A 109,079-nucleotide genomic window follows, 5' to 3' on the forward strand; every position below is an offset into this window, starting at 1 on the left:
GTCTGGTCACCATATTTCTACAGAGGGCTGACCATCTGTTTCTAAAATGGTTGCTATGGCCCAGCAGATGCTGCAGATGTGATTGTTTCTAGCACATCCTGAAAACTACACGATTTTCAGTGATTTGATCGGCAGTACACAGACACACGTGCACACTGACAGGCTGCTGCTTTCTGAAATGACACACCTTTTGCTGAAGGAGCGCCTGAAAACCGCGTGTAGCTCCAGATTTGCTTCCCTTGGATTTCAGCTGAGGGCGACAGAGGGAGGTGTTGTCCCCCCTCTCCCGCTTCTCAAGATTTCCCTCAGTCCACAATAAACTTTCATTTTGGGAAGTCGACACACACATACACACACCGCTGGGCTTCTACATCTTGTCCTGCATTGATTCCCCGGGAAAGCTGGACGAGACTCTAACGGAAAGACGGAAAGAAATATCGGAAGCGCACAGGTGAAGCTCTGTGGAGCGTCTTTTCTTTTCCTTAAAAAAATCACATTGCTGTTATCTTCTGGAAGGAGACTCAAAGAATTAGAGGCAAGACAATGGCAAAAAGAAGCTTTTTCACTGCTGGTTAATCCCGCATCGTTTCACTGTTTTATTTTTGCTGTCTTGCACTTTTTTACTCTACGCGCGACTCTTCAAGGAACACCTGGGATGGAAAAACTTTATCTGCCTCCTCTGGACTGTAGAAAAAACTCCCAAGAAAGAATGAAGTAACCGCTATGGAGCCGGATAATGCCCCGTACTCCAAACTGAAAACCACTGGAGTCGGGGGGTGAGTCGACATATTCAGAAGTGCATAAATGAGCACTTTTCTTTCTCACTTTTCTGAATTAAAGAGGGATTTCTTTTTTTTTTTCGGGTTCCCCCGAATCCATGTCCTTTCGAGAAAGATGTTGATGTCTAGCAGCACTGATACAAGCAGTATGTTTTACAGTAGTTGTTTGAAAAAACTTGTGACAGCATTTCTTGGGTTACTAAGACAAATGACTTGAGCTTTTAGAGGTATTTGTTTGAGAAATCGTGCAGAACAGGTGGTGTAATTAATGGCTTGCAGAGATAAGCATGTGGAAACTATTTTCTCTGCTCTTAACATCAGTTCAGTGAAAGCCAGTGTAGTCTGCTGTGCTGTTCTACAAGTTCTGCCTTTGCAGCTTGTATCTGAATGAGCTGCCAAACGATCTGGGACTGATTTAAGGGAAATGTATGAGAGGAGGAGACACTCCTCCTCTTCCTCCTCCTCCTTTTCTCTCCTCCCTGCTGTGCATCTTACTCAGCTGGTTGGCCTGGCTGACACAATGGGAGGAGATGTCCTATAAAAGTCCAGATGTTGCATCACATAAAATCTGCAGGACATACAGGAGGCTTGGTCACAAGTGGCACATACAGTTTCTGCTGCTGCTGTCAGTTTAGCGAGATTACAGTGAAGGTGGAAGGACTAAAACTTTCTGAAGCTCAAACCAGCATTCATTGTGCCAGTGGCTGACCAGTGGTTTTGTGGCTCTTTGGAGAAGAACCGCAAATGTAAGAATTCCTGAAAATGCTTTAATTATAGCACTTGTCACTAAGTGTGTGCCACTTCAAGCAGCACTTGTACCACATTCACCCAGATTCGTCTGCTGCATTTAAAGCCCAAATGATGTGATGCGTGAAAACCTGATATTATCATAGAGACAGCTGAAATTCACACCCATTTGAAATAATTCAGCACCTTTAGAGCAGCTCCATATGAGTAATCAGCATCTCTTTTATCACTTGTCTTGACATATAAATGTCACAGAAAAATCAATGGTGTAAAATTTGCCGTGTGCTGCTTGATGTTGGATATTAAGTGGCACTGTTGGCCTGTGAAAACAGAATTGATCTAAATCTAGTTGAATGATTACACGTCCCTGTGTAGGCTGAGAAAAGCAGCTTTTTCTCACTGCTGGGTTTAGATGAAACCCCTTTTAAAACCCACAGTCCAAAAGTGCTCGGCTAGGCTGCAGTTTGCCTCAGATAAAAGTCAGATGTTAGCGATAAAACACTGACATGTGAAACACTTTTTTTCCCCAAAGCATTTGTCTATCTTTCGCTTGGCATTGTGGGTTTTAAGGTGATGTGGTGCATCTTTTTTAAAGATTGTCAGAGGTGGCCTTATGGGAGCACTTACCTGCCTCTGCTGGGCAGTAGCTTATCTGGTCAGGCAGCAAGATAAGCCAGAGCTTGCTCTCTTGAAGCAGATGTTAGACTGTTTGAAAAAGCAAGGGCTGCTGCTGCTGATGCTGCAGCAGCACCTAACATGACTGTGCCAGATGGCTCTCCAGCTAACTTAGTATGTCACTTTGCTTACTTAAACTGGTAATGTATCCTGCAAATTATTTCACATAACATTTTGCATTAAATTGGACTAAGCAAGAATGTGAAAGAGATACATTAAGGGCTCAGATGACATTTTTAAGGAATTTATAAGTTTTTTTTATGAAATGTGATTGAAGTGCACCTGAAAGCTGAGTTAATTGTAAAGCACAAAAATTACACAAACCTCTAACATCTGACATGTTTCCTTTTGTCTTTGTATTTAGGAGAGTTCTGATTCTTTGGACTTTACTCTGTTGTACCTGCTCTCTAAGGCTAACACAAGCACAAGGTAAGAAACTTTAAAGCAAAGGTGGGTAAATGTCTGTTATACATTTTCATTCAATGTATTTCTGAGCATGTGGTGTCACAAATATGCCTTAAAACCACTGAGAAAAAGAAAATTGAAATAAACTAATGAGCTGTAGAAGGCTGGGTAAGTATGTGGCCCTAACATGGACTTGTTATTGTGCAAACATTTGTCAGTTTACCACTGTTTATTTGTGAATAGCATAAATCCTGCTCAGCTTTACCTTTATGAGCAGTGCAGTCTGCCAACTACACAGACTGATTCATTGTGTTTACTCTTCGCTGGAAACCATATTAAGTTGTGGTCGAATGTGGGACAGCCACATCTTCTAATATATGTTCATAGAAGCAGGAGGTTTAAATACTTATAACTTGCTGACTTTACTAAACCAATTTTAAAGTGGTTTGGTTTCATTGCTAACGTCTCTGTTACAGCGAAAACTGAACTGGTAACTCAAATGTCGCACACAAAAACAGGTATTCTAATAATGTGCAATCAGATGTGGTTCAGACATTTATTTTGTTGGAAAAAAGATGAACCTGTGGACCTCTTTCATTCTGCAGGAGTTCATTTTTTTGTTTCTAAGCCTCTAAAGCTCAGCAAACCTCATACCCCCTCTTTGATAACTTAATTAAAGTGTTACCTGACCTATCAGCCACACTTTGCAGAGTCTTGTCTGCTTGAAGTACTTTCGCACTTTCATATTGTGACTCACACTCAGCTGTGCATCGATGTCTGCTGCAGTTAGCTTGCTGTTACACATCTGAGAGGCCATTATCAGCTTGTTGTCTGAGTCTGCTGTCAATCAAAAATCCGCCAGATTTTTATTCAATCGGCACTCTTCCCAGTTTCTCGATGTCATTTGATAACGTAAGCCACTGTGTTCCCTGATAGCAGTTTCTGGCAGTTTTATCTGAAACTCTGCATGCATCAGATGATATTTCCCTCCTGTGATGACTGAGTGTCTAGAGACCTAGTATTTTATATGTGTTAATTTGCACACTGTCAGATCCTAACAAAGCACAATTTTGTGCTTGCAAAAGGCTAAAATAGAAAAATAGTTTTGCTGTTACACAACCCGGCAGATTGTTTGGATCATTTGCAAATAGATCACATGGAGCAGTCCTGCAGATATGAAATGTCTATGCATGTTTGGATGTTGTTGCCTGTACTTCACAGTCCAGATTTTGTTATTCTACAGCTTTTAGTCTGCATTGTTTTCTACATTTTGACATCAAACACCAGAAGAAATCTTCACTGTCAGTGTGCACAGGCCTTGAAGTTTAGTTCCTACAGTTACACATATATCAGCAGCCTGTGTGTTTTTTTCAGAAGTGTTCCCGATTGAGGTCAGCCAGAGTGCAGTAATCCCAGAGTAGATATGGGAGTTCGTTATGTATGTGTTGATGTAATACCAACCATCTTCTAGATGACAGCCAATCTGTCAGTGCCAGACACTGAACCAGCAAACCTTAGTGAAACTGACTGAGCAACTACATGTACTTCTGTTATGAAGTCAGTTAGGAAAGAAGCCTAAGACTGTTTTCAATAATAATCATGATAGTAAATAAAAAAGCATACATTCTGGGTGCAGAACCTCCCACAGTTTTTAATATGGAATAGTAAAAGTTTAGCCATGGCCAGCTAAACCACTGGTAATATACACTGCCCAGTAGATGGATTATTGTGCCTCATCAAAGGCCAACAAGCTTCTCTCAGATGAGAAATTTAGTGAAAACAAAACCCTTCTTGTACTTGAAGTTCTTAAAACACATTAATTTTTAGCTCATATGACCAAAAGGATTGTTGGCCTCATGCGTTAACGAGGCATCCATGCCCATCTGACCATTCACGCACAAATTAGTCCTCTTACAGTACTGCATGGCAATAGACATATTTGTCTTTAAGGATACTTTACCATTTTTGCAAGGATCACTTTTTCTCTTACTAAGCATCAGATTTTAGTGAGACTTCCACAAATCGTCTTGCACGTATTCACCAAAACTGTACCCAAGGTTGTGGTCGTGGTCACATGCGTCAATTTCTGAACAATGACCTGTGAACTGTGATGGATTGTAAGCATGTTGAGCTACTACGTCACTGACGTTCTGGTTCTTCAAAAACAGGCTATGGTTTTTGTTTTTTTTGTAGTCATCCTACAAGTTTTGACCAAAAGGTTCTGAGAACTGTCTTACCATATTTGTGTTTGGTAATTCTCACATCAAAAGACATCTTCTCTTGCACACATGGACAGTTTTTAGTGACTGCTGTGTTTAGCCACCAGCCAGAAAGAGCCTTTCTGTGAGGAGTTTTTAAAGCTTGCATGGGTTCTCCAGGTATTCCGGCCTCTTCCCACTGTCCAAAGACATGTGTGGGTTAGGTAATTAGAAATTCTAAACTGGCTATAAGTATGAATATGAATGGTTGTCTGTTTCCGTACAGCCTGTGCAGTGTACCCTGTCTGTCACGCGATGACAGCTGGGATAGGCTCCAACCCCCAATGGATCTCCTCCAGTGTGTCGAAATGGCAAACCACTAGCCTGACTGTTATTTTTAGAAAATGGACAAAGATCCATGAAGGGAAATCTGGTGAGTGGTTGAGGACTTGAGCAAAGATTGTTTATGTCACGAAAAAACTCCTCCGTTTTCAAAGTGCTCTGAGCAGGCGCCAGATGCTACACTGGCATGTGTCACAATTAGGACGGTTTCCTATAAACGCTCCCTCGGATGCCTCAGGATGTTACTGTAGCACTCCCTGTTGACACTCTCACCCCGAGTAATTAATTTTCTGTGCGTAAACTGAAAAATGTTGAGAGAAATGCAGAACATTTCACACATGACACGCTACCTCTGGGCTTGGAAACTGTGGACTCTTCAATGGAAAACTGCTCGTAGCTGGAGACCCAGATCTCATCACAAACAATAGTCATGTGAAATTTAGGTAAGGTTTAAACAGAAGTTGATGTTGCCTCTCAATGCAGGCTTTAGGTCTTTGGTGAAAATGTACAGCACACAGTATAAGTGGTCAGAGCACCACTTCCTGAGAATGATCTAAAAATAGCAGTCGTGGTGAAAACCATCTGGTGATGGCAGAGAAGATGACCTTGAGCTGGAGATTGTCTAAATTGAAATAATGTAAGGATTTTTACGTACCTGTTCTCAGAACTTCTTGATCACATCACATAAATGTAAAGAGACATGATTTGTTATTCAGTGTTGTTGCTTTTCTTGATGGTATCTATAAAATAGACATTTTTTGTCTCTGCTAGAATATTTTTGCTGTCAAGCTGTTGCAGAAAATACAGAATCTACATTAGCAGCATACTAATAGTGGAAACGTATTAATCTTCCCCTGCTTTCTGTGAAAAGTTTTTGTTGTCTGATACACTTGTACTTTAACTATGCGTGTCTCCAGGATGTGTCAGACTCAGTTCTCAGTTATTATTTTTTCAGCTCATCAGGAGGCCACAAAAAGCCAGAGGCAGCCCGCCTACCCGCTTAGATTTAAATATGCAGTGTAAGCCCTGAAAGTACATCACACAATGAAAGAACAATTTTGCTTTCCTCATACCATATTAACAATTCAAATCAGTTCTATATAAGAAATTTGACTGAAGAAGGCTTTTGTTCTTGTTTCACTTACTGTTTGATGTGTCTTTTCCATGTGTGAATTTTTCAGTCGAGCTGACCTCCCGCTGCCTGCACATACTGAGCTGGATTTCCCACCTCCTAGCGGGACTCGTGTCTATACTTGTTTTTCTTCTGCTGAGCCAGAATTGATCACTTAGCGATTTATATTTGCTAAGTGAAAAAGAATGGGTATTTACAATTTCTATGTGAGCTTTTAGTCTAAGAAGATGGGGAAACGTACAGAGAAGATTAATACATAATATATATTTAGCATGCGCTGATTGGTTTGAGATTTTTCAGCCTTACTAATTTAAACAGAAAAAAAAAACCTATATTTAGAATCACTGATTACCTAAATTTATGGCTAATAATAGAAAATAATATAATAATGTGAAGTGAGTCTGTTTTGATTTGAAGAGTTCAGTCCATTATATTTATAGTCAAAAGAAAAGGCTAATCCATGAAGTCAGGCCTGGCATGAAACAGGTAAGTTGGGATTGACATAGTTTAAATAGTGTAGCTGAGATTTGCCAGTTTAATGTGTAGAATGGTGTGAGCTGAGCTATAATGTGGGTATTGAGATCCAAATCTACTCAGTTTTGTTCATCACACGCTGGTTTATATCATAAAGATCCTGCAGTATTATGGTCTGATCATATAAACAAGCACTTGATGATAATGGGGAGGAAGAACTAATGATAAGAGACCCGTTGATGTGCTGAGATTGTGAGCTGACTTTAATGTCTTGACCTGACTGCCCGAAGTAACGATGTGCTTGATGTTTGACTTCTAAAGATGAGTAAATGTTATTTTTTCAAATGCAACATCGAAGTTAAAAGAATAAATAACTGAGACAACCTTGATGCTGTTACTTTAATGGGTCTCGGTTTGTGGTTTGGGACAAGCAGTGTTACTAAATGTATAATATTTCAGCTTTTTCTCTATTTAAATTTTGGTTAAATATAGGTTATAATGGTATTGGTTCATTGAAAGAATGTTTCTGACTCGATATTCTATTCTAATAGGTGGTAAATGGACTGGTTTTTATGTAGCGCTTTTCTACTTGAGCACTCAAAGTGCTTTGTACTGGTTGCATCATTCACACATCTAACACAGTCTTCTAACACTCCAATACATTGGCGTTAGTTTCTTGCCCAGGGATATTTGGGATGCAGACAGGAGCAGCCATCGATTGAACCACCAACCTTCCGATCAGTAGATGAGGTCATCTAGTAATCGGAAGGTTGGTAGCTCTGCCTCCTGGTCACAAGAGAAATGGGACACTTTCCCAAGAGTGTACGTTTATCGCAAAGAGTTCTTTAGAAAAAAAGCACCCGTCTCTTGCTACAATGAAATGTGGATTTAATTAAACTTTAGCACAAAGGTGTGGATCCAATTAGGTGCAATATACAGAATACACAGTGCTGTAATGGATCACTGTTACCCACATTTTCCTCCCTTGAGAAGCAAGTAGCAATTAAAACCCGCAGAAAATACAGCAGTGTGTTTTCATGAGCTTGGGCCCCTGTCAGAGCGATCATCTTTAATCAGCAGACATTTCCAGATAAAGCGAGATAGCATTTCCGTTTCTAATGCACCTTTTAAAAACCCACCACTTTCCTTTCCAGGGACTCGTTCAGCCTCCTTACCCTGAAATTGTTCCAATTAAGCCTGATGTAACGATCACACAATTTCCAGCAATCCCCAAAAGCAAATATGGAAGTGTGACCATATATTGGAAATTTTATGCAGTCTTTTAAAATTGTCTTTGCCTCAGGTTTTTCCATTAGTTGGACTTTAAACTTACGATGCCATGACGGGAATTCACATCTTAATAGATGATCATTTATATTATTGCACTTTTGTTTTTACTTGAATACAGATTGCATTTGAGTAGGATGCTAATAATCAGATTCTTGTGTAAATTTAATTAGCTTATTAATTGCACACAGAATTAGCTGTCCGCTAATGTTTCTTTCTTGTTTCCTTAAAGATGTAGATGTCTTGCAGCAGCTTGGACTTACTGGGCGAAGGACTGGCAGCTCCCCATCTTCAAGCTCTCGATCCATCCATCATGGCATCATCCCCTTCAAGTCAGGCGTTATCCTCACTGAGAGGGCACGCATCCAGGCACCTCTGCACACTGTTATACCCTCTTCTTACAACCCCTCCAATCTCTCCCTTATCCTTAGCCTATCTGTTCATCGCATCAACAACGCTTTCCTTTTCTCAGCTCTGTCAAAGAAAAGAAAAGTTCAGCTCGGAGTGCAGTTTGTACCAGGGAAGATCCTTGTACACGTAGGACAGCAGAGCTCTGTAAGTTTTGACTACGATGTCTACAATGGCCAGTGGCACAGTCTGGCTTTGGATATTCGAGGCCAACAAGTGTTCTTACACACATCTTGTGGTAAGAAAAGCATACATGCAGATTTGCATTCTAGAAAACAGGAGACTCTGGATCCAGAGGGCTCCTTCCTGCTGGGCAGAATGGACCACAGCTCGGTGCCATTTGAAGGTGCCATCTGTCAGTTTGACATTTATCCCTCAGCCGAGGCAGCTCATAACTATTGTGATTACATTAAGAAACAATGCAGAGAAGCTGACACTTATCGGCCTGTATTTCCACCACTGCTACCTCTATTTTCCACAGACCCAAACGTTACTGTCACTCACATAACTCCTCTCTCTTTGACGGAGATATCCAAAAAGGCTCGGACACCTAATTTGGCCTTCACTGAGGAAAACATGAGGACTACAGTTCTTCCTTCAACCAACTCCGTGATGTCTGTGTATATGGCAATGAGTACTCCAAAACCTGGTGCTGTGTCCGTTTCTCCAACAGTTCACCCAGGGCTTGAAAGCCCATCTAGATTTCCAACTCAGTCTGTTACAACATCTCCTGGGATCAACATGACTCCACCGAACCCCAAACCAACCTCACACGCCATAAAAAACACAAAGCAGGCAGATACCAACTCACCGCAACCTTCTGGAAAAAGTATACACTTACCTGTTTTTACCAGATCATCAGAGATGAAGCCGGCTCTCCAAAGTACAGCTGCTTCCACGCAGGGGTCTCCTTCAAACGCCTACTTTTATAATAAAAAGCAGCTAACCACAGTAGCTCCAAAGAAACCCGAGCCAAAGGTGACCAGCGTGCTGGATGTCAAGCCCACCTCGCTCACTCCAGTCACTCCAGCTGCAACAGATGGCTTTCAAACATTTGACCTGGAACCGACCCAATTCTCTGCACTTGCTGGATCACCTGGACTAAAGGGCGAACCAGGACCGCCGGTAAGTGTGTCAGCTCTAAACAAACACAACACAAACATTTTGCTGAAATCCGTGAATGTCTGTGTTGAAATAACTGTAAAACGATTAGATGAGTACATTTCTGGTGTTGCTGTGTTTGAATTCAAGCATTATTTTTTTATCTTTGTATTGTTATATTTTAGCTTAGTCTATTAACCCTTTGTTGAACCACAGTGACACATAAGTTCAACAGGTTGTTGCTTCAATAATGGCTTATTTGCTGGTTCACTCTGTGATCTCCAGACCTGCTCTGATGTAAAAACTGATGCTGCTCTTTATTGTGTGGTTTTGTGAATCAGGCAGTGACCCAGCGTGTACTGTTCTGATTGTAGAAGTGCTGGTTGTGTTAATGATGGGGAGTTTTTAAAAATCCACTAAATCGTTTTATTTCATGACTTTGATAAAGTACTTGCAAGCAGTGCTAATAATTTTCAAACCTCATTTTTATTTTCAAAGCTATGGTGAAAACAGTCAGGTTCACAGTCGGCATTTGCCAGTCAGTGTTTGTCTTGGTGGAAGGGCCGGCAGTGAGGTGTTAGATTCCTTTGGGAGGGAGTGGGACTGCTCAGAGAACGAATACTTTTAAAGCAGGGTCAAAGGTAAAAAGGGATAAAGCACTTGTGCCCAGTTACCTATTGGGACTAAATATTTGAAGGCCTTATAATATAATATAAATGTTACACTTGCATACAGGGCAATAATAAATACAATTGTATTGTTGTGTTTCTTACTAGTTATGTTGTCTGAACAAGTTGCTGAGTTTGGCTTATAGTCCAATTTAACTTATCTTATGTGCCATTTATTATTATTTTTAAATTCTGATGCCACTCTGCTGGGATACAGCTGACGTAAGTGGGCTGCTCACAAGAGTTTCACGAACTTTGTTTTGAAAATGTGGTTATGATAGGCTCAAATATAAAGTATAAATCTAATCTGAAGTGATGATTAGATGATAAAAGAAGGTTTTAATTTTGAAGAACCAGAGTCTATTTGGATCTTGAAGCTTTTGGAGCATTGAGATACATATTGTTTGTTCATATGAATCAGATAAATATACATATATTTCAGAAAAAAATAGACAATACAGAGAATACCGATGTCATTGTAAAGTTCAGTGTTTCAGTTAGATAAGTGATCTTTTTTTCATGTTACCCTGTATGAAATTATTTCAACACCGATGTATACAATAATATCATAATTTATTTCATCGTGTAATATTCTCAGGTAAAGACATCCATCCATCGATCTAACGAAAAGTTCTTGATGCCTAACCAAACCAGTGGTTGTAAGCAAAATAAAAAAATTAAGTGCAAACGAAATTAATCGGCTAATGAAAACAAAGCCCTGGATTGATAACAGAGTCGGATCTCCTGGCTGGAAAACTTGTCATCTACACTCCTCCGACCTAAATATGTAGACTTTGTCTCTCTAAAATATAACAGTAGTATAACTCTTGAAGTCTGCTATTGCCTCATCAGCGCACTGATGGCAAGGGTTTCACTCTGGTATGACAGCGCTATCTGATGGAATGGCAGTATCTGTCACCCTGGGAGCACATTAAGAATGGCTATCAATTAATATTCTAATTATATAACGGAATATAAATTAGATTGGATATTCAATTGTCAAATGATTAATTGATTGTGAGGGGGAAAAAATTCTACAGCGCCAGCAGCAGTCTCTCTCTCGAGTGGCACAGAATGCGAGGGTGGCCGGGGGAGTTAATGACATGCGCTGCTCCAAGTGTAAGAGATAAATAATTTCGCTTAATCGAGGAACATATGATAGCGATTAGGGAACGTGAGTGAATGGGTCATAATATTTGTCTGATGTTGTAAATAACGATTCAGTTGCTAGCCATGAGCTAAGCTGGATGTTTAGGAGGAAGTTGGAGACATTTGGATAGTTTATTATTGTTTGGTATTGTTTGTTTTGTTTTGGGGGTTTTTAAACAAATTATTATGTGGTTTTTGGAGAATGCTGACACCACTTTTAAGATACATACACTAATGGTGACAAATGTTACATGATGTAATTTTGTTCTCAGAAGGTCAAATTGGTGGTGACTGTTTGGCCCTTCTGTGCTGCCATGTTTTAGGATTTTTTGCTTCTTTGCGGTGATATTATACTTGAAGCACTGCTTACTGTCATATTTGCTGCTTACCTTTCTACACCAATCAGCTTTTTGACAGATTGAATTAATGTGATACTTTATCAAATTCCCACCTTTCTGCAAACTGCAGTTTGACTGGTTGGTGGAGCTGTACAACTAAAATTTTAGTCATGTTTCAATCTAATGACCTCTGAAAACATGAGCTCCAGTACTGCCTTGGCACTGACCCTAGCAGCGACTACAGCTGAGTCTACTTATCATGTGTGGACAGCCTGATGGTTGCAATCTAAAGAATCTAAAAGTTGTTGAAAGACATTTGGATTTCCAGAGTGTACGGAGGCTGAAATAGTATAATTATAGCTTGTGGTCTTGGCTGAGACAGACCAAAGTGCTCCATACATCTGACATTATTACAGTAGCCCAATTTCAGCAGGACTGCCTCGGGCTGTTTTAGGTCTATTTTTTCTTTTCCACTTTAAACTGCTTGAACAATGGGAAAATAAGTAACAATCCTAACATTTCAAGCAAACTCAGGTTCCTCAGATTGACCCCTCATTAAGTTTGACCTTTCAGGACTTTGCTAATCCATGTATGAAATTGTTTCAAAGCTAGCTGATGCTTATAATTAATGTGATCGGCTGTGACTGGAACCAGCGCCGACCTCCCAACCAGTGCAATGACTCAGAGTTACAGTGTATGCACTTTAGTGGTTTTGGGCTGAAATAACATTGGCTGCTGAGGGAGAGTGCGACATTAGTTTCTAACAAGATATCCTCATGCCTGCCAGCGTCTCAGTGCCCGAGTGCTTTGCAACTTATAGCTAACTTCACCAAGGGACAAAAAAACTCAACATGTTTTTACTAATTGACTCTTGAGCTTGAGTGGCTTTTAAAGGTTTTTCTTTACTTTGAAAACTCCAAACTTGCTGTCTTTTATTATTCAAGAGTATTCAAGACTCTCTTAAAATAACACAAAAAAGGCAGCAGCTTCTATTTCCTCCTCTGTATTTCACTCGGACACTGACAACTTCTATATTTTGCTTTTAGGGTCTTCCAGGACTTCCAGGGTTGCCAGGAAAGCCGGGCAAGAGGGGCCCACGGGTGAGCGTTTCCCAGTCAATCCAACCAGTGACAAGTTTAACCACAAATACCCACAATTCTTCTTTCTTCCCCCTCTGTGCAAAAATGAAGGTTGCAGCACATTAACAGTACTTAAATTAGGCATGGGTCCTAAGTTAATGTCAGTGAATAGTTCTATTGTATTCCAATGAGTATAAGTCTTCTGGTGCCATGTCTTTAATTTCTAGACTCAGTGTAGCTCGAGAACTGATGGAATCAAATAGAGAAGGTGGAGATGTTATTTTAAGCTCATGTTTTCAGAAGAAATTTAAGAAGTGAAAGAACACCGGGGCATAATTTGTCCTAAGGGAAGGTTTATTGTTATAATTTCTCTCAAAGACATTGTCATTGATGGGTGTTTGTGTAGTTTCTGACCTGTGAACTACTTCTTCACCACCCATGGATAGAATGAAAGAGGAAACATTTTCAGTGGTGTGATACTGGTCTTTTTGTTGACCTGCCACTAAAGTGTACCTGCAGAGCACTTGTGCATCTAAAGACTTTGCATATCAGCTACCTACTGGAGCCTATGAGACTGCACCCTGCAGTTGGGCCTCAGGGGTGGGTTGTGGAACCCAATCTCTTTAAACAAGGAAGAAAGAGGGCTTTGTCCCCATCTTATTAAAGGCATTTAAGACCCTGTCTGGAGCTCAGTAGCTCTCTCCAGTTGTACTCCATACCCTCTATAGAGCTCATTCATCATCAAGCTCTCGAGACCCAACTATAGGCCACGCTGACTCAGATTGCGAGGGTGCAGTTCAGGTTTTTCAACGTTTCCATGAACCGTCCTGGTTTACACGATTAGAGAGGGAATACCAAACGGCTACACGCATGACCTGCAGAAAGCTAACAAGTGGACTCTGATCTAGTAAATCCGTTATAAACATTTGGATTAAAACTGACGTTTGCTGTATTTTTTATTTGGTGTTCATTTCCATGTAATTCAAAACGTAGTTGCTTTTTTTGGCCCCATTTTGTGCCCATTTGTCAAAAAAGTTTAAACTTAAAACAACAATGTTTAGTAGAAAAACGAATGACTCAGTGTGGAAACAAGGCCAAGTGTGACTGGGAAGCCTAGTGACTTTGTTTTGGTTGAATTCAAACTCACCAGAGCAGAATCCAATTTAAACGAATGAGTCTCTACACTGTGTACGGCTAAATTTACAGAATTATCATACAGTTGCCACAGTTAGTCCATTTTTCAAGAATTTTCTGTCTGAAACATTTTCGTCACTAATTCAAGAGTTATATCTTTCATGCAAGAGATATTTGGAAAAGGCAGGATGTAAGCAACTGCAGATTCAGTTGGCTGTATAAGATGCTGGTCACCTATGGGAAATTAAAAGGCATGGGGAAATAGAGAATGTGTAAAAGTATTTTCTCAAGTTAAAAGAGCAATCCAATCTTTTGCAGATCAAATTTCACCTTCTTTCTGGTCAGATATAAACCAAATGTTCCAGGGAGACACAATATTAAAGAAGCTGCTCTGCTATTGCAGAAAATATGTGAACAGTGTAGCATTTCCGGGAAAGTGTAGTTCTTTTTCCCATCATAAACTTTACAACGTTTGGAATATCCCTGCACTATTAAGGCTTTACCTCTCTGACATCGAGGTGCCATGTCTGACCGAGCAGACAGTCTCACCGCTGCTACCACCTTAAAGCACCTCTTGACACGTGAAAACATCCATGTTCCTTGACACAGCCGTAAACCTGGCAGGGTGCCGAAGATCACCTGGCACTGAATGTGAGGCTTGAGAGAAGATCAAAGAGGGCTTTGTGCAAACAAACTGACCTGCCAGCGTATAATCAGTATGCAATGCTGGGTTATTGTGAAACTGAGAATATTTGCACAATTGCCTGAAGAATGCTTGATACATTCTGACACAAATTGCAGGGTCAGCAATGGAACTGATTAATTCAATTCAATTCAATTTTATTTATATAGCGCCAAATCACAACAAAATCGACTATGATTATGCAGGGTACATGCTCCGTATGTAGCCATGACTAAGAGCTAGATTACATTTGCTATTTTTCACACATTCAAGTTAAGAGACACTGACATTCTGAACAGTTTGTTGATCACCAATGAAATGATCCTGAACATCAACAGAAACACTGACCATATGCCAGTGTCACATCAAGAGAATTCAGTCCTAACCACAGACATGTCAAGAAAATGCCAACTCCACACAGACAGGCTCAGTCGGTCACCATTGTTTTCAATGTGAAACAAGAACCCTGTTTGATGATTGCAAATTAAGTTGTTGGGGCCAGATTAGTCATTGCACAACACCAGCTGTACTGATGACCGTGCCACTGATCTTGGGGAAACAATTAGTGCTCAGTTAGGACCCGAGCTCATAGCTCAATAAAATTAATAAGCTAAGATCTTTTAATGTACATTATATTGCATAAGCATCATATAAAAGCTAGTAATTCCGTCCCTGTGCTCCAGAGAAGGCGTTAGCAGGTCTGTTCTGGGTTAATGGCCTATAAAACTGCAGCACTCCACGCGCCACTCCTGTAAAAACCTTGCCCCACATCATAAACCTGGTCACAGTGCTGGCACATAGGTACCCTTCATCTGCAGACCTCAGGTGTGTTTGTGTGCTTCTATATCTTATTAGTATTCATTATCTTGCGGTTATGTGCTGGTGGTCTCTAAATGACCACTTGTCAGGGCTCATTTTAATAATTAATAATGTGAAGGCACTTTGACAAATGTATGCATTCTACTTATTATTCTTTTCCCTGCTGGGATATCACCCAAACAGCTTGTCATCATTATTAGGCCTCCTTACCTTATGTACTGTGAGAATGTAATTTGTAATACACTATCCTGACCTCTCTTTTTCTCAGTTTCTCTTTCGTCCTTGCTTCCTATCTGAAGCTAATGACTTCCATACGTTTTCATATTGAGCTGAAAGGCAGAATGGTCTGACTAGAAGAGGAGAAGGAAATCTGTAGATGAGCTTCTGTTAAGTGTCTCCATATGTCCAGCAGCAAGCGTCTGCTTGGGGAGAGGTCTGGCCAGTTTGAGGGGAACTGTCCAGGCTGTGGACTCTCCACAGTGTGATAATACAGCACGATAAATAACAGAGACAGAAACTGGCTGGATCACCCAACCGTACACTTACACCTTTTGGCCCCTGTCTATTTTACTCAGAGTAATTCAATCCCTCACTTTCACCTCCAGCTTGGGGGGGAATGTGTCTCTTCACAACTCATGGAAACTCTTTGCAACTCAAAGAACTGGTTGGAGTTACAGTAGCTTCCCGTTCAGGGCCTTTTCAACATGTTTCATTGCTTTCAACTTTGCTGGAGAAGATTTTCCAATGCTCAGCATTTCATCCCCACCGCACAAGGTGTGGTGCAGATGAACTGAAGACTCTTCACTTGAAAGCCTCAGGAAGTCGTGGCTTTAATTTTCCAAACATTCTCTTTTTGCAGACTGCTTGAATTTTTAATAAGTTCAACTTGAAAAATAAAACTTGTATCCTCGTTCTTTTTTCCTTTACCATCCCCTGCTTTGTAGGAGATGGCGCATTTGATAAAATATTTGGCAGAGATAGGTCTTAATACTCCTACAGTTTGTGGCACAAAGTTACCACGCAATATGATGTGGGACTGCAGAAAACAGCGGAAAAGTGTAAAGGTGAGGAAAATCACAATCATATCTGGACAAGCAGGCACAGGGCACCCATACTCAAGCAGAGAGGACCTCATGTCTCACAACACATTGAAATTGTGAACTGCACATCTGTGAATAGCACACATGTAGGACTTCTTTCTTTTGCTGCTTCTTTAATGACTACATTTCCTCTGTGTCCTCTTTCATCACACGAATCTCTGATTTTTAGGGTCCTCCTGGCCCCCATGGAAATCCGGGTCGTCCTGGACTGCCTGGAATGAAGGTACATCTACATTTTAAATAGTAGTGACTGCCATGACTTATGCTAGAAGATTATTCATGTTAGTCTATCTAATAAAACAACATTAAAAGAGTAAGACTTTTTTATTTAATTCCTCTGCTCTGGGTGTCATGTTTCCATCCACCACATTGAACATTGGCACTGTTGTTTCATTTTTATACAAGCTACACTTTTGGCACTAACAATTACATTGTTAATAGCTAATAAACAATACTGGAATGAAATAGAAGGTTTTACAAAAAAATGATATTTACAACTATTGAAGTGTACCGTGCTATATTAGTCGGATGAGAAACTTGAGTGTTTTTGAGTATTTGGTGTGACCATCAGTTGGCCTTGCTAGCGCTGAATAAAGTATAATTATCCTTCGGCAAAACTGTAACGAGAACCCCTCAGGGATACAAGTACTTGCAGTCAGGCAGGATAGTATAATATAACTGAAATGAAATGAATGGCAAAACTTTTTATGTGGCATAAAACATTTCCTTCATTCTCCATATTCTAACTGAGGACATTTCTTTCTTTTTTTTCCTAGTCATCCAATGCTTGTTTGGGATTTTACTTAGTTTGCATGTCGGAGGTCAGATCCTTTTGGCTCCTTCTACCACTTTGAAAAGCCATTTGTTTCCCTTCAAAAGAGAACAGCAGTTTTAAGTTTCTCTGTCTCAATCATTTGCATGTACTTGACACCAGCCTGCTCTTCAGCTGATTTCAATTGTCAGGCTGCTATCATAAAAGGATCTCCTTGTTTAACTTTGTTGGAATAAAACGGAAATTGCCCATACTTCACGTCCGTACCTAATCCATTTGAATGCATCCAATTACAGCGTTTTCCAAAACTCATATCTTGGTTTGGCCTGCTATAACTGTGAGAAAAAAAAGTCCTATTATATTTTTGTTAGGTCTTATTTAGTAAATATGCGTTATCTGGAACAGAAAACCTGAGCTGGTTCATTTTGACTCATTTGCACTTAACCGTCAAACTGCAGACTGTCTGATTTGGCCCCGTTCGCTGCACTTAGAAAAACCGAGCCAGTCAAATGAAAGCACGCTATGCTGTTTTTTTGTTTGTTTGTATATTTAGATGTAATTATGATAAATTGAATCAAAAATATTTTCACTTACTCGCTACTGTAAGTACCTGACCATTAGGCTTAAAAAATGAAAAGGAAGGAATAGAAAATGGATAAATCAGCAGAAGGTAAAAGTGCTTATTAAGGTCTTGAGCTTGCAGAAGTTATTAACTAATTCCACATCTTTTTCCAACCCTTAAACCCTTCAGATAATCTAGTTCAAGGAGAGTGAAAAGACAGTGTTTGTATATGCGTGTTGCTCCCTGCACTATAAAGAAATCAGTCTGGAGAAACTGCAAGAGGTTATTCAGTGCCAAGTGGTAACTGACACAAACATGCAAGTTTAAATGGGCCGATATGCTGTGAAGGGGGGAATTATCCAGTACAAAAATGAAAAGTGTTCTTTTAAAACTATGCATGACTTTCCATCTATGCTCATATGCTAATGTGCTGTTGCTATTTGCTATAAGAAGTTTACTTTCTTTGAAAACAGGCTTTGGTTGCAAGCTGCAATGTGCGTCATAAAAGAGGATGATTTATTTCCACACTTTCCACACTTGGAGTCAAATGTAATGTGTTACAGCATTTTCAATCACCTCGTTGATTATAGCTGTACCGTTTGGGTGCTTTATCACATCACCTGATTACCACTATGATAACCACTAACACAGGAAATGCTATACTGTGCTTCCACTTGGACATGGTTGCACAAATTACATGGCAGTTCTTTCACTATTAAAATTGAACACTGAATGCTGACCCAGGCCGCACTGACAGGATTCCCACTGCCCGAAAAGGGAGAAGAATGTACACAGTCACTCCCCATTGCTTCTCCCTAGCTTGATGTAAACTGAGTCACAGGAGGGCATAAATGGACTGCACAGTTGCGTAAATACAACCACCAATAATTTAATGAACTTGTTACTCTTTGATTATATAAACCAAAAAATAAAATTCAAAGTTCTCTGCACCTTGTGAGGATCAGTGTTGAAATTTGTGCAATAAAAAGCTCTGGCAGACTAGAACATGTTGTACTCGTCATGAAAAATTAATGCTTTCTCTTTTTTATGTTCTAGGGACAAAAAGGAGATCCTGGACTGTCCCCTGGTCAATCCCCAAAAGGACAAAAAGTATACACATTATCACATTTCCTTCCTTAAATCTGTTGGATTATCCGCAGACATAGGCATGTAAATATGTCGATAAACTGAATGTGTCCTCATTTGCCATTTTAGGGAGAACCTGGTGTCACGGGCCCCCCTGGGCTGCCTGGCCAAGACGGACGAAAGGTAAAACGGCTGCTTTGGCTCACAAACTGAAACTGTGTATGTATTTGTTTGTAAATCTGCCAGGAAGTAATTAATTGCCATCACAGTTTGCTGATTCTCTTCCATGAAAGTTCAAATTCTTGGTTTCTGTCCATTCTTTCTCCTTTCTGACAGTGTTTTCACACATAAATCAGACACATCAAGAATGAAGGACTGACTCAGTCCTGTATAACGAGGATCCGTAAATCAAATGAACGCTCTTTAGCTCTCTTGCCTTTGAAGGTGGAATCTGTCGGTCTGTGTGGGGCTTTCAGCCAAACATGAATGTTTGAGTTCTTGTTTGGAAAACAGCCTAACATAATGCAGAAGTCAAGGAGCACACCTGTGTTCTAGCTCCCCACTGGTTTGGAAAATGAAATATTTGAATACCAGGCCTGTTACATCATCTGTGTCGCAGGCCTAAAATATAATGAAGGCATCTGAGGGGAAAATAAAGATTGCCGGGTGAAAAGTTTTACATGGTTTCCTCGGTTGTTATGTCATTCACTCTGGAGAGCAGTACTTCTAAAAAAGTAGGACAACTTATGAATGTGGGTTAGCGCTGTGATCTGGTCTTGTTCGCAATCAGCATTATTTAACGTTCTTTGGATACCACTGCGCTGGGTTATCCTGACAGAGAGTGACGGTTAGCAGAGTGTTTTCTCAGTGGCCTTGTTCATTTTATCTTTGGCCTTTTCCCAAGCCCCTCACAGTAATTGCACATCTCAAGTGGTCTGGCACTTGTCTGGATTTCTTACTATGCACAGTGTACAAATAAAATGGTAAATCTGATCGTACTTTTGCATAGAATTTGTTTTACAATAATAGTTTTACATAACTGCAGCACTGTAGGAATGAAGCCTGTCTACGCGACTTCTAGCTAAGTCTTTTCATTGAGTTTCTTAATATTAAGAAAAACGTAGAATGTCACTAGCCTCGCTCTTTAATGATTAAAGAGCCTGAAATCTTTGGAAATGTGTCAATGAGAAATGTTGATTAGGTTTGGAGGTTGTCCTTGCCAGGGTTTCACCTAATTCTTCATTCCTAACAACAGCAGCTAATGTTAGAAAAATGTTTACTTGCCTTCTCCAGCTATGGCTCATTCCAGTAACCAGCAGACCTCACAGACACTTCTTCCCTCTAATTTCCAAAGCTTCCTCCAGATTCAGTAAGAATAAATCTCAGAAACACTGTAGGATCCACAGACTGAAATCCAGATGTATTATATTCATATGGAATTTTTCAATGAGGCGACCTGCACTGCCTACTTAGCACCAGTGAATCTAAATAAAGAATTGAATTAATATGGTGTTGAAATAGTTTGAAGTGTTTACAGGTTACACACAGCTTTCAGTCTGGATAAAATGAGACAGAAGAAAGGAAACTTGGCAGAGAGCGTTAGAGATGAGTTACCCGATGGGCTGCTGCAGCAGTAAACAAAGTCATAAAAGCTTATGGAAGAAAATCCACAGACAAAGCTTCTTTTAAATTGCACTTGACAGTATATGATCACACTGCTCCTCTTGTGGGCAGCTCTCAAATTTATACTCTGGTGAAGATAGAAAGAAGTAAAAGCTACATCGGTACAGTAAAAGGTCAGAGAAAGGTCAGGAATCGGATGCCTGAAGAATGCTAATTAAAAATGGCTGTTACACAATCTGAGAAACCCCTTATAAGCAACTTTTGTTCTCATTGAGACGCATGCACATACACACAGCCGTGTTCTCACTTGGGACCCAATAATATGAGTGCAATAATGCTTTGGCGGGAGCGCCAGCAGTTTGTTATGCAATCAGACAGGGCTGACTGTGAAAAACCATCTGGTGTGCTCAGTTTCCCTCAATTCAGTTTAGTAGTGGGGAAGGCTCCAACTGGAAAAAAAAAGGAAGGCCTCTCCTCGTCTTCTGAGTCATGGAACATGGAGTCATGGGAAAAGCTGATATTCTTTCAGCTGAGTTATGGTAATTGTGGATCTTTGGTAGGCTGAAAGCAGCATCCTTGCGGAGGTTAAATAGCTGTAACAGATCCTCTGTTCTTGTTCTGGTTATAAGATCAGGTGAGATTCCGGTAACACAAGTTCACGTTAAACTTAAAAGGCCCGTGTCTGTGCAAGAAACTGCTGACAGCCCTAAAAAGTATTAAAATGCAGTTTGTATCCAGCTAATAAAAACAAAGCAATCAGCTTGGCTCCCCTGAAAGCCACGAGACACCTCATTGCTTGCAGCTGTTCTTGACTTAGACTTTTTTTTTGATTGTACTAAGTAAGGCAAAACTCCCTATAGTGCACTTTTGTATTACAATTACACTGAAATTCCATCACCTGCCTCTGATGAACCTCGAGGGTTGTTCCTTTGTCTGTCTAACCAGCCTGCAAAGCTATGACCTGTCACCGCTTCATGGACGGTTTTCGCTGAGTTTTCTTCTCAGTCCCTTGGCTTTCTGCCAGAAACAGCCTTTCTCGCTGTGGGAAATGTGTAAAGATGTAATGGGAAGGTTGCCTGGGAGTCAATCAGTGGTTTGCGCTGTAAAATAAGAAGAGACTCATGCATGTGTGTGTCAAACCAAAACTCTGCAAAGAGTACTACCGGTTCTGAACCTGTGTTCCATTTACACAGCCAGCTCTGATGATGGCACACTGCAACAACACTCAAATTTTTTATTAGGTGTGCACTCCTCCACATTTAAATATAAGCCCAAGGCTTGCCAGGTGGGATTAGGTTTTTGTTATAATAAAATTAAAAATCTATGGAAAGAACAATGTATTTTTTGTCTGCCAAGTACAATCTGTTACTTATTCTTCACGCAGCGGAGACGGTGCTGCTGCTTCGCTTCGCCTGTTGGCTGTAGGGTTGATCTGGTGTGAGTTACACTAATTAAAACTGTTTGCTCTTCATGAACAAGAAGAACTAATGAAGATAATGATACCTTGCCATCTTTTTTTCTCGCACAATGGATTCTGCCATTTTGTGTCACACAATGGATTTACAGAGCCGTGAAAGTGGTCCAATTTTTGTTTAGCCCACATACGACACGCATGCACAGATTTCTTTTCCCTATTTTTACTGTACTCGGCTGTATTGGCTGTGCTGGAAAGCCCAGACACATTCTTTTGTTCTTTTGTGGCTGCATTGCTTTGGCTCCAGCAGGAGACTCATCTACCCTCGAAAATCCTATCAATTATTTCCATCTCTCAGCACTGTGTGGCTTGTCTGCAGATAAATAGACAAATAATCAGGAGTTTCACAAAACGTGAATATAACAGTGTCTGAGAGAATTACTGTGGCCGATCGGCTGACATCTGGCTTTGATCTGTGCAGAAAATATGAATCTCAGAAAGACAGTTGTCCTTGAAAGCGTGCTTATTTCTTTGTGAGGACCTTTTGAACTAAGACACAATCACAGAGTGTTGGTAAAAGTCAGCTCATGAATGTTCATGAACCAAACTTCAATGAATGCATTACTTTGTCTGCTTGTTTAAAGGATGAGTTCTTACGCCACGATGACATAATAAACTTTAGTTTTGTTTAATTGGTTTGTGGGATAGCTCACATTTCTAAGATGTTGCACAAGGCTTTTCTTTTTTTTTTTTTCTTTTTTTATCAGTTCAAGATGTCAACCTGCCAGCCAGATTTTACTTATCGGCTCTGTGGCTGTCAGTGTCAATCTTTCTCAGACTTTCAACCCAGACTCATGCTGTCCATTAATACTTACTATCTTTGGACAGCCAATCATTATGGGAAAAAAAAACAGCCAACCAAACAAATAATTTAAAAAAAAACACACACTTTACTTTAAATTCTAATGAAGACTCTTTCTCCAAAAACACAGAAGACAGCAGAAAACAGAATGTCAGCTCAAAAAAGTCAAATTACAACTTTAAAATGTGCCCAGCTGCATTATTTTTTTATCGAGTGGCATTTTCCTTCACCGAGCCAGCATGAACTAAGTAAAGAAACCTTTAAAGTTGACCCTTTACATCGATACTACCATATACCTCAGAGGATGTTTGTGTAAGGAGAATTTTGATGTCCCTTTTTACACTCTGGTGTTTGGTTCGGGAGTGCTTTGCATTGATCTCTTGATGTCGACTTTATTTACTGTACACACAGTTACTAATTTTTTCAGCCTCTGTCTGACTGTGGTTTATTTGTGCTGCTGCTGTCAGGCCAAAACAGCTTGTGGCTAATGACTTTACACTTCAGATAATCAACTTTTTCTCCCCCCAGAGATGACTTCATGTCTTTATTTATTGCCACAGATCTTGACTGTGAAAAGATTAATACATTTTGTAGCCAGCTGGCAAGCTCATTTGAGATCACAGGGCATGAAGGTGACCATTAATTACCCTTTTGGGTTTTGCGCATTACTGCCTAATTGGTTTATTGGCTTAATTAATGCAAGATGATACTGAATTGTTTTGTCAGGGTGCGGCGGTGGCAATGATTAGACTAACCCAAAGCCAAGTAGCTGTGCCACAACAATAAATAAAATGTCATTGTTCTTGTGTAGAAATGGTAAAGAAATGCCTTATTCAGGGTTCACCAGGCAGTAAGTGGTTTATTAGTTTCACATTTATTACGTTTGCTTGTGCTGTGGAGCCTTTTAAGCTAAGCCTTCCAGGTTTTTATGAAGTCATTTTATTGAACTTTTTTATAGGAAAACAAAGTCAAATTTTCTCTAAGGCAGCTGGAAACTACTAGCATAATTTAAACCCCTGCAATCTTAACTGAGGCACTCTTGAACGCAAGGTGATAAAAAGAAAAGAAAAAATTAATTGAATTTGACGAGTGACCATTTAACTTTTTTCCCTTCCAAGATAAACCGTCTTTTTGCTCCAAGGCACTTAACACTGAACTTCCTTGTGGAATTGTGACTGGAATATTATATGGCACAATCATTTTACTTAGTATTAATTATTAGTATTAACTTTTAACTTGTTGCTTTTTTTGTGTTTTTTTGTCAACAGGGACAAAAAGGATATCCTGGTCCTGCTGGTCTCCCGGGTGAACCTGTGAGTATTTTTTACAGGAGCATGGTAACAGTTTAATGTCATGTACTGAGAAAAGGTTCGGTTTTCTTAGCCTTCACACAGTGTTTACATGGAGGAGCCCGTTTGATCCTTCAGAATGAAACAGGCGCCTCGTTTGATCATAGTGTCAATATCCAAATAAAGGAGATTGTGTCTGTTATTGTGATGTGAAAAAAGAAAGATTTTCACAGGACAGCATAGCATCCTGTGAAAAACTAAATACAAACCATGACCCAGTAGCCTGTAGAAGCACCTTAAGCTGCAATATTTTGAAGCAATGATCTTCTATATCACTTAATCAGTCACTTATTTTCTTGTGGAGGAATTTTGGCCAAGCTTGGCTGTCAGATAGCTGTCTCAGTTTTGACTCATGAATGTTTTGGTATACAGAGGAGTTCATAGTTGACTTAAACACTGCAAAGCGCCCAGGTCCTGTGGCTGTAAAACAGAACCAAACCATTACTCCTCCTCCACTATGTTTGACAGCTGGGGTGAGGCATTTGTGCTGATTTACTGTGTTTGATTTTCACCATATATGACGCTCTGCATTGACACATCTCCACTTTGGTTTCATCTGCCTAAAAGTCTTTGTTCTAGACGTCTTGATTTAGATTTGACATTGCATTTTTGTGATCATTTATATCACTTTTATAAAAAATATGCTTTTATTAAAATATATAATTTTCTAGTAGGAATGTACTGTACTTATTTTTTTATAGAGGTCCATAGAGCCTGTTAAAGGGAGACACAGAGGCTTAACCTATTAACTTAGTACTGGTTTAAATTCAAAGTCCATTTTTTCAAATATTGAGTTTAGTTAAACTGATATATAAATATTTTTCAGAGCCTAGTCCGTTTACTTTTATACTTGTGACATTTATCATAGCATTTCTATAATATATTTTTTGTCATGTATAATATAAAAAATGTTTCTGTCTGATGGCTGCAGCGTGTGTTAGCTGTTTGTCACAGTATGTTTACTTACCAAGTAAAAGAGCCAAGAGTCTACAGAGACAGTTCCCATAACGCTTAAGCATTTCTTTCCATTTATAGTAACAAAACAGGAGAAAGGGAGAGTGACAGAGGAAAAATACTAGTAAAAGAGGCACACCCGGGTTCATTAAAAAAAAAAATAGCAGTGATTATGTCTTTACACATGGTGACTAGAGATGTTAGATATTAGTCATTTGGGAATCTTGGCGGGAAAATAGTGGGAGTTTTTTGGCAGAGGTGCAAGTAGGCTAAATAGTTTGAAGACTCTAGATCATTCCCCTCCCTAGTCCTTTCCCATCTTCATGAATCTAAAACCTGTGAAATATCTCTTAGAAGATTGCATCGTGTCACAATAAAGGAGAAAAAGGTTTAAAGTTCATTTTTTTTCGAGCACTTTTTTCAGATAATGTAAACTGTGTCAAACGTTAAGCTGATAGTGAAATAGTTAACTATATATTTTTCTTAAAACACTTATAAATGATATGTTTTCATAAATGCAACACGTGAATGTGTTTACATGCATATTTTTATTAGCTAGAAACTGCTTATTGACTTATTACTTCCACCTGTGGACAATGGGAAGAGTGAGGATTGTAAGAACGAAATATTTTTTTATGTATTGCCCTCTGGAGTTAAGAATGTGTGTAACATCACTTCTATGGCTGTGTACATGTGCTGTGTGTGTGTGTGTGTGTGTGTGCTGGTGCAATATTTGTAAATAAATTGTAATTAAATATGCCATTTGATAAAGCTTAGTAATTCTGGAAAAATGTCTTGCTCTTCCTTAGCTCAACACTTATTATTTTATCTTAACCCTCTGTTGTGCAATATTTCTTACTTACCAATGGTGTCTGCTTTATTTTGCACCTGCACAGTCTAATGCAAACCAATTAACGGTTAAGCTTTAAAGGGCACCTTTTGAATCTCTGTAATGCACTTTTTGCAGTTTCTGCCATCGAGGAGTTAATTATAGCTTTAGCTCTGATGTTCTGGTTAGTGGTGGCATTTTACTGGACTGCAGTATATTCTAGAGTGTGTGTAATATTAAGGGGGGCTGCAACAATGACTGCTGTTTCTCTGATTATGGTTTTTAATGACATTATCCTTCTAGCCTGTCTTAACATGTTAATCCAGTTTTCCCAGGAATCTGAAAATGCAGAAACCTCAGTTTTAAATGAATATAGTGTATGAAGGGCCTGTAATTTGCATTCCTTCATTAAGTAATTTAGTAATTTTCTTTTCCCATATTTACAGAATTAAATGTTACTCTCTGATTGATGCATTTCATTTGGTCTCACCACAATGAAGGGATGACGCATGCATTATACAGTGTGTCGATAAGGATAAACATACCAATGCAGAGCTGTGCTCACAGTAGTCTTAACAGCATGCAAGCTTGACCACATTATAAAAGCACTTACTGTTGGATTAATTGAGTGGTTAGAGTGGCAATGTCTGTAGTGGCGCCTCTTTCCTTAGGCAACTCGACTAAACAATAGGACTCTATTGAAAAGCTTGGAGGTTTTGAATTCCTCTATAGGACCAACTGACTGTTGTTTATTACGGCATAAATATGTCTGCTTACAGTTTTAATTATTCTGTTTCCTAAGTTTCTAGGACGGCAATCAGCGAGGCTGCAGCAGAAATCATTTGTGCACAAAAGAGGCCCTTATTCTAGGAATATTTCCTTTCCTCATCCTCTTTTCCTTCCTTTTCCTGCTTTTTAGTCTCTCGCATTCTTCTAGCACGTATTTCTCTACTGTCTCTGTCTCCACAGGGTGAGCGGGGAGATGATGGAAGCCCTGGGGCAAAAGGCTATCCTGGCAGGCAGGTGCAGTAAATCTAGAGTTGTGGCACTGGTTGAGCAGGGATACACACACACACACACACACACACACACACACACACACACACACACACACACACACACACACACACACACACACAGACACACAGACACACGTGTGGAAATAAAACAATAAATGGAGGCCGGCACATTTTTTCTATTGTGACTTCAACTTTTTGAAAAATTAGGGCTGATTTGGGACTTTTGAACAAATCAGATTCTATCTTGTAATTTTTACTTGCTGTCAGAATGATGAACATACTGAGAACTACAGTGGAGCATTGAATTCTTATGTTTTCTTAAGCAAGGAAATAATTACATGTAATAATCCTGGATGGTAGCAAAACTATAAAAAATCTCTGAAACCGGCGCCTCAACAAAAAAACCTAATTTGATAACTCAGAATGAAAAGTGTGTAGCTGCTGATTGAAAAGAAAAATTACCTGTGGTGGAATTTCAGCGATGGATGCCCCTGGTCTTGTGAGAAAATAAAATGTCAAAAGGGTTTCTATCGTAAGCGATACCCTGAAGAAAGAAAAGGTAATAAAAGTGTGACTAATGCCACATGTCCCCAGGTACACACACACACACACACACACACGCGCACACACACACACACACACACACACACACACACACACACACACACACACACACACACACACACACACACACACACAATAAAAGCTTCTTCTGTCCTTTAAAACTCTGAGCATTATCCCTTGCTTCACTTCTAGGAGTAGTCTAACTGAAGAAGTCAAAGCTGGGAAGTATTAGAGTTTCTCCACATTAGAAATCTATTTTATCTCAGCTTTAAACTCCAAAAACAACTGGTTGGCTATTCCCTCATTTACAACCCTTGAATGTTTAAGATAACTTAGTGTTCAGGCACAGGTCTCTGTGTTTGCCTCTGTGCTTTACTGCACTGACTATGGCAAAACTCCCTGATCCCCTATATGAACTTAGAGATGTGTGGTGGATTAGGTTTTAGCACCCCCTACCATCTGTAGGCTGGGAATCAGGAGGGCTATATGTTTATGTCAAGACTTTACAATTTGCTGTTGGGAGCTCTCCTGAGCAGAAAGTTGATCTTTATAGTTGCAGAGTCATGTTTTGTGCCGGTGCATTAAACGACAGTTTTTCTGGGAAACAGATGTGAATGCTGCTGAAGCATTAATGTTGCAAATGTCAGGGTTTATGCTAAACAGAATTTTAAAGAGGATACAAAATTTAATATCCAAAAGGTGGATGCTAATTGTTAAGTAGACTAGTCAGCCGATTTAAATATATAAATTTACTTGTATGGCATCTCAGATGAATGCAGCTGTTTGTAACTACTGAAATATGTTTTTTTTTATCTATTACAATTAGGGCTTTCCTGGGCCTGCAGGAAAAATGGGGATAAAAGGGGTGAGGGTAAGTAGATGTTGCAGTTCTTCTTGGTGGTGGTGTTGGGATGTGTGTTTTTGTAAGACTCTCTATGGTACTTTGCAAGTCTTTTGCCATTTCTTAATGTTTCCTGTTTTTGTCATGCTCCCTCATGTAGCAGCTACTGATGGCCACAGGGGAGAGCAGCATGTTTCTTCTCTGTTGGACCTTCGCTTTCCTTAAATGAGCTGTGAAAATCATGCTAATTTAATTACCTAACCAGTGTGGTTGTATAAAACAGCCAGTGTCATAAACACCGCTCATCTTTCCCCGTTAACGCGACGATAATGGTAACAGATGGTTTTCTTCATATAGTTAAAGTATGTTAGAGTCAATACAGTTTTTAGTAATGCTAGCCAGAGATCATAAAACTTTATAGCTGTGCTGCATAATGCATCCAGATGTAAGCTTCTCATTTCATGTCATTGTTATTTCTACTTTTCCACTGAGCAGGTTTGGCACGAAGATCTCCAGAGATCCCTGATGTGAGGGTATGTGCCCTTGGACTACATCGTGGAAGCCAGCACCATGCAGTCCATGGGCATATACACTTGCTTCAAGGTTTGGCTCTTCGAGACCACTCAACTGTAACATAAACCTTGCAGAGCACTGTTGCAGATGGACCCATCACAGCTGAAGGCTTTATAAAGATTTTTAGACACGTGTTAGTGTTATTGACAGTCCTACACAATGCCCAGCATCTTTGCTCAGTCTCATTATGTCCCCTTATCCACCTTTTGCTTTTCCATCTATCTTCGCCTTATCTGTTCCTTTACTCCATCTTTTATTTATCTCTCCAGGGTCACATTGGCATCCCTGGGCTTTTTGGCTTTCCTGGTCCTGATGGCGAGAGAGTGAGTATTAGTGGCTTTGAGAGAGAATACCCACTGGGCTGCATTATGTCCCAAAAATTATGAAATGGAAATGAGACCCAGATTAGATTTACTTGAATAAAACAAGGGCATTAGATCAAAACACTAAGACCACACTAGGCAAACCTATCCATTACTCTTGAGTAAAAACAATGAATGCACAATTTTGTATCCAATAAGTTGAGCTTCAAATGTCTTATCTGATGAAATAACCTCACCTCATGATCCATTTTATAGCTCTTCTGTTTATCAGAAGTTCAGATTTCAACTTTCTCCTGAACACTTCTGAGGATCATGATGTAATAATATAGCAAACTACAGATCAGCTGTTAAATGGACCCTTTGAGATTGTTTTGTCATCTGCTGATACCAAGCTGAAGGATGGAATTTGAATATTTTATCCCCTACCCCCCCCACAGTTGGTAAAGTTTCAAGAAATGGTGTTCTCTGCTTTCAGTCAATAATTTTGTTCTTGTGAGGAGCATCAAAACTACACACCGCCCAATAGATTGAGTCTTATTGCTGAATGTTGTCCAGGTTTTGAAATGATGTACTCTTCTTCTTATCCATTTCTTTCCTGTTCGTAGGGAATTCCTGGTGTTCATGGGAAGAAGGGCAAGATGGGTAGGCCGGTAAAGTTTTCTCTCAACATACTTCTCAGTTATTAATGTAGCCTTATGGCAATGACAGTGTTTGTGATCTATGGGACCTTACTGCAGTGCAGAGCTACTATAAAGCCCATTAAATGACCATTACTCTGACAGAGACTTCAGTTCAGTGTGAAACCCCTCCTGGCCTTACTCGTAAATACATATATGAGGCACAAAAAGCTCAGCCTACTACAGTCTAAGAGGAAGCATAGATTCCTTTAGTACATATCAGAAGATTATAATCATATTCCCACTAAGCTTATTGCTAGTTTAATGTTAAAAAATGCTATCTGTCTATAAATCTCATGATCAGTGCAATTAATTTTCTCTGACTGAAGTTGATTTGGAAACTTTATGTGTTAAACAGTGTGCTTATTACTGTTCTTGTGTTGCGTTAGACTGATAGGCTAATATAATGTGTCAGTTGTGGGTTTGGCCCTCTGGAAGCTCTACCCACAGACGAGAGAGGTCTATTGTCATTGGCGCCTGGAAGCAAATTTCCCGTCCTTCCAAGCTTACATGGAAAATACTAATACTGCACATAACCACTTGTATGAATCACATATTTTTCCCAGGCTTAGTCCGGTTGAACACGATTTTTCAGTCTTATTATGCTGCAATGGTCAGTGACACATGCCAAGGTCTAAGAGTAAGCCCTTCATTGCCAAGTCATGAGCAAGCCATTTCTCTTCCTCTGTGGTGAAAAGTGAGATCAGTTTGTGTAAGAAGTTGGGTTTTTTTTGTTTTCCATCCTGACTCAGCAGCAGTGCAAGAGAACCAGACAAGCAAAAGAGCTGGCACATTCTATCAAATGGGAATATGTGTGATAAAAATTGTCTTTTTGAATTCAGATTTTGAATGACATCAAACTGCTCCCATTTTCTTGTGTCACCCATACAGATAGAATGACTGGCTAGAATTTGCACATAGCTTTGAGAAGAGACTTTCATTGGACAGATCCTATAATTAAATCCTCACTGAGATTTACTGTCGGCACGAGAAAAAAAGAGTTGCATGTGTTTCTGATCAAAACTGAGAGAGTTATTGACAGTTTGGGAGCAGCAAATTTTTCCGTGTTTCTTGTTTTTGCACCAATTACTGTTTATTTCTTGATCCACTTTTGCCTAATTTTCTAAAAAAGGAATGATTGTTTGCCACACAAGCAGCCCCTATCTTTGCCATCTGTTTAAGACTCAAGCCCTTTTTGATCTTTCCCTCTGTAGACACGATAAAAGAGACCTCACCGCAGTTCTGCCATTTATCATTCCCCTAACCCTAACACTTACCTTCTATAGGCAAGTACTGAGGTGTAATGTGCAGTGGGTTGCATGTTGACCTTGGCATACTGACAAGCACACGATGAGCGTGTGGCCTCTTGGCTGCATCACTCCTCTTGTTCTGCCTCTATAATGGAATTACGAGCGCCAAGCAAAAAAAAGAGCACAGTCAGCAATTCCTGGGCCAAGCAGCTTTATTCAGCCATTTAGGCGCGTCCTGGGGGTTTGGTTCGCGGGCTGCTGAGCAATCCCTGCCAGTGCGTGCACACACAGACACTCGTCGCTTGGAAACAATCAGCCATGGAATTTCCTGCCGGTCTCTGGGGAATGAAAATGCTGGGAGCACATCTGATAACTTGGCCTTACTCTGGAAACTTCCGTTTTGGAAAAACACTTTGTTTATCCCCTGTGTTTGCTGTAATAACTTAACTGACATCCCGTGTGATATCTAAATGCATTCAACATCAAAATGGGCATTTTGAGAGAATGAATATAATAAAGACTCTCTCTCTATGGTTACATGACGATGCTGTCTCTTTGTGTGCTCAGGGCTTTCTTGGTGACGTTGGAGAGAGGGGACCACCTGGCCCTGATGGGAACCCAGTAAGTGAAAAGATGTGGATTCCTGCACGATTTACTCATGATTGGTGGAATCCATTTCCTCCCATTTGTCCCTGAAGTCCACAATGTTACACCTGACACAGATTTAATCTGATTTCACATAACGATCACACTGCAGTGTCATTTAAAAGATTACATACAAAATGCTGTAGTGCAACAAACAGGTGCACTTCATACAAATTTTAATGTAGCACTTAAATTTATTTAGTCTACATCAAGTAACCTAGAGGGATAATTCTGAAAAAGTTTTTAACACAGTCAAAACTTAAAGCAGGAACATTTTATACTTACTCAGGACTAACCACGAGTCAGCTCTTGGCATTCTCCCTCACTCATCATTATCCATACTGATATGAGGGCACCATCAGCAGTTTCATTCGCCACTCATCTTTCTTTAGCTTGACACTCACCACTTGTGATTGACTGGGTCAGTGTTAGATTGTGATTGGCTGACCTCTGAGAGCATCCCCCTGGCTTCATTTCCTCTCTCTCCAGAGAGAAGAGGGGATGTTCCATTTGGCTAAATCCACCTCCTTTCATTCATAGAGAAAGAAAGGAAGCGACAGGAAGGCCACACTGGGCTGTGTGTCATCCATCTCTGTATTGGATGCGTGGCTTGGAGAGGATGTAGGCATAGCATGTGGCTGTGGGGTAGATCATTTGGGCAACAATCTGCTCTGTGTGTTAAGTGCCAAGTCGCTTACTCAGTGCTAAACTGAGATAGAGTAGAGGAAAACATTTTCTCAGGATAAGGAAAATACTAATCAACAAAACAAATATAGAAACATGCCGCATTCAATCGCATCTCGTACTGACAGCTCTATGCTCCTGAGTGTGCACATGTATCTCTTCTTTCTCTTCTTCTTTCCCATTCCTCCTAGGGTGAGCTGGGAGCTCCTGGCCCATGTGGAGTCCCTGGTCTTATTGTGAGTGTTGCGCAGTCCTTGTAACTGATTTCATAAAGTTATATTTGTGGTTTATGCACTTTGATTCGTTGTCTGTTGCTCTCTGCTTTTTCATTTTTCTTCCTTCTAAAATTAGTTCGAAACAACTTTTTTGTGGAGTATTATTTATTTTCTTTCTTTATGAGCATCTGCTATGAATTTAAAACAACACTTGTTTTGCTATTGAACAAAATTCCTCCAAAGGACATTGTTTTAAGGCTGTTGGTGTGATTGTTTGCAGGGAGACATGGGCCCTGTTGGCATTATGGGATTACCTGGACCACCAGGACTCAAGGTAAATGTTCCAGTTTCACTGTTTTGCCTCTGTCTGTTTTTGAGGATTTTTAACTGTAAGTTGTATGCGTTTTGGTATTTTAGTGATTGGCCTTCAAAACTTCCTCCAATAGAGGCTAAGCTTGCATTGGTCAGACATGGTTAGTCTTGGGATTAATTATGCTACAGAATAGATGTTCCTCAAGCGGCAATCGCTGGGCTGAAAATGATGCCAAGTGGAAGTGCCAAAAATCTCCATTTCTACTAACAGCCAAAAGGGAGTCATGTAAAGATGTATGTAAATGATGGACTGAGCCACCATAACGCCAGTTGGTTTTGGATTGTATTTTGAATCCTCAGTGTTAGTGTTTTGGTCATTACTGTTTTATCTTTGTGGAGGCAGAAACAACCCTGTTTAGTCAAGGATATCAGGTTGTTTTAAGTTAGCTGACACTAGCAATCTAGGTTAGCAAGTTGCATGCATAAGCTCTACCAGTTCAAGACACAGACGCCCATTAATACAGACTAATAAAATAGCAGACTTAGTGTTGGGGGAAGCCTCGAGTGACCATTAAAGGAACTGGTGGTCAATCCCGATACACTACCATATTAGAAAGGCAAACTAAACTGCATTGGAAAGCATACAGCCTCAAACCAAAACAGTTTTCCCTGTGTAGCTGTGTATGTGTCTGTTTGTTGCACTTGTGCCGTTTATGAATACAGCTTGCTAACTACGTTTGCTTGCTTTTACTTACTTAGCATTTTGCACTCTTAGCAAATGCAGTAACGTTTAGCACCAAAAAATCACTTGGTGACTGTTGTTGAGGCTTCAGAGCACAGAGATCATGACTTATCTTTCAGGTCTGGCTGTGTCCATCTTTAATACACCCTTGTGAACAGGGAAACATGACAGCGCTTTTTTTCTTTGCTTCTAAGGGAGTACCTGGAAATACAGGGGAACAAGGACTGAAAGGTGATAAGGTGATCTGCATATGTCTTTCTCAAACTACTACCTTTCTCTACAAAAGAATGGTTAATGTGACAAATCACAAAATTGTATCTCTCTCCTGAGAAAGCTAACATTTAAGGCAAAGCTATAAAGCATGTGCTAATCATAGCTCCTTGTTGATAGAATTTTTCTCTTATTAGCATTCACACTATTTTCTATGTTTATTTCTGTTTCCAGGGGGATGTTGGCCTGCCAGGAGAGCCAGGAGAATGTGGATTCCAAGGGGACAAGGTAGGTGTATTTTTGTATGTGCTCAGGTGATGGCGCAGATCATCCATTAATAAGATTATGGATTTAATGGCTGGCTTCTCGTAAATGCATCTGTTTGGGTCCGTGTCAGATTCCCCTCAGCAAGATGATTCACTCCAGATTGCTACCAATTAGACCAGCACAGAGTGTGTCATCTTTGCAACCATCTGTGTGTGCATGGATTAATGGGACTTGTTGTAAAGTCTCTTGTACTGCTCTCTTAAAGGGAAGTACAAACCATTTACTATAGCCGTGTACCAGGTTTAGGCACTAAAAGGTAAACAGTCTTTCACAAATGCCTCCAATGTATCAAATAGGCTTTGCACAGTACTTTTTGTTTTGATGCATTTGATGCCCCTTTTTGTCTTGTTAACTGGCATTTATGTTACAGGGCAGCCGTGGCTCACGTGGGTTGCCCGGTCCTTGTGGAAAACCTGGACAACAGGTATTTTACCTTCCACATGCTTACTGATTTACAATTATCCATTGTGGATAGTTTCATGCAGGAAAACTCCATTCAGTATAGTTGAAACCTCATTTAGTTAACATCTAACTGGATTGCAGTAATGGCTCCCCCAGAGCCAGTGCAGTGAATTGGAATTTATTTGATTAAAATTATTTAATTAGTGATGTTGCAGTGATCTCTAGACTGAACATTATAACCTTATTTAGAAATAACAGATATTTCTTTTCTCAAGCAAGAAAACATTTGCTTTGCCTGCTTTGCAATTAAATTATGATGTGAAGGCAGTTTCTCCTTTTTAAACTCCGGATGAGAATTTTGTTCTGAAAGCATAGTGGTGCACTCAAAGGATCCAGTGAGTCTTAAGATGCTCTCAAGAAAAAAAGGCTGGTCTTCTTGAAGAAAGATGAGCAGAAATCTTCAAACGTATACAAAAGCAAACTTTATGCCCTTATGTGTGTGTGAGAATTTTGGTCTAATCAGGCACATATAGCTCAACTCTTCAAAGAGTAGGGCACAGGCAAATTCCCAGTGTGAACGCTCTCCGAGCTTTGGCACTTATGCAATCTAAAAGTTTCCTTAATGTTTTCAGTGCTCTCTGATCTGATTTGAGGTTCTTGCATAGAAAACTAAGCCTCATGCTTGCTTGATCTGCTATGTGATTTATGCATCTTTCAGCAATGATAACAGCCATTCCAAGGAGCTAAACTCATTCTTCATATCAGGATCTTATCTGATTTTCCCTTGTTTGAGGGATTTGTTGTCTGGTGCAATGAAAATTAAATTTCCTTTATTCTGCATTGACGTAACCTTGAATTGCATAACATGTTTACAGGTGCTAAAGGGCAGGTTTATTATAACTGAAAAAAATGAAGATGTATTGGATTGTTTCATTAAAATGCCACATTATGTTGGTTCCACAATCTAGTAAATGTGCAAATTTTAGCTTTGTTGTTGTTGTTTTTACATTTTTAATTCTAATCTTGGTGATAATTGTGTGACATTTTTAAGGGCAAACCTGGTGAGAAGGGTCCTGTTGGTTTACCTGGTCCTCCTGGCCTAGAGGTAGGAATTATAGATACATATAGATTATAGTCACATACAAACATTTTATCTAAATACAGGAATTTGAAATGGTCCTGAGCCAAACCTCATTTCTTTATATTTGCTAGGAAAAGGGGAGCAGTGATTTACCGAAACCTGCAAACATAGAAATACACTCAAAAATGGTGTTGAAAGTCAATGTTTTGTATGACCACCTACTCTTTAACACAGCCTGAACTCTCTTGGGCAAGCTTTCTTCTAAATCCTTTAAGTAGCCTTCGGGGATAGTTCTTCAGGCTTCTTGAAGGACATTCAAAGCTCTTCTTTGAATGTTGGCTGCCTTTTGTTCCATTCTCAAGTTTTCATCTAGTAGCTCTTTGGGAATCAACTTTTTGGCTTTTTCTTGTAGATTCAACTACAGAAACGGGTGTGAATTATGTATTTTTGCAACAGACTGCTGGCAACAAAGTGCCTGAAGATAAAATTTAGAATTGATTCTTGCTAAGTTGCTAAACACAACAATGGTTCATCTCTTGAGTTAGGTGTTTCATAGGTCAGTGTTAAGTCACTTAACAAATAAAAACATTCCTCTGAAAATGGTCAGGTATAAGAATTGGACTGAAAATGAGCAAAAAAGTAGCCAATGTCCACAGAAAACTCTAAAAAGTCTTCAGAAAGCCTGGCTAACTATTGATAAATGGACTGGTTCTTGTGGAGTGTTTTTCCACACAAGCACTCAAAGTGCTTTACACAATATGCTTCATTCACACACATTGATATAAGCTTTTTCTTTCTATGTATAAGTGCTTTCAATCTAACATTCACACTTGGAGAGAAACTTGGGGTTCAGGATCTTGCCCGAGGATATTTTAGCCTGCAGACAAGAGCAACCAGGGGTCAAATCACTAACCTTCCAATTAGTAGATGACCTGCTCTACCTCCCGAGTTTTAGCTTTCTCATGACAACTCAGGAATTGCACAATGCTTCCTGGAAACAAAATCTGAAGAAATGAGGAGTTGCTCAAGACTTTTGCTCAGTGCTGTTTATCATTTTAACAGTTTAGAGTAGCATAAACCATTCTACCATATGGTGATATAACTGGGGTTCATTTCTTGTTATTTCTGCAGGGCTTTCCAGGTGACATTGGCCCACCAGGACAAAATGGCCCTGAAGGTCCCAAGGTTAGTAGAACCACATCAGCTCAATTAGAACCACAGAAATTAACTGAACCCTGAACCTCAATGTCTCATTAATAGGGAAAACAAGGAGCAAGAGGTTTGCCAGGTCCAAGTGGAACTTCAGGACTTCAGGTGTGGTTACATTTAAAAGTTCATTTAAGCTGAAATAAATGTTTCTTTATGTAATGTTGACTTTTTTTTTATTTGTTTTTTTTGGTCAGGGTGATGAGGGGCCAGTTGGGCCAGCTGGACCCGCTGGACCCGAGGTGAGTACAACCTAAGACCAGACACAACAATAACAAAGTTGTCATTTAAAACCTCAGCACTCACTACGCTCATGTGTCTCTGCCTAAATTAGCATTGGAGGAGTAACTTTGACCAATTATGGATAGTAAGTCCTTTGGCTGACTGATCTCCTATTGTTTTCCAGATGTTTTCAAAGACTTCCTATTGGACACTCTGTACTCATATTACCAGATTGGTCAGCAAATTGCTGCCTCCTGTCTATCATAAAAAGAACGTGAAAGCAAACAAGAGTGTTGTAAACAAAAGAAATTCTTTAAAAAGTATCTAATGATTGAGTTATTTTTTAAGATAAATGCACAAGAAAGATAATTATAAAGATAATTAGATAATTTATTAAATCTATTTAAGAGTGGAGTCAAACAAGTTCCCGTTATTGTTTGTTTATCAATTGACTTCAACAGATGTAGATTTTTTATATCTGAATTGTGACCATTGTTGATAAAGATGCTATTCAAGCCAAATGTGACTTTATAAAAGACGAATAGGATGACTTTGAACTGCTCCACAGTATAAAAAAGTCCACAGTGACCGTCTCTGTCCAAAAATGTGTTTGTTTGGAGTCATCCCAGGCTAAACAATAGAGAAGCCTTTTCCAATAAAACAATCTATTTTTGCAGTGGTAGACTTCAGTCTGCCATCTCCCAAAAGTAAAACCCACAAGTGAATATGAAAATACAAACACAAATGACCCAAAGAGTTTTGTGAGTAATAATAAGCCTTTGATGCTAGAAATACCTCTTTATTTTTTGAATCATTAGCTGTCTTAAAGGGGTGCCTTTGTTTTGGCATCAAATGTTGGTTTGTTTTGTGTCGCAGCCTCTTGAGGGAAGCAACACCTTTTTACTGGAGATACAGAGTTTATTGTTTGTTGTGTGGAGCTTCAGTACACTTCTCTCTGTCATTTCTGCTTTCTGTTCAGGGCAGGCCGGGGAGGCAGGGATTCCCTGGACTGACGGGCACAGATGGACTCAAGGTCAGACTTAATTGTCATACGTTCACAGACGAACCGTTGTCACCGTAACTGAACACTCTCTCCCTGGTTTTCTTTTATGATAATGTATCATCTGAATATGTATAAATTAGATGTTAATTCCCTGCTACCACAGGGGAACTGGCCTCTAAGCACATTTCAACTGAATTGCACTAAAAACGAAAGGCATGAATAAGTTTGTGATATGCTAATTGGCTGCTTTGCTGTAGGGTGAGACCGGGATAACTGGCGAGGTCGGAAAGCTTGGCGAGAGGGTAAAGGCTTTTCTCCCTCTTTTTTGCTCGTTTCTGTTTGATGCTCACAGTGTGTGTCTGTTTTGTCAGTGCCCCAGAGCTGTGCAGCCTATTATGAGAATTACAAGTTCATAAGACTAAGAGAAATAAGACACAGTTAAGACAGCATTTTTTCTCTCCCTCAGGGACTGCCTGGTTTTATTGGGCCTGTCGGAGAGATGGGTATCGCGGGAGAAAAGGTTAGCGCGGTCTAAATGTGTCATTCTTTGCTACTGTCACAATTTGTAGTCTCGTTTTGACCTTTTGAAATCTTTTCTGTAGTGCTGTATGGAGTGGGCCAGCAAATGCACAAAAATATATTGAACACAGTTTTTCAAATAAGTTCTCATGCAAGTAAAATTGCTGTCTTGTGGTTGTACGCGTGCACCAGCCGATCACCAGTTATAGTTTGAGTAAGATTTGTAATATTTTTCATGTTTCTGTATAAATATGACCTAATTCATCATCAGATATTAACACAAGTCCCAAAAGTAGATGAATTCAACTGAGATAAACATATACAATTTAATTATTATCAATTTATTTTTTGATGGAAATGATCCAATCATACATTGACCTTTGACTAGCCACATCTAATCAGTTCTCACTGAGTCCAACTGAACTTGGAATAAATAGTAATGAAATTCTAGATCACAGTAAGCTTGACCAAAATTTAATCTGCTCAACTGAATGATAGTTTTAAAGATGTTCCAGAAATATTGCACTCATAAGAACTGGATGTACAACCTAAAAAAGTGATCCCACCTGCAATGACCGTTGCCCACATGGAGACATTAAAATTTGCATATTTGCTAACTTTCTCCATATAATGTAATTGTACATTTCTGATAAAACAAAAGCAACAATTTGAGAGCATTACTTTATTATGTTGTTACTGGGTATAATTAAATGTTTTGACATATATTTGACTGTTGGATCGGTTGCAATCCTACTTCCGTTTCCCTAATCGTGGCTTTTGGTACTTCAGGGTGATCGAGGGAACACAGGCGTCCCCGGGCCACCAGGTGAACAGGGGCCGATGGTAAGGAGTAAGTCTGGACCCCATCTCTCATACCAGGGGGCATTCTGTTGTAAAGGGTTGGGGTGTGATAACAGATTTGATTTATCATGTCACATCTGAGGACTTATTTATGCTTTCTTTGAAAGATTGTATAGATATCATTCAAGTAACGTTGTTTCATCAGGGTCACCCTGGAATACCTGGTGAGATGGGGCCACCTGGACTGCAAGGGATTCCAGTAAGTTTACCATTATTACTATCTGTATCATAGCTGTAGAGAAGGTAAACTGTCTTGGTGTGTGTGCATGTGTATGGTGTGGCTATACTAACCTATTGTGCCATCTACACTAACAGACCTTATCTAATCCATGAAAACGGTGCCTGTATGCAGTCTCAGATTGCACTTCTCACCGCACCCAACTACACTGGTGCTATGTTGCATTTCTCTTGCTTCTGTAGAGATACTTTCAATTTAGTTTTATTTATAAACTGAGATTTCCTAGAAGATGAAAAAACAAACCTTACAATATTAGAGAGAGAGAACTCCAACGATCAGACGATCTTATACGAATAAGCGCCTGGCAACAGTGGGAAGGAAAAACTCCCGTACAACAGGAAGACATCTCTGGTAGAACCAGGCTCAGGGAGGTAACAGTACTGTACTGCAACCGTTTGGGGGGTAAGGAGAAAGTGAAGATCAAAATAGAGAGTTTAGGCCTAAACACAAATTACAGGAGAGAGCAGACAAAAGCTAGTTTCATGCAGCAGTGGCATGCAAATGCATCAAGAGTAAAAAGAGGGGAGTGGAGAAAGAAATGCTCAGTGCATTATGGAAAGTCCCCCAACAGCCTGATCTGATAGCATCTTCACAAGATGGTTTAGAGTGACCTGATCTAGCACTAATTCTAAGCTTTATTGAAAATAAAGTTCTTAAGCAAAATTTTAAATGTAGGTTCCAAACTCGGAGCTGGTTCCACAGGAAAGAGGCCCAATAGCTGAAGACTCTGCCTCCTGTAGTGGCTACTTTCGGCTGCTGCCATGTCACAAAGGGTTGCCACAGAAGGTATTTCCACATGTTTGATTTGGCAGTTTTACACCGGATGCCCTTCCCGACACAACCCCAAAGGGCAGCTAAAGTTTCTGCCTCTTATTCTTTTTTTTGCGTTATTTTTTTTTATAGATTGATTTTCAAAAAGACAAAATGCTGATGGACACTTTGGGACAAACTACAAAACAAGACAACACAGAGTTGATACAGAGATTAGAAGAGATGTGTGTGGTTAAGTGTGAGAATGTGCTTTTCGGTTTAGCTTGACATCAATGTGATAGAAAGGGAGCAGAAAAAAAGTCACACAGTAATAGTTCAATATGATTATATGGTGTTGTGTTTTTTTAGCAGCCTTTGATGGTTGACAACATATCAAAAAAAGTGAGGTAGTTGCATCTAAGTCTCCATTTTCAAACTCAAAGAATATTTTTTCATACACATGCAGGGGCCTCCAGGTTCCCGGGGATCTGTTGGTATCAGAGGACCCAAAGGCAGGAGGGTAAGCAAATGGAAGCTATAGTAAACGATGATATCTCCATTATGTGACTCTTAATTACTGTCTGTTAATAAATAATACACCATAATTATGTTTGCACCCAGCAAATGAAATTAGCATCATGATCCATGTCCAGTAACCTGCTAAAAGGCACCATGGCTGCTAAACACTAGTGTCACTATTTCTGTTGAAATGCTAGCTTACACTTCTACAGTCTTACTCAGCCTCTGCCATTACTGTGACTGCTTAAAGCCCTGATTTATTGTAATTGTAATTTTACATCCCCAGTTGCAGTAACAATAGTTGTTTTTTCTTTTTTTTCCACAATAATGAGAAGATGAACTGTGTAACATTACCTCAGCTCTAATTGTCTCCAAAAGATCCAGACATAATGACGTCTCTTAAAGTACTTTTCTATAATGCAAAACCACAGATCATTTTAGAAGATAACCTCAGTGAGCCTCCATCTGTATATCTTTCTATATAGAAGATGTAGCAGCTTATCTCAGAATCTTGCTGCATCTGCAGGTTTAAATCTGTCACTGGTGCTTCATTGTTTTCCAGCTTTGCATAATATAATTAAGGAGTTATAGACTTTAATGGAAGAGTGCAAAATTTTGGACAAAATAAATAATTGATCTAATATGTCATTTTAGCCACATTTTTACCCCTCAGCCGTTAAAGGCTAATGGGGTATGGTTGTCACCCAGGTGGGCATGGTGGGCGCGTGATGTGGACACCCAAGTTTGTGAATGCAGTAACTTGAGAATAAGGTAATGTAAGATTTTGAATTTGATACCAAAGGCGTAGCTACTAAAAATCTCAGTTGAGTTTGAATCTCAGTGACCTCAACCTCAAGATCAAGGGTCAGAGGTCAAGCTTGCTGAAAAACCTTTGACTATGATAACTCGTGAATGAAGCGGTGTAGGAGTTTTAAATGGATACCATAGGTGTATCATAGTTTGAATCTGTGACCTTGACCTCTTGGTTGAGGTCAAGGGGTCAAATTTTCTGAAAATCCTGTATATGCGAATAACTTGGCTAACTTTGAAATAACTTTGAAACCGATACCTCAGGTGCATACATAGGAGGCTGAGGGCTACCACGGGTCGCTGCCAGTATTTTTGTTTTGTTTTTTCCAGGTACTCACCCACTTGGTGGAAAGACTTAATTTGTCCCTAATGATTCATCTCACATGCAAAATATATCCATATGTGACTGCTATACATTTGTGTCTGTTATAGAAATAATTTTTATAAGTACCTACACACATACAAACATTAAAGTTTTCACAAGCCTGCAGCATCCTGTGAAAACCTGCATATATATCATATCATATATCATGATTCAGTAGCTTGTAGAAAAGCTTTTAGCATCAGTAAACTGAAGTAGTCTTTTTCTATATTATTTTATCAGACTGTCAGTTTTTGAGGGACTTTTGTTACGGAAGCGTTTATGGTCTGAAAAGTTTCCTCGTCCTGTGACTATAAAATAAGTCCAAGCCATCATCCTTCCACCACCATTCTCGATAATTCGTATGAGATGTTGACACGTTGTATTTGACTTTCACCAGAAGTGACGCTGGCATTACGACCAAACATCTCCCACAAGGTCTTGTCTGACCAAAGTATATTGTTCCAAAGGTCTTGTGGATTGTTCAGATGCAACTTTGTAGACCTAAGCTGTGCTGCCATGTTCTTTTTACAGAGAAGAGGCTTTCTCTTGGCAGCTCTTCCAAATAAGCCAAAATTCTGTCTTTATGTATTGGTACTGTCGTGAACTTTAACTTTTGTTGTGCTGACTGAGGCCTGTTCAGTTTGACATGTAGGGTTTTTTTGGGTTTTTTTTGCAATTTCTATAAGAATTAGACAGTCTGAATCAGATATGAGTTTGCTGAAATGTCCACTCCTGGGAATATTGTGGCATTATGTCAACATGTGGTCACTTGCTGATCATTTAGTGAAGGGTAATTTGCAGCACCTGGTGGATACTTTCCTTCTTAATTCCTATGGAAGCAGTAAAGGTGTACTTAGTGTTTCATAGGGCTCTGAAAGAGTGCAGTGAAAACTTCCTTTTTTACATGACTGTAATAAACAGGACTTTTATATGTTTTTGTTTGCCCTTGTTATGTTGTATTTCTACAGGGTCACAGAGCTCAATGCTTTTATCCTGCCTAATTACTATAAATAGAACTAAATTTTCAGTCATCACATTAGGCATTTTAGGTATTTGCAGGTTATTCATTAAAATAATTTTCTTTCTAGTGATTTGACTGCACCATTCATTTCTTTTTTCTTTTTTTTAAGAAATAAAGAAAGACTGAGTGCGAGTGAACTTCAAACTAATGTTCCTGTCCCAGTTAAAAGGATGTGAAAAATGATTATCAGTGGAAGGATGGATGGATGCTAAATGTTTGCACTTTAGATGTTCAGTCTGAATAAATAACATAGTCAACCTTGTCTTTTGTGCTAAGTGAAAAAAATGATTGTAGGTGAAGTTAGATTAGAAATCTAATGAAATTGTATGAATCTGTTTAAAGATTTGTTGGAAACAAGTCAGAGTATCTTGAATTATGATCACTTACTCTCCTATTATGCATCAAGAAAGTGAGACGTGATTTAAAAAATTATTTAAACAGGAAACAGTTAAAATGATCCTACTGACGTGTAAATATTTCTCATTATCAGACAAAACATTATATTTAAGGAAACAGACTTTTTGAGTGAATCTATTAATCTCAATTTCAGTTTCTTATTAAATTAAATGTATATTTTACAACCTGTTTAACACAAGTTTTGAACACAAGCTGAACACAGTTACTACCTCAAAAGGTTTCTCACTCCTAACACTGCTGAGTTTCTGAACAACAGAAAGCATAATTTTATTCTGACAGCTTAATGGAAATAGCATTAAATTAGCGCTCTGTATATATTCTACTCTGTCTGTTTGCATTATTTAGGATACTTAGAAAAGGAAAAAGAACTAGAATCACACAGAATCAGTTCTTAAGTATTGACTAAACAGTTTTGTTCATTTTAAAAGCAAGTATGAATCAGCTAAAGGATTTTTAGCCTTTCCCAAGGCTTCTTCAAAATTACTTTAGTGTGAAGGCAGCACTGCTGTGCGTAGTCTTGGAAAAATGAGGACAAAGTGTTCACAGTGTGGGCACTGTGTGGAGCTAATATCCAGATGCAAACTATTTGCTAAATAGCCACAATCTTTGATGATGTCTCTCCAGTGTGGGCTAAACCATAGTATGCAATCAAACCAGAAGCACTGCCTCCCAGGCTCTGCTAAATGGGAATGACAAAAATGGAGATTAATTGCCCAAAATCATTAACTTTATTTGTTAAACAACATCCCCTTTAGGTCTGTTAAAGGCCAGTGTTTCTCAAACTATTCCTCAGCTTTTATTTCTTTGCATAGGGTCCAAGAGGTCCAGATGGCCCAGTGGGGGAGAAAGGATCTACAGGAATAAAGGTGAGCACATGGTCAAAAAAATCAAAGGTGATGCTAGTTACAAGATACGCAGAGTGTGATGTTCAGTTAACGCGCAGGGATTCATTGCTGGTCATATTATTCTGCAGCTGCCTTTGAGGAATGTTTGTCATTAGGTTTCCTGATTACGCACATCAAATATGCTCCATGAAAAACAAATGGCTCAAATTTCTGCAGAGAAAACGACAAATCATGAGAATCTTTACAAGAGACTTTGTTCTGAAGACTGTGGTTATTAACTGTTTTTAGCATCTGAAGAATCTTTAGAGGGCACTCTTGTTAAAAACAAATTTAACAACTGAGTCTTAAATCAAAGAGCATTAAAATATTGATGGTGCTGGTAGTGCTTGTCAGTGAGAAACACTTAAACTCTGGGGGATTTGAAAAAGCTCAGTTAACCGATGGTTTTTTTTTTTTCTTTGCAGGGCCCTGATGGTCCACGAGGAAAATTGGGCCTCCCTGGAGACATGGTGACGAAATTTCTTCTAACAGTAATTTTTTGCATTAGCACAAATCCTGGTTGCATTTGATCATTTAGCCTTCCAGCTTTCTCAGAAATAGCATTTCAGATAAACGGGCACTGTTGATACTGTAGAAGTTCAGTATTTAATGTTGCATGTATATGATGATCATCAGGTTTGGTTCCACTGTGATGGAAGCATTACTCCAGCTGTAATGTCCTCAGCTGGTTCACAGTGTTCTGCAGATTCTTAAATGAACAAATAATTCATTTTATTACACTTTTGTAATGTATTAACCATTATTAGTTGAGCAGTGAGCGTTGCAAAAGTTACATAAATAACCTTCCTGTCATTTTCGGGTCAAATCGCCTCAATTTACAACTTAAAACACTCAGAAATATTGTGTTTTACATCTGATTGCCTCAAGGCCTTATGGCATCCTCCACACTATGCACTTGAAAATATAAAAGTGATGACCCTGGCCCCTGACCCCCTGAATGGCCCACTGAATGACTCATTGAACTGAATTTGGTGGTGAAAAATGTCTGTTATGCTAATTTAAGAGCTGCTAAAACTGACTAGTCAATTTTGACCAGAAACGCTAAAGTAAGAGGGTGGGTGTGCACAAAACTGGAGGGATAAAAGTAAAAATACAGTAATGTAAAAATGGTCAATTAAAGGTAAACACATTTCTTCAAATATAAATCTAAAGTAACTGACAGCAAAGATCGTTTACACTTGCAGCAATTTATTTTAGTACATGCAACAACAGGTAGGTCCAGCAGTTCAGCGGTGCAAAATCACAATTTGATCTTATCGTGTTAAAAGCATTGGCACTGTGATGGGAGAAATGCATTTTTTTCTTACTGAGGCACCCCCACTCTGGTGGTAGAGACTAAGATAAGAGGAAAAGGAATTGAGGATGTGCGGTTTGGAAAATGAGAAAGGGGCCAAGTTTGGTGTGAATATATACAACAGTTGGTGAGATATGATCTCAGGTTCTGTTTAATATCAGTTGGCTGTAACAGTCTTAAAGCTCCATTAGATCATTTTTGTTCTGGGTTTGAACACAATCAGGTCTGAATTAGGTTAATTTTTTTTAAACTTATTGATACATTTCAAAATGACTGTCACTTCAATTATTTGACATGAACGCTTGGCAGTTCTTACTCTTGGCACCTCCTGGTTATTTGGCAAATACATCAGCAGTTATTAGGCATAAGAAAATAATGAAAGCAAAATGCACTCACACAAATTTGGGTCCAGATTCCATTTACCAAACTTGACTTTGATGGATAGAAACTTTACCAAGATAATTTCCTGTTTGTCAGGAAATGGTTGTGGTTCTAGTGGCTATCAGAGATTTCAATGCAAAACGTAGCTGTAACGTTAAACCTAATCGAGGATAGAGAGAAAGTGAACCAAGCCCTATCCAAATTTTAACACATGGAAACAACACAATTATATCTAACTGGCTACTCACATTTCAAAACCTATTTTTCTGTGTGTGTCATTGTCTGCAGGGAAGACTTGGTGAGCCAGGTGAATCTGGGCCTAAAGGATTTCAAGTAAGTTATTGGGGCTAACAAAGCTTTCTTTTAGGTCAGGGTTGAATTTGTTGTAAGCAATAGTAGTGGATAAGACATAGGTGTGCGTTGTTTATGTTTATCTCATGGGGGTTATAGCATTTCAAAATATTTATGAGTACCTGGAGTGTGGGTGTAACAAATGGCTATTATTTTCAGGGTATCCAAGGCCACTCTGGACCTCCAGGAGCCAAAGGACTTGCAGGAGAGCCAGTGAGTTTTAGTACTTTTTTGAAGCTTTAACAATAGCTGCTTTTGTTGGTCACATTTTTTCTCTGGTGTTCACTCCATGTGGTTTAGTTATGCAAAATCTAGCTGTTGCAGAATTTCTTAGAAGATACGTCATAAATCAGTATCTCATTGTCTACTATAACTCAGAGCTCTGTAGCAGCTACTATGCACCCTACGTGCCCCTGCATATTTAGACTGATTTTCTTCATTTTTGACCCTACTTAGGAACTTCTATCCTGTTTGAAAAAGCCTTAGACAGCCTAATCCTCTTTCTCTCATGCTTCCCAAATCTCACAAACACAAGCAGAAAAGTAGTGAGTTGGAGACAAGTTGATTTACACCATCTCCTTCCTCCTTCCCTGGCAGCCTTATTGTAGCCTCACTGTGTCTCTATGACAGCAGCCCAGTTTTTACATCTTTTAGGAGTTTTGGCTCTGTGTTGTGATGGCTGCAGATTAACTTATATTCACAAATCGAAACTTTCTGCCTATTACTTGTTTCTTTTCACCTGTTCTTTTTACTCTTTTAATGTCACTTTCAGAGGTTTGTCCAAGATTAGAAAATGCTCTTAACCTTTTTATTGAGGCTCCTGTTTTATTGCCACAGGGACCAGCAGGGCCACCAGGAACGACTGGGCCACTTGGGGAGATTGGGCCGAGTGTAAGTTGATCACACAGTCTGTGTAAAGCCTCCAACTGACTTTTACATTTGGATAGAATAATAAAGCTGTGACTGTTCCTAACAGGGGCTACCAGGGAAGACCGGAGAGAGAGGACCGCCTGGTGATCTTGGAGAGAAGGTGACGAGGATGATATGTTGTCAGAATTGCACTTTTTTTTTTATTGAATTATAATATCAAAACTGCCTTTGATGATTTAATCATGTCATTTGTGTCTCCAGAAAGGTCACATTGTTTTAGGTCTACTCTGGGATCATTGAGAAATTGTGATTTATTTGCTTTATGCTTTACAGAAATATATAGTACTGAATACATTCAGACTCATTTTCCCCAAATTATCGGTAGCATAAAATGTAAAGAAAATCAGAATACAGTACAGCAATGGTACAAGACTATTTATTATTATTATTTTAAAGCCTGTATGTATCGATCAGCAGTAATGGCACCTATGTGTCCATATTACTTGCGCTAAAGCAGCCCAATACAATCAGGGATGTCAGACGATTCCGCTCCTCTTTAAACCAGAGGATGCGGTTTCCAGGATTTCCAAAAAGAATTTCAAATCAGGCCACAGGATTTTCCTGTCTTTTTTCCATGCATAGTGAGCTCAAGCCCAGGAGGCAGCAGCAGTGTTTCTGGATCTCGTTTATATGGTTATTCTTTTGCCTAATACTTTTAATTTGCATTTGTACATGTAGAGATGAACAGGGCTCAATGGCAGCGGGTTTCAAAAGTGTTCCTGAGCCCATGCAGGGCTCTGCGCTACAAAATCATGCCTGCTTTTATTGCTGTGCCGCCTGAGAGTCTGAGGCCTTTCATTTCGGAGGCCTTTCAATTCTGGCTTGTCCCTTGCATGCATAGATTTCCATTCATTCTTTGAATATTTTAATGATACTATATATAATAGATCAATTCAGTTTTAGTTATACGGTGCCAATTCACAACAACAGTTGCTTTATATTGTATTCCAACAATATTGGAGAGAAAATCTCCACAATCAGATGGTTTAGTGAAATCAACAAACACACTAAATCAAGTTTAGTGTGTTTGTTCTATACACGCCAATTTCTTAAACACGCAAAACAGATCTCAAACTTGTAGTAAAGATAAAACTTGTATAACAAAAAATAGTTCTCCAGTTTCCACAGGGTCTCATTTTTCTTGAAAATAGTTTTGTACACAGCCAGAAAACACTGTAGATACTTTAGAAAGGAAATGTCATGTGAAATTATATGTCATATAGTCGAGGTGCAATGCTGAAGTTAAGAGGGCATCATCATAGTTGAGGGCATACCCAACTATGATGGGTAAGGCTGTGTCTGTCTGTTTAGACTTCTGCTACAGGTCATTCTGTGATGCTATGGATATATATAGCTGAGATTATTTGACCCTGTAGTGCTTCTATGACAAATGTTTTTCCATACATCATATGAGTTCAGAAGGTCTACAACAATTTTTATTTGAGAGGTATCTGTCAGACTAAACTCCACATGAAATCCGAGACTCAAGGTTTTTCATTACAATATTGCACTGTAATGGGATAGGTGTTACTCCCTTGACCCGTCAGTGGGTTTAATATTGATGCACAGGAATAACCTACTGGATTTGGACTTATCTACTAAGATAGGTATCGACCTGTGAATACAGTGTAACTGCTCAAAGTTCAAGTTTTAAAAAAGTAACATTAATTCCAAAGCTGTATGAACTGCTTTTTGTATATATGTGACTGTTGTGTTCCTGTATGCTTTTTATCCACTCAGGTTGCTGTCTTTGTCTTTGCTGCCATTGTTAATAATTTCATTACTTTTCAGCACAAAAAGTACCGGTAGTAGTTTTGTGCTGGCAGATTAAGTTAAGCTATTAGTTAGTTAAGCTTTTGTAAAAAGTCAGTTTTTACTCCCATGATTTACATCGTAGTACCCTTCATAACAGGTGGCACTGATTAAATTTATCCTGTTGATATCAAAGATTGCATGTTAGACATTTAACACATTGATGGTAGCTTAACGGTCACGCTTCACTGTTTGACAGGGTGACATTGGTCTACCTGGTAGCATCGGCGAACAAGGCTTGATTGGCGAGAGAGTGAGTTTCCCAAGTTTTCTTTCTGTGATGTCTTAATGATTATGATGTACTTGATTTATTTAGTCTGCACCAAAATCGACACAAAGTGCTAAATGTTTGAGTGTGCAATTACATCTGTTTTTGCTTCCATTTCATTACCGTCTTTGTCATCAGGAAGAAATACAACTATAATGTTTTTGTGATTTGTCTGTCAGGGTGAGCCAGGCATTGATGCGGAGGCTGGGCCAAGTGGACCTGATGGTGCCAAGGCAAGTTTTAAAATACTTTAAAAATATAAAAAAAGAGATGTGTATTAACTGTTTTTAATTGTACAGTCCCGGAGTGATTATAAAAACATTTATCAATTATTCAGCTAGTAGTTAAATAATTGTTATTAACTTCGACGCTGATTAATTTTATCCTGAAGCTGTCGGTGAACTTTGCAAACTTTCCTGTTTACGGTAGCAGCTTACTGTAATTAGAACAAGTCAAGTATTGTTTGTGAGATATTGGCCTTTGTACAATTGGAGTACATTGTGTTGATGCTCAGTGAAAACAGATAGCAAGCTATTTTAGGAGCTCTGCTGTCTGGCAGATAGTGTGACAGAAAAAAGAGGAAAAGCATAAAAAGTGTGCCTATTCAGCAAAGCCAAAATGTTGGAAGTACGGCTGATGGACCCACAAAGCGCTTTTTGCTCTGTCAACATGCTAAAATGTGAGCTGAGAACACTGAGGATTAGAAGAATCAACCTGAGATTCTTTTCAGCTTCATGCTATACAGGACTTTTTCTTCTGTTCAGCGGAGTAAACTACTTTGAGAGGTTTCTGGCCACAGTGCAGCTACCAGAAGAGATTAGCAGCTTTTGCTGTTGTTTGAGGAATGAAAGGGGAGTGAAAATCGGTGCATTGTAGTGGTTTATTGCACAAATATTATGTAAACCATCAGCAGAAAATCACAAGATTAAACTTTTAGAAACAATGTTTACCAAACTATGTAATTACGATACTTTGACATGGTATGAACCCCATTATATTTGTTTTCACTGAAATGTCTTGCAGTCTTGTCTCGTCAGAGCTACCAGCCAGTATTCTATTTGAGAAGGTGGCAAAATGTCCCTGACTTTGCCAAATAAATGCTTCTCCTGTATTAAAGTGTTATTAGCTCATTTGGCTAAAGTAACAAACTACCAGTCAGAAACTAATCAAACTTACGGACGATGATTGCTGAATGTGTCTTCACCCAAAATCGTTCTCAAGGTTCTGGTCACGCTGTACAGGCAGTAACCTGTGAATTGTGATGGATCATGGGCCGATGACTTACACATAAAAATCCTGTAACAGATAACGGAAATACTAAACAGCCTGCATTTAGATTAAAAATAAGGATCACAGCATTTGATTGTTGTTTCACCATTAGTCAGCATTAGTTCACAATTACATCTTAGAATATGAACATGGTTGTCCTGTGATAAACGAGGAGCAATATATTGGGGAGTCAGACCATACTCTGTAAGTAATTTAAATAATCTTAAAATTGATTCTAAAATGTCCTGGAACCTAATGTAAAAGGGCTAGATCAGGAGTAATGAAGGTCACTCTTCATTCCCTGCTAATAAATGTTGACTGATGACTTAATAACAAAGTGTTAATTAAGGGTAAGGGGTAGTGGGGTTGGAGATTTAAACATGTGTTGATGTTTTAGATGAAGAACATTTTTTGAATTGTTCTAATTTTATTTTTAAAGAACTTCATGATGTCAGTGCTAGTTAGCACTAATGCAGCCACTCTGGATCAACAGGGGTTGAAGATCGTGGCACGGCTAAGATTATAGTGACTATGATCATGTTGCCTTTGAAATGGTTGCTTTGAAGGCAGGGACCAGATCTGTGACTACACACAGTTAACTTAATTACATTCATAGCACAGCCAGAACCTCGTAGATTTGAAACAGTAATTGAAAAATGTCTCCAAGAATACAGCGAGTGCAACACAGTTGGTGCAAAACAATGACATAGATGCTCTGCATCCTTGATTTTATATAGAAATAGAACCAGAATAGAACCAATTAAGTCATGCAAACAACATGACATGCATGCACTGAGTTGCAGTAATTGTTCCAGGCTGCCTCAGATTGATTGCAAAATTGAAACTGTGTCTACATTTATAGACAACAATTAATGCAAACCTTTACCAATTTCTCTCAGTCTCTTTTTCCTAGTCACAAGGAGGTTGCATTTTATTTTTGCTCTGTGACTGAACCACAAAGGACCATGAAACCTGACAGAACTGTCAGCCTGACTACAGTGCTGGAAAAAAAACTGAAGTTGTTCTCATTTTCCTCTGTTAATAATGGCATAATAATAATATGCCGTGTTCTCTAAAGTCTAAGTGCGTTGGGACACCTCAGTTCAGTCTTGCATTCTAATGAGATACTCATTTGGGATAGTCTGTTTTATTTCTCGTTACTTTACATGAAGAAGGTCCACTATGCCTTTTCCTAAAAAGTACTGTCAGACAGCAAGACGGGTAGACTTTCTTAGAAGACGACATTTCGGCTGTAAAAAGTTAGACGGCCAAGAAATTGTCAGTGAAACAAATCTGTCCTCATGATAATTTCTGATGATGTAACATCATATTTACAGCCAAACTTTGCCCTACTTTCTTATGATACTTGATACTCTGGGAGCACAAACACCTTAAAGAATATGTCAAGTCAAAATGACACTTTTATTTATTTATTTATTTTTTATCTCTGAAATATTTCCAGTACGGTGCCTGTTTGGTCTAATAAATTAGTCATGCTTTTGTGTCATCCTGGCTTAACGGCTGTAGCTCTATTTACAAGCTTGGAAACTGCAGCTAGCTCAGAGTGCTGGAGTAAGACTTTTAGATACAGTTAGCTGTACCGCTTGCCTTTTCTGCGCTTAGACGTCTGTTACTGTACAGAAATGCTGAATACCATTAAAGATTTTATATATAACCTGAAGCTCTCCTCGGAATCAAACTCCTCCGGCTGGTAGATATTAACTCCTTACACTACCAGCAGGCATCTCCATCCGCTGTTGTGCAGGCCTTTCAGTGGGCAGTATCATTAATGGCTTATAAAACACTGTAACATATTTATTTTGGGCTTGTAAAATACTTTATTGGATATAAATAATGATACTTTGTTCAAATATATGAAGCTATGAATGTTTGTAATTATTGTTACAGTAATCCAGTTTATTCTCACTCAACTGTTAGATCATGGTTTTCTTCTTTTTATTTGACTCGTTCCACTCTTCCCAGGGTGAAAAGGGGGATGCTGGTCCTGAGGGCACCACAGGAGACAGGGGTGAATTTGGCCTGAAAGGAAAGGAAGGACCCCCTGGGCCTCCTGGGCTTGTGGGCGTGAGGGTGAGTGTTTTGGTAGCCAGCTCCAAATTTCATTCAGTTCCAATAAAAAGACAGCTCTTTTGGTCCACTAGAACCCTGTTTGATTTTCTGTTATCAGGGTCAGGAGGGTAAACCGGGCAAAATTGGGGAAAGAGGAAGGCCAGGAGAAAAGGTTTGTCAGTTCACTTGCTTGAAGCTAAATACAGCTTTCAATCTTGGATGTCTGTCAATTTACTCTCTTGCACTGGGAGTTAAAACGTTCTCTGCTGTAGTAGTAAACAAACAGAAAGGTCTGTAACCTCAATAAGCACAACACTGAAGGTGCTTGTCAAGTAGAGTTTTAGCATTAGATGTTTGATTTTGACAAACTAACTGCACAACTACTTAGGGCTATTTGTATGCTCAGTGAATAGCTGCTCATTGATGGCCTTTCTCCAGGGGAGCAAAGGTCAACAAGGTCATCTGGGTGAGACTGGGCCAGCCGGTGTGCCGGGAGAGCTAGGATTTTTTGGGCAGAAGGGAGCAAGAGGAACCATCGGACCAGTGGTAAATTCTTTACAGTAGGACTAAAAGACTTCATTAGTGTGTTTGTATATATGGGCTAAATATATATATTTCCCTAGGGTGCTCCAGGGAGAATGGGCCAACAAGGAGACCCGGGCATATCAGGTTACCAGGTAAGCCTTTGTTTAATACAAGCATCTAATTGTGGGGTGTTATGAAAAATGAGAGACCCGAGGGGAATATTCAAACAGCCAGGTTTTCATCTTCAGGCTCTGTACAGACTCACATAAAAAGGGATGTTTTTTCACGGGTCATTGCGATGATTCTTGCGTACAAAACGATCCCTATGAGTGGCACCTACTCCAGTCAGAGAATATATGAGACGACGATCTATAAAAAATATAACAGTAAAATGCAACACTATTACTGCATATAAGACGGAATAATATCATTAACCTGGGGATTCATCTTATCAAGTAGTAAAATAAACATTTTCATTCAAGTTAATTATTTTATGACTGTATGCACGCTATTGAAGTAAAGGCCAGTGACACTATTGGATGCAGTCGGATGTTTTTTCTGCTCTTCTTCTGTCTTACAAACACGTCACACTGTGAAGCTTAAGCTCAGAGCTTGCTGTTCTGAAATGAGGTTGGGTCATAATCGTATTTTCTTGTCATAGGGTCACGCTGGACCACCAGGCCCACTGGGACCACCTGGGCCAAAAGGTGAAAAGGTACATTCCCAGTCTTATTTACTGCCTCTAATAGGCAGTTGCTCTTTGTGTCTAATGAGCTCTTCCTAACAATGTATGTAGCACATTGTCTTTGAGTGCATGGTTAGGAGTGTTTTTTGGGGATACACTTGAACTTCAGTTGTGTCTCTAATTAGTGCTTCCTGTGTCTATCTTGTTGTCCTTGCAATATCCCCAAAGTCATCTCTAATTTGATCAGTGATATGAACTAGGACACACCCAATTAACTCAGTGTATCAAGTGTATATAATTAGCCAAGCACCTGGACTCTTCTGCACATGATTTTGGCGAGATTAGCCACATAATTTGTGTTTATTTGACAGGAGCAGCATAGAATGTAACTCACTGCACCACAGTTTTAGTGAGATGCTAATTTGCAATTTTTTTAGTCCCTTGGCAGAAGCCATCTGGATGTGGATATTTGTCATTTTCCCTTTGCCAATATCCTAGATATGATGGCTATGCTTGTGCTCTAATTAAATCAATATCATCCAATCACATGGATGATTGCAAAATTTATGACTGTCAATAAAAAATAGTGCAGATAAATACAGATCTGTCACAGTTCTGTTTTTATCATTTTTGCTACAGTACATTTTCGTTCATTTACTTGGCCCCTGCTCAGCCCTAATTATACTTCAGCTTTTTATTTTCCTTTCTGGGCTCTTCAATTATTTATTTCACTTGATACATGCACAGCACATACCTATTAAAATTATACACATATCTGTGGCTATTGTTTAATGAATCTCATAAAGACCCTGGAACAAATATTGGCTCCATTTATGTAAAATGAAATCATTGTGGGTAATAGTGCATGTAATGATTTGCCATCCATATAAAGAGAGCAAGCCATGTGTTTCAAACAAAGCATGCATTGATTTTGCAAAGACTGCTGGATTTAAGGGAAAATCTACTGATTGCAGTTGTTTTTTTTCTATGTTGCTCAATTAGGGTGAACAGGGGGATGACAGCAAATTAGAAGGTCTCCCAGGTCCTGAAGGTGACAGAGTGAGTTTCCGAGATTTAGCAGTTTTTCAAGTGCTGGTTCTCTGTGTGCTCTTCCTGATTGTTTATTATGTTTTCCAATCTTAATCCAGGGCCGTCCTGGAGACAGAGGAGAGAGAGGAGAACCAGGTGACCCAGGGCAGACTGTAAGTAAAGTTTTAAAAAAAAGTGATATGCTCCTCTTTTTACATTATTTTTGGTGCAAACGGGGTTAAAATCAGCATTGAAATGAAGAAAATAAACATTTTCAGGGTCAAATAGGTTTTGATGGAGCAAGAGGGGATCCTGGTGCCCCTGGCCTTCCTGTAAGTATACTTTTTCTTGTAAACTGTAAAACTCAGTTGTATGAATATTGTGTAAAATTGTCCATAAAAAAAACTGCAATCTTTAAATCAAACACTAATAATCATTTCAGGGGAAACCTGGACCAAAGGGACAACCAGGACTGAAAGGATCCAAAGGTGACCAAGTAAGGACATAAATAGTTGCAAGATTTTACATTTATGAGTAACTTAATCACCTCTTCCAATATTACTGGGATATTATTATTACTGTATTTTCTTTTATGTACCCATGTCTGAACCTTGACATGAATTCTTTGTGTTTCAGGGTCAGAAAGGAAAATCAGGGGCAAGAGGTGCATCTGGTACCAAAGGGCCACCAGTGAGTTGGACAAACTCCTTGTCTGCTTATATAATGAAACCTTAACTTAAACATTAACATAAAGTTTTCTGATCGTCCAAGGGTCCCGAGGGCTCCACTGGTCCACGTGGGGTTGTTGGGAGGGAGGGACTTGAGGGTCCACCTGGTATGGATGGCCAGCCTGGCATAGATGGAAGTAAAGGCGTTAAGGTGAAGACACTGTCAGTGGTGCCTGTTTCATTGAATGAAAAGAAAATATTGCTCATTGATTGCCTCCTGTATTTAGGGGGAGCAAGGAGAAGATGGAAACGTGGGCTTTCCTGGAAAACCTGGGCAGCAGGGTGAAAAGGGTGTAACAGGGCTTCCTGGAAATCAAGGATCCTTTGGTCCAAAGGTGATGATGATGAAATGATGCTTGACAGCTTGCCTGGCTTTGATCATATTCATAAGGAACATGTTAACAGCATAAGAATCTTTATAGACTGCAGTGCAGGCAAAATTGTTGCTGATATTACTCGTAATTGCCAGAAAGCTTTTAATCTGCTATAAATGCCTCCCTCAGCAACATAATGCTGCCTTTATATGTGGAGCCTTATGTAATTTCAAAGGCTGAATGCTGCATAAAGTCTTTATACTGTTTCTCAGAAGACCTACTATCCATTGCAATAATGTCGGGAAGTTTGTGTTGGAAAGTATCAATGAATTGCCACAGTTTTTGTTTGCATGTCCTTGCAAATATTATATAAGATGCAAATATGCAAGACAAACAGAGAGGCTGTATTTATGAGATCTGAAGCATTGGACAGTTTTCACCTCGCTGCCCCACTCAGGGCATCAAGTTGCATTCTAATTTTGTTATATGTGATGATCTAAACATAAACATGCCAAGTTTTGATGAACTGTAGCTTGGTTCTTCTGCATCTAAATCTAAACCGATTTAAGGGGCACCCAAACGAGAAAGCAACAGGCCAGCACAACTGTATTTTAGGTTAAGTTTTGCTACTGATACTTGCTACATGATTAGGGACCACACTAAATGCAATTAGCAGTGCCTTATCACAGAAAACATGAAGTAGGTGCTCGCTGAACTATAGTGACTTCTGTATTTTTGTTAAAGTATCTATATAGAGGTTATGGCATGGATGTAAAAACGATTCTCGTGTGATTGCATTTCTTCTATAGGGCGAGAAGGGGCTCCCAGGACAAATTGGTCCAGCAGGGAAGAGAGGATCCATTGGCGGGATGGGATTACCAGGAAAACAAGGAGATCAGGGAGTTAAAGGGCAACTGGTGAGGGCTGACAACTCAAATTCCTTTATAGGACAGCATTCTTTTGCTAGGCAATATATCCATACTTTCCCTTCCTTCTTTTTTATTAGGGGAATACTGGTGAACAAGGATTTCCGGGGGTGTTTGGTCTCTTTGGACCAAAGGTAAGCTTCTACGCATTCTCCATTTAGAAGTGATGACCTCAGGCCAACATTTTTAGACTGAATAAAGTTTTTAACCTTTAGAATAGGCTTATTAAAGTAATTTGTGGGTTTAAGTCACCTTAAGGCTGAAAAACTTTTTTAGTCTTAAGTTGTCGAGAGCTGCATAATATTATATGATTTTTGGAAATATTAGACATGAAAGCTGTTTGGTATTACTGTAACATGCCTCAGGATGACATCTGCTACACCATAAGTTTTACTTACAGCATTGCTGAAGTATATATCATTACAAGCTGAAGAAACAGAATAGGCTTTATTGGAGTCTGAGTCTTTAATTTAAAACCCTGAGAGTGATGTTGGATATTTTCCTGCAGTGGGGAGTTGAACAGGAGTGTCGAGCGCATGAGCTTTGTGCCGGTGCTCGGTAGAGTTTATAATGGTCGTTCTTACTCAGAAGAAATGGGCAAGAATAGTTAAAGCATGACAAGTTCTGGAGTGATGTTACGTTTGTAATGTCAACAATATTGATAACTGTAATAAGTGTAAAATGTAGTGTTTTTGTAATGGCACTTTTTATGGTCAGGGCTTCTGTAAAACACTGTGCTTCAAACCATTTACTCCTTTTTTATATACATATTTAAAAGGAAAACTGTCAGCGCATGTGCTGTTCACCTGTTGGATAAATGTTTGAAATAGCACATCTGTAAAAGCACCTCCATGTTTGTGAAACCAAACTTTAGATTTATAAGAATATTCTGCGCTGCTGTGTTCTGTGCTTGTAAACCGCTTAGCTTTAGATTCCAGACTGCTCGTTTAAAAAAGTAATTTTTAACAACTTACATACTTGAAGAATAACTGTTTATTAATTTAAAAAGCTGCCTAATTGATGTAGTGTTTGTTTGTACTCTTACCTCTGCAAAAAAAGAGATGCTAACACCTTGAAGCTAAGTTGCTTTTTACACAATCTAAGGTAAATCCACACAAAATTTCTAAAGCAACTTTTTAAACCTGATATTAAAAACATCGTTTTGCTTGTTTGAGAAAATAATCTGCTGATCTGTATAGTGCGGTAAAACATTATTTTACTGTATTAATATTATAAAATGATTATTATAATAGTAGATGTATAAATTTAATGCACATGGGGCTTTGACACAGACACAATCTTAGACCTGCTTCTTAATGAATTGCAGCTAGAGACATTTCTTCAGCAGCTTTAATGGTGATGGAGGACAGTTTAAAACTGGCATATAGCTGTTTAAACATATCAACATCAGACAATATCATGAGAATCAGGGTTTCCCATCATCCAGTTTCCCACATGTAGCACACAGCTTTGGATGTGTTCTCACTACTTTAAATAGCATGTTTGGTTTAGACAAAGAAATACAAATACTATTGTCTTTTTTTTCTTGGGCTTGTTTCTAGGGACCTCCAGGAGACACTGGCCCAGCAGGAATACAGGGACCAAAAGGACCACGTGGTTTGATGGTAAGATGAAGATTAACGGTAGTTTGGCAACTTGGTGCAGTATTTCAGCCAATTTCTGTGCACTGAACTCTCACAAACTGCACACTTGGCATGAAAATTAAGTACCGCTTCATCAGATGCTACATCATCCGTCCTCAGTCACTTACATGCTTCTGCTTTCCAGGGTATGGAGGGTGCTTTGGGCCCCGTTGGCATCATTGGCCCCAGCGGTCATCCTGTATGTACCTCGTATGTCATCCCATGTGCCAAGCTTTATGTGACTTCTCCCTGGTTTTTTGGCAATGATGGAGTGATCCTTTGTCTTGTTTCTCTCCATCAGGGACCCCAGGGTGACAAAGGAAGTCGAGGGGAGACGGTGCGTGGCGCTGTTTTGATGAATCCTTTTCTGTCTTTACTGTGAGCACAGAATAGGATACTTAGTATGGAGACAGCACACCGCTCAGCCTCCTTTGCCCTCAGGACTTTTCATTTCCTATTGTGTTCCACTGTTTGTTGTTACACTCACAGTGACACTTAGCTGCTGTGGAAATCCTGTCAGGGTGATAAATGTTGGCTGCTTGCTCCTCTCAAGCTTTTTAAGAGGTTTGTTGAGTGCTCATACACAGGGATAATTCGCAACCTCACTCTTAAAACGCCAACAACATTCATGTATGGGTTTGCTGTGTGGAAATAGGATTTGCTGTGTGGAAATAAGATTTCTGAGTGTAGGCTTGCAAAGAAGCAAGAGGGCAATTCAAAATACAGTAGATAAAGACTGTCTGTTGAATTGGTAGCACTAAGATGCCATTACACTGTACAAGATAATATAAAGTCGTCTCTGCACTTATATTGATTGTATTGCTTTCATCTCTCTAACAGGGGACGCAGGGACCTAGAGTGAGTAATTAATCATATCTGTAGCTTTTACATTACTTTTTTAAAGCATGAAAAGAAATAAATGACCTTAATCACTTTTTATAAAAGCCAAGTTATAAATATTTTGAAGCCTAATGTGTGAATGGAACTTTTTAGGGATCTCCTGGTCCTCGTGGACCACCTGGACCAACCGTGAGTTCTTCTTTTTCTAAGGCAGATTTCTGTTTCAGACAATCTGGGGTTGATTTTGATGTTTCATGCGTGTGGGGGGAAATGCCAGGGAAAATTATGTTTAGTTGAAATGGATGACTTGTATTTTCCAGAAAATATAAATAAATTAATTGATCTCTGGCAAAGACAGGATGATTTAGTGGGAGAACAGACTGAGACACGCTGAGAGTAAAAAGTAGGAAAACGTGGGATTCCCTTTAAGTCTGCTGGAAAATAATTTGAAGAGTAAAAAGTCATTTGTACATGTACACTTTAAACTATAAACATACGGTGCTATTTACAGGATAATCTAACTAGTTACACCTGCTTTTCCCCCCACTGTGATCTAATACAAATAGCTTTTGGCTAGCAGCTTTTCTTTTCTGCATTTGATACGCTTTATTTCCTGCTTTTTCATGCCTCATTTCCTCTGCATTCATGATTGTGTCTTATCTGCACGTTGGGAGAAAATTAAACACCACCACCGACAGGGTAGATCAGGATTTACAGAACTGTTTCATGAACACAAATGCACTAAACGGCTGTTGTTACATAAATGCAGATAAGACAAAATAAGTTGTAATATAACAGGTTTTTTTCTGTTGTTTTCTAGGGGCGTCCCAGTTCTGCCCTTTCACTTGTAAGTGTGTTTCACCTGTTTTGTTAAACTGGATTTTTCTGGGATTAATCACATAATGCAAGTTACCTTCATGCCTTGCTACTTTTTTTTTTCTGGCAGAGAAATGAAGCCCTCGGTGCTGCTTTTCAAGTCATTATTGATTCTCATGCTGCACTGAGACAAGAGGTTTGTATTGATGGAAACTATGCAGCTAAAGTTAATTGGGTCACTGCAGCAGTACAGAATATAGTCATGACTATCACAGTTTTCAAGAATAGCTACAAATAAACCAACAGTTAACAATGAAATGAAGTTTCATGTACTTAAAGACAAATTTCAAAACCTCAAGTGATTTATTTATGTGCAAATTAGAATTATCCGAGCATGGACCTGCCCATGTTAGACCAGGGCAATGAGATATTTAAGATGCTGCAGCATCTCAGCACTCTGATCCAGAGTCTTAAGAACCCGCTGGGAACCCGCGACAATCCTGCCCGAATCTGCAGAGATCTCTACAACTGTGAGCAGAAGATGTATGACGGTGAGGAAATATTTAAACAGGACCATCATTTCTGCGCACATATGGTCTCTGTTTATGTAGTTAAGGGTTGTTCTCCCATCCTTCCTTCATGTTGAAAGGCACTTACTGGATTGATCCAAACCTCGGATGCGTAGCTGACATGATTGAGGTGACTTGCAACTTCACTGGTGGAGGACAAACTTGCCTGAAGCCTCTCACAGTTTCCAAGGTTAGGTTATCTATTTGTATCCATTTGCCTCAGCTAGATACAATATCCTGTAAAATGTAAATACATGTCACTTAGATACAGACAAGATTGCTTTGAATACTATGCAGACGGTGGGTAAATATCAAATCCACTTGTGTCCTTGTGGAAAATGTTTTCCTCGTGTTGGCTTCAGAAAGATTTCTGAAAAAGTAGAGAGGCTTGGGGTTTAAGATGGGCCATGTGTGTGCATAATGACACTCGTGCAATAAATAAAGGAGCACAGCTGTTCAATTTCTGGCTCTGCACAATAAACTCTAGGACTATTTGGAAAGATCACAGTCGTAGTGAATCTTAAGGCATCACATTTGGTCTTCAGACTTGGCCAAGTCATCATCAAACACACACTGAGTTGGCAAGTAAATCCTCAGACTCTGAAAATACCCTTTATCCACTGATTCTTTTGTCATTTCAGCTTGAAGATATTGCAACAAAACACCGAATGGCACACAATAACACAAATATGGACTGATCTATTTCCTTGGTAAACTGTGAATATAATAACAGGGTTAGATAGTCATAATTAAGGTACAATCTGTGATCCAGATGTACCTCATTCAGATTCATAGCAGAGCTGCAGTCTGTTATCAACATCCAAACAGATTGTGCTCAAGTCTGTCCATTAGAAAGACTAACAATTGGTTATTTTTAATTGTAAATTAACAATTGTTAGGGGTTGCTATCATTTATCTTAGTTTAACTGCTTTTCTGAACGTACTATAGTACATTTACTTCAAAAATCATGGTCAAAAAGAGTAAATGATGTAAGATGAAGCCAATACACTCAGTATACAGCAAATTAGTTTGTCATAACACCACGTCGTCCAGATTCTGAACTTGACCTTTTCACATTTAAATGCATTGAGAAAAATCTACTTACTTTATAGTTGGACACCGGGGTCGGTCGCATCCAGATGAACTTCATCCACCTTTTGAGCACTGAGGCTGTGCAGCACATCATCATTCACTGCCTCAACATGTCTGTGTGGGCAGCAGGGCCTTCGCTGCAACGTTCATCCACAGCTGTAAGCTTCAAGGCCTGGACAGGGGAGAGGATTGGAGCAGGAGACCTCCTGCAGCCGCTCATACCCAGAGATGACTGCTGGGTATGCGTCATTACCGTTATGGCACTGAAGTCAATGCAATACTCAGTACTTTGGTCTTAATTGTATTATTAATGTATGTTGGGGTTTTTTGTACAAAGCAAAAAATGTTTTTTTTTTTCCTTTTAGGGCAGCGGTCCCCAACCTTTTTTGCACCACGGACCGGTTTATGTCCGACAATATTGTCACGGACCGGCCTTTAAGGTGTCGCGGATAAATACAACAAAATAAAACCAGCACCGGTACCAAAAAAAGAAGATTCATTCATAAGACAGGAAAAGACCCAGGGAAACCGAGTTAATGATAAAAACACAAAAAAAAATAACGTTGAAAACCATAAATTTCACACCCGAGCCTCAACTCTTGCGGTCCGGTTCCAAATGACTCACAGATCGGTACCGGTCCGTGGGCTGGAGGTTGGGGACCGCTGTTATAGAGCATCACGTGCTTTAAAGACTTTATGACAAGTTCCTCTAAAAACATAACTTAATGTTTTAACAGCCAGTTGGCTGTTTCATCAGTTATACAGAGATACTGGTTAACCAAGTTTTTTGTTTAGTTTTTTTCTTTAAGCCTTCATGCTTCACAAAGCTAATCACCTTCTCACCCCAGCTCCATTCTTCAATATTCAACCTAATATTTTGTGGGTTAATGCAGTTTGGTTTGATGTGCTCAAAAAAAGGAATGCAGCATTAGCCTTCTTTCCATAAATCCTGTCCCGGTTACTTTGGATAATCCACAAAACTCTTTGTCAGTAGTTTCTGGAAGGAGCATTTCTTTGGTAGAAAGTCATTCCAATTAAAATTATTCCCAGTGACGTCTGAGGATTATCGAGAATAGACTGCTTTTTCAGTGAGGGGCCCAGTTAAATTCCATTTACCTCTTTTTGCACTGGTTTTGAAGACAGTGATGGATATCTGAAAATGAGCTGATAAAATTGTGTCAATATAGAAATGACGCCAGGCGACGGAGAACTGATTCTTTCATGCAATTTTGTGATTATATCCCATAACACTATGCAAATCTGGCTTTCAGATCAAGGATGGGCGCTGGCATCAGACGCATTTTATCTTCCAGAGCCAGGATCCAAACTTACTCCCCATAGTGGATGTGCACAACCTCCCAACTGCAGAGCCCGGGGCACACTATCACCTAGAGGTTGGACCTGTGTGCTTCTTATAAATGACTGTGGCACGCTCCTAAAAGCAGTGACTTCATGGAAGATTTTGGATTAGGGAGAACAGCACTTCAGTGATTTGCAAAAAAAAAAAAACCACAAAAAAACCAACCTCCCATTTTTTTTCTCCCCAAAATATGCTTGGACTGCAGAAACAGGAGGGGCGCCAGATAAAGAAGGCCCGTTGGAATCGCAGAGATAAGACTTCTGGCACTAATCAGCATATGCAACACAATAAGCTCCTTTTGTTAGAGACTTGTTTGTGTGACACAAGACCTGGATGCCCCTTTTGGAAGGAAGTATTATGAACGTCTCATTTCTGTCATCTCTCAGACCACGGTGTATCATAGTTTCTTCACGGTCTGACTTGTATGGAAATACAGAACAGTTCAAATTCAGTTACTCCTTCTTTCAACGTTTAAGTATTATTTAAACATGTATATGTACTGTATATTGTAAGATAAAGTGCAATAGTTATTGTTACACAGCCTTTAAGGATACACCGTGTCAATGTCATATCACTCATTCAGGTATAGTGTGCTTCAAGCACACACACACAGTCTCCAGGTAAGTCTTTTTGAGCCTCTATTAACTGTCCAGTGCTACGAGACACCACATTTATGCGGATATCTTCACACAAATAACTGCTGTGGGGTGCCTTAAATGTCAAGGTGGAGCAAAGATTTCTCGTGTGAACTGAAAAAAAAAGTGTCAAGATGCTACCTCGTTCTGTTCCTCCCATCCCGCAGCAAAACAAGTCGTTGCCTGATATGATCTGGGATGACACAGAGGTGACACCTGGTGCTGCCGCAGTCGACACGCGTATGATAAACTCTTGTCAGCAAAGCTAGGTCTGTGCTTTTAAAGGGAAGACTGTTACGTATACATACAGGCCAAATTTCTTAAATTATATTTTCAAGGTATTACCGTTTTCAATATTCTTTGTATGATTCTGACAAAATAATTTAAGTTTGTCAAAATGTAAATGTATAGCTATGCAACATTTATTATCAGTGGATTCTATTTAAAGATTATTTAAAATCTTCAAACTAGGCACCGTTTTAGGATTGTATTTTATTTTTTTGTCATTCGGAGGTTTAAAGGTTCTTACTGAAATATGCAATAATGATAACGACTCAGAGGATATTTTTTTTGTTTTTACACTATACAACTCTTAACTACCATGGTACACAAGCTAACATTGTTTTGGTCTGCACAGACGTTTAAGTCTAACGCCTCGATAGGTAATTCGATAAAAAGTCTGAAAGCTTTGTTGATAAGTAGCTTTCCGAGTTTTTCTTCAAAGGAAAATTTTCAAACGCAACAAAATAAATGCATTTAAACTGCCTGTTTGTGACACTTTACTTTCCTTTTGTTCATTTCACACCTGGAAATTTGATGTCGTGCCAGCCACTACTACCATTGTACAGATGAAGGTAAATGGTGTCTGTGATGTCTTTTTTCTCTAGCAGCTTTCATCATCATTTAAATTTTAATGCCATTAGGGGCAATGATACTGCAGTCTTACGCAATTCAAAAACACAGACAGACTCCAGGTTTAAAAGTGTTATATTAGCAGAGTGCTGTATGGGTGTTGATAAGACCAGTTAAGACCATGTTTGTACAGGATGCTGTACATACACGGTCTTATCTCGGGCACATGGCATGACGGCCGCCATCAATTGGCAGGTTGACTCCAGTAATGAAGCTGGCAGCATCAGATGCCAGGAAAGCAATGCTGTGGGCCACTTCTTCCACCTCGCCTGGTCGACCGAGGGCATGGGTCTGCTTACACTTATCAAGAAACTGGTGGTAAAAACATAAAACAATAAGAAAATAATGCTACACTTTTGGTTCTGTTGCTAAAAAAAGTTAAAGAAATAGATCCTCACATTTGAGATGACTTGAGTTGCATGACTGAGATTCTATACATATTTATTCAGCTGAATACAGTAAATATTACCTGGGTATACTGTTCGTCATTTAGTCCCGCTCTCTTGTGGACATCGGTGATGATCACACCAGGACTGAACAAATAAAATCAGAAATGAATTTTTTCTCCCCATCAGAGTTTTGGACAGTCAAACAGCACAGAATTGAAAGCAGTTTTCACACATGGACTCTTGAAAAAGTTTGGAGAACCAGTTCAGGAGTTTGAAGTTGCCCCTTCTTTGTAGCACACAGCAGCAGGTAAATGGACTGATACTTATACAACACCTTTCTATTCAGTTGAGCACTCAAAGCACTTTCTACTGCAAGTTCCATCCACCCAATCGCACACAAAATCACACAGTGCTTTCTAAGCACTTTGTAACAGTGGCGCGCACACTCGCACTCCGATGGATGCATCAGGGGTGCCTAAGAACACTTCGGCACGAGGCTGGATGAGTCAGAGATTGATCCACTGACCGTTCCAATTGGGAAATGACTTGCTGTGCCACCTGAGCCACAGCCGCCCACGGGAGTTGCTTGAGATGTCAAATTCTTTGTTTGGTTTAAACCAGGGTGCTGCATCGTTAGAGCAGGCAGGAGGCATATGATGCCCACTTTGCTTGTGCTATTTTCACTATTTTCACTTTTATCAGCACTATCCGCTGAAAATCTGAAAATGTGAAGGGCCGCACTGCACGTTTGAAAAACTTCTTATTAAAAGAAGAATGAGAAATGAATGTGATCATAAATCTGAACCTGTGCAACGATAAGATGTTTATTGCACTTACCAGACAGAGTTCACTCTAACCTGCTTTGATGCCAGCTCTGAAATTTAAAAAAGTAGTTATATGATGGGCCATTCTTATATGCCAATGCAAACTTTTATATTGCTGTCCACATGAAGGTAATAAAGAGCTCACCAAGTGCTATGCAACGTGTAAACTGATCAATAGCAGCCTTGGACATGCAATAGGCCAACACACCAGGGAACTACAGAGAGAAAAATTACACGTCTTTGAAGATGCTTTATAACACATAAGTTCATAAAGATATATGGATGGTGCTGTTTAAATATTGCGTCTACATGCAGAGTACCCACTGATCTCTGTCCGTTCACACTGGATACATTGACGATGGAGCCTTTGGTCTTGATCAGGTGCGGTACACAAAGTTGGGTCAGGTGGTATATAGATCTGTAATATATGAACTAAAATTACTTTTAAAAGTCTTTGAACATTAAATATGCAGTTATGACTCCGTATAATAACCAGTGCTTGGTCAGTTAACATCCTGACATCTGTGATTGGCTTCACCATTGTAGTAAAAGCAGTATCTCACCAAGGCCTACATTAATCAGGCTACATCCAGTCTAGACAGCTGATGAATGGTTCTACTGAGATAATGTTCCTGTCGATAATGGCAGTGTTAAATCTGTATTTGCACAGAATTCACTTTCTGCTTGTGAATTCCAACCTGTTTTTACAGCACAATAGAATTAATGTAGGACTAAATGGATCCTACATTAGAAGGATTGGCCATCCTAAGTATGTAAAAAAATCGACTTCAAAAGGATACCGTGTTCTTATCAATTGTTTAACATTTTATATTTTAACAGCCTCACATTTTCATACATGCAGCTTCATTGTGTCCATGGTGTGGAAAAATGGTTAAACATGCTTAATTCTACTTTTCAAGCACGCATGCACACGTTAAAGAGAAAGCACTGCTAAACTGCTCACAAAATAATAAAATATTAACTGTTAAACGTCACGTACAGTTTAGAATATTTAAATAAAATAAATATCATATTCAGTTGTATTCAAATGCAGCATCTTAAGAAATACCCTCACAGGTTGACAAGTATCATTATTATAAAGATATTCTTAATATATGAAGAGTGCCATGTAATAAATGATTTCTCTTTCCCAGTTTTATATTTAACCTCTTCTTTAATCAACAACTATATGGCTTTGTGAAACTGACACCAATACATCTCCTACATAAAGCCAGGTCTCCTACCTCACATTAACGTTCATGACCTTGTCATACTGAGCCAGGTCTGTTGTCTCGATGCTGCCCATTGCCAGTATGCCAGCACTGTTGACCAGCACATCCAGCCGGCCGAAGTGAGCGATAGTTTTCTCCACCGTGCTTTTTACAATCTCCTCATCAGTCAGGTCTCCAGGAACGAGTAGAGGCTGCATGCACACACAACCTTTCATTAAGAACTGGTTTTTAAATTAGTTATAAAGTTGACAAAAATGTATGCCTTCAACACTAAAGTAACAGTAAATACAGAACAAACTGTTTTGTTAATGGCACAAATAATGGTCAAGTAATAACAATAGTGGCACCAGCCTTAAAAACTGCTTCTTTACACTCACCAGTCACTTTGTTAGTTACAATGCAAATATCTAATTAGTCAGTCTCTGAGTATTTAGAGTATTACTAAATGCAACACATTAAACCTTGAAATAGATGGACTACCACAGCAGAAGACCACACAGGGTACCACAGCAGGTGCCATTCCTGCTGCTTTGGATGGTAGGCTCAGAATTTGGCGTAAACAACATGAAAGCACAGATCCATCCTGCATAGCATCAAAGGTTCAGGCTGCTGCTGAAGGTGTAATAGTGTTTTCTTGACACACTTTGAACATGAAAATGACTTTGCACTTTGTTCAAATGCCCTCCAAAATGACCAGAGTCCAACAGATGAGCTCTGGCATTGTGGTGAAATGGGAGATTTGTAAAATAGACATGCAGGAGACAAACCTGCAGCAGCTGTCTGACACTATCAAGTCAATATGGACCAAAATCTCCAAAATGTTTCCTGTATGTTCTTGCATCTATGCCGTGAAGATTTAAGGCAGTTGTGAAGGCAAAAAAGCTACTAGTAAGGTGTACCTTACAAAGTATACAGTAAGTAGGTATATGCATCTCTATGCTTGTTTTTGTAATTCTGATGTAGTTACAAACACTAAAATTGTTTAATAACTTAGTTCTGCTCATTAAATTGACCTGCTGTTGGTCATTAAATTGACCACCAGGAGGTCACAGGAGGTTGTACCAACCGCTAGAAAATGTATAAAAGTATAATATTTTTATTACAGCATCCAACTTGTGTTTATTCAACTACATTATGGAAGTGTGTGCATATATATATGAAGCATACTACGTTATGTACCTCGTCGGCTCCACAGTCTGTGCATTCTTTGGCTATTTTGTTGAGGTTTTCCACATCGCGGCCGTTCAGAGCCAGCAGAGCTCCGAGTTTAGCGAACAGGACGCTCGTACCGGCTCCAATTCCCGAGCTGGCGCCTGTTATCAGGGCCACTTTCCCCTTCAGAGATGACACCTACAATGCACAGCAAAAACACTTCCAAGTCTTTCTCCAAGGTATCTTAACTTGCAGAAATAAGCCCGGATTTCGTTCATTTTTGTTGCCCTTATTAGCCAGGTCCCTCTTGGAAGTTAAATGTAACTCTCAATGAGTTTTCGCCTGGATAAAATAAATGAATAATAATAAATACATGACCAAACTCATAAATGAGCAACCATGAAGGACTGTAAACCCACGCAAGGCAATAAACTTACTTTAAACGCATCACCTGTAGCCATGATTTCTACCAGGGTCCGCGTGACAGTTGTCCACTACTGATGACGCAATGTGACGCAATAAGTCATTTGTAGTTCAAACTAGTTCTTAGGACTACAAGATGTTAAGCGGACTCTCACGGAAAAGATGCTGCATGTAAAACATATTGTGAAAACATGCTAAAATCAAAAATGTTTTTATTATAAAAGTTTTTTTGTTTTTTTTTTTAAACACGCAACATTGGCAATTTATTACATTCCCCTTTAGAGTACTTGAATAAATGGAAAGGAACCTGTTAAGGACAAAAATAATTTCAAAACTGATTTAAAGCACAGACAGTGTAAAATACGGATACATCTTCGTCTGAAAGGTGAAACGAACTTCAACCTGTATATCTTTTTAACGACCAGCAGGAGGCGACTCGTAAAGTTCCAAAAAGACTTGCGTTTACAAAGAAGTCTATGGGGAAACAATCCTCAGCTCCTTTGTTATGTAACCTCAGCAAACACTTTCCTGATAACTTTGGGTTCAACTGCTAGTTTCAGGTTAACTAAGTAAATCATAATCAGTTTGTAAAATATAGTAATTTTTACAACCAGAAACTAAGAAATTTCCACGCTATTTTCACTGGTTAACAACATATCATTCATGTGTCAGTAAGAAGTGTGTGGCCTCCTCTGGTCTCCTGTTTAGATCCACCTCCATCTTGTGACAGTCAGCTTCAAAAAACAACTTTGAAACACTTCAGAATGAGACTTCACTAACCAATGGGTGACATCATGGTGGTTACATCCATATTTTATTTTTTGTTTACAAAGTTTATTGTCTAAAGGAAACAAGACATCCCCCTGATTTATATATACTTTTTACATGAAGTTGCAAAATGAGGAACTACACCGTATAAAAGTTAAGACAATTTAACACTTTGTAGCTTTGAAGTCAGCACTCTGCCCACTGTCTGGGCATGTGAGTGGACTCTCCAGTTCTACCATTTGAAAAGTATTTCGACTTTAGCAAGGCAACAAGCATTGTATCATATGAAAGTGAAAATCTGCTATCCAGCAAAAGGATTAGCATGAATGGTGACATCCTTTATCCGAGTTTCAGTCAGTGGCCGGAACGTCTTTTCATTCACAGGCAGCTTCTCCAGCTCATCCAGTGTTTCCAAGCCGTCTATGATCCTAAATTTTAGAGGGTAAGCAGTCAGCAAATGTTTCAATTTTACCTGAGGTAACAAAGCCAGTAGGTGGTCACACAATCATAAACCTGTTTTGTTGGCTTGCATAAGATGCTTACTTTCCAAACACTGTGTACTTCATGTCCAGGTGAGGCTGTTTGGCATAAGTGAAGAAAAACTGGGAGCCATTCGTGTTGGGACCATTGTTTGCCATGGAGACCACTCCTCTTACATTATGCTGAAATCAGAAGAACGAAAAACATTCCCACAGAATGACACTTGGGTAAAACCAGCTTAAACCAACTAGCTATAGGATTTACTCACTTTTAAGTGTTCACTGAACTCATCCTCAAATTTACGCCCCCACATGCTTGTTCCTCCTTTACCTGTACCTGGAGGTTTTAATAAGAAAACAAAGATGCAATGAACAGGAAGTTCATTTTATATATTTTTTTGCCACTTCAAAAACAACAATAACATCTGTACCTGTAGGATCTCCAGTCTGAACCATGAAGCCCTTTATATTTCGGTGGAAGACGCAACCATTGTAGAAGCCGCTGGCACACAAAGCAAGAAAGTTCTGCAAAAAAACACCAGCAAAATTAAATGCAAATTCTTGTATTTGTCATGTTTTTAAATTACACTTACAAATGTTATTATTACATTAAAAAAAAAAATGCAATCTTAAACACCTTCATCGCCCTTAAGAATTGACTATCTTTATTTACCTGACAGAATACGATCATTTCTGAGTCTAGATTGTAAAGAACTTTATCTGCCAGAGGTGACCACATCACCCCTCTTCCATCTTCATTACAGACAGTATATCTTAGAACTGAGTTTTTAAATTGAGTTTTTAATGCTCTTTGTAGTCTTGTGCCATGCTGGAAAGTAATTCCGACACATCAGGTGCACACAAATCTGAATAAAGTCTGAAATCGGGTCAGTAACCTCTTAGAAATGTCCTATATCAGTCCAATCATTCATTTGATTTGATTTATCAATAATCATCATCATCATTTACACCTGCATTCAATTCAGAACTGGCACGCCTTTGGACTGTGGGAGGAATCCGATAGACCCATGCACACACACAGGACCAACATGCAAACTTCATACAGAAAGCCCCCAAATTGCATTTTAGCGTACTTTCGTACTACAACAACACAAGATCCAAGTGGGTTAGGATAAACGCCATCCCACCTACGACCCTGAATTAGTGGAAGAAAATAAATCGAGTGCTGGATCGTCTTACTTTTTCACGTAAAGGTCCATAAAATGTAAGAGTTTTAAAATAAAAGGCTTGATTGCTAGGGAGAGTTAGGGTGAGAAATACATTTACCTCACATGCCCTCGGTGTGCGCTCACAGAACAATTCAATTTTAATGTCTCCTAGATCTGTGTGAAGTGTAACAGCCTGCAAAATAGACAAGAACATCAAAAACATCACGAAGACAAGGAAATTCTCCCGAACTTCAACTTCCACTACTTGACTAGCTTAGCCTGCTATCGCAAAGAACTACATTATTACACAATGCTTTAAGTGACTCGTAGCCTGTTTAGAACCGTTATAACGTAATATTAGGAAACAACCTCAATTTGACAAATAGCGACTGTAAATGCGACAATGAAACTCACCATTTCAAATGTTGCGTCTGTGATTAAGTGTGTCGAAGAAACATGTCCGTGTGGGGATGGGTATCCAGCGGTGAATGGTTCCGCAAGGAATTTTCACAAACAAAACGAGAGGCGCAGACAATTGAAAAATTAAAGAAAAAAAAAAGAGTCACTGGCACTAACAGTGAGGGGAGGGACATTTTGCTGACATGGTTTGGCCGTGGTTGTCCAGTTTCTGGAAATGGCCCTTGTAAAAAATTGTTAATGAGTGATCTCTTTTATCCTATGATGAAGGATTTTTGTAAAGGTGGGAGTGGTATCTTCCTGCATGACAATAGCTTTGCCCATGAGGGCATAATGGCTCAGTCACACTAGAGTACAAATAGGATAGCCTAGTCATTGTGACAAGGAAATTTCAATTTGTAGGTTTGGTCATGCCACTATCTCCAACCTCTGTTTGAACATGTGTGACTGTAGCATGATATGGGTCTTTGCAGCCAGTTGAACACCTACAGTATGAGAGATGTTATACTGGTATATATCAACCAGTGCCAGGGGTTCCATAGTGTGGTGGTTTACACATTTGCACACTGGTCAGTATCTGTATCTGCACACTTGCACATCAAGCTAAACCTTTATGTAATTGTTTAACCCTTCTTGTGCAAAAAGCCCAACACACACCAAGACAAATGTGGCTTACTTCATTTTTTTATTTTACTGGAGTCAGTGGTGTACAAGAAATGAAGAGAAACATGTTCAAACACACTCAACGTCAGTACTGATGCATTGATGATGTTCCTTTGGCAAAAAACAAAACAAAACTGCACAAAACCAAGTGTGTCAAGATAACACGTCTGAGAGAAACAGAGAAAGATGCAAAATTATTTTGTACCCAAATTAAACATTTTAAGAGGAAAAAAGACAAATTAAAAATAGAAAACAGAAACCAAAGGGTAAAGAAGTCCCATTAATCAGACAAACTACTTGGGCTTTATCTATTGCTCACAATAAAGACAATTCAGACATGAGATGTTTGACAAAAACACAAGAAAGGTCAAATAAAGTGGTTTCTCCTTGAAAATACAGATACACTTAGTTTCAATTCAGCAGTTAATATTAAATACACAAAACTAAAAAATAATGTATAGAAATTTGATATAAAAATGTTATCACAACCGTTTAAATTATTAAAAGAAATAATAATAAAAAAATAATACCGTAATAATAATAATAATAATAATAGGCAATCAACTAAAAAAAAAAGTGAGTACTGGCTGCTTTCCTGAGAAATTTAGTTCTACAATAATCCTAACAGATATCAAAATTAAAATAATAAAATTAGTCTAATAATAAAAATGAAAAAAGAAAGATTAACAGTGACTAAGACAAAAACATGTTTATTTAATGTTACTACACTATGCACTGACCACTTATTTACAGTACTGATTGCAACAAATCACTCAGAGGTGATGACATGATGTCTCTTTTAAATGGAATAGTCGATTGTCTTACTAAATAGGTGTATTGCTAATGTGTTTGTGGGTGTCATTCAAAATGCTCCACTAAAGACCAAAATTCATCTCTTTTTTTCCTTTTTAATATTTCTATGTAAAAGCGTAAACTTAAATTTAATCTCGTGGCTGGCAGTCATTCAGGTAAACCTTCCCACACTGGAAAATGCCCAAAACAGGTTTTTCTATGTGCATACAATAACTTGTACACTATTGTTTGCAACACCTAAAAGTAAGTTCTGAGAGAAGTGCTATAGTGCAAAAGCATCCTTTAAGCACAACGATCTCTAATCTACTTAATGTGAAAATCTCACCATGTCTTTAGTAAAACCAATGTGACAAAATGAATACAAATGCACATTAGAAATCTACGGTATATCGTTACTAACAATACAGCTTAAATAAATGTAATACTGCACAACATAGCATAGTCAAACATGTCACGGTTATAGATGCGCATAGCTGAAATGTTTTCTATTATGTATATTGCTTCAGTCAATCTTTATTAGAACAGGAATTGTATTTTTCTTGGGGTAAATACGAGAATTCCTGTTGTGTGTTGTGCTGCATCAGAACTGTGGATCAATAACAAATTCCAAATTTTTAGCTTTGTCTTGGTCACTGTGTCAAAACAAAAATACAGAACAGTCACTCTCAATTGAGCAAAAACAAGTAAACCTTTACCTAAAAAATCTCTCTTTCTTAATTAAAAACTAGTGAAGGTTAAATATGCTTTTAACTGTGAGAAATAAAGTTCATATTTTGAGAAAAAGAATGCACTGGTTACTTCCAATTAAGTCTGATTATTGATTTAAAAAACAAAACAAAAAAACATATCTTTTCTTTTTCTTACATCTGGTACTAAAACAAAGACGGGTATAAAAACAAACAAATAAAACCCTTCCCCAAAACCCAGAACGTCAATGACAAAGTAGCTTATCTGACACCCGATCCATCACAACTCAGAGGTTATTGCCCATAAAACAACAAATGACCTTGATCTTGAGCATAATTTAGATGATGATTCATTGGGTTATTGTGTGTGCAAGCTTGATTATATTGTGACTAATACTGTCTTTTGAATGAACAATGCACCATGGATGCCTGGCATAAGCTCAATGGTCTTTTGGACAGATGAGCTTTTAAAAAAAAAAAAAAAAAAAAAAAATCAAATCAAATAAATAAATAATAATAAAACATTAATAATAAACTACACTTTGTGCATCTTCAGTAACCAAAATCTAAACTCAACAGCTAGGTACAGCCTTGTAGAAGTTTTACCGGACAGCTTAAATTAAGGAAACTATAACAACAAAAGCTCCATCACTATCTGGGGCTTATTATTATGGTGCACTTTGAAAAACTAACAATTTTCATCTGACCAGACAACAGAAATATAACAATCAATGCATGACAACGAGAGGAGAAAATAAGGCAACTAATCTGATCAACTTGTAAGATTTACTTCATTTTCTTTTCATTTAATTGGAATGCAGGTTGATTCTGTAGCAGTAAAATTTCAAATTTCTTTACTACTAGCTTTTTAATATCAGCAGAAAACAGTAAAAGAGACTTTTATCCTCACCTCAGTGAGTAATATGTAACATTTCCAACATTTAACATTTAGGATGTGTGTTTTCTCACACATAGGTGAGCAGCTTCTTCACTGAACATTGCACACTAATGCAGTCCAGTAATAATAAAGTAACAGAATTTGAGTATAGTAACAAACTAAAATGAACATGAGGCTAGGTGCTTAAAAAATACATTTAAAGACATGATGACATGTCTGGTCTTTCTTATTTGTAGCTATTGAGCTATCATTGCTTATCACCAGTGATTCTTTTTACATCTGTTACAAAAAAACGAAGCCCCAATCTCATTTAAGCCTCTACGTTTGACAGACATATTACAAATACTTTCAGGCTCCATTTGAATTTCACCACTGTCATTCTGTATAAACTTAATCTGAATTCCTGTGAGGCAGACACGACTCATCTCATTCAAAATCTTTAAGCATTCCCCCGCATTTTATTTTGTTATGTGCAAGTTATTGCAAACATATCATATACTTTTTTTGCGAAAATGTTATTTTCCATTAAAGATATACTAGCAGTAAGGTTAGGGTATTCTGATAAGCTTCACTAATGCCATTTTAATGCTAGTGCAATAAGTGATATGCAGCAGAATAATTGCTTTTCCTTTAGCACTAGGTCAAACACACATCTTTCCATAGAAAGAGGGAACCGAACCCTACATTCTGCCAAATTGTCCATTCTAGTATCAAAAGATGATCAGCCAACCAACCAACAAAAAGCCCTTTAGCGCTACAATACTAACAGTGTCCTCAATGGCCTTCTTCTTCCCACTTTGTAAACCACCTTTAGGTACAAGGCTCTCAGTATAATCATATTCCACTCATCTATAGTTATTACTGTTTTGTTAAGTCATACTATCATATCACTCTTAATAGTGTCTTTGTAACTCAAAACAAGTGATTATCGTCTATATACAGAAATAAAGATGTCTTGGAAGTAATTTTGCCATCTCATTGTGCCTTCAAACCGGAACACCTGACAAAATATTTTAATGTATTAAACCTTATTTTTTTAGTATTGATCAGTGGCATACACTGTCTTCTATACCATAATCGAGAGGCATAAAAATGTAAACACAAGATTCAAACTATATTATTGCTAAAAAAAAAAGCATCATTACTGAATTATAATGTAAAGGCCTGAGAAGTTTTTTGTGAAGGAATTAATAAATCAAATAGACTAAGAAGACAGCCAGAAACTGCCAGGATTTTGGTTCTACCTGGCACTGGTTCTTGATGCCCAAACTTAGAAACGGCACAATGCAGCAGGAATACTGCCTGTTATGGCAAGCCTCTGGGACCAACTTGTAGGTCCAGAGCCAGTAGATCAGTATCTGTACTTGCAGAAGCAAACCTGTTTTTTAAACTTGTTCTTTGTCCGCTTTCCACAACTGCTCCTTGACCTCTGTGGGCAGTGTGTTGAACAAGTCCTCTTCCACCACAAGACCAGTTCTCTTCAGCTGTCGGCACTCTCCAAGTTCCACCGGCAGACACTCTAGGCGATTTCCTCTAAGCTCTAGTTGTGTCAATGCAGTCAACTCTCCAAATCGTGATGGTAGAGACTGCAGGCAATTGTTTCCCAAGTTCAAAGTGCGAAGCTTCTTGCACTGGAACAGTTCATTAGGCAGGTTCTCAATCTGTATTTTAAAGAACAAGGAATTTTGCATTGGGAAAAAAAAGGAAAGAAATTATGACTTGTAAGTTCATTTATTGTTTTATCAGCAAATAAACAATACAAATAAAGCATTATGGATAAACTCCAATCTATAATTAGGATAATATTAAAATGGTTGGAAACTATGCTTATTACATCACTTACCCTATTGGCTGTCACTGCCAGGTATTGAAGATTTTGGAGGAAGCCAATATCTGTTGGGATATAGGTTAGGTTGTTATGGCTCAAATCCAAGATGCGCAGCTTGCGGCAATAGAACAGCTGACTGGGGATCTTCTCAATCTTGTTTCTGTTCAGGTACAGCTTCTCCAGGTTGTTCAGGGTGCCAATCTGAATAGGAATGTAGGCAATCTGGTTGTACCAGAGCTTAAGGCAGACCAACCGATGAAGATGCTGGAAGCTGATGATCTCCTCAATGGTTTTCAGGTTGTTATCCTTCAGGTCAATCTCTTGCAAGTTGTGTAAACTGAAGATTGAGTGTGGTATGCGTTCAAGATCACAGCGAATAAGCTCTAGTTCTGTCAGATTTACCATCTTTTTTAGACTATTGAGCACCATGAGCTTGGTTCCTTCATTATTGATGGACAACTTCTGGAGGTGCATGCCCACATCAGTGACCACTTGAGGTAGCTTGGTGAGATTGCTCTTCAGCCGAAGCACTTTGAGTCTCTTGAGCTCACGGAGCCCATCAATGACGATGTAAGGGTTGTTCTCAGCACTGAGATTCCCTGTCAGATGAAGCTCACTGAGATTCTTCAAACTGTAGATCCATAAGGGGATTTCTTTGATGTCGGTGAACTTGATATGCAGAGACTTTAAATTTTCACGCAAAAAAGCCAAAGCTGGAGCTTCTATTTTGGCTGGGGTGTGATAAAGCCACATCTCTCGCAGGTTAACCAGCTGAGCAATGATTGGGGGAATGGTCACATCTGGGATTAGCTCCAGTTTAAGAACCTCCAACTCCATCAGATCGAACACTGTATCTGGAATGCCACTAAGCATGAAAAGGTGCAACTCCAACTTCTCCTGAGAATTCTTAGTTATCCTCTGCCTGAGTTTGTCCAGTGTCCACTCGTTGTTGAGGTTGAGTTGCCTCAGCTTATTTTCGCTTACTTCTGAGAGGAACACGGCAAAGCGTTTTGAGTACAGAGGATCATACTGATCGATCATGTGCAACATGAATGCAAAGTCATTCTTCACATCAGGTATGTCACTGTAGCTGCTCTCTTCCCGGATTGACTCAAAGGAGTACTTCTTTAGGGAGCGCCGAAGCATCCAGCAAAGCGTGTACATGCAGATCAAACCATACACCACCACTAAACTAATGTAGAAACATGCTAAGATTTTAAAAAGTGTAGCGAGTGGGTGAGCACAACGGTACACGCTGTAACCAGTCAGGCTCTCTATATTTACAGAACAGTCAACACTAAATTGAATATCATGCACATAATACCCTGTGTAGCAGATTATCAAAATAAACTTGATGACTTTGATAATAGTCTGGCGTATGTACAGTCTGTACACAATGTCTCCTTCTTCCACGTGTATGCGGAACTTCTTCACTTTTTCAAACAGAGCTTTTGCCTGTTCACCCTCCTTCTTGTCCAAAACTCCTGTTTCCGTTCTATCTACAATGCCCTGCTCAAAGCGTGATTTTGTCCTTTGAAGCATAGGAACACTTGCTTCAACATCCTCACTTATTACAGATTCTTTGTGGTCCATCGAGCCATTCATTTTCATTGGTTTTGGGTCACTTTCTTCAACCACTGTCTCTGATAGTGCCCTTGTTGTCCATGGAGAATCGAAGCATTTTAGCAAGATAGATACAAAGTGTTCTAGTTTGGAGCTAGTCCGTGGAAACTTGAACCAAAAGTTGCTGCAAGCTAGAAAAATAAGGGTGTGGAGTAATACTAGGTAGGGGAAATACTTGGCAAACCAGTGCAATGTATTTTCATAGCAGACAGCGTCAACATAATTGTACTGGTGGCGGTCCAAATCATACTGGATCCCTTTGGGCACTGATGATGTGATGCTTGAATTGAAGTTCCTCTTGCAGGTTTCATTGACCACCCATTTGCAGGGCAAGCAGATCATCTTGTCCTGGGTGACCTGCAGTGTTCCCCCAAAAACAGAAATCATGAGCATGACAATGGAGATATAGTCGGTGAAGACATCCCACCAAGGTTTCAGGATGCGGTATGCTGGCTGTGTGTCCACAAAGTACCGCAGCTCGGTGATGGGGATCATGGTTTATCTGTGGGAACATAGAAAATGTAGACAGTGATGTATTGAATTAAAGACCCCTGTCAAACATCAGAACAATACAGAAATGTCTGTTTACAAATTAAACGCTCCTTCCCTGTAATGCTTAAGCAACCTTTGCCTAAACGACGACACAAAACCTAGCAGAGAAATCAATGCTATAATTCTAACTAACAAGGGCACACATCAGAACACTGACCATGGTTAATTTGAAGGCTGTCAGGAGTAATGAATAGCGATTGTGACAAAGACTTTGGTGTTTAACTTTACTTAACTTTATGTTATTGATTTTCCTATTGTTAAGTAGGCTCAATTAATCTTGCTTTGAAAGGACTTTCATACCACACAAGTCATTTCAAATGTTAGGGTTAAATGTCAATCAATAAAATATAAAGTAAATTTATCTGTGTTTTAAATTACTCCTACAAGATTAAGGTGAAGTGTTAATGGGCTGCCTATGTTAAGAAAAAAAAAACCCATACAGGCAAAGAAACAGCTGCCTTCAATATGTATGCAGGGTGTAAACGTGATAAATGACTAAGTTAGGTAGGCAGTAATTTCACACTTGTTAATCGTTAGAGGTTGTATTATTACTGTTCATCAGCAGTAATAACACATAAATTCCACTTCTCTATTCTGATGCTGATAATAACACAAAATCTGAATACCAAAACTAAAACAGGCACAACAACAGCCACCTCAAGGCACTTTACATTGTAAGATAAAGACCCTACAATAATACAGTGATGAGACAACATGAGATTCATCCATCTGTTTAACATGGGGTTTTCGGCCTATACAAGTAATGGAGCCAATTAATGAGGCAGGGTTTTCAATGCATATTAAAAGATTTTGGCACTCAAGTTCAGAAACATTTGAATCTGAGTGTTCAAATTGAGTAGAAAAGCACTATATAAGTACCAGTTCATTTATCATTCAAATGTGTAGACAACCTCAAAAAGTGAATTTTGAACAGTTACCCACAGATTTAAATTGTTCTTATGGTGGGGTGGCCATGAATACATTCACTGAACAAAGCACATACACATGTTAATGTAATAACCATTGCTAAATAATTAAACAGAAACTCGACTTTCATTACTCATTCATTTACATCACAACTGTGGTGATATAGCAGATAGTGGAGTTGCTCATAATCCAGTAGAGCTGGGCAATATAAGATTTTTTTCAAATCACGATATGTTTTTTTCATTTCAGGCGATAACGATATATATCACGATATAAGCCAAATAACTATATTTGTAAGATTTAAATGTGCCGTTGCTCACAAGTAAAATGTGAAATAATCAGCAGCTTGTTTTGATTTAAATATTTATTTCCCATAATAAGTTCAACAGGGTAGATGTACTTAAGGAACATGAGACTTTCAGATAAATAAAGGCAAATATTGCAAACTACACAAAAGGCAGCCACTAAAGCGTTTCAAAATAGAACAAACAAAACAGACTACTAAATTGTCAATTCCACTTAGAAACAAAATATTAATTCTAAAAATAAATCCTAGTTTGTTTTACAGAAGATCAGACAAAATTGACTAACTTTTGTCAATATCAAATAAACTGAGAACTAAAAGGAAATTCTCAATCTCTCCTTGTTGTATAGCTTCGCTTTTCAAACAGTTTTAACAGTTACTTTAGTCTGACAAAAGCCGAATGACGAATTAGCGCTTCCAGTCAGAGATTGAGCATGCACCGGTTTATTGTATTTCCAGACTTGCTTTTGGCACAATTTACAGTGCGCGCTACTCTGTTTTTTGTCAGATTTGAAATAGCCGAAATACCTCCACACTACGGAACTTCTATGGCACTTCCGTTCGACAATCTCTCCAGCATTGGAACCATCATCTGTTTTCTCTTCGGTAACCTTCGGTCACGCTCTCGGTTGATTTTTCTGTAGTTGGCACACTCGGGCGGCACGGTGGCTGGCTGCTTCCCAAACCAATACACATGTGCGGCTTGGCACTTGTGCTGTACGTAACAAGTGACGTGAAGCTGCGGCTGTGATTGGTTTGGCTCTGCGCTACTTAATTTGAATTGGCTGTTCTTTTTAAGAGGACAAGAGAGATGAGGCCTATCGCAATAGTAAACTATTGTTTAGTAAACTAACCTTTTCTATCGAGAAAAGGTTATTTCGCAATACATATCGTTATCGTTCTATAGCCCAGCTCTATAATCCAGCATGTGAGACAATTTCACACTGGATGGAAGATACACGCAGACAGCCTTACTAAGCTGCTGAGGACACAGTCATCAAAATTAAAAATGAATTCATTTTGTTACATATTTACTCACTGAAGAAAGGAATTCCTTACACTGCTCATTATATAACTTTTGCATTATTAACAAGGTGGTATGACATAATGTACGCTGTCACATTACCATGAGTTAACAACATAAACCTTATGCTACAGTCCCACAAAATGACACAAACCCATACTCTATCAAGGGCACACTCAAGATGTTTCTTTTAGCATGTAGGTATTAACACAAAGGTGACAGTAAAGATAATTAAACCAGCCCAAGGAGGATCCAAAGAGAAAAATGCTGTAGCCAAAGCAATGCTACTTTGGAGGCTATAGCGTTATAAACCCGACTGCTAATTACTAGTAACTTGTGAGCATATGAAAATGCCAAAACAGGTAATCCAACACTTTTTTTATTAAACCCTTTGAATCATCGTTTAACATCGTTCTGATTTTGTCCCATCTTTGTCCCACACGCCATCAGACTGTTTAACTCCTCTCTGGAGGGGAGAGGGAGGGGAAACAGGAGGACAAAGGAGGGGGGAACAACTAAGCTGTAGTGCCTCTTCACCTCACTGTGCAATACCTTTTGTGCAATACTTTTGTAAATAGTCAACAGTGCAATAGACCTCAATACTTGAAATCTGCAATTCACTTGTATTTTTAATTTTTTATTCCTATTTATTCTATTTATCCCCTTCGTATATTTTATTTATATTGTCTCTGTATTATATATATATATATATATATATATATATATATATATATATATATATATGTATGTATGTATGTATGTGTGTGTGTGTGTGTGTGTATATATATATATAATATTCTGTAACTTCTGTCGGTGCTGTGCTTTTTTGGAAATCGAATTTCCCAGAGGAACCCACCCGAGGGATTAATAAAGTTCTATCTAATCTGATACAATTTGTCCTTCAGAAAGAAGAAACATGAATAGATTAGTCAAACTCCAATAAAAAGTAATATCTCCTCAAAAATTTTAGATCACACAAAGTGAAGTCAGCTGATTAACACAAAATCAATTCATCATCCAAATATAACTGACAAACTTATGAAACACAAGTAATGACATACCAGACATGATTACTCAGACATGTATGTCTGAGTAAATACATGTATGTATGTATGTATGTATGTATGTATGTATGTATGTATGTATGTATGTATGTATGTATGTATGTATGTATCTATGTATGTATTTGCAATTAGAACAAAAATGCATTGCAGGAAATTTTTGTCCCAATACTAGGATATATCACCTTCCTTATGATGAATGTTTAAGAAAAGTGAAGAACAGACACAAACATACAGAGACTCTTTCCTTTAGTAGGTAGGTAATGCATTATCTGGGGGATATTGCTGGACCAGCCAAAGTCATGCACTGCCTTAAAAAATCCAAAATAAAAAAAAGGCACATAATACATAGCTTATATAAAATGATAGGTTAACAATGTCCTATTAGGTATGAAAATGTGTTTTACTTACAGATTCTAATTGTAAAGCACAAGTCCTCCATACATAAACAGCCAAGAGCAATCCACAACTAATCTCCCTTTCCTCTGCTGTACATCAGAGCCAGATAAAGCCCTCTAAATTGCCACACCCAGCATGAAAGCTCGAGAAGTCACTCTTCTTAAGAAGATGTTCCGTTTTGGCTTGTTTAACCCAAACAACGTGACCGCCAGAGGAGCCACCTTGCTCCCCTGCTCTCTATTCTTAGTGGTTTCCGTTAATAATACCCAGAGTATTGTCTGTGGGGGCCTTGAGAAGTACCTCCCTCGACCTTCAGGAAGAGATCCTGTTTACCTTATAGAAGCTGCTGTCTCCAACAAGTGTCTCTCTGGAATACTCTACCGTCAGCTTTTGCAACCTCCCATAAACACACACACACACACACACACACACACACACACACACACACACACACACACACACGAATCAAGACCTGGCATTCATCACAGAGCTTGTACTTTGGTAGGAAACTGTAATGACAAACAGTCGAGACGCCTAGTCTGATTCTTGGCCAAATAAGCATATTTAGACTGGCCAATGTTCAGAGAATTTTTTTTTCGTCACACAGCTAGCAGCTGTTGTATTGCGACCGCCTGTATGGATGGATGATGAAGCAGCAAAAAGTACTCTTAGTCAATAAACTCACAAGTTTGGAGGTGTTATCTGTGCTCCAGTGCCTGATGATGTCCCTGGCGGACTAGCCACTCACTGAGTATCCAGAACTCTTCATGAAGCATTGCCTGTTTTATCAGAACGCAGTTGAATCTGAAAGAGGAAAAACAACAACAACCCACTTGGTATGAAAATGCAGTCTTCTAGACTTTCTGAAAAAGGCAATTAAAGTTACGCAAGCGTGCATTAAGTGATGTTTTAAGCTGATGCTTCTTAAACGAGTGATTATTTATTATAATAATAATAAAAATAAGCTAGTTTGAATTTGTTTTTGTCACCGCTCATAACCATAACATGGGATGCCTTTGTCATCTAGCTAGCTGAGCAAGCTACTCAACATAAAGTTAAACCCGGGTGCTTTTTTTCTTTACATGTGCCCTTAAATAACATGAAAGGCTGTTTTTAAGGGCGTGAACTAGAATCTGACAACAACCAGCTTATTTGTCAATACCGACCACGAATAAAGGCATTTTGTTGTTAAGACATGTTCGCAAACTAAGCTATACTGTTCAGCTAGTGAGCTAAGCTAGCTACATGCAGACCAGGGGTTCTTGTTATCGTTACATCCTCGGCAAAAGCCGCACCTAAAACGACACTAGTACACTACTTACAAACACTGAAAATTTTGTGAGGTGCTCAGCTTACTTCAATTGGTGTGCTGTGTCCAAAACTAAGGATACTTTATCAATAGTTCCTTACAAATTGCGTTTGCTGTTGCCAGCTAGCTGTTGGTTTTCCATCGAGAACTCGAAACCCACCGAGCGGCGGCAGTGTGGCAGCATTACAAAACGTAGAAGAAGAACGCTCTTCTTCCTTTGTTTTTCCGGGAAGAGATGTGTTTTGGCAGCGAACATTTCGTGTATTTATTGAGTGCACGACAGCGAGTAGTGCATTTTAATTCCAGAAATGTTGTCTGTCAACTCTTTGAGGATTGTTGGCTCATCCCGGGCTGTACTGCACTCAAGCTGGCTAACCACCAACCGAGTGCTTGTTTCTAAAGCTGTTACATGTACAGCTTACTGTATGTCTACCAGCCTCCACAGGAAGGGCACATGGCACAGCAACATGAACTTCAGAGCACTCAGAAAGGGGAGAGAGCTGTTTTACTTCACTAATCAATCCGCTTCACCCAGGAATTGCTGCACAAGTCAAATTAAATTGAACTGTTGGAATTGTAAGCATCTTCTTGACAAAAGACCTGCATTTTTCTGCGTGTCATGCAAAGCAGTGCAGCCCCCAGTAGAAGGGACATCCTACTTCAAGATCATGGATTGGTGAGTTTCTTGTTTACCTTAACATATGCCACCATCTTTAAAAGTTTTCCAAATGAATCCAGTCCATTCATTTTATCACGTGTTACCTTTTTCAGTGACTACACATTCACACTGGACACACAAAAGCTGCAGAAAACATACTTGCAGCTCCAGCGGTCTCTTCATCCAGACAACTTCAGCCAGAAATCTGTGGTAGGCAGGGGCAATGTAAGGGGGAAAGAGATCTGCTGAGTGAGATGGTCTGTGAGTCAGAGAACACTTTCCTTTCTATTAGTCGCCCTGTGACACAGGAAATTGGGTCTGACCCCTTCTCCCCATTTGTCCACTTGTGTGTGCATTTTTGTTTTGTCGTGATAATTCATTGTGACTTGGCCATGGGAGTAACTCTGGGCAAAGTAAGAAAGATGGGCTTGTTAAAAGACACTGACAAATGTAGGGCCTGGTTAGGGAACTTGGTCTGTTTTAAGCTACCAAGCAAGCTCAATTCATAGGAAGCAAGTTTAAGGAATTGTAGATGTGTAGACGAACAAGCATTTGTTTCTCAGGGAAAAGAAAAAAGGGGTATAAAATTGGGAAAAATGGACAAATCTAGTAATATAAACAGCTTTACATGTTGAATTGCATCAGTGTAGCTGAAGGGATTCTTGGCTGCTTATTTCAGCTATGAAAACCAGGAGGCAACTCCAGTAAGCCAACATGACTTTATGTTATTTATGCTGATAATTAAACTAGTGCTTTTCCTGCTGTGAAATGTAAAAGTGCCTACTAGGACCTGCGTTCCAAAACATTTTATATTATAACTGCAAAATCCAAAATGAGAAAAACAGAGGTATATTAAATATATTAAATATTTATACAGGTTAAGAAAGCAAAAGTTAACTTTGGTTTAGAAAGTTTTCATTCAATTACTCATCTTGCCTTATGAATGGACACTTTGTAACTCCTACCAGGATAAAAGGTTTCATCACAAGCTGCTAAATTGTGACTCAGGAGTCTATTTGGATAGATTAGGGAAAGTAAGTAGCTGAGATTGTTCCCCTGAAAATAATAGAGTGAAAATAGGGGGTAAGATGTTGTGACTATTAAGATGTTTTATATGCGGATTATTTTCTTTATTAGTCAAATAAATTTGGACGGTTTGGCTTAATAAGATCACTGAAACAATTACTTCATTGTCAAGACAGTCCTGATTGTGTTTGTGTATATTGACCCATTATGTAAACTCTAATTACACTAAGGAAGGTCCATGTCACCGTCTTTTTAATTTGGCCTCTGTACACCACCAAGGTAGATTTAAGATGTTTAAAACTGTAAAAATTACACTGAAATGCAAACTTTTAAATTTGATTCAATGGGTTTAATACAAAGTATTGTATTACCTGCTTTGGCATTTTCAGATCCTCCTAATTGGACAGTTGATTGACAATCACAGTCGTGGTGAGGCTGAGGTTGATTCCTTGTGTATTTTATGAAACTTTATGTAGATATAATATCTGACATTCATTCAAAGTTTTGAACTAATATCTAGTGGATTTTCACTGAAGTTCTTAATATGATGTCAGATTGCTGCGAGTAAATAGGGTCACCATAATACTGAAAAAAGAAAAGGAAAAATTAGGAAAGCACTGGCCAGCTGAATAACACCAAAAGCCTTGATGGACCATTATAAGGCAACTCTAGTAGATGGTTTACAACAAGACAACACCAACAAAACACTGGTTACACTCAAGAACAAGGAAGTCATAATAGGAAGAGAGATGGCTCATCATCTGCCAATCATGGTAGATGCAGTGTTATGGGAGGGACATAATATGCCCCACAAGTGTTTACTGATCAAGCGACCGCTACCAGAAGTAGCAGGATCTATTCTCAAGTGCAGTTTCTTCTCACGTTCACCCAAATACAGCAAATCAGACAGCACATAACAGATAAGCATACTGCAAACGCAACCCAAGAACTTCTCAAGGCAAAAGAATGGGATAATCTTCAATGGCCAAGTGAGTCACCTGATCTCAACATAGAAGAGCATGCTTTTCAGTAAATGAAGATAAAACGGAAAGGAGAGACATACAAACAAGCAGGAAGTGAGTAGTTAAGACTAGCAGAGGGTCTCAATGGGAGAAACGGCATTTGGTGATGTCCATGTTTTCTGGACTTCAGGCAGTCATCAGAAGAGAATTTTTGTCCACGTATTAAAAATCATTCTCATATTTAAAGTTATATCATCAGTTTTCCAAATTTTTTTGTGCCTTTGTTTAATCTAAAATCCACTGCAGTGGTGTACAGTAGCACGGCAGTATTTTTGTTTTGTTTGTTTTCCCCCCCCCCCCAGCTACAAATAGGATGATATTGTCTATTGCTCTGGAAGAGTTTTGACAAGTTGAAGAAAAATGACACAATTTTGCTGTGATGTCATCAGGGGTATTTCAGCTTGTGCTGAGAGATGGCAAATTTAGAGTTTGAAAGATAAAGATATGTACCAAGGGGAGAGGATATCTTGGAAAAACCTATCACTTGCATTATTTTGCATTATGTCACTCTGTGACATACTTTTTTTTTTTTTTTGTTCATCAAAAATTAATAAGGAGCAGTATGTAGGACTAAGGCTGGGATTCTGTTCCCTTTAGACGAGCACACAGAATGCAGCTAACTTTAAGGTTATATAATTATATAGCTTTGGTTGTTCATTTGTTTACATTTTTTGCTTTAAAATCCAATTAGCTTTCATTTAGTTTCTATATTTTTGTTTTCTAAATTTCAGAATATTTAGTTGTAATTAAGTAATTAAGTTGCATATATTCAAAGGATATTTAACAGGTAGCAAATTTCTGATGTAATTAAGTTATGTAAATATCCCAGACTCAGCAAATATACAAACCAGTGCCTTCTCATGCTTGATGTTTTGACAAACTCAGCCAAATTGAGTCTGACAATGACAAATGTACAGGTAAAATCGCATAGTGGCTGGGCAGAGAAGTTCCACAGGCAAAATAAATGGTAGGTTATGTAACTGCAGAAGGTAGAACACCCATATTAGTGTCATCGAGCACAGAGGGTGTCGTTTGCAACAATATGACTACCCCTCACCTTACTGTTTGTTTGTTTGTTTTTTATGGGGGGGGTTGCATCATATTTTTAGCTGAGCATACACCAGTGTGCAAACACTAATTTAATACTGAATGTTCTTTTCTTACAATAAATCCTGTACAATGGACATTTAAGAGTTCCATAACTTTGTGAGGTAAATACTAAACCACTAGAGATCTTTTTTCCATGAAATAGACAATAAAAGGAAAGAAGTTTAATTTAGGAAAGAAGTCTGATGTTTTCTTAATCTTTGCATTTGTAAATTGTCACTTCCTTTAGTTCAAAAAAGAATTTTGTGTCAGGTTTGAGGTTCCTGCCAAATCTTATTGAGCCCACAGCTCATTTACGGTGAGACTGTAAGGGTGATCACTTGCCTAACAATTTCACATAAGGAAATAAGGCTTGTCCCAGTGCATCAGTTTTAATGTGTTAGATGTTATTTTACAATGTGGTAAATAGTGTTAAAACTCCCCATTTTCCATTTCCCCCCTTGTAGATCATTAAGAAAAATGCATGGCAGTTTACGAGAATAAACATTATGAATGCAAGATGGAGAGGAGATGTATTGCTTTGGGTGTAATTTATTCTGTACACTCAGGTGGAAAAGCGAAAGGCAGAATGTTGTCATGATATGATATGAAAGCTAAACTCATATTCAGCAGAATGTGAGAGGGGAGAGGTAGCCTAAATTGTTTCTTTATACACAACCTGTCCAATATTGTACTGAATCTGTTTTATTTATCACCACCTCTGGCCATTTTTTTCTTAATTAGACATCTTCCACCCTCAGGGGTTTGCATCATATATAGAAAAGTCATTACTTATATGAGGCAGCCACCTACTGCATTGGTTGTTATTAGAGAAACAGCCTCACGCGATGGGCCCATGGGTCAGAGCTTCCGACTATTGATTTTCACCAGAGCCGACAGACCTGATAGCTGCAAAATGTTCTCAGATCTGCCAACCATTTCGGAGCTCTCACCCCCGCTCCCACCCAAACCTCACATCTTGTTTCCGCACATTTGTCATGTCAAACTCACACCTGCATCTCCTGAAGGGTCCCAAACTGCTTGACTGCAAGAGTTGATGCATGTCATACAGATAATTATCAGTATCATAAAGGTTTTTGACAATGCTATAGATTGCGATTGCAAAGTGTAAAATCACTCACATTTTCTGTGAATATTGTAAAGGTTCATTCTTTCAAATCCATAGCAATACAAATAAAAACAAAACATTATAATACAGCCTTGCTTTTCCTTTTTAATAAATGATTTTGGATTGAACTTGCTATGCTTAGAAATAATCCTAACACAACACATCCCTCTTTTGCAGAAAGAACAGGAGTATTCAGAAAGCCAGTCTGCTCTCGTTAACAAAGCATACGGCACTCTGCTTAAGCCTTTGAGTCGTGGTCTTTATATGGTGAGTTTCAAATCTCTGATTTAACTTGTAGCAAAATTCGTAATTACAAGGTCTGTCTGTGTGATCACGTTCGTCACCATTTGGCAGTCAAGACTGGTGTCTTACATCTAAAGGAGCAACCTTTGACAGATTCCCATCATATGTTTCAGCTGGAACTAGAGGGAATGAATATAGAAGAGGGCACAGACTCTGGAGCTGATTCAAATTTTCTAATGAAGCTGATGGAGATTAATGAGGCCCTCGATGAAGCACAGACTCCAGAAGAGGCCATTATGATTGGCCGAGATATAAAAGGTAAACAAGTTGTTATTTTAACTTTACTTAAGTAGATTTCTAGCAAGTCGTTTGCCTAATGTAGCAAAAGTGGATGTGTAATGTACATTTTTCTGCATGTCAGATGTATCTACTTCAGTCTAAATCGTCAGTTATTAAAGTGTGAGATGAGAATCACTTAATGGCTGAACTGCACACATGCTTGATTTTAAGGGTCAAGGTTGCAATCCCTTAGATTTCAGCTCTGGTCTATCTGGAAACACCTGTGGTTACCATAGTAACCTCAAGTGCAGTGTAGCACTACATCTAACACTCCTCAAGGAGCTACTCTTGTCAGAAATACAACAGAGAAGCAAGGGATTTACCCATTTTCACAGCAACCAAACAGACCAGCACTGGTGGAGTGCATATGTAGGCAGATTGAATCCAAGGTGAGAATGACATGAACAATGAAATATAGTAAATGAAAAGGTCATTAAACACTGAATACACAGTAATTACTCAGAATCATTAATGCAGAATGAATACTAAAAATGAACAGGATAAAAAAAAAAAATCTGGATTATGGAAGAATGTACTCGTGTCCCAGGAAATGCAGTGTGAGCAGCTTTGAATTTCTCATTGTGATTCAAAACTGCTCACGCTGAAGGTGTCACAAGAAAAACATTTTTAAATGTCAATTGTAGTGCAAAACGCTCAGCATAATGTATGTCTGTTTGCTACTGCAAGGGGCTTTATACATGGCAGACAGCAGTCTCCACACGCCGCTATCTATTAGTCCTTAAAGACAATGTCCCTATACAATTGTTTTGGATTTTTCAAACAGAGCCAGTTGCTGGTTGATGGAGCAGATACAATTGTGTGCCTTCAGATTCAATTCAGTATAGCTCACATCATGCGGCATGTGGCAGAACTTGCAGATTTTGATGAGTTTTTATTGAGCTTAAGGATGATTAAAATTTAACCTTGTCTCTGAAGAGGACAAATCATAGGATATTAGGAAATGTGCTTGTCCAATGGGAACAGTTTCACTGACTACAGTAGTTTTTAATTTGCCCCCAATTTTACATAACAAATGACCCATTACATTACAGAAACAGTCATAATTGCCTCCCAGTAAAGTCAGTACGTGACAGACTTGCCTATGTGTATAGAATCTGTACAGTTTCTAAGTAGATCTCTTCACTGTGAATAAACAGCACCACGTGTGGGGTATGTTGTAAACACGTGCAGATATAGAACTTGCCTTTTCCTTACCTGCAGGAAAACTGGCAGACTTGACAGCGCATATAGATGCTGCTCTTCGTAAAGGTAATAATATTCAGATGCTGCTTTGAAACAGTGTCTATTCCTCCCACTCATTCTTCTTTGTGTGTTTTGTAATCTAGTTGAAGCTTCCCTTTAAGTCACTGAGTGAGTCATTGATTAAACCTCCTTTTTCACCCTCTTTCTTTCTTTTTCAGGAGAGCTACAGGCCGCAAAAGCAATACTTGTCCAAATGAAATACTATGCAAACATTGAAGAGAAAGTAAAGGAAAAACTTTCAGAATTCCTGTAGTTTTCTCACTATTTAAACCACTTTATGAAACATTTTTGACACTTTAAAATGTTCTGTATAGAATTGCACAATCTATTGTACATTTATCTTGGGAGCATGTAATGGTATTTTTAAAGCTGAATAATAAAACTTTACTTGTAATGCATTATCTACAGTTGCATTAATGGTAATAATTGCTTTTTTTCCCAATGAAAAACTATAGATATATATCTGTAATTGGATGAGTACAATATCTCCCTTGAATTCCACTAATTTCACAAGGCTAATCGTATCAACTTGTACCTAATGTGTCATTAAATATGACAGAGATCTATAATTGGCTCTGATTAAAATGCTGCTCTGAGTGTTTATATGATTATCCTGCCTATCAGTTCAGCTTTTTGTCATGTGGGGCTCACACATAGATGAACGATCCCCACACAGTTCCTCGGAGTACCTTTAGGTGGAGACATAACACCTTAACAATCATAAAGAAAACCAATACTTGGTGTACAAGCCAGATATAAGACCAGAAGGAAGCCCTTAATTGAGGCGGACAACCTTATGAATTATTAATGGTTGTTTCATATGTCGCTTTAATGCTATGATAATCAGGATGACCCCCACTGAATGACGATTATTTGATAAATCTAAGATTCCTGCTCTGTCATTTATAGCTCATAAAATGAATGTAAATAGCCCCTGCACACCTGTGCCAGCAGCGTACTGGTGCATGCATCAGAATGCAAATTCATGCACCTTCACATACACATGCTTTCATTTTTCATTTTTTTTTAATGTAATAGAGAAAAATCCTCATAATTTTGTAATTACAAATTGGAATTCAAATCACATGTAGAAAGATACTGATAGAGGTGTAACTACTCTGACATATGTGGTGAGGCACTTCATCTGAGAGAGCCATTAGCTCACATATCCTGTAAAAAATATCATTTGTATATACTAGGATCACACACTAAACTGTATGTGTATGAATAGTTTTACTCTTTTTTTTTTTTCTGTGTGTGACAGTCCTCCGGAACATCCTACTGTAACACATCCTGACTGGTGGTTTATCAAGTCTGGAACAACAGTGTCATACGTCTGAGGCTGTTTGGGTTTTTTAAACTATGGCGAAGCAGTTTCCTTAATGCACATGGATAGACAATGAATTAAACAGCAACTACAGTGCCTTTAAATTAATGAGAAAATGTGATCGACTAACAGTGAGGCCACTGCTGTCTCCCAGAAGTTGCTGAAATTGAGTTTGAAAGAGAAGAAAGAAGGGAAAAAACTCACTACAGGCGAGCTGTGAAATTGACTTGGATGGGATGGCTTGGCAAAGGACCTAGGTACATGTGACCACTGTGCAGCTTCTGGAATGAGTTAGGTCAGCTTCAGGCGCACTACATAATGTGCTGCTGCTGATGGAGTGTTTACTAGTTATGCTGCACTGGTTTAATCCAACAGTTATATTGAGGTCTACATGACCCAGGACATAGAATTCCCCTTAGTTACTGTAATGGTTGTACATCTGGCAAAATAAGCTTTTTTGATTTCAAGATTTCGATGACATGGGAAGATACCGCTGTTATGTGTGGTCACTAAATATGAAGTTCCAGCCTGTAGCTGGTCAGCTTAACTAAAGGTTTTCAAGAAAAAAGTAGTGCAAACTTGGCATCTCCCAGTTATTTGTCTGCTCAATTTTTTAAAGCAATTTTTTAAGCATTGTTCAGTTATCTAATCTAGAATCACCAGTCACATCGGACACAGTTTTTTATATATATTTTTTAAATTCAGACTTGTGAATTCTACCTTTTTTGTTTTTGTGAAATTCTCTCACATTCAAAATTTTAAGACCCATGTCTCTTTTTTCATATCTTTGGATTTGCATATAGGGGTAAAAGAAGAATAGCTATCCTGGTTTTGTCCCAAAGAAATAAAATTAGCTCGCCATCGCCTTTTACTTTGTCTCTCAGTGTTTTAATCGTCAGAAATACCAGTGTACAGTTTAACTAGATGATATGTTCTGGATATGTACTTGCACAGTGACAGCACATAGACTGTTACTTTGATTCGATTCCAAAGCAACCGAAGGCAATGTGTCTCTTTTCTCCCCCAAATTTATGCAAGCAAAGTTAACTAGCTCCTGGCTATAGTTTAATACTTAAAGGATCCACATAAGAGTGATATAAATCTTCTTGTCAAACTCTTAGCAAGAAAGCAGATGTGTACGTCCCAAAATTTCAAAATATTCTTTAAATTCTGTTGCAGTAATAATGAGATGCGTACTAAAAAGTAATACTTTTGCTGATCTAAAGTCAAATGATAGACGATGCTTATTTTGTACTCCAGGCAAGTGTTTCACTTGATTTTAGAATATCAAAAGCCTCTAAAATTGTGACTATACTGGTTGTAGTCAGAGCGTAATTCATCTCCGTATTAGCTTAGCATAAATATCACAACAAGATTAATATATCACAATGTTGTCATAATCCCATTAAACTGCAAAGGTAGTGAGCCATTGCAGCACTTTTGACTAAAACCTACTGGAAAAATCCCTCATTACATCATCTTTGGCTTGCAACGAAGGAGTATAAACACCCAAGGATTCCATATAGACCTTCAGCTATGGATGTAAACAGTCAGCAGATAAAGGTCTGAGTGACAAAGGTCAAAACCAGTAGAGGATGACTCAATGGAGCAACGCTCTTTTCTGCTCACAGCTGAGCAGAAGTCTTTATGATCCTCACCCCTCTGCTTAGCTTGTGTGTGACTCATCCGCTGAGTGTCAGTCCCATCATCCCACAGACACCTCAAGCCTGCTGCGTGTATCCTACTTGTGTCTCACAAAGTAGTAATACCATTATAATCTACCACCATTAGGCTTTCTTCCCACTCTCAATTTAGTGTGTTTTCTGTTGTTTGCCTCATTCTTTTAATAACTGGAGTCTCTGTGTCATAAAAGAGAGTCTCTAAGCTATAGCTTACTTAAAACATGCTGCTCTATAAAATGTTCTCTTTGAATATTTGGATCGGGACTGTCCACACTTACTGGCCACTTCATTAGGTACATCTGCACAACTGCTTGTTCATGCAAATATCTAATCAGCGATGGAAGAAGATATACAGATGTCTCTGAATACTTCGCCTATTGAACCTTCAAGCAGATGGGTTATGTCAGTTAAGAACAGGAAACCGAGGATACAGTTTGCATGAGCTCACCAAAGCTGGACAAGTGCAGATTGGAAAAATGTTGCCTAATCTGATTAGTCCACTGCGACATTTGGTGGAAGGGTCAGAATTTGGCATAAACAACATGAAAACATGGATCCATCCTGCCTAGTATCAGTAGTTCAGGCTACTACTAGTGGTGTAATAGTGTGAGAGAATGGCCACTTTGAACATTTTGGGCCACTTAGTAGCAATTGAGCATCATTTAAAAGCCATAGCCAACTGTATTGTTGTTGCCCATGTCTATCCATTTGTGACCACGGGGTATCCGTCTTGTAATGGCTGCTTTCAGCAGGGTAACACGCCACGTCACAAAGCTCAAAATCATCTCAAACTGGTTTCAAGCTGGTGAATCTGACATTAAGTTCTCTGTAGTCAAATGGCCCCACAAGCAGCAGATCTCAATCTACCAGAGCACCTTTGGGATGTGGTGAAAAGGGAGATTCACATCATCGATGCTATCATGTCAATATGGATCCAAATCTATGCGGAAATATTTCCAGAAACGTATTGAGCCTGTGCCAAAAATGGGTCTAACCCAAACAAGCAAGGTGTATGCAATAAAGTAGGTGTCAAGTGTAAATTAATTATATAATCATTATGTTATAACTTTCATATTGCTTACTTGCACACACACATTACCCTTTCAGAATACTCATTTAAATGTACGAAGAATGTTATTTATTTTGAGTGGATGGAAACCGTCATTGGTGACAAGTAGATATAATTTCTTTTTTCTGTAGTACAGAGTAAGTCCTTTCCCTATGTACTGCTAAATGGGAGGGAGGAGGAAATCAATGAGATCAGAATCATAAGGGCATTCATACAATGTAAATCACCTTTCAACATATATCATGAAAAAGTCCGTTCAAACGCCAAAAGCACACTGCAGTGAATCAGCACTGATGATACCTGTTCTGCCTGCCAGTGTTATCCAATGCTCTGTATGTTTGCCAATGTTTGTCTCCATCAAGAGACCACACATAGCTAAAATAAAAACAATACTAATACTCTTTGTCATAGAGTATATCAGCAAAACTGTTAACTCTCCTGGCTTTAAACTAACAAAGGAAGGTGGATATGCTGCACTTATTATGTCATATAATTAGGGCTGAACGATTATGGAAAATAATCTAATTGCGATTTTTTGCCCCAATATTGCGATTGCGATGCGATTATTTTTTAAGGTCTTTGTCTTCTGTATTATTAAACAAAGACAAGCAATACATCATATAGTATGGCCAATACTATATTACATTAATTTTAAACTGTTCTTTCCTGGAAGACAGACCTCTGTTACGATGACATGAGGTGATGCATGAATTGATGACTGACATTTTTATTTAACTTCTTCAATCACAACAGTATATTTGAACATACACAATAGTTTATTTTTAGCTTACAAACATCTGAGCATAAAGTGCTGACAAGGAACCCTGGTGTAAACATTAAAATGAAAGTCAGTACAATGTGCAGATTGCAGAAATATACATAAAAAAAATCAGTGGCTTTACCACACTCAGTTTTTCGACATCTGTGAACTACTAGACAGTCATTCAATTAAAAAATAATATTAAATAAATAAAACTAATAAATAAAAAATAGACACATCTTACTGATCTCTGCAGTCAGTAACATTACACATAAAGTGCAAACATAATAGCAATTGTATAAACACACACACAAACACGCCTTTAAAATTTAAAGGCGTGAAATTGGACGGTCTAGTTCTGATTAGCGTCACCGCTGTCTCGGTGGAGTTTAATAAACTCGGCCGTCTGCTTCTTGCTATCTAAAATATAACCAGACACTGGTGTAAATTCTCGACTGTCTCATACTTCTGTTTAATAAGTTTTCTGTTTGACGTTTAGTCAGCTGTGTGAAAACCAAGGAGGAACCCACCCGGGGAATTAATAAAGTTTTATTTTATCTAATCTAATAACTTTAATCTCAGCCAAACCGATTTACTCACGAACAAACAAAACACTGAAAAAAGCCCAACAATAACATTTTTAGGTTGTCTAAGTGACTTATATATTACGTTTAACCCGAGCAGCGAAACTCCGCGGTGATCTGAAAATGATGTGACGGGAGTTGTGCCGTTCTCGGCCGCATCAGTAACCCTCGAGCTCCCGGCTAGCTGTCGAGCTGGTGGGTAGCAGACGCCTCTGAAAACGTCGAAGCACTTTTGCAAATATGGGATATCTTGATAAACCGAGCAGATATTTGATGTTTACACAACTACTTTCTCGCCTGAAAATATGTTAAAAGTTTATTTTGTGACCCAGAAAGATTAGTATGAGTAATTTTAAAACTTAGTAGCGGCCGCCATTGCTGGAAACTGGAGTTTGGCTGGGCCGCGCTATGAATTCTGGGATATGGTAGTAATTTGGACAGCCTTCGGCGCGTCGCTGTGACGTAATCGGTCTACAAATGCGGCCTCAGGAGGATGCAGCCCATGAATTTGGACATGTCCAGAGTATAATCGCAGCCTTTGCGGTTAGAAAATTGCACTTGATCATGTCGCGATATTATCGCAAATGCGATATATCGTTCAGCCCTACATATAATGTGATGTGTATACATCAGTCAGGTATAATGCTAATTGTGAGGCTAAGATGGTCTATTTTTTAAACACACTGTTAATAACATGAGAGTTTTTTTTATTGTACATAGTATAAAATGGCTAGTTTCTGTATTCAAGCTTGGGTCAAGTGAGAGACTTGTAATACCAATTGCAGAGACCCTGTTGGTGGGTTAAACACTGATAATAAGTTTTCACACTCTGTGGTGTATGAAATTCTAATTTCAAATGTCCTTTGTTAAAAAGGTACTTTATGATTCCAATCTCATCTTTCATCCTTTCAAACTCTGTTTAAAATTCATGCAAAGACATGCAAAGACTGAGAAAAGATTTGTGCCTGTCACCACCGACTTAGGTTCCACTGATTGCATTGAAGTTTTCTGTATAATTGTTGTGTTTTTGGTTTTGTTATTTTCTTTCTAAAATTTTCTTTTTTTGTTGTTATCGGTGCATTTTGCATGTCAGAGCCCGTCTGCGACCCTGAACTGAATAAGTAGTTACAAGGATGTATGAATGGACAAAGAGCTGTAGAATTTTTCTGAGGCAATGTAAAAAGTTGAAACACAACAGCTCAAGAAATGAAATTCCTGAAGTCAGTATTTTACACAAAAGTACCCACGAATTATGAAGCACAGCAGTAATGTTCTGTTTTATCTGAACTTGCACCAGCATTTTATATTAAACATGAGCAACAGAAGTTTGTAGCACGATACGAATACTGTAATAATATTTTTTCCCTCTGCTTTTTAAATATGTGGGAAGCTTGCATCACCTTCCTCATTGATTGTCTCAGTTTTCTGCTCCTTGTTTCATTTTATCTTCAGCTTTTATGGCAAATCGGTTCATTGAATCTTTGGATGTGATATCTCACACAGCCTAGATTGCCTTGCTTTTCCTCATTGAATGTAATTATAAGTTAAATCAGAACACACTTTGACAATAACTGCCTTTGTTCTCAGCTACGTGTTTGTGGGGAGAATTCCCAGAGGTGTGATCCTTGCTGCAGCAGACTAAGCTTTTGATATAGGCCCTGCCGGGAGATTTCTGGTGGGATCTGTGCTCTCCTCAGCAATATGAGGGAAAAGCTCGAGCATTTAGACACAGTGTTTTTGTGTGTTTGTGCACACATGGTTGTATGTGTATCTTCAAATCCCTCTGACTTCTAAGAATGGGGTATTGGCTTGCCAAAAAGCACCAGTCAAGTAATCCCCTTATCAACTGCCCTGTGAAGGACCTCTTGTCACACGTATTCCTTCAAATGATTTTTGGTTTGATGGGGTGCATTGCACCTGTCAAATACACGTGCTTCTTCTCATTGCAATTTCTTTTTTAAATGATTCACACAACTTAGATTAGCCTAGTCTCCCACTGGTGCATATTAGGTTTGTCTTGTTAATTAGCTACACAATTTGTGAACCAGTCAACATGGTCTGTAGAAAACTTAGTAATTGGGTCACCATAACCTAGCTGAAATGGAAAGGTGTGATCTTTCTAGTAAAGTGCTTATACAGGAAGCTTGTTTCAAACTGCACATTCGTCATATCCCATATGTTACAGCTGCATTTTCTTACCCCTAAACGTGTGGGTATGCAAAAACAGAAGAAGAAGACACAATGCATTTACGTCAAATAAGCCAATAAAAACAAATATCAAATATCTGCTATGTTTACAACATTTCTCCCACTCAGATGAGAAATCTCAGTGGAAAAAGTGGGATCCGCTTTTAATTAAACATCTGTGAAGCAGGAGGCTGCATGTGGATCTGCAAGTTAAGAGAAATTTTTAGGCGCACGGCTGTCCCATTGAAACACCAGGAGATATTCCTTCAGAAGGCTCCTTTGTGGCTTTTGAGTTTGCAAAGCCTTTGAAGGAAAAGAACCAGGGGTTTTAAACAAGGTGTATGCATGTGGATGCACAGATCAGCCATTCACTTTCAGCTGAATGCAGAGCAAAACACTTGCCTCTGGTGAGATCGCTCTCCTCACCTTATCTCCTGTCGTACACTGCAGACACTTCCCGCTGCCTATCTTACAGCAATCACATTGTCCTCGGTTCAGATCTAGCCTGTTAGTTTCTCATCTCATCTGAATACCATAGGCAGTATTGTGTTTCGTTGCCTAACCGAGCTCTGGATTCCCTTCTGAAAACTCAAGTGGCTTAAAATTTTGACCGAGCTGTGTAAACTAAGAAATGCACTCTTTGAACTGATTTTATGTGGTACACGGCACTCAAAAATCTGTCAAAAAATGTTTTAGTGCAACTTTGGTAAGCTACAAAGCCGCACTGCTCGATGGATTGTTTTGAGCATTATGGCTACCATAGTCAGGAGCCTCGCAGAGGAATCCGGGTGCAAAACTCTTTCCGCTTCAGGTCCCAAAGTCAAACGAACACTGCAGCATCACTGAGAGTTAAAAACTGTCTAATTCTTTCATCTTTAATAAAATGATCAATGTTGCTGCTTTAACAGGTGTAACAATGAAGTTTAACATCCAAGCATCCATGAAAACAGAATGTATTAAATTTAACGGAGTTAGAAGTTAGCAAAAAGTTAGCTCACTAGTTTCTACCTAAACATGATATACCATGTTCTGAAAGAGAGATTTGTGAAAAAATTTAAATGTACAGCTTTGCTATCACTTCCAACATAAATGAAGACAGGAAACTAAACAGCAGTGACGTCTGTAGGGTTACTGAAGTTGGGCTACCTTGGTATATAATGATGTGCTTTGTGATCGCTAGCAACACAGCTATGTTAGCATAACATAAACAGTGAAGCTGGAGAATGAATGCTAACTTTTTTCAGTGTTGCCAACTCCTCAGTAAGGAAAATCACTGTTGGCTATCCTAAAAGTCGCTAGAAGTCGCTAAATGACGTCCTCACCTAATTTGCATAATTTGTCCTGCATATGTAATTGTATCAGTAGCTGTAGCTGTAGGAGAGAGACATAACATCGTGGAAGAGACAAAGTGATTAAAAAAACACACACACACTAAAAGCATTTAGAATATATAGAATATTTTTAGAACTACAAATTAAAATTTTCTTTCTCTTTTCTTATTATTGTTTTCAGTAATTCCAACCCTCCTCCTTTATCCGGACTTGGGACCGGCAAAGTGACCCAAAATAGGCACTCTGGCGGAGTAACTTTTTTTGTGTGTGTCTTTTTAAGTAGTTTTAAACCTTGTCATCCACAAAAAGTAACAGTAAAAGAAGAACATTTTTAACCATTATCAATCAAAATGGACATAGCAGCCAGCCAGCGGCTTCGCTCATGCGGGATTAATTTGCAGTTTGTAGCATAGGGGTGAATATCTCCTACTCTGACATCAGCTGGGGGCGACTGCTGCATGAGGACTACCTGCCGCCTATAGTATTTAGTATTTATTACTTAACTATATAACCATGTTAAGATGAAATGGTGAACTATGACCACAGTTAAATGATCATAATGGCTGTTTGTTACTTCCTTCTAAAACAACATGTTGAAGTTTCCACTTTAAAATGATTTCTTTTCAAACACACTCTATTCACAACATCAAACAGTTGGAGTTAGAAAGCTCCATTTTAAAGTTATCATGCCGCCGACTTTCATCACATTCTTCACACCACATTAGGCCACTGTTACAACTATATACTATAACAATATACGCTGTTTTTACATGGATAAGAAAACTGAGCAGTGTTATGGTTTCTGTTTAAGATAATGGCTCTACACATCATAGAGTCCTCGTTGTCACTTCTTCGTAAAATTGAACTGAAGTGAAAGCATTTATTGTAAATAGCCCAACCTTTTATAGATTGTAAGCTGCATTGGTGAGGCTCGGTAAGCTTCCCCAGACAGTGTGAATGCTAATGTGCAATCTTCAAGTTAAAAGACATCACACTGAGGCTCAGCTTTACTGCGTGTGGGCCAGCCAAGATTCATTTTCGAGGGGAAGGAAGACAAGATGATTGCATTGTAGTGCAGGTACAAACCAATTCTGTGCTTTGAAAACAAAATTCTGTCACTGACTTTTATTACTATGCAGGAATTCAGCCAGATCCCTGCACCTGTGGCAGTATTATTGCCTTGACTCAATATTGCCCCTCCGTCTCAACACATTCTCCTGCTTTTTCATATAGCGGAAGAACATTTGCAGTCACCAGCAAATAATAATTTGTAAGGCTTTGCTTTCTAAGCAAACAAAAGAAGCAACAGTCGCCTCTTCGCTTTTGCTGCTGATATCTCCCATAATGATGACTCTTTTCGCTCCATGCATCCTACCAAGTTCAACAACGAGCTAACCTTTTTCTACTGCAGCTGTTTCTATGACAACGCAAGCCCCTGCTGCAACTTTAAAGCGTGATAAACACAAAAGCCAGATAATGGATTTGATCGATCTCGTTACTCTCCATGGGAGTGATATCAAGACTGATAGGGATATTTCTGCTAACAGGCAAGATCAAAAGGTGATGTTTTGCTCTACTTACCAATTTGCTGCAGTTGATTATTTATGAACAGCCTGTTAGGGTTATCGCAGGATTTCTTTAAACTGTCATTTTGTTTTGAGTGTGAATACATCACGACGTTTAGCAGAATGTTTACAATAATATGCTAATATCCAAGTAGATTTATTTCTCGGGCAGAGATGCAGCCCTGCCTGTCCACGGTAGGAAAACATAACTGCATTAGTGCCAGCAGCAGTTATTGAATTGTGTGCTATATGAAGCTCTGGTCACTGGAAGAAAACCTTGGGCTTTTCACTGACTTGCTTTCTTCATTGCATTTGACAGGACAGTGTCCACATAAATCAATCCTGTTGCCAGCTCAAATACCTTTGAGAAAGTATTGTGTCATTGACCCTTGGGCTTCAGTGCCCCTTCGGTTAAAAACTGAAGAATATGTTGTCCACTTTACTGGTGCCGTAAGCTGTAAAATACGGATTGCTGTTGTAATCCAGACTCTGGGAAAAAAAAGTGCAACACGTGATGATGTGTGGCACAACGATGATGCACGCTCCTCAGTTTGAGTCTCTTGCCAATCACCCGAGTGGAGTGAAATTAATCACTCTCAGGGCTGTCAGTTGGCGTCAGCCAGGAGACATTTATCTTTGAACCCATGTCAGTAATTTGGCAATAACGGTTCCTTTGATTAATTCACTGCCTGAATCTCTGCCAGGAGAGCAGGAGTTCACAGACAGTGACAGATTGATGATGCTTGTATCCTGTAATTCTGTGGCCCTCAAACTTTACAGTGATTAGGCTTGCGTAAAAAAAAAAAGACAATACAGATAAATGTCGTATACTAAACTACACTTATTATGATTTACTGTATATGAAACACTGCCTGAGTGTGGGTTGTCAGTGTGGATGTTTGTGTTGTTAGACAGTTTCAGCTGATTTCAGGCTAGTTATAGAGCAGTGCTGCGGATTGCTTTCCAGCACTGGCTGACTGTGTCCCCAGATCAGCTTTAGTCATGCTGCTTAAGCAAAAGTGTTGACACATCTCAAGCTAACAAAGTTCATTTGAGCATGCACCGAAAAAATTCCTCTAGGAAGGGAAGACACAATACTTTGTCAAACCTGAAAGAGAAAGCGCTCATTCAGCAGGTGTCGTTGCACATATTGCCACCATCTCTTGATTTGTCATTTGGACAAACTTGATGTTCACTTCAATGGCTCTCAAGGGGTTTGCCTGAGAGGTAAACAACGCTCTAAGGATATCTTATTCTTTTTCATTTGACAGCTCAGAATGCAATCCCAGGTTTCCCAGGCATTATTTATTTATTTATTTTCAGATTTCCACACAACCTTTCTTTAACAGGCTAAATGGAAATTAATGACTGTTATCTTCCACACTGTTAAATCTATTAGTGGGAAACACTGAGCATCACGTGTGTTATTATTTTAATTCATCTAAATGTCAAGATGAAAAATTGCCATCTTTACTGAATTTAATTGGTATTCTGAATTTAAAAAATGTTTTTAGTGTCAAATTGGAATTATTCATAAGAAAATAATACATAAAATACATAAAAAGTAAACCCTCCATGGACCACTTGTCAAAATGACTAATGCAATAAAGCCAGTGTTTTAGAACAAAACAGCTCTCAAAGAACAATGAGCCAAAGTTGTTTGGTAACTGGACAGACACATACCGATGAATGGAAGTCTTATGGCAAAGACTGCAGGAAATAAAGCCAGTCTCGATTTAACAAGTACAGTAGCCGGCTATATCTGACTTGTTTGTCAGATAGAGACAGCTACTGTTTCCAAAGTGAGTTCATAGCTGCATTTTTGACAGTGTAGGTCGTGGGAAATTGTTTCTTTGCCAGCTGGTGGTCTCATCTGGCTTATCAATTTCTCCCCTCTCCATGGATCTTTCTTCATCTCTCGCTTCTTGCAGTCATCTTTCCTCCAGAACATCTCAATAAAATGTGTGCTTATTTCTTTTGTCTCACCTGTTCATTTTCTGCTTGACTGTTTAGACAAATATAATCTTCTACCTATCCATCATTTACACGAACTCCTGCTGCGGGGTTGACTAGTGTGACTCCGTGTGTTTTCTAGGCCTGACAAATACTTGCCAGTTGATTTGGGGGGGGGGGGGGGGGGGATTTTTTGAAGTCTTGAAACTATATAGTGTGTGGGTGATATATTTCACTCTATATTTCATTCAAGTGTAGGTTTCTGGCTGTAGCCATGGAAAGACAACCGCACTGTGACCCCTCCCTTGGTAATACCTTATTAAAGTTAAATTCTGTAATTTAATGTAATGGAATAGCTGTAATTGGATTAGTATACTTTACAGCCATTATGCTTATCTTCACAGCTTTCCCTGAAATCTCTTAAATGTTCTTCTTACTGATGTACGTTCTTACACTGGTTAGTCCCCTGGCAGAGCGATTGCAAGAGGTCTAGCAAGCATATCATCCTCACATTCAAGTGTAGATATGCAGTAACCATTAAAATCACAGATAGTGACCTTATATACTGTTCTGGAAAGGGAACACTTTATAAAAAAGAAATGACAAAAAAAGAGGTTCTATTTCAAGACTGGTGACTTTTTCAAAATACATAAAGAGCTCTGAATGGCTGCACAGCTGCTAACTACTACTCCATCTTTGGCATGCCCCCTTGGCTGATTCCAGCTGCCTGCTGAAGGAATTAAGGAGATTTGGAGAGCCTGGGCAGATGTAACAGCTGAGTTGACGTTAGCCTGCATGGGACAACATACTGCTCAGATAGAGAGAAATGCTCTGCACTAGTAACCAGGAGGCTTAAGGATGTCGCTCGCTTCATTATGTCCCAGACAAGCTTTCTGACTTGCAAGCCAAAGTGTATTTTCTGCCCGCTGCCCACGTGGATTTTAAGGCATGGAGATAGAGGACTGGCGTGTGCAGGTGCGAAAACCCGCTAGACCTGCAAAATTTGACCACCTGAGATGACCTCAGGGAAACTAGCTGCCAGCTTAGCAGCATGTAAGTAGGATGCAAATTAGGTGAAGCTCTGGAAAAACAACTTCTCTTTCATGTTACTCATCCCAGAAATAAGCAACAAATTTAAACTGAAGAATTTAATCAACTGTTGGCAGGTTTCAGAACCAGGTTTTACGTTCTATTCACATGTGCTGCCTATCAGGATGCTGTGCAAATGGAATGACTATTTGGTCTCTGTAAGATATGTGATGGGCCCCTAGGCCTCAAGACCCATTTCCTGTTAGGTTGCTTGGCTTTGGGAATGATGCTGAACCCTGGATTGGTGTGACAGCTCACCTACATATAGTCTCTCTTTCTCCCTCTCTCAGTGTGATTGGTTGCTTGCTTTATTTTCTGTTTACTTATACACTGAGTGCATATCTAAATTTGTTTCATTTTTAATAACTAGACTTAATGAAAACGCTATATGCGGTATCCAAATTTTGTCCTGTCCTTTGATCTGTCTTGCTCTTTTATGGACAATTGTTCGATATTCCACGTACCGCACCCTACAAAGTTACTACAAATGCCATAGTAAGTAATTTATTGTGCCCAAAAGTTTTGCAACAAAGTCATAATAGGAAATGATAAATGAAGTCATCTCTCTTAGCAGTCTGTTTTTTTGTTTTTTTTTACCCATGACAGATTTGTTTATTTTCCTTCATTTGTGGCTGTGTGAGAACAACTTGTACTGCATCAGTATATGTGAACAGGAATATTAAATATTAATCAAGGTTAAGGGGCCCTATGTCTGAATGTGAGAATGCAAGAGAATTAAATTTGTTCCAGTTTATGAACTCAAAGTGTTTGCTCTCTGCTCTTTCAGCTCTTCTGGGATAGTGAACAAAATGATGCAAGCTCTCACCTGCTCTCCATAAAAATTTCAGTGATCAAGCACATCTTTAATAATTTCATCCCTGTGGACTTTCATATGTATGGAAAGCATACAAATTAGGAATGTTTCAAGGCTGGCTGGGAGCATCATTTTTATCACACAATTACACATATTCACTTAACCCCCTGTATCCCAAAGCAGTGATGTTTCCATGTGTCTTCTATTTGTATTATCTTTACTTATGATGCTAAATACACTATAATCAACAGGATTTATGAAGAGTTTATTGACTCTTCTGTATCTACATTATGTTCAATCCAGTTTATTTTCGCCACTTACAACTTTGTTATAGAACTGTAATGTTACATTTGTTGGAATTTCTGCTTTCATGTTGGTCAGATCTCTTTACCTTGATAAATAACATATAAATTAAAGTCACTTTGCCAAAAACTAATTGCAGCTTCTGCCTTGGGATAAAAATGATCTAACTGGCTTAGAGAGACTTGATAACATTCATGACAGATATGTTTGAGATATTCAACAAGTCATATTAAACAGTTCAAACACCTACAATTATTTTTTGGCATATAACGGAAATCACTTCATCACACAAAACTGGAATCTTCTGTTTCACCACAATGACCACAGCTAAAAATCACAAATAAAAAAACATATGTAACAATTAAATATATTGCAATATTTTATGTTTTTACGTGAGTCGCCTGTAGGCTTTCAGATCACTGGTATTATGATGCATTCAATGAGTCAGTGAAGCTCATCCTCGTTATTGAGGATTTCCAAAACTTTTCCATGGGTGTTAATGAAACACGGGTTAGAAAGACATGATGAAAACATAAATCTTAAATTGTCTTATATAATTTTAAACACATATTTGCAATATTTTAATTAAAAATGCTTTATCATTGACACTTTATAGGTGTTTTTAAACTATACGTTTGAGCTATTTAGAGTGTTTATCAGATTTTCCATTTCTTTCAGAGTTCTCAGAAATCTGAATGTTTGATCTTGTGTTCTATAACAATTAACATTATAGACTGCAACAGCTGCAGTAGCCTGACTAATGACTGACCAGCAGATCTGTACGTCTCTTGTTCAAGTGGTTGTTTTTAAAAGTGAAATTACAAAAACAGTTGGTATAAAGATCTGCAGGTGGTGATGAATTCAACATTTTGTCACACAACAGTTAATGAGCTCTCTGCAAAAAGGATTGCATGTATAACAAACTATTTCCATCTGTGCTCGCTGTGCTACTGTTACTGATACTGATTGCATCTTGATTAAGCATTGATTGGCTTATTTCCCTGTTCCATACATGATTCAAATTCATCAGACCTCCAAAGCTGCTTAATGTTGCATCTAGCAGTAGATAACTTAAATCCACCTCTGAAGAAGGAATTACAACATCACTGACAAATCTCTTTACTACACCGCACCCTAAACCCGTCTCAAACTCTACAGGGATTGCCGACTCAAAAAGTCAAATGATGCGGTTTTCGCATTAGAGATATATAATCAAGTAATTAAAACAAAAATTGACTATATGATCATATGAATGTGATCATATAAATTTAATTTAAAATGCTTTAATAACAAATAAAAATATTCTGAGTTTAGCCTTCTGTATAGTAAACCTCATGAGAGGGATGCCTTCAAATATAGATGCTAGAATTTCTATTTTTATTTTAAAACAAAGTTTCAAGCAGTAAAAGAGAGTTTTTAAAGCATAGTCCTCTGCAGATATATTATGGTTGTTTTCTGCTATAGTAGCAGTAAAGACATACTTATTGCTACCTTCAAGGGATAGTTCGGGTCTCTAATAAGTTTGTTTGTTTTGCTGTGGACTGGAAGTCTTTTCTCTTGCTCTAAAACTCAGCTCAGTATTAATAACTCATTGTTAATAAATAAAATTAACGTATTAGGGCTATTTTCACAGTTTCTAGTTTCACTTGCCTTTCTAACAAGAACTTGAAGCACTTTAATATTCAGAAACTTAAGTGCTATTGAGCTGGAATCCAAGGACTTTTGCGATTGATCAGAATAGTGCTCTTAATTTTTGTTATCCGCCTAAAATTACCCATCAATTCCTTTGATGCACAAATTAAACAAACAGAACTGCAAAAGCTAATTAAAAATCAAATGCTGCATTTCAACATGAGACCTTGTATGATGAGATAAAGGCAAAAAAAAAATCTGAGACTGCAGTTGTTGCATAATTATTGCTGGTGAGATCCCTGCAGGCTGAAATGTTTAATCATACAAACAAAACATCTGCTTTCCTTTCACATTCTTCTCTCGGCTCTAACACCTCTTGCTCTAACACTGTTTTATTTCATATATTCACAATTATTTTAGCCCGCTTCACGGACCAGGCGATTACCACGGTATCGTGCCGGTGTCCCTGGCTGCAGTGCTGACCTTAACTTCCATGTCTGGTGGATTAATCTGCCAGCAGGTCATGTTTCTGCCTTCCCTTTTGCTCCAGCTACACAGTGTTAACAGTGCATCAGACTGGGCAGCACTGTCACCATTTCTTTAGGCTATATTGTGATGATTCACATGAGTGAGCCATTGGGAAATGGCTCATGTTCCATGACCCTGTGAGGAGAAGAGCGAGTGGGTTGAAAGTGCAGGCTTTCTGAAAGACAGGTGCCCTAAAAGCCCACATAGCATCTCTAGATGTGTGAGGCAGATAAATTTTAAAAACGATTTGACAGAGCCATCTTTATAATTGTCTTTAGGCTCCGCGTGTCTATAGTATGACTTGTAAAAATAGAATCTACTTAATATAAATAAAACAACAAGAGCTGTTAGGCTGTGTTTTCATGAGTAAAACCTCCAACGATGATCCAGTTCTCCATCTCTTGTTTGGATAGCCCTGTTAGGCATTCAGGTTGTTAAGAGCACTGTGAAAACATGAGAAACACTTAGTCCTTGTGAGCAAGGATATGCTGTTTACAAAATGCCTGTGCTTTTAAGGATGCTACGTGTTTTTCTTCCTTTGACTTAGAAAAGCTTTGGGGAAAAAAGGTCCAAGGAGCCAAGAGCAACACGCTGATCTTCTGCATTTAAATCCTTAAAAGGGCACCTTTGCTCAATGTGTTTATTACGCCTCTTTTTATGTTTGACTTTATGAACATATTCAACTCTTTTCTCCTGCTATGGCTCTAGTTGGCTGGGCAGGCAGCCACAACACAGCCAACGAATTCACAGTCAGGACCACATCACTAGGCTGGTATCCCTCCCACTGAGAGCCTGAGGTTTGCCATGAGCCTGACCCATCACACACTCAAGAAGAAGCGGCAGTGCCAAAGAGTTTATAGAAGTCCACATGGGAGATGCCTGAGGAGAAATTACCAGTCCTACTCCTCCTCTGTGCGTTTGTACATGCTGCCTATCTTCTCTTTCCCTGCACTCTCCTACACTGTACAGGCGTGGCTGGGGCCCCCACAGGGACCCATTTGCCTTCTATAAAGCCTATTGCTATGGAAATTGTGTGTAATTTCAGGGGCCGTTAACAGTGTGAGTGCGGGCGTGCATATAGAGCACTACTATCATCACACTGGAGCCGAAGATCACCCAGGGCAGAATCTCATATTTGTTGCTCCTTTGCTAGTCTTTGCCCCGCCAACATGACATGCATCGCTTGATGCTAGCAGAATAAGGAATGGATAGACTGGGGAGTGAGCAGCTGGGGAAGGGAGATGAGAGGTGGATTGACTGAGAGGGAAATTTGAGGAAGAGACGGCAGTTCTGAGCATCTGTGTCACAGAGAAAAAGAGAGTGTTTAGAAACAGAGAAGATTGGAATATTATATGAGAGATGGAAGAATCAAAAGAAAGAGTGAAAGGGATAGTGGAATGGGATTTGAAGAGAGAGGAGCCTAAATCAATA

General features: G+C 38.8%; 5 protein-coding genes and 1 long non-coding RNA gene across 7 annotated transcripts; 2 read left to right on the top strand and 4 right to left on the bottom strand.

Moving 5' to 3' along the window:
• The first annotated feature begins 228 nt into the window (after positions 1-228).
• col27a1b (collagen, type XXVII, alpha 1b) lies at positions 229-64,972 on the top strand. Its single transcript, XM_026188457.2, has 61 exons — positions 229-776; positions 2,566-2,630; positions 8,272-9,572; positions 12,750-12,803; positions 16,687-16,740; positions 18,908-18,961; positions 19,067-19,120; positions 24,105-24,149; positions 26,938-26,991; positions 28,378-28,422; positions 29,235-29,288; positions 29,894-29,938; positions 31,783-31,836; positions 32,736-32,780; positions 33,040-33,093; positions 34,008-34,052; positions 34,258-34,311; positions 34,721-34,774; positions 35,804-35,857; positions 36,965-37,018; positions 37,094-37,147; positions 37,237-37,281; positions 38,241-38,294; positions 38,522-38,566; positions 38,731-38,784; positions 39,573-39,626; positions 39,790-39,843; positions 41,099-41,152; positions 44,576-44,629; positions 45,073-45,117; positions 46,632-46,676; positions 46,854-46,907; positions 47,532-47,585; positions 47,671-47,724; positions 49,636-49,689; positions 49,884-49,937; positions 52,957-53,064; positions 53,162-53,215; positions 53,482-53,589; positions 53,667-53,720; positions 54,230-54,283; positions 55,256-55,312; positions 55,402-55,455; positions 55,561-55,614; positions 55,725-55,778; positions 55,919-55,972; positions 56,054-56,161; positions 56,238-56,345; positions 57,134-57,241; positions 57,331-57,384; positions 58,813-58,875; positions 59,039-59,092; positions 59,195-59,230; positions 59,734-59,751; positions 59,887-59,922; positions 60,554-60,580; positions 60,680-60,745; positions 60,932-61,100; positions 61,199-61,308; positions 62,232-62,450; positions 63,483-64,972. Exons 1-61 carry the CDS (start codon positions 724-726, stop codon positions 63,627-63,629), a joined length of 5,094 nt encoding a protein of 1,697 aa, XP_026044242.2. The 5' UTR covers positions 229-723; the 3' UTR covers positions 63,630-64,972.
• LOC145432454 (uncharacterized) lies at positions 14,746-32,365 on the bottom strand. The gene is made up of 3 exons (XR_013912747.1): positions 32,146-32,365; positions 31,243-31,928; positions 14,746-16,729 (listed from the first exon to the last, which is right to left on the bottom strand). It is a non-coding gene; the product is annotated as an uncharacterized LOC145432454 (long non-coding RNA).
• A 203-nt stretch (positions 64,973-65,175) lies between the features above and the next one.
• On the bottom strand, positions 65,176-69,297 carry LOC113034119 (3-oxoacyl-[acyl-carrier-protein] reductase FabG). The gene is made up of 8 exons (XM_026188463.2): positions 69,153-69,297; positions 68,743-68,913; positions 67,576-67,754; positions 66,656-66,749; positions 66,477-66,546; positions 66,345-66,381; positions 65,588-65,651; positions 65,176-65,430 (listed from the first exon to the last, which is right to left on the bottom strand). Exons 1-8 carry the CDS (start codon positions 69,174-69,176, stop codon positions 65,272-65,274), a joined length of 798 nt encoding a protein of 265 aa, XP_026044248.2. The 5' UTR covers positions 69,177-69,297; the 3' UTR covers positions 65,176-65,271.
• A 636-nt stretch (positions 69,298-69,933) lies between these two features.
• Positions 69,934-72,236, bottom strand: ppil3 (peptidylprolyl isomerase (cyclophilin)-like 3). Of its 2 annotated transcripts, XM_026188464.2 has the most exons (6): positions 71,969-72,236; positions 71,673-71,747; positions 70,817-70,910; positions 70,655-70,722; positions 70,450-70,568; positions 69,934-70,334 (listed from the first exon to the last, which is right to left on the bottom strand). In XM_026188464.2, the coding sequence occupies exons 1-6, from the start codon at positions 71,969-71,971 to the stop codon at positions 70,208-70,210; spliced, it is 486 nt and encodes a 161-aa protein (XP_026044249.1). In that variant the 5' UTR covers positions 71,972-72,236; the 3' UTR covers positions 69,934-70,207. The 2 variants fall into 2 exon arrangements, with proteins under 2 accessions (XP_026044249.1, XP_026044250.1); XM_026188465.2 differs by lacking the exons at positions 71,673-71,747; positions 71,969-72,236 and adding an exon at positions 71,059-71,301.
• Positions 72,237-72,637: 401 nt separating this feature from the next.
• On the bottom strand, positions 72,638-84,241 carry lrrc8ab (leucine rich repeat containing 8 VRAC subunit Ab). The gene is made up of 4 exons (XM_026188458.2): positions 84,106-84,241; positions 83,435-83,553; positions 76,875-78,984; positions 72,638-76,692 (listed from the first exon to the last, which is right to left on the bottom strand). The coding sequence occupies exons 3-4, from the start codon at positions 78,975-78,977 to the stop codon at positions 76,417-76,419; spliced, it is 2,379 nt and encodes a 792-aa protein (XP_026044243.1). The 5' UTR covers positions 78,978-78,984; positions 83,435-83,553; positions 84,106-84,241; the 3' UTR covers positions 72,638-76,416.
• Positions 84,235-91,225, top strand: hscb (HscB mitochondrial iron-sulfur cluster cochaperone). Its single transcript, XM_026188462.2, has 6 exons — positions 84,235-84,734; positions 84,830-84,926; positions 89,157-89,246; positions 89,396-89,540; positions 90,783-90,830; positions 90,983-91,225. The coding sequence occupies exons 1-6, from the start codon at positions 84,367-84,369 to the stop codon at positions 91,075-91,077; spliced, it is 843 nt and encodes a 280-aa protein (XP_026044247.2). The 5' UTR covers positions 84,235-84,366; the 3' UTR covers positions 91,078-91,225.
• Positions 91,226-109,079: the final 17,854 nt, after the last annotated feature.

Source organism: Astatotilapia calliptera, chromosome 12, assembly GCF_964374335.1.
Source record: "Astatotilapia calliptera chromosome 12, fAstCal68.1, whole genome shotgun sequence".
Classification (NCBI taxonomy): Eukaryota; Metazoa; Chordata; class Actinopteri; order Cichliformes; family Cichlidae; genus Astatotilapia; species Astatotilapia calliptera.

What these genes read in the sequence shown, in the direction of transcription:
- col27a1b (XM_026188457.2), top strand. Translation starts at nt 724, where the DNA reads ATGGAGCCGGATAATGCCCCGTACTCCAAACTGAAAACCACTGGAGTC. An exon ending in CTGGGCCTAAAGGATTTCAA is followed by an intron (nt 46,677 to 46,853) that starts GTAAGTTATTGG and finishes TATTATTTTCAG; the next exon opens with GGTATCCAAGGCCACTCTGG. An exon ending in TGAGCAGAAGATGTATGACG is followed by an intron (nt 61,101 to 61,198) that starts GTGAGGAAATAT and finishes TCATGTTGAAAG; the next exon opens with GCACTTACTGGATTGATCCA.
- LOC113034119 (XM_026188463.2), bottom strand. Translation starts at nt 69,176, where the DNA reads ATGGCTACAGGTGATGCGTTTAAA. An exon ending in CAGACTGTGGAGCCGACGAG is followed by an intron (nt 67,755 to 68,742) that starts GTACATAACGTA and finishes GTGTGCATGCAG; the next exon opens with CCTCTACTCGTTCCTGGAGA. An exon ending in GTGTGAACGGACAGAGATCA is followed by an intron (nt 66,547 to 66,655) that starts GTGGGTACTCTG and finishes TTCTCTCTGTAG; the next exon opens with TTCCCTGGTGTGTTGGCCTA.
- ppil3 (XM_026188464.2), bottom strand. An exon ending in AGTTCAGTGAACACTTAAAA is followed by an intron (nt 70,569 to 70,654) that starts GTGAGTAAATCC and finishes TTCTGATTTCAG; the next exon opens with CATAATGTAAGAGGAGTGGT. An exon ending in AAGTACACAGTGTTTGGAAA is followed by an intron (nt 70,335 to 70,449) that starts GTAAGCATCTTA and finishes TCTAAAATTTAG; the next exon opens with GATCATAGACGGCTTGGAAA.
- lrrc8ab (XM_026188458.2), bottom strand. Translation starts at nt 78,977, where the DNA reads ATGATCCCCATCACCGAGCTGCGGTACTTTGTGGACACACAGCCAGCA. An exon ending in TGGCAGTGACAGCCAATAGG is followed by an intron (nt 76,693 to 76,874) that starts GTAAGTGATGTA and finishes TTTAAAATACAG; the next exon opens with ATTGAGAACCTGCCTAATGA.
- hscb (XM_026188462.2), top strand. Translation starts at nt 84,367, where the DNA reads ATGTTGTCTGTCAACTCTTTGAGGATTGTTGGCTCATCCCGGGCTGTA. An exon ending in ACTTCAGCCAGAAATCTGTG is followed by an intron (nt 84,927 to 89,156) that starts GTAGGCAGGGGC and finishes CCTCTTTTGCAG; the next exon opens with AAAGAACAGGAGTATTCAGA. An exon ending in GATTGGCCGAGATATAAAAG is followed by an intron (nt 89,541 to 90,782) that starts GTAAACAAGTTG and finishes CCTTACCTGCAG; the next exon opens with GAAAACTGGCAGACTTGACA.